The 144,179-nt window shown below is 34.3% G+C and overlaps 8 protein-coding genes across 10 annotated transcripts; 6 read left to right on the forward strand and 2 right to left on the reverse strand.

Moving 5' to 3' along the window:
• Positions 1–1,037: 1,037 nt before the first annotated feature.
• LOC120342951 (solute carrier family 2, facilitated glucose transporter member 1-like) lies at positions 1,038–12,719 on the forward strand. The gene is made up of 9 exons (XM_039412011.2): positions 1,038–1,319; positions 3,220–3,440; positions 4,523–4,665; positions 6,357–6,475; positions 6,839–6,978; positions 7,894–8,044; positions 10,764–10,902; positions 11,458–11,663; positions 11,895–12,719. The coding sequence occupies exons 1-9, from the start codon at positions 1,138–1,140 to the stop codon at positions 12,094–12,096; spliced, it is 1,503 nt and encodes a 500-aa protein (XP_039267945.1). The 5' UTR covers positions 1,038–1,137; the 3' UTR covers positions 12,097–12,719.
• An 11,356-nt stretch (positions 12,720–24,075) lies between these two features.
• On the forward strand, positions 24,076–36,823 carry LOC120343076 (uncharacterized). 2 transcript variants are annotated; one of them, XM_039412157.2, is made up of 19 exons: positions 24,076–24,334; positions 24,629–24,721; positions 25,063–25,188; positions 25,652–25,771; positions 26,038–26,062; positions 27,066–27,225; positions 27,367–27,571; positions 28,320–28,501; positions 28,894–29,065; positions 31,703–31,964; positions 32,299–32,448; positions 33,240–33,391; positions 33,484–33,579; positions 33,798–33,982; positions 34,547–34,696; positions 35,349–35,503; positions 35,630–35,767; positions 35,990–36,132; positions 36,407–36,823. In XM_039412157.2, the coding sequence occupies exons 2-18, from the start codon at positions 24,634–24,636 to the stop codon at positions 36,129–36,131; spliced, it is 2,508 nt and encodes an 835-aa protein (XP_039268091.2). In that variant the 5' UTR covers positions 24,076–24,334; positions 24,629–24,633; the 3' UTR covers position 36,132; positions 36,407–36,823. The 2 variants fall into 2 exon arrangements, with proteins under 2 accessions (XP_039268091.2, XP_039268090.2); XM_039412156.2 differs by having other exon boundaries at positions 24,078–24,334; positions 35,990–36,823.
• A 13,636-nt stretch (positions 36,824–50,459) lies between these two features.
• Positions 50,460–66,315, forward strand: LOC120343084 (uncharacterized). The gene is made up of 25 exons (XM_039412169.2): positions 50,460–50,602; positions 51,011–51,078; positions 51,482–51,595; positions 51,818–51,952; positions 52,543–52,692; positions 52,803–52,888; positions 53,383–53,468; positions 54,135–54,231; positions 54,680–54,851; positions 55,162–55,323; positions 55,887–56,081; positions 56,259–56,417; positions 57,153–57,286; positions 57,948–58,113; positions 59,059–59,174; positions 59,693–59,851; positions 60,159–60,272; positions 60,653–60,773; positions 61,012–61,134; positions 61,433–61,561; positions 62,079–62,222; positions 62,432–62,963; positions 63,101–63,177; positions 63,589–63,699; positions 64,000–66,315. The coding sequence occupies exons 1-25, from the start codon at positions 50,592–50,594 to the stop codon at positions 64,128–64,130; spliced, it is 3,492 nt and encodes a 1,163-aa protein (XP_039268103.2). The 5' UTR covers positions 50,460–50,591; the 3' UTR covers positions 64,131–66,315.
• A 180-nt stretch (positions 66,316–66,495) lies between these two features.
• On the forward strand, positions 66,496–86,359 carry LOC120343083 (uncharacterized). The gene is made up of 27 exons (XM_039412166.2): positions 66,496–68,095; positions 68,467–68,519; positions 68,973–69,089; positions 69,522–69,656; positions 69,854–70,000; positions 70,769–70,854; positions 71,461–71,546; positions 71,792–71,888; positions 71,979–72,150; positions 72,490–72,651; positions 73,319–73,513; positions 73,682–73,840; positions 74,113–74,246; positions 74,356–74,536; positions 75,169–75,284; positions 75,350–75,508; positions 75,928–76,108; positions 76,615–76,761; positions 77,086–77,321; positions 77,526–77,646; positions 78,627–78,749; positions 79,146–79,265; positions 79,872–80,018; positions 80,195–80,744; positions 81,288–81,367; positions 81,871–81,990; positions 82,246–86,359. The coding sequence occupies exons 1-27, from the start codon at positions 68,085–68,087 to the stop codon at positions 82,383–82,385; spliced, it is 3,975 nt and encodes a 1,324-aa protein (XP_039268100.2). The 5' UTR covers positions 66,496–68,084; the 3' UTR covers positions 82,386–86,359.
• Positions 86,360–87,382: 1,023 nt separating this feature from the next.
• Positions 87,383–96,218, reverse strand: LOC120343309 (uncharacterized). The gene is made up of 18 exons (XM_039412450.2): positions 96,053–96,218; positions 95,929–95,978; positions 95,661–95,780; positions 95,436–95,540; positions 95,168–95,329; positions 94,967–95,085; positions 94,542–94,624; positions 93,977–94,079; positions 93,411–93,573; positions 93,083–93,238; positions 92,781–92,975; positions 92,268–92,530; positions 92,009–92,177; positions 90,613–90,777; positions 89,331–89,853; positions 88,958–89,040; positions 88,640–88,738; positions 87,383–88,164 (listed from the first exon to the last, which is right to left on the reverse strand). Exons 1-18 carry the CDS (start codon positions 96,064–96,066, stop codon positions 88,049–88,051), a joined length of 2,688 nt encoding a protein of 895 aa, XP_039268384.2. The 5' UTR covers positions 96,067–96,218; the 3' UTR covers positions 87,383–88,048.
• Positions 96,219–104,302: 8,084 nt separating this feature from the next.
• LOC144420832 (uncharacterized) lies at positions 104,303–107,830 on the forward strand. The gene is made up of 6 exons (XM_078110515.1): positions 104,303–104,657; positions 105,277–105,332; positions 105,604–105,732; positions 106,022–106,397; positions 106,632–106,720; positions 106,937–107,830. Exons 1-6 carry the CDS (start codon positions 104,572–104,574, stop codon positions 107,038–107,040), a joined length of 840 nt encoding a protein of 279 aa, XP_077966641.1. The 5' UTR covers positions 104,303–104,571; the 3' UTR covers positions 107,041–107,830.
• A 1,940-nt stretch (positions 107,831–109,770) lies between these two features.
• On the forward strand, positions 109,771–119,688 carry LOC120341783 (uncharacterized). Of its 2 annotated transcripts, none has more exons than XM_039410344.2 (21): positions 109,771–109,975; positions 110,462–110,514; positions 110,737–110,898; positions 111,066–111,161; positions 111,823–111,969; positions 112,285–112,364; positions 112,795–112,883; positions 113,198–113,297; positions 113,419–113,581; positions 113,964–114,116; positions 114,416–114,625; positions 114,888–115,061; positions 115,414–115,544; positions 115,891–116,059; positions 116,397–116,564; positions 116,791–117,160; positions 117,590–117,663; positions 117,923–118,048; positions 118,382–118,889; positions 118,971–119,044; positions 119,325–119,688. In XM_039410344.2, exons 1-21 carry the CDS (start codon positions 109,944–109,946, stop codon positions 119,441–119,443), a joined length of 3,198 nt encoding a protein of 1,065 aa, XP_039266278.2. In that variant the 5' UTR covers positions 109,771–109,943; the 3' UTR covers positions 119,444–119,688. The 2 variants fall into 2 exon arrangements, with proteins under 2 accessions (XP_039266278.2, XP_077966640.1); XM_078110514.1 differs by having other exon boundaries at positions 110,737–110,883.
• An 8,605-nt stretch (positions 119,689–128,293) lies between these two features.
• On the reverse strand, positions 128,294–141,211 carry LOC120343310 (uncharacterized). The gene is made up of 10 exons (XM_039412451.2): positions 141,077–141,211; positions 138,049–138,349; positions 137,266–137,399; positions 136,610–136,814; positions 135,131–135,342; positions 133,187–133,332; positions 131,625–131,805; positions 131,039–131,537; positions 130,743–130,828; positions 128,294–130,158 (listed from the first exon to the last, which is right to left on the reverse strand). Exons 1-10 carry the CDS (start codon positions 141,153–141,155, stop codon positions 130,043–130,045), a joined length of 1,959 nt encoding a protein of 652 aa, XP_039268385.2. The 5' UTR covers positions 141,156–141,211; the 3' UTR covers positions 128,294–130,042.
• Positions 141,212–144,179: the final 2,968 nt, after the last annotated feature.

A 144,179-nucleotide genomic window follows, 5' to 3' on the forward strand; every position in this document is an offset into this window, starting at 1 on the left:
ACTAGTGTTATTAAGCCGAAAAATAGGTGCGAAATAACAATGAGTGATGAAAAGAAACACAAACGTTGTTCGGTAGACATTTCTCCATTTTATTTTATTATATACTAACCGGTCTTCGTCATTCATTTTTCGTCATAAACTTCTTCGCTGGTTCATATGTATGTATGTATATATATAAACGACAATACTGAAATAACCGCGATTACATGATAGTGCAAATTAAATTAGGGAGTCCTAACTTTCAGTTATTGTGTAAGTCAGTACTCCTAGCCGCTTTGCTAATATTACGCAGTCGGAATTGGAATTAGAGTGTCATGGATTGATATACTAAAACGGAAGAAAAAATACCGTGATCCAATTCTAATTTGAAAAACCAAAAACAGCAGATTTCCTATATAGAATGTAGTCACGGATCTGCAAACCCATGTGGCACATGCCAATCGTGCCAGGCTTGCTGGAACTTTTACACTCAAGTTAGTGCCAGGTGAATATCTTTTTTAGCAGGAGCTCCGAAAGAATCTGAATGCTAGTACAGTACATACAGTATGTTGAAATATGCATTGAATGAGACAGTTATCGATATTTAGGATCATTATATAATACACGTAACATACGCGTTTTCAATATATTGACAAGGAAGATAAAACATCTGTCTCTGGGAAAAAATGTTAATAATCATAAGTCGGTAATTGTAAAACGAATATATCAAAGTTTAGACCATCGTCACGGAGTTGGTTCATTTTTTGACATCGGCGGACTGTTGAAGATGTTCAGTGGCGGTAGAAGATAATAAAAATGTCGTAATTCAAGAAATTTTAACTTTATGACACAATAATAACCTTGTATAGTCACTGGAATTCGATTGATTTGACTTCTCACAGTGACACACAAGCGTGAATTAGCCAATTTAATATTTAGCCTTCTACCAAGGCCGTATATATTTGTGTACTAAGTTTTTAAAAGCTAATATCAGTAAGATATTTATACTGACGTACGAAATAGGTACTTCAATAGTTATTTGATCTAATACACTTCGTGTACTTTATTACAGATACTTAGACTAAATATTAACTGCACTATTCAAATAACGCGTTTGGGACAGGCCGTATAAAAGGGCTCCCAAACGCCGAAGTCATCATGTCGAGCACAGATCCTTTACGTGAAATGCCGAATGCAGGTAAATCGATTACTAAATTGCTGTGTCTTGAAACAGCAGCTATTGTGGTTGGATCAAGCTTTCAATTCGGCTACAACACTGGTGTTATCAATGCTCCACAGGCTTACATAAAGGAGTTTCTTAATGAAACATATTATCAGAGGTATGAATAATTTTGAGCGGTTATGTTTATCATTCGTGATACATTTAACTCGCAATCGCGGTGTGAATATATTTCAATTTCAAATTTTTGGAAGGCTAAAACTACTATCTATTCCCGTGAGAAAGCCTGAAAAAAATAATTAAATCAATGTTGGATTTAAATAAATATTTTGATCACAAATGTAGCTGAGGATTTTTGTTAATATTTAACTTTATTGTGCAATGTGAAACCGGAAGGTCTCTACTACAAGATAAGTTCAATATTATACCAATAGCAGTAAGAGTTAACATGTTCATCACCTCGCGCAAATTTTGTTCGTCCCGCTTACTTACATGCCAATATTGTACCCGCACGCAAGTACTGTTTTCCCGCGCAATTTTATACAAATTCCCTTACGTTCACTATATTGACGTGGAATTTGCACTTCCGGAATTTAAAATTATCTTGAATGGCACATTGTTGAAAAAATATTTAGGCGGATTCTTAAACATCTCCCCAAATTATTAGGTGAGATTTTGCGCCGTGCCACTTCAGCGTGACAGTGCATAAATACACGATTGAATGGGTTCATTTACAATATTTGGAGAAAAGATTTGTCTGTCTATGTACGGGCTTGTATAATACACCTATGGTTCATGATAGATTGGTTGTGACAATTTTCTTTATTACATCATCCTACTGTATTCCCTCCGCTATCATTATTTGCATAAGCCTGTTATTCATGCAACGAAACCTTCCTATAATGCGATGAAATGTGGACACAATACCACACGCTGTAACAGATGAAGCGCGTAGAAGTGGAAAATTCCCGAATGTTTTTTTTTTCATCGTAGTCGTCAGGTTTAAAATGGAAACTTACACTCAAGCATTTTACGTCTCAATTGACAACATCTTTATTTCAATCTTTGCTAATACGTAGTGACAAGTAATTAAATGATGAGCTTAACAGCGAATGATGGCCATTTTAAAGTTACGGGAATTCGGAAGTTAGATGCATTGTCAACGGAATAAAATTACTTCCATTGTTAATGGCAACGATATTTAATCGTCAATTCATTCAAACCGAAATTATCCGAGGTCAGAATGTGTCACTAACGTGCCGAAACAGTGAATGCTGAAACTATTTTCTAAGTTTACCGCAATTGTTGCATTCACACAATGCCTGTTTTCATTTACACCCTCGTTATCATTTCCAATCACCCAAATTTATTGACAATATACCATCCCATAATTATTCCTTCCGTTTTGTTTCGAATGAAAACACGAACCGATTATGACATATTTTCAAATAGATGTGTATTATGGCATAGTGAACGAAATGAATTCACTCTTTACGTTGCGAAACGGTATCCATGCAACCCGTTTATTTATTGTGGTATTGGGTCACGTTCATAACAAAAGAATGCTCTTCTGTATAAAATAAAAAATAACTATCTATGGCATCCGATCATAAAGAAATATTGGAACTGTATTTCGATTGTCAAAGGTTTCATAGTGACTGTGCATATAATTGACCATTTGGAATAATATTCTTTACAATGAGAGGAAATTTGCGTTTGTTACGTTAGTCGTTTAATATGATGCTCTTAACAAACCAGATGGTTTATTTACCTAAATGTTGTTCGTTTGTTCGTTATACGAAGAAATATAGTAGAAATAACTAGTGACAAATACTGCAACTTGTTAATATCTGCGTGGTCTGCCCAATTCTTTACGCCCCGGCTTTTATGGCAGGCATGACTTGGCTAATACTGTAAAATACCATGAATCGAAAAACTCGCAAATTTCTTTATTATAAAATGCGTTTAAAACGGGTCATAAAGGTTGGCCTTTGTATTAGTGATATTTTACGAAATTATCCTATTTTTAATCTTGTTTTCATATTAATATTTTTATCTAGGTATCAGACACAGATCACGAGCAGCACTTTGACATTGTTATGGAGTTTTGCTGTGGCAATTATCGCGATTGGTGGGATGCTGGGGTCGCTAATTGCGGCACCGATGTCTCAGAAGTTCGGTCGTAAGAAATCTCTGTTGCTGAACAACATACTTGCCTTCATAGGAGCTGGTCTGATGGGATTTTCCAAACTTGCTTCGTCATACGGCATGCTTATTGCTGGTAACATATGTTATCTTTAAAAAAATTTAATTTGTTACATTTACGTATTCATGCATTATTCATTGATAGTGTAGCAGATTTTTTACATATGTCGTTGTCCGTTAGTTTTCACTCGTGATGATAACCTCATTTTATTACTACTTCTGATTAAAAAAAAACTTGTACCATTACTGGTTTATTGATCAATTTGTTTGAGTAATTTAATAATCTATCACAAAAATCACAACAAATACGCACCGCGTAATATTCAAAGAAATTGAATGTTACAAATGTATGCATAATAAATCATTTATTCCTTTACTGGAAACGCCACTGTCTAATATTGCATTCATAATCAGCTTAACGGTGTTAAATATTTGTGACAGCCGAAATTGAAAGTTTTGAGGTACATTTATAATACTTGAAACATATGGTGCTTTTCGCGAAGTATCACCACCCAAATAGGAGCGAAAATAAGTGACTGATCCATAATAGAGGATATCCGGCTTTACAAGAAATATAATACGATCCCGCGTACGCAATGCCATAATTCCTAACAATGATCGCCACAATGTCTATGTTATTTGGTGCTGTGTTGCATATATCCCAAACTTCAATAGTAATTTCATGTAATGATTTTTTATGACATGCGCGCATTATTGATTTCCTAACTTTCGGAAATACCACTCATTACATTTTGTTTTAAAATTGTATTGACATTTCAAGTCAAAACATTGAAAAGCATGCTATAGTTTATTGTTCGAGATACGTGCACAATTGGTTGAGCCATACTCAAACGATTAGCGAATGGGTTAGGTGTGACCAACCTTCAGATGGTGAAGAATCCAGCGTAAATCCGAGGGCCTGTTCGTACATTGCGATTCAGAGCATGCAATAACAAGCAATAAGTCACGCCGAGACTGGAAAACCAGTCGCGCTGTTCGCGAGAACGATATATCCAATATTATGCCGCGTGCGAGATCGGGGAATGGCTGATATCTCGTGGTTCACGAATATTCATTTAACCGCTAACGGCTAGGCAGTGACCCCGTCATCAATATTTATGATTCTTATGTCTTTGACTGTCATTAATATATTCACAGGTCGTTTCGTCATTGGACTGAATAATGGCATCAACATGGGTATAGCACCCATGTACTTGACCGAAATATCCCCCGTGAAATATCGAGGAATACTTGGGACTCTTAATCAGCTGGGAGTTGTTTCTGCCATTTTGCTTTCGCAGGTAAATTATTATAGCTGTTAATTGAATTCCTCTTATTAAAATTGTGTGGTCGTAATTGCGGCCACATAACACTGGGAACGATACTGGGCTAAATGATCAAAATGGATCAATTGCTTTAGGTTAGGCACACATCAACCATGTTGATTGTTATCGCAAAATTATAATTTAATACAGGTTTACCGTTTAAGCGGCAAACGCATTTCACAACTGAGAAATATAAATTTCGAATGTTCTTAGTACTGTGGTTCCCAACAATTTTTCATATATTCCTCGCTTTGACTATTTGGGATCTCTTTATTCTCCCCTCACTACACATAAAAATTCTGTGTTTCGTTATTCATTCATTCTTTAGTTTGGGAACCTTAGCTAATGTTACTGGCAATTCGCATTCTGGCTTTTGCCTCATTTTAAATATTCTATATCGTGATAGCGTGTATATAAACTATATACTACATCAGTAAAGCTACACCGATACAAAGTAATATTTTTGTATTTCCTATACATGAAAAAACAAAAGTCGTCCACCAGGAGGAACTCGCCCTGGCCATTTGAAATCGCAGGACAGTATTTCCACGTTTCTTATTACGAAGTCACATTTTTCGCAAACAATGTAGGACCGCTTTGAAATATTTTGTATGTGCAATGCAAACATTGTTATAGCTATTCTATTGCATATGATTTTGTTTTGAGCACCGCCATTGATATGCGAAACATTAGTTATGATCTGGAAAAACGAAATGAAATGAACTATATTGCCTCATTGTAAAATACATTTACAAAGTTGCAAAAAATTGTTCGCATAAAACTCTTTCTTTAACAAAAGCATTCAAGATTTAATCAAAATAGACGAGGGCTGCTTTTGTAAATTTACAATGTAGATAAAACAAATTGAGCAGAAATGCGCCAAAAATCAGTGAATTTGTAAAGTAAATTTGACGACTCATTTTATCAATGCTTTTAGTAAATATTAAAATTCCATTGTATATTGAATTAAAGTGTCTAATGCGATCGTGGTCCGTGTTTGAAGACCTGGGTATAACTTTGGAATGGCATCCATCAAAATTTAAGAATAATCCCTGTTAGGTGTGTCTAGGTATTATCAGTTATTCTTCCGCCGAGAGCCTTTCACTGATCCGTGTCAAATAAAGTAAAATGGGATTTTTTCTCTCAAAAACACATCCACGTCGAACTCGCTGCGTCCATTTTACGCCCTATCTTAGACAAACAAAAATCTTCATCGCACGCAATTTTTGATCGTAGCCAAATTCTTATTTTTGGTCATATGCCTGATATTGTTTGAAACACTGGCACCGATGACCGTGTTATTTATGCGGAATACAAAGTTTAAATGATAAATTTAAACATATTAAATCAAAATATTGTATTTTTTTCATCAAACATCGTAAATCGTATAATTTACAAATATATATTTGTATACATTAACCATTTCATATACATCAAAATATTTTTTTTGCAGGCAATTTTATGAATGCCCAAATTTTGTTATACTCATTATTAATTTTTAAATAAACGCAATTATTGCACTTCAATTATTGAAGTTGAATTGAATGTTTTTTTTTATAGAATGTTGAATTTAGAAATACAACTAGTGGTGCTTCTTTAATTTATCTATAGTCTATGGTAATGTTTAATATTTACCAATTTCAAATTTCAATATACGTACCTTTCAGGTTCTTGGTTTGAATTGGGTTTTGGGAACCGATGAGCTTTGGCCACTTCTTCTCGGTCTCACTGCCGTCTTTGCAGTTTTTCAAACCTGCACTCTCCCGTTCTGCCCAGAAAGTCCGAGGTAACGTTAATGAAACTACCTGTCAATATATTTTGAATATTTAGTAAAATTGTTACACTAGATTAGGTGTGACGATAAATGATAGCCATTTAAACGTAGCATTGGCTTGGATGTTATCACGTGTGTCTCAAATAGTTAAACCAATGAGCGATTACAACGACCCGGAGTTGAGAAACGTTTTATCGAAGGAGATTTCAGCATGTGGTATACACATTCAATTACAAAAATAAAATTTCCATTGCTTTATTATCATGTTTTCCCTATGCTTCACAGTACTTGGAATTGTATATTGCAATCTTTTTTATAAGTACGTTTTCAGTTTTTACACAATGGCATGCATTTCTATCAAGTTGTCTTTTTTAGATACCTTCTGGTGTACAAAGACGACGAAGAAGAGTCTCGCAAAGCTTTGGTTAAGTTGAGAGGAAAGGATTACGATATCACGGAGGAGATCGATAGCATGAAAGAAGAGTACGAAGAAGAGCAGAAAGAAAGATCTGTCGGTGGGTAGATTGCACTCTGATAGGCATTAGTGAGATGAAGATATCTGAAAAATAGTGTGTGATTTTAGGACTTCGTGTATATACATTTTCTGATATTATATATTAAACTTTATAGGAGTGCGTGATTGGGTTAGTTTAGGAGCTTATCAATTTTTTCAAGGCCAATTTGTTTTTAAACACTTCAGCTTCGGTGGGTCCTTCCTGGTGCGTCATCGTCGGACCACGGGAATTTTATCAATACTATTGCTGCTCAAGTTTGAATAAAATAAAAATTCTCATACCGGGTAACATTCTTGTATGTAGAACCTAGAACAACAAACGATAATTTCTTCCGAAGGTGTGTTTATGCAAATAATAATTGTTCTAATCATCGTTATTAGAACATTGTCAGAGCGTGCACCGTTGTGGGTAAACACATCAATTGTGGGTGATTCATCGTTGTGATTGTCCTTTCAATATCACGCTATGGGTGGGTAGAATTGCACGCGTAACGGTGACATTCAGTTTCACTTATATCACGCGATCGGCAAACACCAACATGGCGGATGTGATGAATATTAAATAAAGTTGCCGCCTATGCTGTATTATTTTTTTAGTTCATCGGAAACGCTGTTATTCTAAATCGGAGCAATGATTCCATATAATGTTTAGTTAGCATGATCTTGTGAAATTGCCATTCTTTGAGTAAGCTTATATAAGAGGATCTTTTGTACAAAGCCCCCGCCACGGCTCAAAATAAGTAAATTAGTAATTCTTCCATTAGGTTTGGGGTTAGGAATACAGATTGCGCTTGAAATTCAAATTTGTAAATCATTTCTAACCCGAACCTCAACTGGATAATTACTGAGTTTTGCATTAGTGGCGGCGGCTTTGTTCCAAAGATCCAAAATGCTACTCCTTTCTCTCATACCTCAGGAATCATCGAAATATTCACAACCTCCTACCTACGTAAACCAATGATAATAGCGATTGTAATGCAACTTTCTCAACAATTGTCTGGAATCAATGCAGTATTCTATTATTCCACTCCATTGTTCATAGCAGCTGGAATTCCCGAAGAGTACAGGTAACTTGTAATGTCACTTTTTGTAATTTATGTGTCAATTCCCGCGTCGAGAAATGGATCAGCGCTAAAAATCATTTTTTTTCTGTCGATTTGTCTGACTAAATTTTCAAAAACTCAATATTAATTTTGATTTTTTATTAACGTGGCGGGGGTGTTTTTCTCAAATCTCACATTCATGCATTAGTCGAGGGACTTTGTACAAAAGACCCTACAATTGTTCAGACGAGAAGTAGAAATGAAATAAACCACATAAGAGGAAACGAAAAAGCTTAGTGTATTTAAAGGCAATATTTGTAGAAAACATGAAATTCTTTTTCGATTTTTTCGTTAGTACATCACTGAAATCGTCATTCGAAAGCGAGCAACTTCGACGTATTCACTTCGATCATTCCTAAATGGTGTGAATTTGCACTAAATACAAACACATTTTATATTCACTCTTTCTTATACTCGTTACTTGAATGATTTTTTTTTATCAAATTTAAAGTTGAATTGATCGATTGGAATTACGTTAATTTAGAATTAACGCGGGTAAATATAAATCTTGTACTGATATCTAATTTTTTTAAGTTCTAGCCATCTTGATGACAATCATATCGACTCTATCACGACAATTCCAATGACCAGATAAACATGCCACTACACAATGTTGACCTTCTGTTAGTATTGCGCAGTAGAGCCCACAGTGACGTTTGCCTGCTCATATTACCGAAACAGAAATTTCTTATATTATGTAATTACGAACAGGGTTACATAACACAATTTTATTTATTTGATTGTCACCAGTACGCTACAGAAGTTCAACTAACGTCGGAAATGCGGTTCTATTTAACATACCAAAGGAAGGAAACAGAATAGCAAACGTCTCGCGCATCTCAACTTTTGTTACGTAAGAAACGATTCAGTGTTATGTAATACGAGACAGGGATGCCACATTTCGGCAATGCACTAAAAAGCCTCCGGTATATAACAGTGGTTAATACGATATCGATAAGCCGTAGCTGTCACAGATATTTCCTCTTCAAACTTTCAAACGCGATATCCCATTATGAAATTAAAAACTTACAAGGTCCGACTGCTACTGTATTATGAAACAACACAAGATAAACTTGAAACGACTTAACAGACATAAACGACAATGGAAAACAGATATATTCAACACAAAACGCAACTGGATTATATCGAAACACTACTGTTACATTCAATCAAAATAGGAAATAGAAAGAAAACAATTATACACGAAAAATTACATCACAGTAGCTGCTTAAGAAACGAACAAAATCCAGTCCATCAGTCAATATCATCTAATATTGTGGTTACTGATTACTGATATAATGGGTCACTGTAGTTTGGACAACTAATATACAAATGATGAATTGGTAATATAAATCAATTGGATCTTATATATTTCAAAACAAATCATTTTGAGTAAAATCGTATTGAATGTTTGAATCTTAGTCACAATTACGATACAGCTGATAAAGTTAAATATTTTCTCGATGTCATTATATTTAATTTTGATAGTTCGAATCCTATTACAGCTCCAAGGCATTAAAACTACGTGGCCTACAATTGTCTCTGTTTGCAAAAACTATTGGAGCCAATACCCCCATTGATAAATCACGATAAAAAATTGGCATCGGTACTGTATTTTAAATTAAATAATTGAGCAGGGGATGACTTGCGAGGATAATATATGTTAATAATATTTTCCCATGACCAGAAATTTCCGTCAATACATTTAGTCATGTACACAAAGGCACGTTTGCATTATCAGCATTCCAATGGGAAGTACAATGTCGACAATGAAGCCGCTAGGCAAAATCAGCTGTACCTGATGCTTATCTTACTTTTAAAATTAGAACAAAGAATTTGAGCTCGTGTCATTCAAGAAAATTAAACCCCCTGCTAGGTCAAACGCGTCAGAAACGTTTAGCGAACAGTTCCGATTCATTTGTTTATGTACATTCTTGGAACGCTTGCCAAAAAAAGTTTTTGATTTGTATCTGTCCCATATTATAATCTTATAACTTTACAGTATTAACAGTTAGCAGTATTTTATGAAGCATAAATTAACCTCTACTGCTAGGGCAAACATGTTCCAGTCATTTGACGATGTTCATGCACATTGTTTTAAGCTTGGAATGTTTCTCAATAAAGGTTTTTGAGTCTATGTATCTGTCCCATATTATAAATTTATAACTTTACAGTATTGGCAGTTAGCAGTATTTTATAAAGCGTGGTGGCAGTTTTTCTTTCCAATCGTAGTTCGTTCATAAACCAGGTCTGTGTGTTTGTCGTCATCAATTAATAAGCGGACCAATAAATAAGTATTAGTCCTACATAATGTTTGAGTATTCTATTCTACAAATTATGCTTTCCATGGACACCGTGACACCGTTTTGCCTACAGGGATTGTAATTTCATAGTAAAGATATTAAGATAATCTAAATATAAGTTACCAGGTTAATATTTTTACCTATTTTGAGTGTTGCATTTTTTATTGTTCTTCATGATAATTGGGAATATTATCAATCGAAAGCTCATACTTAAAGCTCATTTAAAGGTATCCCCGAAACCCATATCGAATATTAATAGTGTGCGTGGAAGATTTTGCTGTTACTCGCTCGATACATTTAAGACGTTTTATTCTCTAACGACATGCGTCCAACTCAACTTGATTGCAATGCGCTTTAACGGTTCAAAAAATTATTTTCAGTGCTTTGCCAACGGTTGGAGTTGGTGTTGTGAATGTGGTCATGACTTTGGTTTCTCTATCATTGATTGAAAGAGCGGGACGTCGACTTTTACACTTAACTGGATTGGCTGGAATGTTTGTGTGTGCTGTTGTTCTCACGGTATGTCGAATCTTATTTATTGCCAGTGAGGCCTTTAAATTGTACGTGCTGATACAAAATTGTTAGCTGATCTCATTTGTGAGTAGTAGTCTATTATACTATTTTTTGGAAAAGTCAGGTCGAAATTTTTTTCGAGAAATCCACTCAAATGAACAAGTTTAGCTAAAGTATAGTTAGTGGGTATACAACTTAAACCAAGTTTTCAGTTCACACTTAGCATTTCATATTGTAAATAAAATTCTTATGATCACTATATGCTTATTTTGACGACAGGTTGTCGGAAGAATTTGTTTGTTGAACCACTACTATGATTGCATTGATAACGTATTCATATATGCCAACAGTCTAATAGTTTGTTTCGTGTCATGTGAAGTGTACTTATAAAAGAATGCAAACACTCTCAAGGCCTGTCTTATACGTTTACCTGGGGATTAGATTTCTTTGCAATTATATCTGAATTTGGGTCTCACCTACACACAATGATTAATGCCGCGATTTCAATGAATATAAATGACTATTAAATTTCAATACATGTTATTTACTATATTTTTGCAGATAACTCTGACTCTTCAAGTAGACGCTGATTGGCTGTCATGGTTCTCACTGGTTCCTGTCCTGCTGTTTGTTGCTTCGTTCCAAATCGGACCGGGTTCCATTCCTTGGTTCATCACTGCTGAACTATTCACTCAAGGACCACGCCCAACGGCCATTAGCATCGCTGGTCTGGTGAACTGGTTGGGAAACTTTACCATTGCTTTGGCGTAAGATTTTGAGTTTTTACGTTATTTATTATTGAAGTTTGCTGTTTACACAAGGGTTAAATAAATATTATTATTCTATAGTTCAGAAACATGATAGAATTGGATTTTTTTGTATTTCTTCCGGCAAGGGAAAGCCATAGTATATACAGTATAGCGACCACGATCTAATACCAAATACACCTGACAACTGATAAGCGATGTACGAGGATTCATTTTCTTCTATTTTTACAGATATCCGCCACTGAACGAGCTCATCGGCGGATTCACCTTTGCAATATTTGCCGGCTTGCTGGCACTCTTCTGGATATTTACCTATTTGAGGGTTCCAGAAACAAAAGGTCGTACCATCAACGAAATTACGGCTCAGTTCCGTTCCGCCGTAGATGAATACGACGACAACAAAAAATTTTACAATTCGAGCACCAAATTATAATAGGATAGAAACAACACTGATTCGGCCGTGCCTGGATATAAACTTGATACCGGATCATGCTCGACTAAGCAGTTAAATCACTTTAAAGAAGCTCAAATTTGTTATCGTAGAAATCTTTTTTATTTTGCACCCTTATTAGTAGTATAGCAATGAGTAGTTTATATAATTTTATCACAACTATCCAATTTGAAGTTATCTTATATAAGTAGTATCAGTTTTTCATATCAACCATATGTATGTATTTGCCTTATTTTATACCAAAGTAAGAAAAACGTAAAAATTTAAACATTAGTCGAAACATTCTTTGATGTTCAACAATATGCATGGTGTCCATAATGGTATTTTTAATATTCAAAGATACACTCATGGACATTCCCTATAGCCTATAATTGAGTATTACATTCTGCATTGGTCAGGCCTGATTCGGTATTGAGTTGTATTCCGGGTTTTAATTTATTCACCAGTATATTGCTACAATTTCGCACGTTTCTATTCCTAAATCACTGTTACGATAATTTTCACTATCGAATCCTAACGCACATGCAATATAGTTTAGGCAGAAAGTGTCTTTTATTATTCTCTACCGGAGTACAACGAAAAATAAAATGCTCTGAATTGTTGAATGATGTGTTAAATGCAGTGCCAACTCGACAGGTTTTATTTAACTAAATTTGAGATAAATGAAACAAAGAAACTTATTCAGTAGAAGAAGTACCTATGAGAAACTTAAAAAATTGATGATGCAAGCTCCCGTTATAATATATTTATATACTGTAAATCCATAAGCGTCGAGACAAATCCTAGAATATTCAGCCTAGTTGCCAACTTTGATAAATCAATAAGGATGGATTTAGTCAAGTAGTTACGTGAGCACTCGTCTAGACAGGGTCGCAAAGTCAAAAGTATGTTTTCACTTTACTCGGAATCGGATTTCAAATACCCGTAAGTCAGATTCAAAATTCTTCAAAGTCGGCAGTCGCAAACCTTCAAGGGTGATAACTTTGGTCGAAACTTCTTATCAAAAATCACTAATTTTACTTTACGTCCACAAAATTGAGTCTTTGTTGAGCCAAAGTCCAGCATTCATTTATGTATTCGATTGTTTTGATAATCTTACGCAATATATACTTTAAAAACATAAATAAAAGTAATAGCCTTCCAAAAATACGATCTTTAACCACTGGAAATTTCAAAGCAGTTGGTCCAGTAGTTAAAGAGAGAAAAGCGATTTTTTGAACAACATTAATAAGAATGAGAAAAAAAAATTATTACAGCAACAAAATAACAAAACGATCCATATGTACATTTCGTGTTCAAAAAGCTTACAATTTTGTAGGTAACGTACATCACCTATCTCAGGAGTCGGCAACCTTTTGTCGCTCGCGGGCCAAAATTAAGGTTGCAAGTCATTGATGCGCGCACATATTTTTAGAAAGTTGAAAAACCGAACGGATGGTACTTTTCATAATAAACATCAAGTAGTGATACATCTCTCGAATAGAATATAGATTTATTTCCTCATTGCATCTCATAAAATCCCATTTGAATATTTTCAGCGCCATTAAACCATTTGCACTTAGCATCAACTTTTCTGCGTTTTGTTGCCATTTGCTTAATTATAATTAAATTATATGCTCATTAAAAGAGTAATTGTGAATTATATAATTGTTAGGTTATAATATAATTTAGTCTAAAGAATATATTCGTCAAAACGAATGTTTTGTTACTATAATTTAGTGAAGCGTCGCGGGCCGGATTATAGTGCTCCGCGGGCCGGATCCGGCCCGCGGGCCGTAGGTTGCCGACCCCTGACCTATATATATAATGCATTTTTGCAAATAAAAAAAAACGTGAAACTAATGTGTTAAATGCAATAGAAAATGTAAATATTTTTAATCTTGAAACTATAAAATAAAGTTTTATACCATGTTGCCATACATCATTTTAAAACGCGATCGCTGCGCCGGCTGCTCATTGTTATTGAGGATACATTTGTATCAAAAATCATTGTAATATCCACCGATCAAGCTATATTAAGTTGATACATAATCCGCTAGGTGGCAGAATAGATTTGAGATACAAATAACGCTCAGGGGAAACTCTGGTAGGGTGACTAATGTGCTCTATCACCAAGTGATAAAAATCCCTGAGTGCAGACTAGATTCTATCGCATGGATGAAATAAAAAAAAGAATATTATATGGAAAATTTATATTCCAGAATATTGCAGTTGCATAATAAAATTCCGATTTCTTAATTCCAATATAAAGTTTTATTTTAGTTTGTTAGAAAGATACTTCGTTTTCGAAATAGGAAAATCATCATGGTCACGATTCTGAATAAACTCAACAACCTAAAGTTAGTTGGGAAATGAAGTAATAGTGGACAATTGAAACTTTAGGTAGACCCTTAGTCAGGCATACACGACGTCGACGACCTGCGCCGCTTAAAATTTGTTCAAAAACTTAGCTACTGCTCATTTTGAAATTTCCATTTGAATTTCAAAGGGAGTTAAGTGAACAAATCGAGCGCTTGCCATTCTAGTGGGCCTATACGGCTATTAAAGGGACGGTGACCGTGAGAGTAGAGTAATGCAGCTATGGTTTGAATGATCATCGACCAGGGGTGGGCAATTACTTTCCTGAGTGGGCCGGATGCGGATAATAGATTTGATAACTGGGCCGGATGATCAAAACTCAATAGGATCAAAAGCGTTTAATTTGCAAATACCTAGACATAATGATTAATGGGACGTTATTACAGAGTATGGCAAATTACGACATCTGCACAGAGAAAGTTGATAGAAAAAAAGCTCAAGAGCTAGGCTAATGTTTATATTGAAGACAGCACAGTGTAAAAATTAAGGTCATTATGTCGTTATTCGATAAATTCAAAGGTTGTACGGTACCAAGAGAGTTAACGAGAATATCGGTCGGAGACTGAAGACTTATCGATCTTAGATCGGTAATTAGTTAATAACTCGCTAATTATATGAATATTTAACCCAAAATCTATAGGCTTCTGGTCCGAGGTAAGATGCATGCACATGCAAAATTTGGAGCAGATTCAACCACGCGTTCGTGAGATATCGCGTTCATCTAACAGACAAACATACAAACAGACAGACAGACAGACAAACAGACAAATACCTATCAACATACTTACCGATCTTAAGATCGATAAGTGATGATGCGCCATTCGCGTCTTTCACAAATGAAATTACTGTAAACTGGAATTTCGAAGTGGCGAGTGGTAGATTTGTCAAGTCATTGCGTCTCACAGAACGCAAGTCTGCCCGTTTCACTGATCGCGTTTCAGTATTGTAAAGCATTAGATATTTGCAGCAGGGGATATAGTAAATACAATTGAAAGATCAGCGTTGAAAGAAAATTGAAAATGACACGAGTACAGGCAGAATCATTTAATTCAAGTACTGTAATTCATGTACTAGAGCAGTGATTCTCAAACTTTTTTTGTACCATCGCCCCCATACTATACTTTTTACATTATCATCGCCCCCAAAACTACAACAAAACATTAAATTACAAACAAATGTATTGCAAATCAATTGAGAAATATCATGATGCAATAAGATGGATGAATTTCAACAAGGTTTTTTAATATTTGAAGACTTTTTCGTCGAGTGCAATCTCAAATCATCATCCTACTTCGATTTGATTCGACCCTTTTTCCGCCAAAATAAGAGGTTTATAAATCAAAAAACAATCAACAGTTCTACTTTTTCAAAATGCCAGATGACTTGCGCAACTATATTTTCAGTACATTTACGTGGAAAAAGTCGTCGCGATTACGCCATTCGTTAAAATTGCCAACTTTTTCGGCAATGATGATTTTTCTGTTGCGCAAAATATTCAGTCCATGGCCGATATGAGCATTGAAATTGTTTCGCCATATTATTTCAATTATTTTAACGTAAATCGCCGTTGCGCCGAGTTACAATAAATGAAAGTATTATTATTCTAAAATACTACAATCTGCATACTTAAAAGTCCCCGGTATACTGCGTGATTTTAATAAGAAATGATTTGAATTTTTGCGAACTTGGTTTAAGGTATTTTTAAGATATCACCGTTTGCAAAATCCCAATGTCAGCCATGAATCCTATAGAAAACATGTGTTGGGGCATTCACGAACGCACGAATAAATTTGCAGGCCCAAATGCTGATATATCAGGAGCTAGAGTTTTTGAATGACATAAATAAATCCGATACATGATTTTGTACATCATATTCAGGTGCTTATAATATGTGAGGAATTACGGTTTTTACTTTGGCCAACGATCAATTATCGATATTTTCAATGGAATTTCAATTTATATCATTGATATTTCAACGGGAATTTATATTTATAAAAACCATAGTCATAATTTCAGCAGGCACAAGTGGGCTGGATGAAACACTCTGGTGGGCCGGATCCGGCCCGCGGGCCGTAATTTGCCCATCCCTGTCATAGACGATCACAGACAGACTGGATAAGAATTGTTGGGGAAAATCTCACTTGCTATAGGCCACGAAACAGCAGTATATAATGAATATACGAGCAAAACAATACAAACAATAAGAGAGCAATGCTCAGATTCATGCACACAAATATATTACCCTATTTTCTACAATAATACACTCGACCATACATTGTTCACGCGACCCTAAATACACCTAGGTGAGACATTTTCGTTGGTACTTATCATTTTGTTTACTGATAAAATTTTAAGTATAACGGATCACCCTAACTTTTTTGCTCGCCGCCGGACAAGAAATAACAGCTCGAGATTGAGCGGGTCACACCAAAGAGTGAGTATAAACAATACAAGCAAATAAGCGTGAGGCCTTGCAGCTGAGATTCAATACATCATCAAATGAATTGCAAAAAAGAATGTACTTCAACTTTTGAAATGAAGTTTAAGCCATTTTGAATTTTGTGTATCGACAACTCACGCTTGAATTTCAATATGTATTGAAAAAGTGAGCAAATATTTATTTTCTTCTGCTAGCACAATTTCTAAAACTCAGTATTATAGAGTACTTATGATGCTCGAGAAATAAGTGTATTAGCCTGAAAGAGGGTTGGAATCTCAAATACAGGGCGACGAAAAAAAAACTGAACCCATAAATTTCCTGATTACTTCTACGAAGATGGGAAAAATTATCAAATTTTGTTTGTGATTGAACTTCTGTTTGTGTATAATTATACCAAAGGTTTCAGGAATCCAGAACGCTTCGTACGAAAGTTATATTCTCTTTAAAGTCTAGATCAGGGTTGTCGAACCTCTTCGGCTGAAGGGCCAAATTTGGTTTACGAATGATTGCGAGGGCCACTTGACATGGTAGTTATGTTCTAGTTTGCACTACGCCGACTACAAATTAAAAAAAAAACACACCAAAATTATAAGAGTAAATGAAAATACAAAGATACAGTAAAATCGAAAGTTTTTACCACACATAATTATTTCAATATCAATTATGGCACTGCTTCCATCTACTAAGTTTGTCAATATTCGTTGCGACGGGCGATGTAGCAATGCATAGCGCATTTTTCATATGACTATCAGTAATTTCGCGGGGTATTTGACTCGGTTCATCAATGAAAAAACTTGCTCGTACAAGTAAGAGGTGTGAAATATTGAGGTCATGAAAACTGCCTCCTATGGCTTCACAAAAAAGAGGCAGGAAAACAGATTGAAATATATGGCAGACGATAAAATAAATTTAAATATCTCTCTCCAGCAATGACACCCGCAAAGAGGCTTAAAAAGAAAGCTTCCAATAGCTGGGTGGTGCTTCCCGCGCGTTCGAACGACGAGAAATAATTTTTATATTAGGGGTTTCAATATTGGCTGAGATTTGCGAAAAACATCGGGTTTCGAATAATACCGCGCGAGCCACTCGGAAACCTTCGGCGGGCCACGGGTTTGACGACCCTGGTCTAGTTCTTCCAATTTACCTCCTTGGCATTAAGGACAGACTTGCATCCAGTTATATATTTTGCATATTCTTTTCTTTTAAATTTACCTTCCTTTGTAACGTTATATGACAGTGATTTTCAGTAATATGCAAATGTCATTATTCTTGTGGTTAACTGATAAACTATCTCAACATATTAGAAATTTATATGTCAATCGATTTTGTTTTGAATCAAAAAAACGCACTTTCCGTAAGAGGATATAATACATGCGGTATGAGTATTATTATATCATGAATAGAATATTTGCATTGTGCTGCAAACAATTAGATAGATATACTAGCTGATATATGTAACAGAGATTGCCACCTTTTCGACAAGCATACCTATTAAAAGCCACTTGACATGGCCGTTATTGTACATATGGAGCTTCACACTATATATCATTATATATGTTCTCCAAAATAGTTTTTAGACGAAGTCACATTATTACTTTAAAACGTCAGTTTTAAGTTCGCAACATTTTTATACTGACAGCTTGATAATCTTAGACGCAATCTGCGTCGGAATACCAAAAATCTTGTCAAAAATTAACCACAAAGAGCTTCGATTTCATCTATTCAAATGTCAAACTCTTGTGTAATGCGCCATGTAGAAGTGTTGTAAAATTTCCCCGTTTTTTGACAAAGTACAGTATTGTACAGAACAAAACATGAAATCACGTCTTGTATATGTTCAAAATATATTGTTTTAGTATATAGCTACCAGAGGAAGCAGAACGTTCCGGAAAAAGTTTTCTCGTCATGCTATAAATCCCGTTCGACTTGAGTAGCCAAAATTCCAACTTTTTTTATTTAATTTAAAATAGGATTATTGAAACAAATTATATACATATGCTTGTAACGCAAGTCACATGCATAGCTGTCATTTCATTAGAAACTGTGGGTTGCTTCCAAATTGAACAAGAAAATAAAGTGACTGCGAAATGTTTAGTGAATTATTTGGAAACTGGTAACAGCGTTTTCATGTTTGCGCAGGTTTATCACATCTGTTTAATCCAATATGTGAATAATATCCTATAAATTTGATTTCAATTCGACACGCACCGTGGATGGAAATATTATTTTCTTTCCTGACGATTTTCGCTCATTAATTACATTATCTTATAAGCATTTGTTGTTTGTGTGTTTAAGGAATAGAATAATACAAATTTATTCCATAAAATTCATTTCCGATCACTCCAGCAGAAATATTTCGAAACTAGTGAACTTACTTCAGAATAAGTTATGTCTATTACATTCTTAAAATGCCAAAAGTTTAGTGCCCCCGATAATTTGAAAAAGTGTTATACGATTCTCATATAATTCACCTAATAATCCAAAGACGTCATTGAGCTTGATGTAATTAAATTTAAAAAAATATGAAAAATAAAATCTGGATATGCTAACCTGAAGCATACAGTAATACACGAAAAAAGCATCGCACGAAGATGTATTCAACGATTCTTTCTTTGATACTAACGTCATTTAGATATAAAATCCAAAGACGTCATTGAGCTTGATGTAATTAAATTTAAAAAAATATGAAAAATAAAATCTGGATATGCTAACCTGAAGCATACAGTAATACACGAAAAAAGCATCGCACGAAGATGTATTCAACGATTCTTTCTTTGATACTAACGTCATTTAGATATAAAATATTTTTTGAAAATCAAAATGCTGCATATTAAGTAGAAATTGGAGACTTTTGTGTAGACTTGTGTAGACTACATATTGTATTGTAATTTGCCTCAATAGGAAAATATCGTACATGAGTTTATCTTCTAATTATTATAGTTCACCGGTTTCGATGAAACTCAGCACCGTCCATCATTACTAAATTGAGTTGTTTTCCATCAATCTTTTTTGACCTAATTGCTTCCTTTACAAAATACTTCGAGCAGTGGTTCTGAACTTGGAAAAATAAGCATTAAATTCATTTATATTTTTAGGGATTTATATTTTATATCTGAAAAACAAAATGTGATCTATGTTACGTAAATGAGACATTTGTTTATAGAATTTATATGATTATAATTTTAGTGTCAAAACTTCGTTAAAATTCAATCAATTCTCAGGAAATTATGAATACAGTTACTCCTGTAATTTTTTTTCCTACATATGAAATTGTACTCAAATAAAAAATGTCTTCGGTGAATACCGTATCCAGTTCTCAAGATTAGTTGCAATACCGTATAATATAATATACGATTGTATATCGTATTGTGGTAATTTGTTTGGAATATTATGAAAAGACTGGAAGAACTAAAAGAAGAATTCCGGGAAAAAAAAAATTTTCATTTTCATTTTCACATGTAGATACACTCTTGATGATATTTCAATGAATCCGATCTATATAGATAAGAAAGAAGCAGAAAACGTTAACACGAGTATATAGAAATCATAATTAGTTCGCATTTTTAATTTTTTCATCAATACTATTTATTAGATAGTATATAAGTTATAACGAGAACGCATGGGCATTTTGACTAGGATACAAAAGGAACAGATTCATATATAGAAAATTTTTATTGTCTTTTCTGCGAATCGCACTGCAAAAAAATATATTGAGTGTGTATTCAATACTAAAACTACATTGCAACTTATTTCAACAAAATCTTAATATGGAGCTTCAAATGCTATTGCAATTTTATTAGGCTGTAATATTTGCAAGTACCAGCAATATGGTAATCAGTTATCGTGCTCAACAATGAAAATTTAATGCAAATGAAATATTTCCTGCTCAAGATGTGTTGCGGCTGCAAGCTGTTCAGTAGATACTCCAGTTTTGCTTTTGTATAATTTTGCAGATCAAGTCTCATTAGAAAATATGCAAATATTATTATATCTACATTGTTTGCTATCAATTTTATTCAGTTATGTAATATATTCAACGTTTATACATCTCTTCATTTACAAGGTGATCTATAAATCAGGTCATTTGGGAGATATTCTTGGCAGAACAATGACTTTTATGCGTCCTAGATTACGGAAGCTTTTAGGTACAATCATACACAAACAGAAGTTCCTGTGTTAAATTTTTAAATGAATTTTCTTCATTTTTGTAGGATTAATACATTTTCTGTTTTTTGGGGATAACCCTGTAAGTGACAGATATGGAAAACCATAGTTTGCTAACTTACATGTTCCATCTGTATCCAATTATTTTCTAAATATTGGGATCTACAAACTTTTAACGAATCAATAGCTTTAAATAAATACTTTTATAAAAAAAATATGATCTAATGTGAAAATATGACAATAATACATTTTATATAAAATTTTAAAATCTATATAGAACTATATATATTTTGTTTCAAAACAGCGTTCTCCGGTCAATAACTTCACTTTTTCTATTTTTTCGTCTTTTAATATTACAAGCTTACATCCTGTAAATTAAAATAAGAAAATTTGTTCAGATGAAACAATATCTCACTAAGTAAAATAGCGTAATTGTAGTCTACCAATTTACAAGATGTTGAGTTGACAGCTCAAATAAAACTTGAAAAACTTTCAACTTTATCGAGCTTAGAATACCCATAGGCCGTGTTGTTAAACACTGTTTACGTATCTTTCATGCTTGATGAAACCCTATTAACAAACACGACAGTGAAAATTACTTCAATAATTACAATTTGCATAATTTGAGGAAGATTGTTCTCATTGTATACAAATAGTTTATGTGTTTTGATTTACATGAAACTGGATAATGATGACTGATGTTAATGATACCTGATATTTAATGTGTTGAGCAATAATTAACTCCTACATTGCATAGCATAATGCTTCTGTGTGAAGAAAGAGAAATGAGTGGATAAAATGAAGAACGCAACATTTGTTTGTTTTGATTTCTTTGGATAGACAATCTGTAGATTAGATCAGAGTTAAGGTTTTAACTACACTACTTTTACTCGTAAATGAATATTGAGGATATATATTGAAGAATTATCATATTTTTGTTGAAAATTGAGATTTCTACTGGGGGTGTCATCAAAATTTACGATTAGCATTTTGCATTGTGCATTTGTTGCAAGAAGGGGCCAGCATCTCGTATTTGTAGTAACTTTAGCAGAATTAATAAATCGAGAACACGTTGAAGTGTACTGTTTTGAACAAGCATCAGTTATTTGTTGTTGACACCTGCAAAGTTATTTCTGGGGGCATGTGGATGATTTTTTTTTATAAATAATAAAATGTTGTGCTATTTTATTTATATTCTCATATTACACGAACAGAGTATATATGTTAAAATAAAAATAGCGTCTGAAAAAAGAGTACAAATTAAAAATCTAGATACTAAATGAGTTCGTCCCCTTTTGACCATTCACGTCATATTTGTCTTAGTAAGGTGACTATCTCGTCAAATCACGACTTGTGTTGATGAGAATTTAATCTTAACAAGCAAATAATACCTGGATTTTTTTTTCAAAATTCCTGATAGCCGGTGAAATTTGTGACTTGGAGTATACAGAATAGATAAAGACGACTTATGAAACTCAATATTACAACCACATGTTTCATATAACTGGGGTTCAATATAGGATTAGTGTTACGATCATTTGTAAGCAATCTACCTCATCAATAGTTTGGATGTTTCAGAGCACGATCACAATTAAATGGCGCATTATTCATACAATATTCGGGTGACTAACTCTTTGTAGTATAAGAAACGTCCAAGAATCCATATGACCAAGCATTATATAAATATATCTGGAAATCGTACAGCTTAAAAAAATAAGATAGCAGTGCATCTGAGTTCAAAAATTACAGTTAAGCTGTTAAAAAGTGACAGAAAATTGTAGAAATTTTCTTATATTTAGAAATTAAATTGGGGATATGCGTCCATTTATTTATTCCTTTTTATTTGTGTTAAAATCTCTGATGAATCTAACACTTGAAAATTGTTACGCGTCTCGTTTTGTTACGAAATACACTGTAAATTAGGTTAAAATATCATTTTAATATCCATTCAATTTAACGTCATAAGGTCCGTATGGCTAAGGAATTCCCCAAATTAACCTTATGACCCGCACGAATAAGCCACAAAATTTTTCAAAAATACCATACCATACCTGAGCTTGAAAACAATTGTCATTGAGATTATTTATATTTATATTCAAGTAACAAATAAAATATTGCCAAATATAACCGACAGTATGGCCAATGATTGTAAAGACTTTCCTTATAGGCTGCTATTGTTCTATTTTGAGCGTATAATACTTGCGCCTGTGATAACATGCCGTGGGTGTTTTAGCGGAAGCGATAATGCAAAGCAGTATAATAAATTAAAAGTATATATTCAAGTGTTCTCCATATCTGGCAGCAGTAGGTTTCTTTAGATATGTAGTAAGACAAGTTTTCCAGATATTAAATGTTTTATCAGTCAGGTAGAATCTGAAATACGGGTAATTAGATTTACTCATTGTGGTAGGTGACATCAGGTCTTTGTATACGACTAATAGTCAAATAATTAACTGTTTTAGCTATGACGCCTGTTTCCGTGTTTCAAATTAAAATTTGCTCGTACTTATGAGTGAGTCCACTTAAGGCTACCACAAATATTAGTTTATGTAAGGTCTCAAAAATGAGAAGAATGTCAAGTTTAGATTTGAGAACATGAACCAATCCCTCAACCTCCTTTGTTTTATCGGAAAACTAAACTTCGCAAATTACCGATCGACTAATTATTAGAGTAGTCTGTCAACTGACATACAACGGTATCATATACCATTGCCGGTTTCGAGTAGGTGTTCTGTGCTCATGTTCTGCTTTGTATATATATATATGTATGCTTAAGATTCTTTCACATCTGAAATGTGCGTATAGATAGATACTCAATGAAAAAATGTGCGTGGTATTTGGAGTTGGAAACGTTCCGACCTCAAATTTAGCTTTGTTTTGTATAACATTTTTTGTAAAAACCATCACAAAGTTATTCTTCGTAAATGGTATCAATATTGAATTATATTAGCTATGAACAACCTTTGACAAAATTTATAGATTTATTGAGTGGTAATTCATTTTAACATGTTTATTGTGCTCAAATGATTAATTGCCCGCTTTGGGACATCGATGGTATATAGTTGATCTGTTTGAAATTTATAAATATTTAGTACTGGGTTATATACTGGTTTCTCTGCCTGTCGTTCGCATTTGCAAAGTGCTGTTACTGTAGTAAACAGGTGTCAAGTAATCGGATGTCAAGCATGTTATCCGTCATAAAGAACATTCATTAATCTGTGTGGACTGAGCTGTCGACCGAAGTAGCAGTTCATTAACGTATGTGGTCGATAGAGTATTGGTTTGTGTTATTTTTAACATATGAAGATCAAATATTTCTAGTAAATATGTCAGAACATTCATGGTTTAGAGCGAGTCCGATATGAGATTACCCGATACATTTCCTGACAAGATTTTTTTTTCGTTTTCTTTGAAAGTTTGCAGTACCAGTCACGCCAAACTGTAACGAAATTATTGCATACGAAAGACACAAAAATCCATTATTGGTTTATTCTCATTTTTTCGAATTATATTACGTTTTACTGATGTATTTATAATAATATTCTAATTCAGTTAAAATGTCAACCATACTCCTATGGATTCACGTAGCATTCATTTACACGGGCTACGTACTTTCAGACGACATACCATGCCAGGAGGGATCAGGTACATTATTTGATTGATATTTTGCTCCAAATTTAAAAACAAAGAATAACAATAAACCAGAACCGTCTATTGTTTTTTGCATATATAAGATTTTTCCAATTACTGAATTGTCCTTTCGTTAGAAAGTGTGTCCGACAAAAGCACCAAATTAAATGATCGTATACTACATTGAGTTTAAAATAATTTCCGTAGAAGCTCCATGATCAACCGCAATATGTATATTTTAATTTCTTTCATTGTGTATAATTTTTGATGGCATCAATTATCTACTGTATAGCCAGTATAAAGGGGGCATTTTTTATTACCTTATTCATGTCATATCTCAAAATTTTTCTTTTTAGCACAACATACAAACATATATTTTGCCAATGTTACGAGCAACTTTAACTTCGAGATATGGAACAAAAGTAATCCGTACAACTACTCACTTACAGTGACCTACAAATGGGATCTTGGAATTCCAAGAGGTAATTTATTGTTATTGGACACAATTGCTGGTATTTTTTAATTGTTGTTGTTTCATTGTTTGTTCTCTACAACTGATGGAACAATCCATTTCAATTTTTTTTACACTGGAAGAAGAGAGAAATCGAAGAAAGACGATTACTTTTTTTTTTTATTCTTTTTTTATGGGTCCAAGGTCAAACGTTGCCGACAATTCACTCGAAATTTTGCTGTTTCAGTTTAATTGGTTGGATTATATTTTTGAAATACGACGAGACTTTTAACCTTGTTGGATAACTTTGACAGTGAAGTAAGTCTGTAGCGAGATTCTTTGGGATATTGTAAGATATCAGTAACTGCTTATACCTACGTTGGCCATGAAGTTTTAATCCGAGAACTTGCAACGCAACCATAATAACGATAAAAACCGCAGACCACCAGATCTTTGAGTCCACCATTTTATTTTTTATTCATTTATTTTCACAGATTTTGTTTTTGATGGATTTTTATACAAACACGTAGATAGGGAGAAGGAAGAAAAGAAACTATCGTCACAAAATATTGGATTTGGCTCTCTTTTCGGGATATCATCATTCGGAATACAAGGTACGAGCAATCTTAAAATAAACAGGTTTTACAGTAAAAATTTCTTGATTTATATAGGCTTTAGTAATTTATATTAAAAGTAACATTTTGTGCAATGTGTTGACATCGTTGTGCAATGTCTATATATATAAACTAATAATCGCGGTGATCATCGAGGTACCTTGAAATATTTTGAGTTTAAAAAATCACAAAAAATAATATTTTTTAAGTTTTATGCGCAGCATAATCACCGTGCCATAATCTGTGATTTTTTTTTTATCACACAGGACTTGCGTCATTGCCAGAGGATAAGTGAGTTTTGTTTTGATTGTATTTTGTGAGCATGAATGGCTGAATTAGTGTTTTCATGTTGTCAAAACATTTTGCCAAGAAAGAAATACCGTTATCCTAGCTATGCGTACCATACATTTTCTTTTAATTCTAGTCCATCTCTGAATGCAAACAATTGCTAGTCTGGAGTTTTGTATAGATCGAACAAGTAATAATTTTAATGAAAAAATTGAAACTTTAGGCCTAATTAAATAATATATGAAGAGCAATGATATATTCGATTCGATATGTATTCGATTAACCGTGCTTTTACATCGAAAGACATTAGCAATACCTAACGAAAGAGATTGGACCGCTTTCATAGGCAATTTTCCCAATTTGCCTACAAACCACAAACAGGATTGATTTGGTTCCACTTTTGCTATTTGATCAAAGGCCAATAATTACATTTCGTTGGAGTATGATTAGTATAATTCCATAAATGGTTTTACCTTATCCATTATTCCCAATGGTGAGGATAAGTAGACTCCCCCAGCAAATATTAAACAGATTGGACTATGTTCAAAAATTTGGTGAATTTTCTAATTTTGGCATGTTTCTGCTCTGTTGAAAAAATTCAAGTATTTGGGTTTGTTCATATGAAAAAGCATAAACACAAAAGTATGTCATTACTATATAAATATTTTCTAAAGTCTATTCGAATCGATTTGAATCTTTAACTATATATAGTAGTATGAGGCTACTATGTTTTTAAGAAATCAGAATTTCCTCAGTTCGGCCCATAATTTGTCCATTTTGTTGCAACCTATGTCAGATGATAGGCGTGGGTTTTCATCTTTCACCTTCGACGCCCACTTTGTTATTCTCAAAAAGCTATTACTAGGACATCGAACCAATGGGTAGCGATCGTGGATTTACCGACTGATTAACTTGTTTCTGTTCGGAAGTATTTGTTTCATGTTTAATTATCCTTTACTTTTCTGTTTTTGTAAAATATATATTTGTATTATATTTTATTTTGCAGAAAATGTGACAATAGTAGCGACAAATCGCTGTGGGCAGTCAACAATAACGGCAGTTCAGTCGAGTGTAAAATTCCATGTTCTGAGTATCTTCCACCTCCATGCCAATCTAATGAAGTCTGTTCTAGAATTATAGAAGATGGGTTTTCTACTTTACCCAGAGTAAGTTCAACACCAATTATTTAAATTTATGTGAATAAAGGCCTCGTACGCCGGAAAATTCCATACCTTATCAAAATTAGGCTCAACCGTAAAGTGGAATAAAAATATCCTAACAATTTTGTCCAATCTTTTGGTTTCCAGGAGGCTAATCAATTGGAAGTTGCGTTGGAGTTTGGACGAAGTTATGACATGAAAATATTAATATATCGCCATTGGAAAGTGCTGAAGACATATGAATTTCCTCACAACAAAATTATTCGATTTTGTCGAGATGAATTGATCGACAAACAAAAATATGAGCCTGGATTCGCTGATGCATTTTGCGAAAGAGAACAAGACATGCAAGGTGACTAAGATGGTGACCGTACATTTAAACCCACGTACATTTGGGGGTGGGTTCAAACCCATGGGTTCAAATGTACATGAGTTCAAATGTAATGGAACCGACTAAGATAGATTTGGTTCTTCAAAATCATTTGCTGCTGCTAACCCTCACGAACTTGCAAAACTAAAATATATACATAGAATACAGCAAATATATCGTCATCTACTCTAGAAATACCATTCTTCAAGATCATCGAATTAACATGACATCAAAGCTCAAATATATGGACTCGAAGGTCCAATAACTAACCACAGTGCCGGTAGCTTACGCGACTCATACGAACATGTGTCTAAGCACCGAGTTCGCAAAATTAAAACGGAGAAAAGCCTTGACGTAGGCCGTCACGCTTGGCAGAATATAGACGGTATTCCCGTGAATAAAAATAAAACAGTGAAACATTTGGGGTGGACTATTAGATCTAATAGAATTCGTAGGAAATTTAGAAACAAATAAAAATGATAGCCTTCTAGCGACAAGGACAATCTTCAATCATCAGAAACTTTCATAGCAATTAATTCAGCAGTTAGAGAAAATCGATGTATTCACAACAACAATAACAACAACAATACCACAACAACAACACAATAACAAAACGATCCATAGGTCCATTTGTGTTCAATATTTGAAACTGTGTGCTCTGCCAGTAATAATGTATCAGTTCTATCTCAAATCTGTATCTCCACAATACTTTTTCGTTTTTTTTATGTAGAATCGACATTGAGTGCCGGGCCGCCATCATACTTTGAAATGTATTCTGTGAACCGTGATCTTCGAACAAATCGTGGAAATGTTGGTTTCCGGTGGAAAGCTCCTATGGATATTTCTAAACGAGTCAATCTCACCGGATTCCTGATCAACACACACAGCGGCCTTGGCCAAGATATCATGATAGTATGATTTGTATTTAAGTATTCTGATTGTTGAATTTAGAAAAATTAAGAGTCTCCGTATAGTTAAATTGAGTCACTCACAGACATGAAAACATTACTTACTTTTTCGAGCTGTATACTGTTCAATAGGAAATATATATATATATATATAAAGTGTTGAAGGAATGATTTTGAAAACTTTAGGTAGGTTTGAACTAGGAATTCTATAACTAAAGATTGAATAATTGAAGATGAGAGAATTATTGCACATTTCGTAAACTGTTCAAATATGTTTTTTTTCTAATTCTATTGATAAATGAAATATTGGGAAGTATTATGAAACACTCATGGTTGGTTCAATATATATAACTTTTTGTTATTCATCTTTTTAATGTGAATGTTTGCCATTTTCAGAAAGTTGATCAACATGATGTAGATTTCTTTTACAAAACCTCAGTGAAAAATATTGTGTTTGAAAAACCACATTTGATATCAATTACTCCTATTCTTACATTTGATATAAACATATGTTACAAAAAATGCAGTAAACACGGTTACATTCTTTCAAAGGAATATACCATTCCAGGTGAGAATTATATTCTTGTAGCACAAGAAAAATATGGTCTCTTGAAATGTTCATATTTTCAAATGTCTTGACAAAAGGAAATGTGATTTCTATCCGAAAATAATTTCTTAACAAGGACCGTATTGTATGCTTTATTGTACGTAGACGTGTTCTAAATAGAGACTACTGTACCTAGGGTTGCCACTTATAAATACATTTTTTTTTCGAATCGATTCTCGAATCAGAAATTTTCGAATCGAATCTTTCCGAATCTGATTCCATTAAGTTTTTTTTAATGTATGCGTATGTTTGCTCAAAGTCAAAAAAACTCAAATCTAGAAAAGAAAAACTTAAAAATGGAATACGCTATATAGCAAGGATGATACGGGGTTTTCAGTGAATAAGCCACACTTATTTCCATTATGATAAAAAATATATAATTCATAGATATCACCAATAAATGCATTGACGAAAAACTTGCTGTTGCAACTTATCTGTGAGTCTTACAATACTGAGTTATTATTGTGTTATACTTGTATCAGGACTGAGGCAATTTGATAGAATTCATATGAGAGAAAAAAAAAGCAGGGAACAGTTGTACTGTTATGTCATAAACACAGTAACAGCACTGATTTCCCTAGTCCGACACCAGTATATGTGACTGTGGTATTTCACTTCTTGTTATATTGAATTGAGGCCGCCTTATTACCGATTCTTTATCTTCAAAATGTTAGTACGATATTTTATATTTATGCTAGCAGCATAGAGTAATACGACAAAAACATTCTAATTGCATCTGAATTAAATGAACCAAGATTAAATTAAATGAATCTCGAGAAAAACAAACGTTCACCCCACTACGATTGCGAACAAAAATTTCCATAAATATTAGAGACAATATTATTTGTGGCTAACAGCGTTATTGGCTAACTCGGGCTTCATTATTATCGTGGAATACGTTTAATTTCGTAATTCAGAAAGTCCAAATGAGTTCACTCAGAACGAAGTTTATATTAAATTTCATCAAAATTAAATATTATCTAGACATCGGTAGCTGATTCTTTATCCAATCATGCCAGAGCGTACAATAACTTGGTCGCAGCGCGGGTGTGCTGTTGAAAATTTTCATCAAAATTGTCACGAATTTTCAGGTATTCGATCCATTCAAATTCGCGCATAAAGGAAACTTAGGCCATTCAGTGGAAAACTGAACTCGCAGTTTGATGGAAATTACGCCACACATTATCTCGAGTGATGCGTAAAAGAGTGTTGTGCCGAACTTGAAACAAATGACGGCAAATAAGTAAAAAAGTCAATCACAAAAAATTCATTTACATTTATTTCCGCCCTTTAATCTGTTATTTGGAGTGCCGCATAAACGCATTCGGCAGTTTCAACGCCGCCGAAAACAACGATTAACAAACGTTCAATGAATTTCTTTCGGTCCCATAATTTGGTGTTATTTGGAGTGCCGCATAAACGCATTTCGGCAATTTTAACGCCGCCGAAAACAACGAATAACAAACGTTCAATGTTTTTTTTTCAGTCCCGTAATTTGGTGTTATTTGAAGTGTCGCATGAACGCATTCGGCAGATTTGAAGCCGCCGAAAACAACCATTTAACTAACGTTCAATGTTTTTTTTTTCGGTAAATCTCTTTTTCCGAATCGCGTAAATCTGATTCGAATCGATTCGGAAAAGATGCGATTCGAATCAATTAAGACTACCGGACAATGGTGAAATATGTAAACTCACAAATGTCTCGTTATCCTGCATAATAGAGTCTGTTTTATTATTTCGCTAATCATTGAAAGTAGCGATCATAGCAAGATATTATGAAATTCTAAATTTGGATGTGATGTAAATTTAATGCTGGCGTCAAATTTAGCATAATAATGTCACCATGCAATTTCCTTTAGAAAGCAATCACTGCTACTTTGTAGAAGCATTTGAAAAATGCACGATGTTTGCAGCATTTCACATAGAAAAAATTTGCTTATTTCGGTAAATATTTTGCCATGCATACGAGTCATTTTTTGTAAAAATTATTATCATCTCTCCTATCTGAAGAATGACGGCCGCAGTGATATGAGTTATACACAACTCATTGCAACGCAGGCCTATGATGTGCCCCAATTAAAAGTACAAAACCGTATGCCGGCTCTCAAACAAATATTCTAGCACAACACTATTTCGACACAGTCATGTAGTTTTTGAATTGAGTCTATAGTGTTTAGTTACCACTACACATAGATTGTTTGTAGATTGGTCTGGTTTATGTATTATAACCCCAGCATTGACTGACAATAGTTTTGTCTTGCGTTCGTTAACTCGAACTGTCTATCTGTCAATTGCTATAACGGGAATAATTAATTTTGGTTTTCATGAGTTTCTCACGAATTGGGCCAATTTGGTGTAGTTTTGTAGTTACATAACAACTAATTGGCTACAAGTCTCCTAAAAAAGGATGTTTACAATTAATAACTGATCGTGAAGCGAACAACTCAGTTTAATCGCCAGTATTAATATACAAACATACCATTTTCGTGTTTTGAGCAAACTGAGGTGACAATACTTATATATAAACAGAAATAATACATAATACTTTTACAAATTTCGCACCAGACGTATTGGAGAAACTTCTTTATTCATCGACAGATATTGATGCATGTGATGAACCGACAAGATACTGCGATATCATTGCAAACTGCACGGATCTGCCAAGCCAAAACACTACGTCAGCTATTTGTTCATGTCCCATTGGATTTAGTGGAAACGGAATAAATGACTCCAGGTCGGAAGGAACTGGTTGCCAAAAGATAAATCGTTGTAATTTTTCAATAGAAAGTTACCCTTGTCATTCTAACGCAATATGTGAAGATTTTGACTCGACTTCTGAAAGTGTTATCTGCTCGTGTCCGTAAGTCGTAAATGTTTCTATAGTTAAGTTGTGAAAATTTGTACCGTGTATGTTAAATGAGGCGCGAGGTCAACATGCAACTCAGCTATGAGCAGCACCATAACAATTGCTTGAATATATAAATATATTCTTATGGCATAACTTCATTAGGACAAAATTTTGGTATTAAAATTTTGAACTCATCTAACCAAATCCTACCCACTGCTCATTGAGCCAATAAAATATTCAACAAACTTACAATTTTTTAATCGCCATTCGAAAATTGCCATTGTGAGTTTGAAACTTACCCAGAGATGAAGTTAGACGTAAAATATATTTTGTGATATGCTTTCAGGAAATATTATGTCGGTAATGGATACAAAGAAGGATATGGATGTATGAAGTTATCTATTGTGGTGTTTCTTTCAATAGGAATACCATGTATATTCATATTTCTCATAATACTCATGATGTTGATGAGAAGAATAAAAATAACAAGAAAAAGGTCACTGATTATGTAGTTTAAAAGTTACTTAATTTTACAAGTGACACGAGCATTTATTTTACAGTTGTAGTGTTGTTACAGGAATTGTTCCAATTATCACCAAACATAACTAAATTATTGATGCATCCAAAAAGTGATTTCATTGGCATTAACTTATGTACAGTGGTGGGATTCAAATTTTTTGTCAGCCGGTTCCTTCATACAAATGTCATATCTTCAAACGGTTCTGTTACAAAAAGTCATCATGTAATGCTAACCGGTTCGCTGATCTCGTAAAATTCCGTGAGACGGTTCCATAGAGCCGGTGCAAACCGGTTGAATCCCACTACTGCTTATGCATGAAATTGGATTGAACTACGTGATATTTGATATAGTAGTCAGAGGGTGATACACAAATTTTAAGCTTTTTTTTTAAGTTTCAGTTTTTTTTAGGTACATATTGAATAATGAAATGAGCGTAGATGGGATGCTATCACAGAGCAAATTGCAACTAAAATCCAACATGTTTGACCTATTTTAATTCCAATAATATACAAACCATTGGTGTTTTACTATAAATACTTTAACTGTGTAGATTCATTTGTGCATAATCTAACGTAAAAAAAAGTTTTATATATAACATTTGTCTGTCCTATGTTTCAAAGACAACAAAAACTTCTGTTTAAGAATGTTCGTAGTGAAACGAGATGAAATCCAGGCTGATTGGGTGATTCCTATATGTTCAGTAATTTGACGTGATAATACAGTTGCAAGTATAATACACTAACTAATGTATCGAATGTTTATTACAGAACTATCAGAAGAAAATTCTCTAAATTTGTTATGACGAGTGATGCAAAATATACATCACCTGATTGGTCGATCAAATTCAACAACAATACAAAACAATGTGGATTGTTTGGTGAAAAATATGAAATTGATAGGAATGACATCCAGTTCACAGGTATGAGATTAATAAGTACAGGAGAATATAGAGGCAACAGGATCTTGGAATAGTTTTTTCCTCGTTGCTTTATTTTTGCTTCCATTCTTCAGAAATCATTGGCCGTGGAAATTTTGGAGTTGTTCACAAAGCAATTCTGAAAACCAAGGAAAACGAATCAAAAGAAGTCGCTGTGAAAACAACAGCAGGTGAACAAGTATTCCTTCAAAATTTGATGGGAAAAGCATCGTAGTCTAACTGAATTCAAACTTTTTTTTATGTTGGAAGATTTAAAGTCAAAAAAATTAGTAAGAACTACCAATTGAATATTTTCGTGTCAGATCATAAGTATCAGACCGTGTTATACAAGGATAAAAAGTCGATGTATTCTAAGAGATTAGTACTATTTTTTTGATATTTGCTACAGAGCCCCACACGATAGAAATGGAAATGGAATTTCAAGCCGAAATTTATCTTATTACTTCACTGAATAAGCACGCGAACATCATGGGAATGATTGGATGTTGCACAATGGGGAAATCACCCATATACCTTGTTACACAATTTATGAAATATGGAGATTTGAAACATTTTCTATGGGATGCAAGAGAGGTATTTGTGTTGAGGCTTTGTTTATGTTTGCACACTGTAACAAACATTTTGTCTAATTTTTCAATGAGATAGATATCATAATCCAGCCATATCAGAAATAATACAGAAAGCAATCCTGGTTAGTTGAAAAGTTTTCAGCCGGGTCACGCTCTACGTGACAAATTCTATTCCTAACTTTATTGAAATTCGGTAGCAAGAATATTTATTTATTAAAAATGGGCTGAAGCAACTATATGCTCTGTAGTCAACTGTATTTGATTAATTGGTAATTTTAAATTTGGTCTTGATTTCGGAACTCCAAGAATATTTCAGATTCGTCGGTATCGAAGTTTTGCAATTGGATCGGGTTCGCCCCACAAAAGTTAGAACGTTTATAACTATGGATTGAAATGTTTAAAAAAGGTCTCAAATGCATTAGCAATAGTTAAGACGTATACACCAGTAAGCTATCCCTTACGGGGCTCACACAATTTCCACATTCTTCATTTTTTCATGTTTTATTGACGCTATTTTGACTTATACTATATGTTTTATGTCGCCAGTGATTAGTCCTATTATTTTCAGGAAAAAAATAGAGCCCGTGATCTAATATACAATATTACTGAAAGAGATATTTACAGAATTGGTGAACAAGTTGCGAGTGGAATGGAATACTTAACTGGGTTGAGATTTATTCATGGAGATCTTGCTGCCAGAAATGTCTTAGTTGATGAGGTGTTGAAATACTATTAGTATTTACAATTATGAATGGATATTTAATAGTGTTTAAATGTATTAGGAAGAATATATCGCCATTTATGCTTTGAGAATAACGCGAGATGACAATCAAAAACATATGTCTGAAAATATGATGTTTTGATATCGTCACAATACATCGTTGTTGAGGCGCTATCTCGTTCGAATCGATTGGTGGAAATCCACAGTATGGACCAATTAACAAAAACTAGATAGTGATCGGAGACCGCCGACTCATCGATCTGGGGTTTCGATTCCTTCGCTCTGACTCAATAGCGACATCGCGTGTCCCATCACTAATTAATACGCTTCTGGCCCGAGATATGATGAATGCACATGCAAAATTTGGTGCAGATTCAACCTCGCTTTCGTGAGATATCGCGTAACATACAAAAGTGTCTAACAGAAAAACAAACAAACAGACAAATACTTATCAACATACTTACCGATCGAGATCACTAAGTAAAAACAGCAATATTTGACAGTGAAATTAGCAGACGTTCTTAGCGTGGTGAAACTCATTCAGAGCAATTTTCATGAAAAATCAAGAAACTATCTTTCCGGTAATTGTTTACCCAATACACACAACTTTTTCAATAATAATCTGACCTAAAAAAATTTTTTTTTAAAGGGACTGCAATGTAAAATATCAGACTTTGGACTAACCAATGACGTCTATCGGTATGGTGTTATAAAAGGAGCGAGAGAGAAGAAAGTACCCCTAAGATGGATCAGTCCTGAACGAATGTTGAATGGAACAGTTCCAATAACTTGGAGAAGTGACGTGTAAGTCACGTATTGATTCTTATTAGTGGAACTTTAATATTTGATAATGAACTGTAAATAAACTCACAAGATACAAATATACAAGTACAAAATTGTTCGTTTGTAAGCTGGAAAAACATATTTCAGATGGTCATTTGGAATACTCTTGTACGAAGCCATCACCCTTGGATCAACTCCATACCCTGGAATCGAATCGGAAGATTTGTTGAAAAAGGTTCAATCGGGATATCGGATGAGTTGTCCGTCAACCTGCAGTCAACATTTGTAAGTACAGTTATTTTGTGTCAAAAGGAGGGATAGCAAAGTTTAATATTGTGTGTCAATTGCTTCGTGGCTGCTGTGTTACAGGATGCATGCAGGCGTATATTGCTCTGGAACATGAATTCTCACTAGTAATGCTTTAAATTGTATCTGATTGTTCTTGTAGTAGCGAACTATTGCTGATATCTTTGCATTAGGAATCTAATACATTTACATCAAATCTAGATATAACGTCATGTTGAATTGCTGGGAGTGGATACCATCGAATCGACCATCTTTCAAACAACTGAGAGAAACATTGAAAATGCCTGTAACAAAACTGAGACAACATTATGTTAATATATCGGCTGTTGAGTACAATTCATAATGTAATCACTCGACGTTTTTAACCTCAACAATGTGGTTGAGTTTCACATAACAATTACGAACAATTATTTCAATACGCCATTAATTGCATGTAACCTGAAAGGAAAGTAGTAGTAAGTGGTAGTCGTAGTTGATGAAAAACAAAATCGTTTTAAGATAATATTATTATTTTTTTGGTATTTGTAGCTCAATATTTGTTTTACCAATTGTAGTTGAACAACAAGAAAGCAAACATGCATAATTTATCTTTCATTTTTACTGATATATTTTGTAAAGACATGTATTCACGGACACAAGGACACACCATGATAAGTGGAGAGACGAAACCATGTGGGAAACTGAGGGCATAATGCTTGAACTTGAGGTCCGGCTACGTATTCAATTAAATTGGATTGATTTATTATAGACTGTCATTGTACAATAGTGGTCTTCCTTTTCGTTTTACGTTTATGACAATATTATTCTTTTTTACCTGAGTGCTACAGTCAATACACCATTTTATATTTTGTCTCGCAGCAAACGAATGGGTTAGATGAATTCAAACTCCGATTTTTGCAAATTTTTTCCGAGTGGATAAATAGAATATTTCTCTTAATTAATATCTGGATTGTTGTGTATCATTAATATCGACCTATTTTTTGATCGTTGTTGTTTACGTTTGTGTGATAAGATAAACGTGTGTCTACATAAATATTTGTTCTTTGTGTTTTCTGTATCATAGCACGATGAAAATTTGTATGCCAGGGCTGAAGAGATACATGTTGAGTACGTTTATTAATATTAATACAGTATTATTAATTTGATTACAGTCCCTACACTGCGGTAGGAAAGAGGGATAGTTTCAAATACTAAGTATATATACTAACCGATATGAAAATGAAGAGATATGTATATCGTTCGTGCACAGTATACAGGCTCGGTAATTTTAAAGTAAGCATGAATAAATAACATACATTTTCTTGAAGCGATGTCTGTCAAGAGATTTACTAACCACGGGTTAACGACCGCACCCGTTGTAGTAGAATGCGCTATCACCACGTGAGTGAATTAAACGGCAAATATTAAAGCTATAAAAATCGAGATTAATAAACAAGACGTGCAAATAGGATTTGTAAATATGGTCGGGCAGTCAAGTTATTGATGAATGGTTAAATAGCAGATAAAAACAAACAAAAATCTCGATATTTTCCTCAGGAGAATATACAAGTTACTGAAGCTAAAAATAAACGCTATGATATTAAAGCACGTGAATGTGATAAGAAGATTTATATCTTTTCATATGAGGCAATGAGAAATACTTATTGTGAATAAATTCAAACGAAAGAATTTCCATTCTCAACAAATTGAGCATACATCAAGGAGAATTTCCAATTTTTAGGTGCATTTTGCTAATATCTGTTACTGAACCACATAATTGCTTTATTTTAGGGTGTTTTCAACAGGAATTAATGATTGCCACACAAAAAAGCGAAAGATTTGTGATTTATGTTATATATGTATATACTATGTACATAACTGTTTACCATGAGGCGCCCGAATAAGCTATGATATCCATTGCCCTCTTTTTGGTTGTTAGGTATTTTCTTCCAAAACAGGAATAGTCATTTCGATGGCGTGAAAATTGATATTTTAATGAAGATCTATTTTAAAATATAATGGGTGTAGAAGACTGTTGTAAAGTTGCACAAATTTGAATTGATTCTAGATGTCATGAAGAAAGCATCATAATTCAAACATTTATTCGCATTGCAAGTTTTATTTTAACCATTATTTGCTTTTTCAAGCTTGACATCATTTGTAAGATTGAACAATCTCTCGTAACAGAATCTCATACAGGGTGTTTAAATCAAATACAACTCTTTTGTTCCCCAAATGGGGTCCAATCTATTTTTTATCCATATCTTACAAGATATCAGAAATAGCTAATTTTTTTCATTTTAAATAATGCTTTGTTTGGGACGAAATTTTGATGAAGGATGAAAAGCTATTACGAGGTTATAGTTCTTTTTCGCATTTTTATTATTTTCCTATTCATTTACACGTGGCGTACACGTGGCGTACTTATGCCATTAATCGGGGAAAATAGCTGAAGTGTCATTTTTAACGACAATCGGTGTAAATTACCTACAGAATGATTCATTCTATTCACCCTAAATTCCAGTATCCTATTCTCCCATTTAAACAAACCCAACAGTGCTTGTTCAAAGTAAAAAATATCTTCCGCCTATTGCTATCATGACGATAAGTCAATATAAATCAACCACGAAATTAATGGAAACGAATTAGATGGCTGTCTAACTAAAGCATGTTATACGTTTACTGGAATATATGAAAGTGTCTCTTTATTATGTTTATTTTCTTGTTTATAGAGCATTGTCAACCTCTACCCCATCGAAAAACTTTGAAATGAATATAAACCGTGGTGAAATAAAAAGCATTTTCCAAATGTACAAGTTGAAAAACTTTCCAACTTTCTTGTAGTTGTTGAGTTGATTAGGGCGAATCGACAAGTTATGCTTTTACTAATTATAGCCATGTCCATCCAATAAAGACGTCGTAAAATTGGGAGGGCCTTTTACATTTACATCATACGACATACATTGTATCAATGATATATTTATATAGTTTAATCGAGCCAAATTTAATCAGACCCTTTAAAATAACGACATTGGGTTATGTTGTGACGCAGACTTGTTCGCATTTCTTTGAATCTGGCTAACAAAACAGATGCAAATTACAGAAAAAATATGCGCGGTTTGAAAATACATCCAATCGTAGTCGAATACACAATTTTGTACAAGATAAACACGTCAATATATCATATACATTGCTATATAAATTATAGCAAGATAAACCTATTTACACCGTGAAGTACTAAGAATCAACATTGTAATTGACAACAATGCATGCCATTTCGAGGTATTTACCATTGCCTATTCTAAGACTATAAATTAGAAATGTAAAAATTTTATAAAGTGAATAAATAATAGATATTTGCTGTGCTTATGAAGAGGAAATATAAAATATAGCGGAATGATAATATGTAGATCAACAAGCGAACAAATTTAGGCAGGAGTCGAAAATTCTATTTCATTTTATTTGCATTGCAATGCAGGTGTATCGAAAATATAAATATAGATATAAATCCCTAAAAGCTGAGATATTTCTGAATAAACACACGACTTTTAGTCTGAAACGATATAATAACATTTATTTGATTTTTCGCACGTGCTTCTGGAAAAGACAATTATGATCTTAATCTCAAGGCTTTAACTTTCCAAGATGAACAGTACAGTAAGTCAAACAACCACATAAACAAACATGGTGTACAATATTATTTTTATTGTGTTTTTGCTCTGTTTGAGCCTACCACATTGTTTTATTTGAATATGTTGCGAAACACGTACGGGTTTGCATCTCAACTAAAACGTGAGTCTCTAAAAGTGTCCTTACAACCATATAGTGAACCGTTCGTTGTTCGATGTACATACGTCCGCCTTTGTAACAACAAAAATTATCAATCATTGTGCACACCCTAGAGTTAACCCAAGAAGATTTCTTGTTTCTCAAGTATTGGATTATATTTAATTCAGATATTTTATAATGATATATGACCATATCACGGCGCTATATCACGCGTAACTCAATAACGTCATTTGCTGATTGGGGCCTAAATGAATCAAAATTAAAAGCATAGACTGGTTGTATTTTGGAACAATAAATATGATATTCTAGTAAATTTATATAAAAAACAGTACTCGTAATGAGTTATCATATTCAATTTATTCTGGCTTACAGAAAAAACTTGGATATGACCTAATGGTACAAAATGATATCCGCCATTTGTGTATGATTGAAAAGAAGTAAATTCGTAGGAAATGGTACTGTTCAATACAATGGATATCACTATTAGGATATATTAAATATTATATTTCAAAGTGGCCTCTCAACGATTCCCGAAGTAATGGTACAATATGACCATGTTAATTGGTCACCAGTAAACGAAATGCCAGCAATAATATTTTCAGAATTCGACATGTAGACGAAGTATTAAAAATCAATTCTTGGATTGAAAAAATCAAGTATAATTTCCCGTTCATACAAACATCATATTAAAGCAAACAAAAAATACATATATTTATAGAGACATATATGGTTTTTATCATTAAATGTATTCGGAATTGCTAAAGAGTGTTCTAATAAACGCGATAAATCGTACAATTTCGGTTTTCTCACTGCTTATCTGAAAATAAAAATAATTTATTCAAACCTCATTTTCATACCTCGATAACATCAACTTTATTTTAATTATTAACCTTTATACAATCAGAAAATAAAATATCTTACTCAAATCAACAGGCCGGAATAATACAAATCTAAACAAAATTTACCAAGGTAAGTCGATCTGTTTTATGAAACGGATCATTATTGTTTTAAAAAAATAGCTTTTCTGCTTTCAATCTTTAACTAAAAGCCTGCTTGAAGTCGAATCTAAATAACCAAAATTTTTACTGCTGCAAATTTGTTTAGGGATAAACTTATTAAATGGTTAAAAGCTACATTAAATATTTGTAAACGTCAGTTATATTTATTTAATTATAATTTGAACGTGGTTATACTCGAATGAACTTCAATATTTCTCCAATGATGTAAAAAAGTTGGGAAATACCCCCCGTGTCAACGACATAATTTTCCTCGGATAACGTACTTTTCTTTTGAATGACGTCACTTGACAAAAGAGCCGCAACGATTGAAATACAAAAATTGTGTGCTTGGCTGCCTTCCACAAGCACTTAAGATCTGCCATGTAAGATATTTACTCATACTAAATTATTATTACGCTGAAGGACGTTCAACTCCAGTTTTTGAATGTTTTTCCTGCTTTATCCCCAAAAATGTCGATGTTCCAGTTAAAATACTCTTCTCTCAACGTAATTCTTGTTCGTCTAAAGGAAGTTGACTTGATGAGAAGTAATTTTGCGTCATTGTGCGTAATTATTACGATCGTTAGCACACGTAAAGTCCAACCATAAACATGTGTCATACATTGTTATAAATCTTTGTATTAGTCAGAACTAATGTAAACCGGCGTTGGAACCTGGAAAATGAATAGAAATTTCATGAAATTTGCTGTTTATTGAGAAACATCAGATTTAAAATTAGTAGACGATTTTTTGTCATTTCCACAGGTGAATACTAGTAACTCATCAAAGATAGTATTTCTTATCGTCTTCCTTGTTGTAGCTTGTGGATAAACATTTCGGGGCCCTATAAAAATTCATTTTATTCAAATTAATAATTCATCTTTCAATGTTACAAAAATCTCAATCACAAATTTTTTTTCCAAATTTTACATGATTAATACAAGACGTAGAACAAGGGAAATAAAATTCAATATGACATATTTTTCATGACGGATTGGCGGTAAAATTTCAATAAATGTTGTCTAGCTTTGTATGGGATAGCAGATCAAATCAAGATGCGGGAGGTGTGTCAGTCCGCACTTCTGATTCTGAGGAAGCAAAAGCTTTGTCACGTTCTATTGTTTTTTAGAAAATGAGAGTCAATCTATATATCGTCTGCTTGACAAGACACCATTTGTTTTAATTTGCCGATAAACAAATAGGTCAACGGCCGGGAAACCGTGTCGTTTTAAATCTTATCATATCTATATGGAACTCTCGGATATTTGGATTGCCCAATCCTGTGTGGTGTTCAATCGATCGAAATGTATATATTTATCCACGGTGTTTGACTTAACCCCTATGAACCGGTTCGTTCTTTCGCAATACTGCGATTATGTGGTGATGTCGAAAGTATATAAACCTGGATAATCTGAAGGTATCAACAATCAAGAATAATCCTACGAAGACTAAGAGGGAAATTTATAAAACGATATTCAATTCAAGAATAGACTTAGAACAATGAAGTACTTTGCCGAAATTGCAATAATTATGATTGTGTTCGCTTGCACCGCTTTACAATGTACCAGTGTTCCAATCAAGACGACAGAACTATATTCCACACCTAACGATGAAGTCAGCAAGACTTCTGAAAAATCGAACTTTTTAGATAGGTTGAGACAGAATATTGTCCATAAAGACGAGCGCAAATTTGAGCGTGAAATATTTGTTGAAGATGGCGGAGTGAAGGTAGAAGGCAATGAAAGCATTGTTGAACATATTGGAGACGAAAATGTTCTGAGTCGCCGCAAACGTTCTAACCGTGGTGGTATTGTAGACATTGAATTTCACCGTGGACGTGCACGCCTTCACAATACACGAAGAAGACAACGGTTTCTGGCGAGACTTTTGAAAGATGTTATGGGAAAACCTGTTGGCGGTTGATTATTGTATCATAAACATTTGACAATGCCGCAAGATTTTCTATGCAACTTTTAAATTAAACGCCGCAGTCGTTATTCAGTGACTGTTGTCTTCATTCATGTGATGTGCAATTTACTTATGTGAATATTTTGTACTTTTTTATTGACTTACGATGCTGCTTGCCTTTACAAATGCACCTAGCATAGATCTACCTTCCTTCGTTTACCTTATTGCATTTTTGTACTTGTTTTTACTATTTACATTTAGGTAACGCGTGGCATTTCCTTGCCATAATGTGTGTGATATATATCATTTCGGGGAATTAACGGGTTTTGAAAATATTATTAATATTTGTAACAAACAGGCCTTTGGCCGCATTAGAAATATATCCAATCCATTCCACCAAGGGCGATGTAATCACAATTTTGGATTTTGGTTATAAGTTCTATCCAATGGAATATTCACTGGTTCTGCCAGTGTCAAAATAATTCGATGTATATATATATATATGTGAGTTTTATCAATGATTTCAACTGCTATCTCAGTTCGAGATAGATGCACAGTATTCACTGTTTTTGTTTCTCGACAATTTAGATAACAAAATAGCATGTTCTATTTGCTAATTTTGAGTAATATAATTAGTTGTTATTAGTCGAATTGAATGCTTTGACTAAAATTTGTTCCATTGTTAAAATAATTTTGTGCTCTTTAACGCATTGAATACATTTATGCTCAATTTCAATGAAGAATACTTTTTTGTAATTGTGACGAGGGGAAGCGATGAGTGGTATGAAACTGTTGGTATCGTTGGTAAATGAAATTGAGTTCCAATCTCCGTCTGTTGAACGGTCTGGTCTGGCTATAGTAAAGATGTAATAGATTGTGTTCAGAATGAAAATAATGGCTATTTTAATCCCGATAGAATATATGTCTTAATGCATGATTGCGTAAGAGTTCGTAGGCAAAGAAGTAAGCAAAGATCAAAGCAAAGATCAAATCATATCATCACAAACTCAAAATATTTTTCTGAAATTCCAAATATTGTATGGTTATTTTTTTCGATTTTAACAACATCAACCACATGCGAATTTCATGGTAGATGATAATGTCCAGAGGATTTCAAAACTGAACAACGTCAAAGGTTTTTTTTTGAAATTGCTTTCCAGTTATGGCTTCCTCCGGCGACCACGCCTATGTATTTGTAACCTTAGACAGGTGATTGTATATTCTTCTACCGAGACAAATACGGCATTATGATATATATTATTCTCATTCTTAAACATATTTTTTATGAAAAAATATTGTAAGTTCGCTGCCATTTTTTCAACATTAGAATCAACTTTTGAACGTAATTGCAACGAACAGAATTGAAGTATCCGTATCTGGTTGGTAGATTTTGCGCTCATGAATGGAAAAATAGCCCGAGGGCAAATATGTCAAAGTCACAATTTTTTTTAAGTTCTGATTAATTAACATTATTTCGGTACTGTTATAATTACTGAAAATTTTGAAAAAATCTATATATTCAAATGATTCTCTAACTTTGAGAAAAAATCGGTATTATTCATCGTACAAAATCAGAATTTATCTTTTCAAAACTAATCAAGCAATATCCGCTAGGAGGATCTGAAGAGCCATTCACCGCTAAAAAAAATCTCATTGGTATTGGTGGTATAGACTTATGACAGCATATGGTTTGAGAGCTTCGCGGCTTTCGGAAAATATATGAGGTGACGCATTTTCATGAGGTATTCGAATAACCGGTTCATGAAGATTATCCGACCAATAAGCCAATTGTTGATAAATTAAAGACGAACTAGCATGCCGCATGAAAATGAATTCCGACAGATATGAAAGTTGAAAGAAGTGTTATTTTTTAAATAATAATACTTCTTGTGAAAATACATTTTTGGTCAGATTACTTGAGGTATAATCCAATATTAAATTGAAACTAATACGACGTTGCGTTGTTATTTTAAAACAAAAATAAAACGACGTCATACAAAATTTTAAGATGGTGGCAGCACTTTGTCAACAAGAAAACCATGCAGGCACAAAAGGTAAAAATCTTTGCTTTTTTACAAATAATTGCTCAAAACAAAGTCACTTTCACTCCCTCAAAAATATAGGAGGCAGATAAGAAAGAGGAAAGTTGTGGACTGGAACCTGAAGTGCCAAGAGCTATTGAAACTATAGTAGGTCGGGGTAGTTCGGACACCCGGGGTATGATGGTCAGTCAAAATGAAATCCTCCTACTAGCGACACCTCGCGCTTTTTCGTCGCTCAAAACGCATCGCGTGAAAGAGCGACATCATGCGAACAACGACAGAACCAAGATTTTACATTTCAGGCTCGACAACTTACAAGGCGGTGCTTTTTGGGAAAGGGGTGTTTCTGTTGGGACAGAAAAACGTCAAATTATAGAGTCCCATGGTGGCGAAGAATAATTTTAGCCGGAAAAGTCTGCGAACTCGGTTCTATTTTGTTTATTTGTTGAAAGTAGTTGCATCAGATCGAATAAATTCTTTAGCAGACTGCCAGTACTCATTTTTGGGTTGGCAGGGTCACTTAAGAGGTAGGGTGGATTTTGAGTGGGGGAGGGGGGAGGATTTTTTTCAATATAGTCTGTTGGGAATGTCAATGGGCCGTCGTCATCGAAACTTATAAATAATTATTTTTTGGTACTAAGTACCCTTTTACAACAAAGATCAAAAGCACACTCATCGCCATATTTATATTGGATCTCTTAGAAGTTAAGCCCGGCGTAAAATTTCATCTTACCCCGTCAAATTATTTTTTCCATATGCGTATAAAATACGCCCAAGTTTATGCCAAGAAATTACAAAATAAATACTTCTAGAGGTAGTCCGTGTAAAGAAGATATAAAAATTGCAGTTGAAAAAGCGCAAACAAAATTTTAAATTTCTAGTTTTCCTAAAACTGTTCAAACTCTTTTGAAAATTGCCCTGTTATGTCCTTTATGGGGTAAGACGAACATACTTTTTGATATGCAAGAAAAGTGATCTGTTTAAAAAAAATTTAAGAGACATAATCCTGGGCCATCTAGGCGTTGAGCGAAATCTTATGACCGAAATCCTAGACACCATCAAGTTAATTTTGGTGTGTGTCCGTCTTTCCCACAAAGTGTCTAACTTACCCCGATATTTTTTTAGTCGAAAATCGGGCGTAAATTCCGATTCGTTGCTATGGCAACAATGTGCAAATGTGGCAAGATAGCTGGAGGGTGGGTGCATGAATCAATAGTAGAACGAATGCAGCTGCGACATTATTTGAAGAGTTATTCAAAATAACTTATTAGTGGGTCCGACTTCCCCCGACCTACTATATATAGAATTACGGTGCTATATTACGCGTAATGATTGTTGTTATAAACTCGAGGCAGTTCGTCCAACAAAACAGTTTGTAAACCAATCATACCCGATGCCAATCAAGTACGATGACTGAAAACTTTTATTGGAGGGACACGTTCCGAAGGTTCGGTGTCCGTCGCTATCTACTGAATTCTCTGTTACAAATCTATCTATATATAGTCAAACTGTCAGTAGTCTGCTCACAAGTGCTGCTGTACGGTGCTTGTTTTGTATTAATTAACGTCAGTTCTATGTTGTTGGTTGTAAACTTAAGTTAAGTTTATGTCGATTATAAAAATTTCAAATTCCCTGGAAAACGGAGAAGAGTTTGCGACTTGGGTGGAACATTCCGAAGTGCTTGGACGAAAAATTATTTTTTATTTTTTAAAAAAAAAAAACCAGCCATTTCAAATTCGACCAGGGACCCGGGGGTTGCGCCACTGTGGGATAGTGCAAAAGGTGTAATGTGCATGTTCGGGGGCCCATATTGCTGTGAGCAGCGTTATATAAAAAGCATTACACTGAGAATAAATTTTGTACTCGTTCGTCAGATCGTCATTTGGACGGCGCACTGCGTGTCAACGAAGTTGGCATTTGATTTTGACGCTTTGGCCCTGACACAGAAACAACATCATCCTTCACGTTGATAATAAGTAAATAAAAACAACGTATAGTTTAAAAATATATATTTAAAAAGGCCACATACACGTCTCATTGTGGAAGGCTTTCAACACAGCAATAGAAGGTGCATGTGCGTCGTAATTTGAAGTTCAATGTGGCGATTGTTCGCAGGCGGATATTAATGCGGTCCGAACGCTACCGCAAATTTGCATATTTGGCCCGCAGTACATAAAGTTTGCCGACCACTGTATTAGATGATAATTTACAAATATTTTGTATGAATTTTTCGAATTTTTGCAAATAATAATCTGCGGTATTTTTTGATAGTGCATGAACGTAGTAATTGTTTGTGTCTATAACTTCTTATCTTGACAAAAAATAGTATGCTTGCGCTTTACTAAGATTAAATTATGTTAAAAACGACACTAACGTGGTTGCAATTTTATTATAATGCTCAATTTTCTTTACGCGCGAAAAAGCCGGAAGATTGGAATTTTCGAATTTAAATCGAAAGAATTAAATTAACAAGGCGCATAAATAGCAATTCTGAAAATAGATTTCAAACATGCTACTAATTTTATAAATAAACTAAATAAAAATATTAACAATTATCTCATTACGATGAAATTGAAAGAGAAAGTAAATTTGACGCGGGAGACTATATAAGTACGTGAACTTACCAATCTTGTAGCAGAAATTTTTGACTGCTTGTTGATGTTCAGTATGAAATGAGAAATGATTTGATATTTAATTATTAATTTCTGTTAATCGATCGCGAAAAAATATTATTCTATATGTGGAAGTCAACAGCCATTTCGTGTGTCGCATATGCCTATTCATTTTATAGTTTTGTTCATAAAAAAAGAATTAGTAATGGCACGTATTGATTAAAGAGCGTTAAAAGACGTGGTCATTGTGATCGTAACAATTTTTGTGTAATCTTCTTAATTAATATTTCTCTTCAGAGAGTGAACATTTTAGGTTTTCAGTTTAGAAAATAAACCGTAATGACCAAGCTGTTTTGTTGTATTTTTACACGACGTAACTAATGGATAACAAATTTAATCGTGACAAAGTTTCTGTTCGTTGTTTTTTGAAGCTGATTCATCGTTATTTGGGTCAAGTTCTTTTGGACATGTTTCATAGATGAATTGTATTTTTGAATTCTGGCCTAAGTGTGGTACATGCTCAATTGAACCTGCTCCGATAATCGATATCAGAGTGGGCAGAAATGGCCCGGGGGTTTTTGAAAAATTGTCGTTGCTGTTTAATCCAGCGATTTCGATGTGACGCGCAGACCGCCATCTTTCCCAAAGCCGCCCGGGGCGCAGCGTATCATGATGCGAAATTTTATTTTATGTCAATCTAATGTAATCGGTTTCAGAGGCAATAATTTAATTTAGCTTTGACAGTATCTAAGATTAGTATTGCTAATGTTACACAATATCTTACATGGCACCACCGACTTGTCGAGAGGAGGCAAGACGCACTCTATTTGTCGTTCAAGTTCTAATTAGGAATGATTACGTCAGATGATGAAAACGATACCTCAGGGTTGAATCACGAATTTCGTTTTCGCATCTATTTCCAAACGTTATCGTGTATGATATTTTATCTTTTATTATTAATACGACTATTTTTTCCGTTGTTCGCGACATAGGCTAAAAATAATCACCACCTTTACGCCGAACTATAGCACAGTAGCGACTACTTAGCGTGTTCGACGTGTTTCGTTAAAGCTCCTCGTAAAATACCGTGCTATTACAAACCGCCAGTAAAGTAGTTTTTGCCGCGACACAAATTATTCAGATTATTATTTTTCTTGCACGGCTTAAAAAGTCTGTAATTAGCTCCAAGGCAGAACGTGTTTAAATCAGCTCAGGAGCAATTCAGGTTCGCAAAGAAACACCGCGTTTGCGACTATCGCAGTTGTTGAGAATGGTCTGTGTTTTGTGGCTTCGTTTTTATTCAATCAGATATTTTTGCAAACTAAAGCTTATTTCTATTAGTTCCAACGTAGTTATGGTAGCGGAACTATTAGTCTGACATTAATTGAACAAATTATAGGAGCATGTCAATAATAACCGTAATTAACGGTGTTTTGCAAGTTAGAATTGAGAATAATAGATAAGAAAGATACCTGGACACGAATCGTACATATGCATCGTTTTGCTAAATTATTGTTGTTATTTTGGTGATTGTTGTCGTGATTGTGGCGATTTCAAATTTTCAACACCTAAAGATGGAGAAAATCGCTAGAATGCTATCACTTTTAAGTTTCGTAGGAGACCAATGCGACCAGATATTAAACTACATGTTTTGCTGTCAAATTTTGATTAAATAGGCATAATTTTTATACCGATTGCTCGACGGCTTCGGTACTGATTGTCAATCTTTCGGTTCTCGGGGTCTGGACTTGGGGTATCTTTGCCAATACGAAATACGCCACCGTTGTGTTGGTATATTTGAGCATTGCCCTCTTCTCATGTAAATGCACACCTAAATATTTACTCGTACTCAAGCATTTACCGCAGAAACGCAAACTATAGAAAATGCCAGGGAATGAAGACGGCTGAAAAAAAGTGTTTTAGATCAATAGCTTGAAACAAATAGGCGTTATTATTATCGCGTTAATAATGTCTGCAGGCACCAGTTAGGCCCTGCAGGCGTGCAAGACTATCAAATTGCACAACAGCAGAGGATAAAAATCCCCATATTAACAAAAATTACAAAAACCCGTGCGGAATATGTACGTCAGAGATATGCCATTAAAATAAATACTAATAACATCAGGAAAATATATATTAACGATGATTCATTTCAATGTGAAAAAATAATTTTAATAGTGCTGTACTAATGAGAACAGTTTACCCAAATGTAAAAATGCATCGATGTCTTTTAGAAATTAAAAATTTCGTATAACAGCCAATAAAAAGTGCGATATACGCTTAACATAATTTGGCATCGCCCTTCTTAAATGTCAAAATCATTACTTAACATGACCCAAAGTAGTATTTTTACCCGTTTATAAAAAAAACTAACATTAGATATCTATCAAGCTGATTTCTCCCAGTTGTGGGAAAAGTTAAAATTTTCAAATCACAGTCAAATCTGAACCGTATAAATGATTCCATAGTTAGAATCGAAACAAGGCCGAACTAGAAAGCTCAAAAGTAAAATGAATAGTATTGAGCAGTGTCATTTATGAAGTTATTATATTAAAATAATTTGTCATAACGTATCGTGGCTGAAAGTAAGCTTGAATTATAAAACACTAGCTTCCAGACAATTGTTTCTGACATTTTAATATTTTTGTTTTCGTTTACCATTTTCTTTCTTTCGAAAGACTACTGGCCACTTACGATGCAAATGTATTTATAAAAATTTTGACAATTTCGGCTTCGGTTAGACAACTTAAACATTACTGGGATGTCAACTACTGAAACGATCTCAAAGTCCTGCAACGATGAATTATCAGATTATGTTTTGAATAATACGATGGTATCGTACTGTAGGCGTTTCACTGGTTTCGAGCCATGATGTTGAACAACTTTGTTGATATCTATAAACATGTTGATTGATGTATCTCCAATGTACGACAGATATAACTTATTATGGTATACTTGCATTTTATATATATATACAGGGCGTACTTTGAAGAGCATTGATCTATTATATATAATATAACAAATATTTCTCACTCACCGGTTTTCGGTTTATGATGTCGGCTCAGTAAAATAAATTATCATTATTTCAAATTGCTGTCATTTTCGCCATTAACTAACTCGTAATTTTTGGTGCTGAATGAAATGCCAATATATAGAGTATAGTCCACGAACTATTACAGTTGCTTTGTATACTGTGAATAAGTAATAAACGAGAGTATTCGTGTATTGGTTTGAGAAATTTATATTATCAAGCGTTATATTGATCGAACATATCTTACTTTGTACAGTAAATAGTTGATTTCTACAGTTCCGTCGTAGTTAAAATCGGACACTAATGTCATTTTAAAAATGCTGCTCTTATTTCAATAACAGTTTTAAAATAACTTCTTACATTTGAGTATTGACAACCGTAGCAGGCGAAATCTGAAATCGATTTTAATAAAAAAAAAGACTGGTATCGAGTGTTTGAAATAGAATGAAAATAAGGTATGTTATTTTCATTCTTCATTTATTTTTCAACTGTACTTGGCATATAGCATTCGACGTGAGGTGACATAGATTTGAACTGTAATTAGCCACTTTCCAACTTTAATCGATCTAGAATAGAATGTAAGAGTAACTTTAGAATATTAACTTAACTAATTACACTGCTTTGCAAGTCAAAGGATGAATGCAGTAATGCGTTAGTATGAGGACCTTGTAATTAATTATTACTCAATAATTACAGCGCGTATTTGCTTTTAGGAATGTATTTGATAACTTATATACTATGTGGTTGAACACTGGCCTATACTAGGCCTGTCACTGTAAATAATTATCATATTTCCAACCAACTTATTCCTCCGTTATGCGGTAAAAATTTTACAACTACAATAAGTGCTTTTTTGTTTGCAGAATACTGATAGCGTTGTTATGTTGGGCATGGAAATGGGAGATTACGCACCAGCAAGAAGAAGAAGAAGGTAGAAAAACATGTTTATTTCAACATTGGGGGAATAGTAGCGTCGATAACTACTTATGAAAATAAACTAAATCACTATTTGATTTTGAGGTTTTGGTATTAGGATTGAAACCATGATATGCTCTTTCATCAATAAATTGTGGAAGATTTTCTGTATAATATGTATGGTCATTAATGTATTTGACTTAATTATTAAGTTACGTTTTTGAGTAGAAGATAAAAAGATTACTATGCTATTACCTAGCGTCTGTGTACGCTGTTCTTGTTCTATAAGTTATATAATTAATTGAAGTAAAAGAGAGAGCACGCCGACAAATCATAATTTTGTCAAATGCTACTATTCCTATCATTTTTAATTTGCTTCATCGAACTCACATGCATAAATTTTTCTGCTTCTTTCACAGAATGTAAGGATAAAATAACCTACTGTGAATCGATAACGCAATACTGTTCTGATCCGACCTACGAGGTGTACATGACAACTAACTGTCCAAAACACTGCAAATTATGTCCATCAGGTAATATACGGAGATTATCATATTTAATTGTATGTTTTAAAACAGATTTTACAATATTTACTACTTTTTGAAAAATCAAAAATAAATGAATTTTTCCTATGACGGCATTCTCATTAATATTCGTGATTTTAAAACAGAGGCTTAGAAAACCAAAAACTTTATTGGCGTTTCTCATTATTGTACTTCAAACCAAGTCTGAACAAGTCTCCTAATTTCTGTTAGATATCGATCCTGATGGATTGTGCAGAACTGATAAGGGTGGATGCAGCCACACCTGTGAGGTTGAAGACCAAGTAAAAAAAGTATGTAAGTGCTGGGAAGGATATGAACTTGGAAGCGACGGATTAACTTGTCGAGGTAAACAAACTCTCATAATATATATAGAAATGAATAATAAATATAACAACGTAATACAATAATTGGGTGTCAATTTCATGTGCAATATTTCAAGTAAATCCGAACCGGGGACCACCGACCCACCCGCCAATGAGTCGCGAAAGGGATCCATAAAAGTCGCGGTACCCATTATTGTCAGAATTATAGACATCTTACTTTTCTTCCTTCGGCATCCACTTATCTGCGTGAAAAATCTTTTTCGGCACTAACTTATGTTAAAACAAATTATCGATCATATTTGAAAGACTAGTAACCAGTTCTGAGACCCACCATCACCGTATTAGAGACAAGATTTGGCTTTTGTGCGAGAATATGCTAGCACATCGGTCTCAATGTTCCTGAGGGTCACAAAAAAATGTGGCTGTGGCAAGTGGGTCGTGATAAAAAGTAGCTATACCATAGTATTTTAAAATATCAATTTTCGAGGTCATCGTGACGTTTTGACCGTGTGACACCGTGGCAAGATTAGGCACCACAATATACCGCCTATTATTTGACGACGAATACATAACAGTAAATTTTACTGAAAATAACGTTATTTACATCTTCAGATACCGATGAATGCGCTAATGAAGGAATCTGTGTGCCTGGCAAAATTTGCAATAACTTTGAAGGCGGATACTCTTGTGTGGAAGCACAATGTACTGGGGAAAATGAGAGTCCATATATGGGAAGTGCAGACTGTTGTCAAAATCCACCAGGTAAAATTCTCACAAGCATTTGTTGAATAACTTCAACCCTACAACACTCAAAAAATTAAAAATATATCTTTATTACACTCGTATTACGTGTATAATACTTATTATTTCAGAGGACGCAGAATGTGGAGTAAACGCTTTAAAAATAAGTAGAATTGTTGGTGGCAATAACTCGCATACGGGACAATGGCCTTGGCAGGTGAGTGGTTGTTTTATTAATACTAATAGACTATTTGTTCGAATACCTCAAAGTACGAATAGCTCAAATCGAACTAATTTAAAACATGAAGTGAAATTCTCGAATAATTGAAGTCATTCGTCATCATTTATTCAATCAGGTACAACCTGAATAAGATTGATAAACATATTTAAATCCCATGTCTAAGCCGTATTGCTCATCACGCCTTAGTTCACTGCAGTTTCTGCAGTGAGTATTTCTAAAAGTTATCGTGATCTACTTCTGGCAATTTTCTCCGTGTCTGGCCTGATATTCGAAATTACAACGTAATTGAAATATTTTGCGGCATTATATTTCGCCTAGTTCTGATGTAATCTGTTATTTCTCATCTCTCGTTAACGTTGTCAAAGTTTATTTCAAGTATTTTTTCCAAGTATCAGTTTCCACTGTTACAAAACAAACCTTAAGTGACTGATCCTCTATCATTTGTCTAAAAATCTGTGTTTAAAATTCAGGTTTACATAAGAATCGATGGGTCAACCTTGTGTGGTGGGTCGTTGTTGAATGAAAGATGGGTTGTCACAGCCGGCCATTGCTTCAGGTGAGAAATTTTAGACTTTGGATCGAAGCTACATTTCTATCTAAAATAGTTTAGGGTGAATTATTATTTTTGCGATACCGGGCTCATAAAACGAATAATTTTTTCCGATTGCAAAAAGCAACAAAGGAACTTGAAAAGTACAAATCATTGATTGACAATTATGATTGAACGTAGCATTGTCCCTTATATTAAACAAAAATAATATACATATCTCGAATATGTTATTATCAAGATTTATATTATCTTTTTATTCATCATTTTGTTGGTAAAACTGAAACCGTATTGAAACATTTTCAAAGATAATAACGAAAAATATCCCATAAAAATAATCTATATCAGTGATTCTCAAACCCTTTTTCTTAGAATTTGTCAACTCCTTTGCCCCACCATAAAAATAACTAGCTAATAATAAGCTACAACAGATAAGAAGGCAAATGTGTGTTTTATTTAAAAAGCACGTTGGAATTACATGGACGGAACATAAATATCCAAAATAAGGCGGCAAGGTCAAATCTAATGAATATTTTTATGTTTAATAACTCACGGCCACTCAAAAATTGTCTACGACCCCCTTTGTAAGGCGCCCCTCCCCGTTTGAGAATCACTGCTCTTTATTGTTGGAAAATGAAAAAGTTTTAAAAACGATATTTACGTTGTTTTTGGCAGAGGTTATACTAAAGCAACAAAAATGGTACTATATTTCGGTGTCATCAAGCTGAACGAATTAAAAAGATTTTCTGTTCAAAAAAGAAATCTTAAGCGGGTTGGTAAATCTTTTTATACTGAAGTATAAAAATTTACTAAACAATCAATAATTTAAACATTTTAATTATGTCAAATCGTTTTATTTATTTTTTATTTTTTGCAATCTTCGAAATTGAAGTAGTTAATTGTTGTAATTACTTTAACGTTATCTCCAACTTATCTTTTCCTATTGTTTGTTACAAGACGAAGCTTTATTGTTCTGAATGGTACGATTACAACTTATGCCAAATCGTTTTCTTTTCTAATTTTCATTTTTTTGTAATCTTTGAAATTGAAAAGGTTAGTTATTGTAATTACTTAAGCTTAATTGTCTTTCGAATGGTGCGTTTACAAACAATCAGACTAGCAGAAAAACTCTCTTTTTTGAATGATCGGATTATCATAATGATGTGTAAATGTTTCGGATCTTTCAACAAGTTAACGTGACGTTTTGTTTGATATTTTAGCGTATCATGTATCCCGGCTGGAACGATGAAGAGTATTATGTTAACGACATTGCCCTCATAGAGATCAACAAGCCTGTAAAATTCACAAAGTTTGTGAAGCCTATTTGTCTCCCAAATGGAGAAAGACCGAAAGTTGGATACAAATGCTACGCAGTCGGATGGGGACTCACCGGTGAGTGTTTATAGAACTTCAGCAAATACAGGAGTGGGAATTGCAACAGCGGATTGTATCCAGATACAGATAATTACTTAAATACGCTCTTTACTATAATGCAAACAATGACACGAAAAAATCTAATGCACCTGCAAATAGAATTTTCAACCAGTTCATTTGTAATCGATATCATTGTACCCTCCTATCATATTGACTGTGACTGATACAATTATTACAAAAAGTTATTCTAATGTTTCCTATAAAGATAGTAACACCATTTAATTTAATTTCTACGAATTATCATTTATAAATATTCTTTTTTACAAAGATCAAGATTCGTTAGATCCATCCAATCGCCTGCAACATGTGGATTTGCCGATTATTCATCCAGACAAATGTACCGAATCTTACAAAGACGAAGACACTCCATACAACGAAACGAACATGGTATGTGCTGGATACGAGGAAGGAGGCAAAGATGCATGTCGAGGTAGGATATCTTATTTCATTTTTTTCTTTGAGCTAGTGAACTAACTACCCTCTATAGTTTGAATTAATTTGAGATGTATCAATACGAGAGATATTGAGCAGGTTGACCTAAACCCTGAAATAGCCATTATATCTAAAATTATTATTAGCAAGCAACATCGATGAATGTGTTAGAAATTCTCATCACGCCATTTACACGATAAACGTTCAATTATACCAACTTTAGACAACGATAAAAGATTTTTCTGAATGAACCCATATCATTTCTTTTACTCTGATCTCATGTTTATATAATAATTTCAAATATATTGTACTAAATTATTGTGACGGTGCATGACCGATTATGACTCGAGACGCGTCATTACTTGAAGTGGCAAAACAACCGCCCTATTGAGATGAGCTATGCACCAAGCTATGGATCTTTTTGTAGACCACTGATCGTGCCGGGATGTAATACCAATGTTACGTTTACCAATTTTTTATTCTCAAAATTTTAAAATGAAATAAAAAAAAATTCTAATTTATAACGAATCATAATGATTAATCTTGTTTCCTAATTGAAAGGTGATTCTGGAGGACCTTTCGTTTGCCAGCGTTGTTCGAGTTGTTCTTGGTACTTAGCTGGTGTGGTGTCTTTTGGAAGCGGGTGTGCGCAAAAAGGATTTCCCGGTGTTTATTCAAATGTTAGTTTTTTCGAAGATTGGATTTCAGAAAAGACTTCAATTCCCGTCAACAGTGACCAGGCTTGTACTGGCCCTCGTGAGTATTTAAAATGCATTTACAAATATTTGAATCCTCGTTCTAGCAGATCTTAATCATGGTGTACGGATATACTTTTTTATTACTTGTACAACCGCATTTTATATTTAGAGAGAGCGATATCTATTGTTTCGTCAACCAGAATTTATATTTTTATATTATTATTTTTCGATTAAGATTTAACACAGTGGTCAAGATGGAGTGCTTGCGCTAAGACTTGCGGCAATGCGGGGCAACGTTCACGCAGTCGAAGATGCCTCGACAAAGGTATTGACAGTGACAAATGCCGAGGAGATACTCAACAGACAGAAGAATGTCCATTTAAAGAATGCCCGAGTAAATAGAGAATAATTAAGTATTAGCTAGTTTAATCATTATAGACCACAGAATGTATATAAACGTTTAGGCATGGAAGGTACTTATTCGCGGAGCCAAATTTAAATACTATTTTCGACAAATACCTTTATGCAAATCCATATTTGGGATCAGTGCAACTAATCCGAGGCATAGATTAATAAAATTACAGCAACAAGACGTAATATTCAAAACAACCTAATAAAACATATAAAATGGTCCTAATACTGGGTGAGATCGCGATCGCGTTGCTCAAAACCTTCTCCCTTCATTCAAAAATAGTCATACCTAATTAGGGATAATATATATTGAAAGTAGTGGTGATAGTATTGATTAGTGAATTATAGTTTTGTGAAGTAACCCCCATTGACAACATTTCAAAATTGAGAATTATTTTTCAGCCAAACATACACTTGAATACTCATCTGAAGTTTTGGAGAAGGCTTTATTCATTTTCAATTTGAATATGTTTGAACCGTGAAAGTGATTTAGTTGATTTAGCATTGCGTGTACTACCCTCATTGTTATTGTTTATTTCATGTTTTATTTTTTCGACGAGTTATTTGCTTTCTATTCACATTTTATTCTTATATTGGTAATCTCTATTCGGTGGTAACACTGCAAGATATAATTTCATCGGTTTTTCCATAACTATTTGACCCCCAAATATATGAAAAAAATATTAAATTTCCTGAAATATGATTCGTTCTTTCTCAGCATTTGGTGTATTTGGTGACTGGACAAAGTGTTCAAAACCCTGCGGAACTGGCGTACGAACTCAAATTCGAGAATGCTTAAATGGGCAAGTTGGTGATAATGGATGTCCGTCCGATCAAGCCACAAGAACTGAGGTATCTCAATTTGAAGAATTTTCATTTCGAATAATACAAGATGCCGATAAGTTTTTAGTGCAGCAGCGAATGAGACCTTCCTAGCATGATTAATAAGAAAACTTCAAAATCAAGTCAAAGAGAACGAGGAAATGTTTTAGAGATTAGGTTTAGATGAGAGTGTTTAAGAGATAAAATTTTATTTTTTGCCCAAAGCATGAGACAATCAATATATCGGAAGTTACAATTACAACAAAAGAGTTACTGTTAATATAACATGACGAAGAATGGTGGAAAAGGAAAAATAATGATTTTATTTATTTATTTTTGTTCATTTTGCATATTCAGCAAGCAAAAAAACACGCTGAATGCAAAATTGTTCAATAAAAAAGGCCTGATCAAGTTCAAAAGATACCGTTTTTCACATTGTTAAACATTCCTTAAATTGTATTAGAGTAATCTGCTCTAATGAATTGGATGAAGGGAGTGAACAACGCGGACAATGTTGAAGTTTTCACAATCCTAACTCACTCAAGTTGTATATTAATGAAATAGAAAAATCCAGAATTATTAATAAGGAACAGAAAAATATTCATGGAGAAATATTTTACAGCGCTGTTTAGATTTTTAACAGGTACTTACTTATACTATAGGATCACAAGATTATACTCCTATTTCATAGAATTGCAACGAACAACCATGCCCAAAATGGAAGAATTGGTCAAAATGGGCCAGTTGTACAGTTACGTGTGGTCAAGGAACACAGGATAGAACGAGAGAATGTGATGGACAGAAATGTGAAGGAAATAGTGAAGAAACGAGAGAATGTACCGAGCCCGCGTGCCCAGGTAATTCTTTGTTTGAGTCAATGTAGAATGTTTCCGTCATCATTCTATTGCATTTTCGAAACTTTTGAAAGATATAAAATTTGATTGATTAAAACAATCATTATTTGTATACGAGCCAATCAAAACGACCCTACCCTTTGGTGGATGTTTTCTTCAACTTCAATATATGATATAAAACATACAAATGTCAGAATGGACAAAATAAAACAAACAGCATTTCATAAAGCTAGTTTTAGAATGACAGTTGGCTCTATTACATCAGTTATTGGACACGTCAGTAGACATAACGATCGTTTTGCATTTTAAGCTGGCACTCTTTTTCTTCTTGTTGTTCTTGTTCTTTGACACGTTTTTGAAAAATAGCTTTTCTCTTTGATTACTGGGCCAATTGCTTTGAAAATATCAGTGGTTAAAGATTGATTTTTTTGCCAGAAGGCTATTACTTTTATTTATTTTAAAAAATTCCTGTGAACTTTAAGAGATTCGTTTTTTGTGTGCGGAGATGTGATCAAAATAAAAAAAAATAGCGACACCTTGTGGCGATTCCGCGAAGGCATATCAGATGCAAGCGAACGTAGTCCTCGCTTCGCTAAGATTTGTTTGCGGGAATGGTGAACTGCGCGGTACCGGTACCTGGTGGTATAATATAGTAACTCGGATCGCTTGTGTTACTACATTTGTGAGTCAAAGGTCTCCATATATTTGCGTACAGCTCTTTTGTATTTCATTATTATATTCTGTGAGGAACCACAAGTCTGTATCAAATCTATTCTTCAATTGGATTCAATTTAATTAGATCAATAACCACACAACTACATCTTAATAACACTAATATATTCTTACGATATTTATGTACAAAATAAATTGCCCTGCTAGCTGCAAAAATATAATTCATGATTTAGTACATTCAGTTATCACAATTGTATTATTATTAACTGTTTCTAGGTTGGTCCGAATGGAAAGTTACAGGCGATTGTTCCACCACTTGCGGCGAAGGGAGTCAAGAATGGACACGTACATGTAGTGGAACTGGTTGCCCAGGATCAGGCACCAAAACTGAGGTAAGTTAAGCTTTTGAAAGTTATCCAGTTTTGCTCCACACTTGAAGCAATTCAGCTACGATATGCCGAATTACTAGTTATCTAAATCTCTGTTCGGATGAGTTATCATGTGTAAGAGACGTGTTGAACTTTTTACATTGGCAAGGTGCATGGACACTCACAACATCCCCCGCTAAGCACTTCGCGCTTCTGGAACTTATAATAAATCGTATTTTCTCTTTTCTGTGTGCCAACCAACATAAAATACTTGAAAAAATAATGAATTACTTTTTTATTGTAATACTCAAGACTTTAGCATTGAGGTTGTTTTCTTAATAAAAGCATTAAGTGCTTTTAATTTTGTTCATTTGGAGTCTTTCTTTCACAATAACAAACGTTTCACTGCAAATGAAAATAAATCATTTTGGGAATAACATTTACTGGTACTCTATTTTTCAATTACCAACATAAATTAGTTCACATAGAATATTTATTTAAGTTAATGATATTGTGTCAATTGATTGCATTTTTTTCATAAGACATGCAACGAAAAAGATTGTCCAGTATTTGGAAAATGGGAAGGATGGCAACGTTGTAGTGTCACTTGTGGTGGGGGTAAGAGAATAAGAACAAGACCATGTGAAAACGGAAAAATAGGAGACGAGGGATGCGAAAAGAGCAGAGAATCAGAAGAAGAGGTGAATGATGAAATAATTATTTATTTTTACATGTTAATATAATATTCAGTATTTTTATACATTTTCAAACCCCAAAAAACACAATACAATATGTTTTCCAGAATAAACGTGTAAAATACAACAGAAAAATTATGATAACCAAATTGGCATTTCAGATTTTTCTTTTTTTTTTAAACATAACAACGATACCGATTAAAAGTTGTTAGCGTTTATTTTCGGGTTTTTCTATATGATGACATTGCGATACTATTCTGTTAGATTTCAATTTAAAAACTCTGAATACAAATATTTTCTTTCCTTTCAACAGAATTGCAATGAAAATAAGTGCCCCGAAGCCGGAAAATGGACAAAATGGAGTGATTGGTCTGATTGCGATGTAACATGTGGTGAAGGCAGCACTACGAGAACGAGAACATGCGAGGCAAGATATATATGTATATATAAAATGATAATACCTATTTACCTGGTGCTCATAATTATTATTGATCTGTTTATGATTTTTAATCTATCACAATATTAGAGCCTTTCTGACCATATCCTTGGGATGTTCAAAAATTGAGTAATCAGACAAACTAGAGCAGTAACACATTACAAAAGTACTTTTGCTAACATAAAGTCAGCTTCGGCAGAAGTTGGAAAATGCCTTGACGACATCTAACATATTGTAGCAAATATATTAACTGCATTCCAAGAGCGAGTTGCTTATGCTATATCTATGTAGGAGAACATCTTGGATAGTTCATTCATAAGGTACTTTTTGTCTTCAATCGAAATTTATTTTTATAAAACATTTTATTTCAGGGGGCAGAAGTTGGCGATGTTGGATGCGATGAAGGTGGGGTAAACGAAGCAAAAAGATGTACCTTAGCTACATGCCCTTCGAAATGGGGACAATGGGAAGATTGGTCGGACTGTTCACAAAGTGAGATAATTGAAACACCTGGCAATAGTGAATTAATCTTATTAATTTAATTTGAAAATAAAAAATATATTAATTGAAACATAGTTATTGTAAGTCATTTTTTCATGACTTAAGAAAATACCAGTCGGTCATTACATCCTTAATTGCGTTGTAGTGTGTATCGAAAAGCTATCGCAATCATCATGGTCTTGGTAATATACAAGGCTACTTATAATCTACTAACTCTTCCATTTTTTAGCTTGTGCTCGGGGTTTAAGCACGCGAAATAGACGCTGTGAGGGTGGGAAAGTGGGCGAAGGAGGTTGCGTACCAGCTTCTGCAGGCAAGGAGGAGAAAGAATGTAACGCGATCTCTTGCACAGGTAAACACATCTTTAATGCTGAAATAAATAACAATATATATAAGCACACATAAATAGTCACACTAAGATTAATAAGGCTAGACTCGTTGGGCTCGAATGATTTGGTCGCACTTCCCTCACCCAGCTCGACTCTCCACCTAGTACAAAAGGGGTGATGTTTCTGAACGGAAGCAAGGCTAACGGACGTACATAGATGAGTTACAGATGCCATTAATAATCAATATTAGTTTGCCACTAATAATTTATAATAATCGTTCATATCAATCATTAATTTATTTCATTTACTTTTATTCAACAGAATGCATCGATGCAGCGGCTGTGAATGATCCAGAATATTGTGATACCCATTTTTCAACAGCAGCAAGTTGTAGTAGGTATCCTGACTTTGCAGTACAATATTGCACAAAGTCGTGTAACCTTTGTAAAGGTAAGCTTGAGATTTTAAGTAAAGGTTAAAATATAACAACAGAGCAATGCTCAAATATGAGGGCACGACTGTCCAACAGCAGTACTGGTAATTTATGCGACTCACATTGAAGTCCGTTATCTGGCCATTCATAGGCTTCATATCCAAATCAAGTCCCACTGGCGCAGCAATTTACACGGGTATCAGTACCACTTCGAAGATCGTGCATCGGTAACGCAAAGCTTTGTAGCACCGAGTAAAAAAGGAATTGCCGACAAACGTGACAAAGGTGGTCGATAATGAATATGAAAATGAAATGAAAAAGGAAAGATTTTTGGAGATTTATCGGGTCCCCTAAGATTCAGAGAAAATTTGAAAATAAATGAATAAATAGTCCGCTCGTCTATTTACCAAAAACGCAATTTATTCCCAAGAGCAACAACAACAAACAACAAAAATTGATAATTAGCAAAACGATCCATAAACCCACTCCATGTCCAACAATACAAAATAAGATTGTTTTGTTCTGTATTTGCAGGCATTCATGAACATTGGCAATCTTGGGGAGATTGTTCAAGAACATGTGGACCTGGTACTAGAAGAAGAACTAGGGAATGCAAGAGTAGTGCAGGGTGTGATGGAGAATCGGAAGAAACGGGAGAATGCGATAGTCCGTGTCAAGGTACGTATGTTACAGAAATACTTAAAATTTCAATATCAAACATGACTCACGATGTAATACCATACCTAATCTATATATTTTATTTTTTTTTATCTATTTTTTAATTATCATTTTCATTCATATACAACACTCTATATAATTCGATAATGACGGTATTTACAAAGACTTAATAGTACTCGATTCTGATTCAAGCCAATCCATGTTTATAGGATTTACAGAGTGGTCGCAATGGAACAAATGTAGTCAGACTTGTGCCGGTGGTACACATAGGCGAACCAGGTCTTGCCCATTCAAAAGTTGCCCACCTGACGAAACTGGTAGCACAGAACTATCTCAAAACGAAGAATGTAATGTCGATCCATGCCCGGGTGTTTGGGATGATTGGGGTAGATGGGGCAAGTGTAGCGTCACATGCGGTACAAATGGTGTAGAAACAAGAGAAAGAAAATGCATTGGGGGAGAACCCGGAGGACCTGGTTGTTTAGGATCAGCAACTCGCACGAGACCATGCCGTAACACTAAACTTTGTCCACCAACATGGGGCGAGTGGACTGACTGGTCTGATTGTTCTGAACCATGTGGCGGAGGAACTCGATCAAAGACGCGAAGGTGCCAAGGAAGAGGATGCCAAGGGGATCGAATAATGCGTGAAGACTGTAATATCGCAATGTGCTCAGTGAGATGGGGAGATTGGAGTGTTTTTGGTCCGTGTGACTCAAACTGCCTTAGGTGGCAAACGAGGTAAGAAAAGTTTTTGTTTGCTACTTGTCCAAACTTGTCTGACCAATATATGCAGAGTAAATATTCACACTCATTAAGTTAATAGCCAAAATAATTTTGTTACGCTTGTAATACAATATGTTTTATGCAAATCTTAGAACCTGCATCGGAGGGAGGCAAGGCGATGTTGGATGTTTGGGTGATTTTAGAAAATCTGAAAACTGTGAAAATTGTGGTAAGTACAATTTACTTATCGTATTTGTAAATAGTTATGTTTAGAAATTGTTAGGTTGGAAACACGGTCAAAAGAAGTTCAATAGAACATACAGTGATACTACATTTATAATATTTGTCCCATTTCAATTGCCAGAGCAACTTAGTAAATATATTCAATCAACAAAACCGGTAACTAATAGTGGTCCCTCGAGTGGAAAAGCATATCATATGTAGGGCAAACAAGTATTGCATTTTTTATTCAAAACAAATTTGGGCAATAAATATTTTGAAATGACAATCCACAACTTCCCCCACAAACGATTGATTGATATTTTGGTTCTTTATTGTTGCAAAAAGAGAATACAAATAGTCATTTACTAAGTTTTAACAAGCTTTTTGTACCTTTATTTTTTATTTTTATCGCATACAGGACCTGCATGCGGACCCGTGTTCTCGGATCCTCTGGAATGTAGATTCATCCCTTCTAATACCTGTGTTATAAATACAGTACAGAGACAATGTCCAAACACTTGCTGCATAGGTATGAAACTTACTTTGCCAATGTTAGTAAACTAGAGAAACTTACCGTACCTTAATTGATATATGTGCGCTCAACTTCTTCTTTTCCATTCATAAAACTGATGATTCGAACCTGTTTTTCTTGTATTTCTTAGCCAAGTTTTGATGATGAGTGGATAATCTTGTTTCGTCAAATTATTCTATACAAAGAGTTTAATTACATTGGATTAAATTATTACCACATTACTAATTACATCTATATTTATATTTATAATATACAATTATATGATTCTGTTTAACGATACTATTCTATTTGTTTCAGCACTTGCTTCCATTCCTTGCAATGACAATCCCGAATATGCAGGTTGGTGCCGAATAACTGCACTATGCAGGAACAAAACGTATGAACTGATATATCAACAAAACTGCAGAAAATCTTGTGGATTTTGTTAAACAGTAAAACCCGACGAGTAATATTTATTGACTTTGTGCGATGTCTATTTCATACATTTTTACGTGGTAGGCAATGTAACGCTTGTTGTAAACAATATTTCTTTTTCCTAATAAAGTTGGAAACGTTTAGGTATTTTTTGTTGCTTAGATTGATTGGTAATTTTGAAATTGTCTTACAGCAAGTAACATAATCATAATGTAAGCTTAATCACTTTAATTTACCATTGAATGAAAATCCAGTGCCACTTCGGTTTGCTTTCGGTTTGCTATCTCAGCGGATACGTGATTTCAGTGACTTTAGCATTACCCCAATCCAGAAGGCGGCAACCTTTGACGCTCGCAGGCCAAAATTATAGGTTGCAAGTCGAGCGAGCCGCACATATTTTAAAAACCGAACGGATGACCGATGAACCACAATTCTTTCACACAGATCAGAAGTTGAAATTTTATATTTTAAACATCACTAATCCGAGTTCTCAGATTGTTCTTTGTAATGTTCTTTTTCGAAAATAATTGTTCGCACGCCTGTATACTTAAAAACATCGATGTGAATTTTTTTGCATGGATTGTCAAATTAGGATAAGAGTTTCCTTCAAGAAGATACTTTTTAAAAAAATCAAGCAGTGATACATCTTTCGAATAGTATATGGACTTTTCTCATTGCATCTAAAGAAAGTTCTATTCGAATATATTCTGCGTCATTGAACCGTCTGCACTCAGCATCAGCTTTTCTGCTTGTTGCCATTTGTCTAATTATAATCAAATTGTAGGCTCGTTTAAACGAGTAAACTGTTCACTAAATTGTTAGGTTATAATATAATTTCATCCACACATATCTCACAACAAATTTTGTTACGTAAAGAATATAATCAAATTCTCGAGCGTTATTAATTATAAAATTAATTCATCGTCAAAACCTCTGTTTGTTGCTATAATTCAGTGAAGCATCGCGGGCCAGATAATTGTACTCGGCGGGCCGTAGAATGTCGACCCCTTCCCTAACCCAACGATGGCGGAGTTGGGGTTAGATGCTGAATTCTATAAGAATGTCCTTATGAGATTAAACGCATACCGAAGTGACATCACAAGTGTCACCAGTCTTTATCAACTGTCCTTGTTTATTTGCAATATCTTTTTCCTTCCGAAATTTAAAGTTTTAGTAATTATATGAAATTACGCATGAATTAGTATATAACGTGAAGCATTTTTTTCAGTTTTCCAGAATGTACGGCCAAATACACAAAGTCTTTTAAAATATTTTAAATTTTTTATTTTGATTGGCAAACAATATTGACATCAATACATGACATGCAACCAGATTACAAAAGTGGTATATATATATATATATAAATATAAATATGTTGGACTATATATATATTATTGTAACTTCTAATATTAAAATAAAGGAATGATTAAATATACTAGTGACCATAGTCGTATTTTTTCACAAGTTTGGTTTAGGTTAAAAAAAACTTTCGCATTCCTCACGAAAACATTCTTTATGATAAATGCTACATACTTCTGTTGATATGTTCAATTAGTTGGATGAATAATATTTTATTACGAACAGCGTGTGCTTGCGCCCCTAGAATTTTACCCTTACATTTTCCTATATTGTACAATTTCTTTTAATTGAATTGTTATGTTACCGGTATTATTTACTGAGGTGACAACAAATAACTTATAAACCTGCAATTACACCACGAAGAGTAACTAAAAAATGTGATTGATTAAAACTGAAACAAAGTTGATTTGCCCTAGGTAAATATAATGATTCATTTGCTTTCAGTTTATTTTACACGTATTGTTCCCGGCAATTTTGCCCATAGAATTTTTACAACGATGGTACAAAATGTTCCCGTGATAGTTATGTTTGCATATTAATGACGCGATAAATGTGGCTTAAAGTAATTTTTAAACTAATTTTTGGCATTTCTCCATGCCAAACTATTGCATCTAACTACTTTGCTTGAAATAATCGATTTCGTTTCAACTATCAATAATAAGTTAAGATTATGTATTGAGCTTATTCACATTAGTCTAAATACATCTTGATTCAGAAAAATTATGTACACCTGTTATTTTTCTATGTGTTAATGTTTTAGCTTTATCCATGTTATATTTTGAATATTTCCTGTAATATTGGTGATTAACATCGCCCATATAAATATATCCAATACTCGTATTATCTTGTGTGTGTATTATATTGACAGAAACTGTCTTTGCGTTTTATGTTTATATATTCCGAGTTACACCCAAATTAGTGATGATTATAAATGGGAAAACTGAGGAAGAAGTCCACTGATATTGAAAATGAAATGCTATATTCACTTTGCATATAGATGAATCGATTGATATTTTACAAATTTGTTTACAACAGAATAAATTTCTGAATAAAGTGATATTGCCTGACAATAGAGCTTCGTCCTTTTTACCCGAAGCAAAAATGTGACTCTTCCTCCACAAGCATTTCATACTATGTGATCTGTGACCGAAACACATGTACCATTACAACATGTCAGTATCTGATAAAAGAACTGTTTTTTATATTTATAATTTGAAATTATTGTACAAATTAGGTAGCCGGTAGAAATGTTAAAACGTAGTAATCAGAAAACAACCTAACTTCAAAACAAAGCTTTAAGGTGTATTCTAGTTTCATCTAAAAAGTTGCCAGTATTATTCTTTGCTTATATCTGAGTATTATTAGTTTCTACATTTGAAACTTTGAATAGAATATATATGCCAAGGGATTGAAGATGAAGCAGATTTATTATTTTCATCTTTGTTGTGCATGCTATGCTTAGATAATATTTTCAATTTCAAAAATTTGAACTGTATCAATTTGAAGACATTTGCACTACCTCATTGATTTAGAATTATGTTATTCCAAAAACAACTTAACCAAAAATCTATTCTAAGAATTAGAACCGTTCGAAATACAACTCTGCCCCATGCCCCTTAGTTGAAGACGTAGTTAAAAGTGTTTGGGAACATATAGAAAATAGCATCAAATGCTTTCTTGTTAGCAACCTAATGAACAAAAATGATGACATTTAAATAGGACAGTTAGTTAGGGCTATATATTTTAAAAACCTTTCTATAATTTGAATTTCAAATTTAAGTTTGTGCTGTAATATTACGGAACTTCCATTCACAATTTATCTCCCTGAACATGTCAACCGAATATGAAATTATCAGTTATTCAGAAATTATCTGATCGTACATTGTAAAATAAAAGGAGAATCTAACAGCAAAAATAATAAAATCGGTAAATTCATATATAAAAATTAAACGTTGTTTGATTTATTTGGTTTATTTAAATATATATATTGATTATATATTTGAACTTTGGTTTATTTTTATTCAATATGTCATTTGAACTTGACAATATTTTGAGATATACTAATTGGTCGATACTTATATTTGACTATCATCGGTTTATATTATATATTGCATTTCATTGCTATGTACATTGGACTAATATCTGTTTTGTTGTTTATCGTATCTGTGTAGAAGATATGCGCTATTCCATTTTTACTCGAATAGTTTAATATTGCATTTCGGCGTATTCTTTTCACGTGTTTTATGTAAATATAGTATTCTAGTATCAAATCTACAAACTTATTTTCGGGGAATTTCCGTAAGTTCAGACGTTGGTGATCGGTTTAATTTGGCCTAACATAGCTGCTATATTGATAAAGAAGATTTGGTTACAAAAGTGTTTGTTTGGGGATATTCTTTAATTTTCGATTATTTCTCAAGATGATAATAATCCCACTTTCCAAAGTATTTCACCATAACATGTGCTTTTTTGAAGACAATTTTTAAAAATGTAATGTATAAATCAAGGATTTTTTTTAGCAGAAATGTATAAATTAGACTAAAATTAATGTCCTAACTGGAAAAGAAAGTGATATTCCACAAAACGAGCAAAATCTACAAACGTTAATTATGCAAATAAGGTATGGATTTTTATTTCAAAGTATACATTTTGGTTCTACCTACTTGATGGCGGAATAAAAGTAAAATTTTATATTTTCTTCAAAAATACACCAGGTTTCTGCCACTGTAACAATTTGCTAAAATGAAAAACGATTTTTTTATAAATAATTTTAAGATCCATCTCAGTTTGCCAAGAACGGAATAGTTGTAAAACCCTGTACACTTATCTCGCGTATATGGCGGAAAAGTAGTTTAAACCGAATTTGACATGCGATCACGAATAATGTTGTCTAACATTAAGATCATGCAATATTTGCCCATACAACCACATGGAACTTGTTATCTGGTAAATTTACCTGAGTTATTTTTTTTCTTTATCGTTTTGCTTTAGACTAACAATATTGCTTCTTTGTCTGACTTTGATGAAAGCCCGAGCTGAGGAAGGTAACACAATACAATTTATTCGTTTGTAATTAAAATAAGTTTTTATTACGGAATGCTCGATTGCAGACTGCAATACTGTTCAAATTTTGTTGAACTCACCAGTGAGGGCAAAATCTGATCAGCAATTAAACTCATTGTTATGGCTGTTCTGGCGACGAACAAAACTGGTAATGTGTATTATGGCAAAATCACCGCTCTTCCGTCTAACTCAAAACAAAGAATATTATATAACAACACGACTCTAAAGTCCCTTTGTAAATGTTAACTGCATCATCTAGAATCGCTCTTAGCTATTCCTACACGCGTGTTATATTCCATCAACTAAAGAAAGAGAGCAACGAAATGATTTGTTGGTAACGGATCGTTGCTTAAGTTTCTTGCATGTGCATATGGAACATTATAACAGACTTATGGGTTTATGACTACTGATTCATACCTATTTTTTAATTACAGAAGAATGTAAAGACAAGGTTAGTTACTGCAAACGAATGAAAAGTTTTTGTGACCATGCTACTTATAAACAATACATGTTGGATAACTGCATTGCCACATGCAAAAAATGCCGAAAAGGTATATATATTGTACTATAGTTGTACTACTTTTTAACGTCACGAAAACGTTAGGAGCGCGACAAATATATATAAATTATTCTATATAGCAAAGTATCATCCAGCAGAATATGCCTGTATTGTTCTGAGAAATAAAGTGATCGTCGCCTCAAATATTTGATTCAAATTATATACTCGCGAAATTTAGTAAGTCATCAAAAAGATTATAAAAATGCTTTTGATATAATCGACATGTTGTAATATTCAACTGAGAAATAGCTTGAAAGTGCTTATTAAAAGCGCTATAACCATATTTACATGTAACAGTATAGAATAGGCATGTGAAGTGCGGTACAAAACTTTTAAATATCTTCATCCGTTTGGTGCTTTGTTTTGCAATGGTATGTAATCGATATAAAATCACAGAGAAAAATTATTTGTTACTAACATATAGATATTGATCCGGATGGACTATGTTTAAAAGACAATGGAGGGTGTGAGCATACCTGCGATGTTGAAGATAAAACTATTAAAAAGTGCTCTTGTTTTTCTGGTTACACATTGAAGAAAGATGGCCTCACTTGTACAGGTACAATATGAAATGCCGTTTAGTAAAAACCAAATTAGGTGCAATGCAATAATCATATCAAATGAATTGCTTCAAATGCGTGAAGTGGATTACGTCAATGACATTGTATTATATAAAAACAAGTTAATAACTTTATTTTGTTACCACTTGCTTCTGCAATAAATATGCGAAAGATTTATATTGTTCCATTTTCAAAGATGTCGACGAATGTACAATAAAAGGCATCTGTTTACGTGGAAAGCATTGTACAAATGTTGAAGGCGGCTTCTTCTGCGACGAGGCAAAGTGTACTAACCCTGAAAAGCCTTATTTAGGTCGACCTGACTGCTGCACTAAAGAACCAGGTTATGTATCAATTTGTCATTGGACACGAAATAGACCTAAGGATCGTTTTGTGATTATGTTGTTGTTCATCTTGTTAGTCTTATTCATGTTGTGAAAAAAATTGCTTTGCTTATAAATTTTCAAAACTTTCAGTGGTTAATTCAGGTTATATTTTTCGCTAGAAGGCTATTACTTTTATTTATTTTAAAAATTTCTGTGGTCCCTATGGGATGTTTTTTGTGTGCGATTACGTAATCGAAATGAAAAAAATGTGCACCTTTTCGCGGTTACGCGTTCTGCTTGTCAAGTCGTAAAGATTTCGATACCGGTAGTCTAATGTGACAAATTTCCTATCCCTACGACTTCATTTTGGCCTCCGTTTCCATATATTTGAGCAATGCTCTCTTGTTGGACACGAAATGTACATTAGATCGTTTTGTTATTATGTTTTTGTTGTTGTACATGTTTTTTTCCTTGTTTTTTATGAAAAAAATCGATTTTCTCACTAACTACTGGACCAATTGCTTTGAAATTTACAAAGGTTAAAGATTGTAATTTTTGCTCAAATGCTATTGATTTTTATTTATTTTTCTTTCTGTAAGCTCTATGTCATTCGTTTTCACTTTGAAATCTTTTGACCGTACCGTACATAAGACTAGTTAAAGTAGTGTATAAGGTAGAGGAGACTATTGCTTCGTGTCCATATATATTTAAGCATTGCTCTCTTGTATTAAAATATTAGGTTTACTTCTAATTAGTCTAAATATTAATCCTGTTTATGAACCCAGATACTGCAGAGTGTGGAGTTACTGCGCGTGGTGTGGAAAGAATCGTTGGAGGAAATGATTCGTTCTTAGGCCAATGGCCTTGGCAGGTAAAATAAGAAGTTATGGTTTTACATGAATTCTATATTACCACATACTTTCTTAAACAAGTACTAATATGGAATAGGTGTGAGCAACCAATGATGCGCTAAGGGTTTTACATAGGTTTTTCTCAGCCACATAGATTCCAGTAAATGGGGATAGACACGGGTTTGAAAGTTAAAACTTTCATTGAAACAACTAGGAGTAAGTGAATTCCACAAAGCAGAGGAACTGAAAATAAACAAACATCATCATGAGAAGTTTTTCATTTCATAAAAACCAACATCAGGTGATCTAGTAGACTAGAGTCTGGACGTATTTAGCGTATAATAACATAATAAAGTTCGAATTTTTCTCTCTTTTATCATGTTATGTTAGAATGCTTTAATTAAGAGTACCACTTCCCGATAACCAGTGTGGGTTTTCCGCGTCTCCCTTCACCCTGAAATGCAATTTTTATGTATTATTTATTGTATTTGTATGTCGAGTGTTCATTTTGAGAATGGTGAAAAACTACTGGTTACTGATCACCAGGCCTTGCTACCAGCAAAAGATTGATTTCTCGTAAATATGGGACAGTTCCACTATCATTCAATCGTGTATTTTGTTTAAAGGTTTATATTAACATTGATACAAGTATTATATGTGGTGGAACACTAATCAATAGAAACTGGGTTGTCACTGCTGGACATTGTTTCAAGTAAGCAAATATAATACCTTAAATTTTTAAATAGCAACGGTCAGTAATGAAAACGAAACGTTAGGTGCCCAAAACAGTTTAGCAAGATGAATTCAATGTCGATTTTTTCCACCGATTTATTTCAATTATTACAAATTTATTACAGTGTCAGCTGTTTTTGCCATTCTACCTTAAGTTTGTCTCTTTTAATAAACGTTTGAACATTTCATTGTGATCTTCTTTCTGCATTTTTTATTATTTTCCAGAGGTTTTTCATCTGAAACAAAAATGGAATTATTCTTTGGAGTGCTTGAACTATCAAAATTGAAGCAAGGACATGTACAGAAGCGTAACATGAAAAAGGTAAATAATTCTTTACATGTATACAATAACACATTCAACTTACCAAGACAACGTCTGTAAATTTGAGTCAGTTTCATAGTACTTTTACAGCATATTCTGTATCCTAACTGGAATGAAGATAAATTTGAAATCAACGATATTGCTCTCATTGAGCTAGACAAGCCTGTCAGGTTTAACAGATGGGTCCGACCAGTCTGTTTACCGAACGGAGAAAAACCAAAAATAGGAACAAAGTGTTATGCAGCTGGGTGGGGTTTGCAACGTAAGTATTTCAATATTGAATGGATTCGCTTAGTAAGAAAGTATCTTTCTGTGTACATCTGATTTGCCTCGTAAATACTGCCTACTTTGGAGCGAGCAATTCTTTCATGAAAATTAGATCACTATTTCGATTATCAACCGAATTCACGATGTTCAGTGTTTGGTTTTAAAATAGCTGCGAATTATACGCCTGGACATGATTTTATAAACATGAACAGCTAATGTATCAATAAATGAAAAAAAAAAACGATTAACGCATCTGGGCCAGATGGGAAAGCACAATATTATATTTCTAACATTTTTTCAATTGATACAATTTACAATGTGACTATAAATAAAGATGAAGACGATCTTTCGCCTGCAACAAAGTTACAGCATGTCGATCTCCCCATCGTGGAACCACAAAAGTGTATAAAGGCTTACAAAGACGAAGACACGAAAGTTAATAGAACAATCATGATGTGTGCTGGATATGACGAAGGGGGTAAAGACTCATGTCGGGGTGAGGGTCGTTATTATTCTTTTTCATAACGAGACGTTGTGCAATTGCTAGCATCAATATCGAATATATATACGCATATCTTTGTCTCATTTCTCCTGTGGCATCTTGCTACTACTGGTTACTAATACCATGTTACTACTATATTGTCTTTAACTAAGAAATCATGAGTTTTGTACTCCATGATATAGTAATAGTGATTTTAAACAATTGATCCTGATAATATTTGCATCGATTACTTTTGTCACATATTATTGTATTTGGCATATGCACGTAATAAAAACTTCTTTAGATAACCATCAAAACAGTGGATTCAAATTTTCTGGGCGTCAAACTTCTGTACTTCAACGTAGTGAAACTTGTATTGATAATTAACCATGAATACTTCGAATAAAATATATATATTTCGGCTGAATTTAATAAATTTTCTTTCCGATAAATACATTTAAAGCGTAGTCACTTTGATCGTAAACTATCAACTTAAACATTTAAATGAAAAAACTGAAGCTGATCTGAAATCAAATGAGGCACACACGAACAATCTAGTAACCCTGTATATTTTAATTTATATGGCGATATAGTTTGTATCTTTCTATAGAATTTAAATATATATTTCTCAGTGTTTTCTGAACAAAATGACAGTATTATTTCCTGTTTTTAATATCTATAGGTGATTCCGGCGGACCATTTGTTTGTCAACGTTGCAATAGTTGTGGGTGGTATCTTGCCGGTGTAGTGTCATTTGGCAGTGGATGTGCTCAAAAAGGATTTTATGGAGTTTATGCAGATGTTCATTACTTTGAAAAGTGGATTTCAGAAATGACGAAAATTCCTGTGAACAACGCAAAATCCTGTACAGGACCATGTAAAAATTATTAATATTACTTGAACTTATGTAGTTGGAAATAAGTAGTTACGTTTAATGTCACCAGGACCATCAGATTTTATTTATCATGAATACGTGCAAATGTATCTTAATTGTAGTATCACTTGGGTGAATGATAGCATCTGATGTGAATCAAATATTTAACAGACATGGAAATGTGGTCCAAGTGGAGCACATGTACCGTAACTTGTGGAATTGGAGGAAAACATACAAGAACAAGGCAATGCCTGCATAAAGGAAAAGTTAGTGATCAATGTAATGGTCCTCTGAAACAAACAGATGATTGCCCAAGAATAAGATGTCCAAGTGAGATTAGATAATTTTGAAAAATATGGAAAAGCGGAGTATATATCATCAACTTATAAATATTTAAAAATAATTATACCATACCCAACGCGAGATTTGATTTTTTATACTTGTCTATACTATACTCCTTATGATATACCAAAGTTCATCCAACATAAAAAGTATGATGATAGAAATCTTATATAATGAGAACACACAATGTTTAGCAATGTGGTGGCTCATTAATACCATCTGTGCCAACAAACCAAAATAAAATACATTAATTTGTAAAGGATTCGGAAGATTCAGTGATTGGTCGAAATGTACGAAGACTTGTGGCGGTGGATTAAGAACTAGAATTAGAGAGTGTCTACATGGTAAAATTGGACAAGATGGCTGTCCAGCGGACGATGCTGTTGAAAATGAAGTACGTTTGTTACTTATTGTGCAAAGGATTTGTCGTTATGCACCATATTCACAAAATAATTCATCGACTTTATAATATGCTTTCATATTCGTTTATCTTTGTTTATTAGGACTGCAATAAACAAACATGTCCGGTATGGGAAGATTGGTCAGAATGGAAAACATGTACAAAAACGTGTGGTACTGGTGTGGAAGCTCGAACAAGAAAATGCATTGGGGGGAAACCTTCAGATGAAGGTTGTGACGGAAAGGCTACTGAAGAGAAGAAATGCAACGAAGAACTTTGTCCTGGTATTCCATTTTGTAGAACAAACATGGACTACTTTGTTTGTGGTCAAAATTGGAATAATTAGTAGAAAATATTTGACTGGGTTGATATAATGTTTATTTATCTCAGATAAGCACAAGTCTAATTTTGAGGTGCCATTACATAAAATATTTATCTGTATCATGCACGACCCAATGCATGGATTGATATTCCGATGAGTTGTTGAACAACAAAATGGGTAAAGGATTTATTTTGGATACTCCGTGTACCAGGTTAGGATTAGGGCACAATTTGATTCTGATTTTACTCATTTTAGTTCTATTACGAGCTCGGGGACTGTCTGTGTTACCCGAGTAAATATACCCTCTTCCCATAGTTTTAGTCCTTCTACACAACTTAATGTAAAGTAGGCGAACAAAATTAGTAAGCTCCATATTAATACATATACTTCTGGAGCGCCTTTTTTTGTATTACGTATGCGTATTGTATGTGTTGATCTTCTGGCAAAAAGTAAAATAGGTGAAATTAAATAATTCTTGAATATTTATTTATGTATTTACACATACAATTTTGGAGCTCTCTATATGAAACAAAAAATATACAATATATTATCAGGTTTTAGCGAATGAATGACTAAAGAGTAATCTATATTTAGGATGGAGTGATTGGGGTCCATTTGGCCGTTGCTCAAAGACATGTGGTGGAGGAACTCAAGTATCAGAAAGGCAGTGTATCGGGAAAAAATGTCCAGGCGAAGACAACAAAAGTCAAGTAAATATCGAAGTTGCTAGTAAAATTATAACCAATTATAAAATGAGATTACAATTTTTTTTCAGGATTGTAACAAACAATTATGCCCAGTATTTGGCAAATGGAGTAACTGGGAATCTTGTGACGTTACCTGTGGCGGAGGATTAAGTCAAAGAAGAAGGTCATGTGAAAACGGAAAAATTGGCGAAATTGGATGCGAAAAAGATAAAGAATCAGAACAACGGGTATGGGACATTTTTGATGCAAAATGATGACGCGATTTGATTGGAATTATTCGAATAGATTCAAAGAGGTTATTAGGGCACAAGTACTTGCTCTCTTCGAGTGTAAGTATAGAGTTATAGAATTTTGGAAATTTGGAATATTTCAGGTTATGCAATACCTAACGGTTTAAATAACACTCTGGAGATTTGAACAGAAAATAATATATTTTATTATCATGCGATGTGCAATATGACCTTAGTCACAATTTGAATGAATTATAGGTTACGCATTGATTGTTTGTAAAAATCAATTTTGCATTCATTCAAAATCTAAATAACTGTTGTTCTTATCAATTTATTTAAACAATGTATATAAAAATTTCCTATTTTTCATCTTTTTGCATCATGAATACAACAACATTAAAACACAAATTTTGCAGAAATGTAATACTCAACTTTGTCCTGAATTCACATCCTGGTCAGATTTTACAAAATGCTCAGTGACGTGTGGCGGTGGAACACAAAAAGCAACCCGTACATGCAAGAATGGCAGGGTTGGACAGGAAGGTTGCATTGGCGATACCACCAAAACTAGAAAATGTGGTGAAGATGAATGTATAGGTAATCACACAAACTTATTTATACCGGCCTACTGGTGATCGATGCAGGATAATACTTGCATATGACCATATTTCGTTGTGATGATTGGAAAACGTTTTAAAGTTTTTTCCTGGATTTTTTTTGTACATATTGATGTTATATAACAGGGATGTCAAACCACTGACCCGCGCGTCACAATGTGATCACCAAGTTTTTGTAGTTTATTCTTTCCGGAATACAGTGACGCTGAAAAAAACAAACTTTTATTGACTTAAATTAACAACCACAAAAATCGGAAATCACAATGGAGCTAAATGATAATGGCTTAAATGCTTTTGAAAGGCAATAAAAATATATAATTTTCCCAGGGTGGAATTCCTATCCAATTTTTTTTGAACCCGACCGCCAAAACCACGTCCCTTAATCTTTTGTGTTCTACTCTTGTAAATCTATCATTGAAATTGTTTTGCCAAAATTTATGATTGATTTATCTAATTGGACATAACGACATAGCAATCAAATTGCAGGCAACTTTGGAACTTGGACTGTTTGGACAAAATGTTCTGAAACTTGTGGCAATGGTATCAGGACGAGAAGTCGATCTTGTGAAGGTGGAACAAAATGCATAGGCAAAAGTCAGGAGTCAGAAGATTGCAAAGTGAAAGAATGCCCTGGTAAATACGCACGATTGTATTTATCCACAAGTTTTGTTTTGTGATATTTGAGTTCAATGTATTTTAAGCGTTTTAGCATGGTTAATAGTGTTGTAACTTAAACCTTGCTGGCGACTCGCCAAAAACTATAAAAATATGTTCCGACCGTTCTACAAAATTATTATACCGTTGGCAGCGCTGAAAGTTTTATACGTAGTGTATACTCAGCATTCAACAGCCGTTGAATTTTAAGTCTTACGTCGTTACCGTTATAGAAGTCATTTGGTTATACGTATACTTACGGACATATCTGACATAGAATGTTGTGTTTATGATTGTTTTTAGTATTCGGCAAATGGAGCAAATGGACCGTTTGTTCAAATACATGTGGAGGTGGACAGCAATCTCGATCTCGCGATTGTTTACATACAAACAACCCAGACGATTGTGTTGGAGAAGCCAGTCAATCACAGAACTGTAACGAACAAAGGTGTCCAGGCGTGTGGATGCCATGGACAGAATGGAGTGAATGTGACGTTACATGTGGAGAGGGAACTGAAACTAAAACTCGAAATTGTGAGGTATAACAAGAGTCTGATTTGAGTATATATTACTTATAAAAACACCGGTCATAAAATATTTTTTTGCATGACAATATCTTTTAAAATTTCCTAGTTACAGTTGGCTTCACATAAAATATCAAATTAAACAATTTAGGACTACGGCTCAGATGGTTTGGTTTTTGTGTTTGGTTTACACTGAGTGGCAAAAATCTGTTTGTTTAGGGTGGTGAAATCGGCAAGCCAAACTGCGACAGCGGGGAAGCCGAAGAAACAAGGCGATGTGTTTTAGACCCATGTCCTTCTAAATGGGGAAATTGGGGAACATGGACCTTTTGTTCAAAATGTGAGTTAATGACTGGTTTAAATCAAAAGTCCGATTTGAGTCTATTAATTTGGGTTTCGGGTTTTCCGAATCTCAATCCGTGTTGTCGCAGATTTCATTTTCCACCGGAAAGATAGCTTCAATTTCTTAATGTGTATTAAAAAATAACAAAAATACATCATTACTTGGAATTTCATTTCATTATTTTTATGTAAAATTGGCTTTTCCAATATCATATTGGCTTGGACCCGCAACGCGCTTTCTAATGATCATCTGTTATTGTTCATGCTATCGATTGGGATTCTACGGGACTAACTACCCCATCCCTCGTCTATGCTTTTGTGCCGGTACGCATATATTGCATAAGGATGCTGAAGCGAAAGTGAAGATAAATATTCGAAGCGATTCAAAACTCATGCTGCACTCTTACACAAATATATGTCTGTAACGTTTCGTCTGACCAAGGTAAGAATAGTCTGACCGAAACGTTACAGAAATATATTTCTTTCGCTAATTAGGAATTAAAAAATAAATACAAATCAACGCCGCTGGCTCAAATAGTATTAGATAATTTCCACTTAATAAATCATGTTACTACATGGTGCCAAACGCTGCTTTGACCACTTTGAATTACTATCCGTTCAGAAATTTCGAACGCCCGGTGCGAATTTGTCAGTCAACAAATAGTATGACTTTATATTGTACTGAAAACCCGTATTTTCATGGACTAAAACGTTTGTCAATATTTAAAAAATATGAAAAGGGAGTACAAATAGGAGAATTAGAGTCTAGCTCCAATTGGAAACTGCAACTGACAAAGATATTATTTCGAATAAAAATTAGGTATAAATTTGAACAAATCAGAATGATCTTGTCGCTGAAGGCAGATCAATTGATAAGGCGCGATTGCTTAGTGTTCAAGACAATAGCAATCTCCTTTACTTTCAACCTAGATTTACATGAACACAAATTAATTACTTACTAATCTTGATGTATCATAGCGTGTGATCGAGGCATGAAAACAAGAAGAAGACCATGTGATGGTGGAAAACCAGGTGATGGAGATTGCGTTCCTGCATCAGCACAAAAAGAAGAAGAAGCATGCAATGAAGTCACCTGTAGAGGTAACGATTTCAAAATCAACCCACTACATTTAACCAAATGCTTTAAATCTTCTCACTCCAAAGGGAGTTTAAATTCAAGAGCAACATTTTCAGTCCAGGCGAGTCAGGTCTGTCGCTTCAAATTTTCCGATGTATATTTAACAAAATGTCTAAAAGGCATTAAATTAAAGTATATATTGCACAAATTGGTTCCGATATGCATGCCGAATGGAAATTTAAAAAAAGGTAGTTTTATTCGAAATCGTATATAAATATCGTTATATCAACAGACTTTATTAAGTTTCTACGCGATTTTGACATTTTTATGTACGATGATGTTTTTCATGTTATCTCCAATACTAAACACCATTCAGTCGCTAAAATAATCCATCTCCTATTCAAACACGTATTTTTCAGATTGCTTTGACGTAGCAGGTTTTACGTGGTGTGCTACATACTTTACTATAAAAGAAAACTGCAAAGAATATCCAGCGCAAGCACGTCAATACTGTGCACTGACTTGCAGTTTGTGTCCAGGTTTGAATGAATTTTGCGTATATAAATGTCTTATTCCTATCAAAATTTCATAAATTGGACTCTCGAGGACTACACATATATAATGGTCACAGCTATGATTGCTGAGTTCATCTGTACTTCGTATTTAGGCATAAGTTTTCACTTCAGTAGACTACTCTATTGTAAAATAAGTTATTATGTTTGTTTGTTAACTTTTAGCGGTGCCAAGCGGAATAATATATATTTAAATTTTATCTCATCTTCGGAAACGCCTTTCTGAAAGCAATAGCACGCCCGAACGTAAAACTTCGGCCTGAATTATGTTGAACTTCGACTTTTTACCCGAACCAGTGTCCAAATAATTTGAGCAAAATTAGCACAATTCAAAGCAAATTGTATTGGAATATTACAAAAAAGTGTGATCGTAGAACACATTGTTACATGTGGCAAAGATAAACTCGAACATCAGTAGAAAATATTCGAATTTTCATAATTAGTAAATTTGCTGTGAACTGAAGACTGTCGCAACCATTTACGAGACTCGCTTTCTAAAGATGTAGAAAATGATGCATGTAGATAATTTTCCACAATCCAAGAACAACTAAATAAATTTGATTCAATATGTAGGATTGCACGAGCATTGGCAATCTTGGGGACCCTGTTCTAGCAGCTGCGGAACAGGATTTCGAACTAGAACAAGAGAGTGCAAAAATAAAGAGTTGGGTTGTGAAGGCGAATCAAGCGAAGAAGACGTTTGCAAAGGTCCATGTCAAGGTAAATCTCTTTTATTGAAAATATAGCAAATGTGAAACATACGGTAAACACTCAAAAAATAATACCAATATCATAAGCAGTTATCCACAACTAAAAGTTATTGTTAAAACCCTATTAACCGATGATGATAAAAAAACGTATATGAATGTATATGTAATAGTTATATTTTCACGCAGGATTTAACCCATGGGGAAAATGGACAACATGTACGGAATCGTGTAACGGTGGAACAAGAACTAGGCAGCGAACTTGCTCTTTTAAAAAATGTGACCCAGATGAAAATGGAAATACATCTAAGACAGACAAAGAAAATTGTAACTTAGAACCATGCCCGGGAAAATGGGGAGACTGGGGTGCATGGGAATCCTGTAGTACGACATGCGGCGACAATGGAGAACAGATAGCAAGAAGAACATGTGAAGGCGGTAGGGCAGGAGGGCCGGGTTGCCTGGGCCTTGCTACGAAAACGAGACCATGCAGAAATAACAATAAATGTCCTGGGAAATGGAGTGTTTGGACTAAGTGGTCCCAATGCTCGGTTACTTGCGGTGGAAAAGGAACACGCACGAGAACACGCACATGTGAAGGGGGAGTTGAGGGACAGTCTGACTGCCCTGGATCTGCAACACAGACAGAAGACTGCGACGAAGGAAAATGTACTGCAAAATGGGGAGACTGGGAAGATTGGGGTGATTGTGATAAAGACTGTTCTCGTACCCGAACAAGGTATAAGATATTACAATGATCTTTCTGAATAAAAAATATTTTGCAGCTGCAAATATTAAGTCATTTCAATTTTAAAATATAGGTTTCGGTTTGCATTAATTTACCTTGATACGCCTATCATACCAACTCTCCACATAGAATTGTCCATAGTCGAGTATACGTTTTCCATATCTTGGCACCAACAATAATGAACTTATACCTTTTTCTAATCTATATTCAAAAACACAATACGATAATCTTGAATTTTAATCCTATCTGGATAATGCATACCGAGTTCCAAATTGTGATTTGCGTTTTTTTCTTATATGTTTTAGTGAGGCTTGCGATTTCCTTTCTCTCACCAACGGTGTAATACGCATTATAAGTCAGATATTTATTTAAAACAGTAATGTATTACGTAATGTACGAGTTCTGTGCTTGTTGTTCGATTCGCTCATCTTGCAAAAGAATGTTAGTGGTTTTATATAGCGACACAAAAACCCTTTTGCCTCACTGTTTTTTTCTTATTATTATTTGTATTTTGAAATATTCACTTTACGCCAGAAAATGTATAGGCGGAACAAAAGGAGATCGTGGATGCGAGGGTGAAGGCGAGCAAACTCAAGAATGTGACAGTTCTCAATGTAAGATTTATATATTGCTAACATTGTACTTTGTAACATCGTTGGTTAACATTGTACTATTGGTTTTTGTGCAACTGGCGACCTACCACGGGCCAAAACCCGGCCCTATAAGCCCTTCAGTATGGTCTTTATTAACAGTCAGAATTTCCCCAACAAGCATTAAATCCTAATCCGACAGTTCATTTTTAAAAAGGTGCTCACGTGGGAAAAAAATACATCATTCTCTTCTCTTGTCCTTCCCGCGGCGCTCTGCTTGTCGCTAATGTATTTCGTTTTTTAAATGATTGTGTACATGAAACATCTAAATATCAATTTTTTTTTATGTGGCCCAGCTAGGTGGCTGAAGTTAGTTGTATATATTGTCTACCGACAAAAATGTTGCACACGCCTGATAGAGACCATTACATTATCCACTACTGTATACAATCGTCGATATATAGTATACAGTCTGTATACAATTGTCGGGACATAAAATTTGTAAAATTCAACGTATATATTTAAAGGTCCCACTGATGGCTGCGATCCGAATAAAATCGATTTACATATATGGTGCAATTCGCTAACAACGGCAAATTGTTATGACCCGCAGTACGAACAGGCATGCCCGTGGACATGCTGCAAGGGTGAGTACTTTTCAATAATAATTTCTAAAAATTTGCGAAAAGCGATGGACATTTTAGGTTTTGAATGCATCTAAAATTCTTAATGATAGTATAAGCGTCGTAAGCTAATCATGGATTTAGGATAAAAATCTAGTTATTGATAATAATAAATAACAAAAACTAAATGCAATTTTTGTACGGAAGACAACGCTTGAATTCATTTGATGTTTTTTTGTAGCGAGTTCTAAATTTTTATTCAATTCGTTCGTTCACTAGTTCTCGGACAAGTACCTTGCGAAGATGATCCAGCGCAAAAAGATAGCTACTGTGTTCCATATCAAGCTTACTGCAATGATCCGACCTATATTGCCACTTTCAAGCAATACTGTAGAAAAACCTGCAATTTCTGTGAATAATAGAACTTTTCATTGTAATCGAATCGGCATTGCACGATGTAAACCAAGTTGTGTTTTTCGTGAAATCAATATGTTCCCTTCAACATTTCATCATAAACGTGGATGACTGTTATGTAAAATATGTTACTGCTTTTAATAAATGTAATATTACTATGCGATTATTAAACAAAATGTCTGTATCACAATACAACCTTGAGTTCTTTGAATCCCATGCTGAAAGGTTCATCTGAATCTCTACACATAAAACAAAAGTGAAGTAACCGGATATTTTACACATTTTGCTTACGTCAGAATTTGTGAATACCGTCAGTCTTTTTATTGACTATTTGCTCAAAGTAAGATTTAGCCGGAGCTGCAAGCCTACAATTACGAATGCGATCGGATAACGATTTGAGTCGCCAGTATGTAACATAGAACAATGCTCAAATATACGAACACCAACAAACAAACGAAATATTTTTACCCACAATTCCCCCAAAATCTTATTCTGAACAAAGCTTGAACTGTTACCGTATTTTACCATGCCAGTCTAAAAGTGCGTCCAGTCTAAACGGAAATCGAAAATTCCAATGATTCGAGGATATACTGTAGCATCACGGTTGTGACAATTTGTAATTTTGATGAGACCATCAAACACCTTATAAATTGATTTCGGTAATGCCTCCACATTGACAGAAGAATGAAATCATTGTCAAACCCATCCTCAAAATGGAACTCGACATTGGTAAAGTGACCCGATATTCAAACTTAATGCAATAACGTTTTTGCTGCATTTTAAGATGTAGAGGGGCGAAAGACCAATGTTCAAACGGCACAGAAGCCTAGTACCCAGCCTGGAATTGCAATGACATGATGAGTCTGCTGATTCAACAAATGTCCACCGCACTAATCATCAGTAGTGGCCGTTTATTTTTCCTCCAGAAAGTCGGCGAACTTTATGCACCTGCGGGTCAAATATACACAGTGACAGTAGCGTGTGGGCCGCATTAATTTCCGCCTGAGAAAAATCGCCACATTAAACCTCAAATTATGGCGCTCTCGCACCTTCAATTGTTATATTAAAAGCCTGCCACAATTAAACGTGTATGTGGCATTTTTCAATACCCACCTTCGATTGTTATATTAAAAGCCTGCCACAATTAAACGTATATGTGTCCTTTTTCAATACCCACCTTCGATTGTTATATTAAAAGCCTGCCACAATTAGTCGTGTATGTGGCATTTTTCAATACCTTATCAAACAATAGATTGTTTCCATTTACTTATTATCAATGTGGAGGATATGGTTGTTTCTATGTCACGGCCAAAGCGTTGAAATCAAATAGCAACTTCGCTGCCCGCCGGTACGTCGTCGAAATGGCGATCTGACAAGCGATTACGAAATTTATTCTTAATGTAATGCATTTTAGATATTTAGACATTTTAGATGCGATGCTGACTTGGCATATGAAGCAAACTGGTCTTAAAATGCGCAATAAAAAAATTTCCCTCCATGCACTTTGGAATGTTCAACTCTCGTCGCAAACGTCACTCCGTTTTTCGGACATTTTTAAAAAATTAAAATGAAATGAACTTATAATTAGACGTTTATCAAATAAACGACATACAACTGACAATACTTACTACAAAACAACAGCAGCACTTGTTACCACAAAAATTAGTGTGGAGACAATAATAAATTTGAAATAAATATATGTTTTTGGCATTCAAAGTTGGGTCGTTCGAGGGATGCAAAAAATAGTTCGCGGGCCGCAATTTTCCCTATAGTTTACCATTGCAAAGTTCATGGTGATTTTTGGAGTGGTTTTGCGAGTTGACTCTTATTAACTGGTTTATATGCTTCAAACTACCATCTTGATTAAAAACATTTGACAGTCTTTCAAAAGTACCGATAGAAAATTTTTGCCTAGTTTATCACAGCTATTTCTAGACTAATTTTTGCTGCAATTATCTAAAACTTCCTAGGAAAACAAAATATTTATTGAGTTATTTGGTTCATACTTTGCGAAACACAACAGAAAACTAATATATAGCATGCAAAAATCCGAAAACGAATCGTCTTGCTGATTAGCCAATGTTACGAAAGTATACAAGGAAGTCGATGCTCGGGGGAACATCCATCAACTACTGAAATATATTTATTGCTGTCTATCTACCAGCTCAAACACCCTATGAATTCAAATTCTATAAATATCAAATAGGATCCATTTCATTACGTTTTTTTCTTTGAGAATCATACAAACAAGAAAGAGACTGTCGGGCGAAGTTTTTGCTCTCAAGTTGCGGAAAGGTTGTTGCAAAGACTTGTTAAATACTGCGGAATGTAGTTTTTCGCAGTCATTTTAACTTGAACTTTTAATCACGTGTTGTGAAATTTCACACGTTAGAGAAAATATATCCTTGAGGTATTTGAGCCTAACGACGGCGCAGGTGTAATCCGTACAAGCAGAAATGCAATCAATTTGAATATCATATGACTAAATTGCACCTTTTCCTTCGGGCAATGACAACTTTACAAATTCAGTCCCATTGCTCACACAAATTGATATAATCGTGATTCACAGCAATATCCTGCATCCGATCAGTGAATAAAGGAAAATATATGCTGATAAACATGAATTGGAAAATTTTCATTTTTGGTCCGGAATATATTTATGGCGAATCAAAGATCAATTTGGATCGGGTTATCTGATTATAATAATAATGTGATAATTTAGTTCTATGCCATAGGTAATTTATTGCCAAATGGAAAACTGTCAAATTAACTATGAATGGGTCAGAGATCAGTCTTAGTTTGCCACGCATCCTGACGGAATGTTATTGGACACGTTAGTGGCGTTATTAAAAAGTCGCTTTTCTCTTCGATTACTGGACCAATTGCTTTGAAATTTTCTAGAGGGCTATTACTTTTATTTGTTTCTAAATTTCCTATAAGATCTGCTATTCCATTCAAAATTTCCCTGTTTTAACTTTTGCGCATGGGAACACTGTTTTAGCCCTTATTTCAATCGGTTCCGCCAAGCATGACGGCTGCTTCTAAAGATCCTTTTACTCAAAACTCGGAAGTGTTTTGAGGGTACCGGTAACGTTAAAGGTAAAGACTGCTCCACTCTGGTCTATGTGCCCATATATTTGAGCATTGCTCTCTTGTTCAAGTTAGTGATGAAACTGGCGTGGTTATTGAATACCGACTCTATTAGTAATCTAAATCCAAATATCTACATTTCTGCTCAGTATCGAGGATGTTGATAAGTTCTGTTATACTTAGGGTTACAATATTTTTTTGACCTTAAAGCGGGACGCCTCCTGTAAATTTGCAGTTTCCGATTTTACTACATAGGCCTCCATCTAAGCCATCCCGGCCCACTTCATTGGCCATATTGTCACCGAGAGTTCGTGCGCATATTCTCTGTCTAAATATCGAGTTCAGTTCGAAAAATAGAAAGGAATAGACGTTAACGATACAATTGATCCGAATTTAATTTTTTTTTATGAACAGCAAAAGTAATAAAGAATAATGAAATAGATTTGCTATTCGATTGAGGCAACCCTCTCAGTGGGTTAGGCCCTCGATAGCGAAGGAATCGAAGAAAACGCCTTCATTTCATGTTAAGACAATGCGTTTGCAACAATATTCCAATACCAAATGGATCCAAAACATTGATCCTAAGCAATCATGGCCTTGAATATGGATGGAACTCTATTTTGACACACGTTGCCGTTTGCATTTTCCCACCTCCTGGTGGTAGCTGAGTTGGGTTTCGAGACTGTTATATTGAAATATCACGACCGTACGTTAAAGCTGCAATTAATTGTACAGTGTCATTTTGATTAAATGTTGTTTTTTTTTATTTTGCATTTGCGGTTGATCGTTTTTCCAATTATGTAGAGAACGTTTTATTCTTTCTAACATTTTATCACAACATTTGTTTAAGTTTTTGACGGCTGCATCATTACATACACATGCTTCATTATGCATTTGACGTTCCGTTTGTTGGACCTCTGGATCAGGTTTTAGTCCTGAGATAATCTGGGACAACGGCATGATTTAGATATAGCAATCTACCTTCTGTTAGATTAGCAAGATATTTATTGGTCGTCATCCTGGCCCAAGCGCAACGGTCTGATCGGATAATTTTGAAGAGGTGCTATTTTTTCAGCTTTCGATAAGTTTGACCCGATAAGAGAGCGTAACTATCCAAGACTGAAGTCCAAGTAAGAGTTTCATGTTCGTGATCTATTTTTGCAATAAATTGTACCAAAGCATTTTTCAATTCTCGAGACAATTCAATTCTTCGAGCTCATTTTCTTCCATTCCTTGAGATTCCATAATATTATTTTTAGAAATAAGTGTTGCAGGCTTAAACAGCATCATGTGATACGTTCGCTAACAATGTTAGCGGGAAACAACGAAACAAACAAAATAACGCATCCACCTTCAGTAAGTACGCTAGCGTTGCGTTACACAGCAACAACAGTAACGAGAACATGTTCGTGTATTATACTGGATGGCTGAAAGTAAAAGCGGGACTTTTGGCTGACTTGTCGGGACGGCGGGACAAGACGCCAAATAGCGGGACTGTCCCGTCTAAAGCGGGACGTATGGTAAGCCTAGTTATACTGAGCTTTCATAAATTAGACAGTAATCTGTAACTATGATTAATTTCGGAGAATTATCCAATGGGAGTGGAAAAGTGATAAGATGCCTTGATGATATGTCTGACCGGCCTCTCGTCCGAATAACAGTTAATTTATTAACCAGTAATTCTGAACCGCTTTGCAACGTAATTACCCCCCTGCCACTCCCCCTACAAGGTAACCAGAGGGTGCGATGCCCAAAAATTAGAAAGATGTGCCAGTAGTAGACCTTTGATATATTACCTGCTTTTTTGTTTCGAAAGAAATTTACAATAGAATTTACAAAGTTGTGTTATACTATTTTGTTTTGCAGACAAAAAGTTCTGTGTCGCAGCGTAAATAAGTCAACACCGAACAGATGAAACAATATTCCATATTATTAACCATATGTCATCATTTTGTGAATAAAAAATTAAGCTAACTACATAGACATGTCGTCTTTTCTCAAACAGATGTGAAAAGAAACGTTCAAATGTAACCAAAATATTTTGTTGAAATGCAAAACTCTTGCGGCATACCAAATCCAACAATTCGTGAATTTTGTTTAAATATTCTAACGGTCTCACCTATGTTGATATTCCTATCACAGTCCAAATTATATATATATATATATATCTAGAAATGATAAATACAAGATCTTCTATCAATTTGTGAACATTCAAATCTATTGAATCAAAGCATGATATACATCAATAAAACGTTGGGTATATTTCAAATCAAAATGACAAACATAAAAACAATATTTTAATACTCGATTTTGTCATACAAAACTTTCAATTTTCGTTCGATGGCAAAATTAAAAATACCTTTTTTGTTCGGCAAATATTCGTCCATTTACTCCCAACGCCGAGCGATAATACCTCATGCGCGAGAAATTATCGACATAAGAATGAATCCACATTGTAAATAATGTGGGTTAATCATGATTCTATGAATGAAAAAGCATAAATAACATTTTATAACCAAAAAGCATGGCTGGAACAACCATTTAAAGTCAAGACACCTTATTTTGCGTCATTTGTTAATTACGAGGAACAATAACCACACGTTCTGAGGCACTGCAGCGCATAAAAGGATTCGCTACAAACACTATTAATATCAAAATTTCTACATTCATTCCATGTGTCTTGACATTCTGAACCTGAAATTATACATAAAAAAATTGCAGAATGTTAGTAATGTCAAACTTTTATTTAAACATATTTCTTTTACCACTTTTTGCGGTTGATCATGATATGTACATCATTCTCATAGGTTTGAGTAATGAATTTTCTCAGGTGTAAAGGGTATATACAATTTTATATATTGTACAGATATGTTAAAGATGCAAACGAGAATATCGGTCGGAGACCGAAGACTTATGGATCGAAAGTTAGGGGATCCTCCAAAACAGAAACTGCGGTTTCGGATCATCCGCTCTCACTCCATAGCGACACCGTGTGTCCCATCATTTATTAAATAATAACTCGCTAACTATACGACACAATTCATCCAAAATCGATAGGATTCTGGTCCGAGATATGATAAATGCACATGCAAAATTTGGAGCAGATTCAACCTCGCTTTTGTGAAATATTTTGTGAGATTTAAATTGTATCAACTAAACATCATCTTACCACAACAACTTTTAGGGCAATAATGATCCATGTAGGCAGCATTATTGATGCAAGCTGCCACTTGCACGTACGCTTTGCAATCACCAATACATTGTCCAACTGCAATAAACACAATAGTGGTAATAAAATAGATTCTATCTATATATAAATGTGAAATGAACGTTTTTGTCAATGTTACCATCTACTTGTTTTAAATACCTATCATCCGTAGAATAGTTAATACCAGTGACTGAAGTTTTAAGTCGATTGTTCAATTTAATTTTATACATTCCATTATATCGAAAATGAAAAACAATAAACGGTCGCAGAGTTACGCACCACATGAGCCTTCGTCGCACTCTTCAACCTCTCTGCTTATTCCTTCGCATTGCCCTTCATCCTGGCTGCCACGTCCGCATGTTCTAAAACAAAATAGATATGCATTCACCCAAAAAGAATTTGCAGATTCATGTTGAACTTTACTTGGAAAGCCCCATTAGGGTGTCCGATATTGAAATTACCGTTTGTTTATAAAGAATGTGGATTGCAGTATTCTCCAAATAAAACGAACTGTTTCGGCGTTATTGAAAGCTATTTTCCCCTTCAACTTCATTACAATGCTGTGCATCTTAACCACTCAGTAATCGACATTGATGTTATCTTAATTTGATTGAATCCCTTGTTTAATCAATTTATATTTTTGCAGCTCTACCTTGTTCTGGCTCTTTCTCCTTTGTCGCATGTGACTGAGCATTCCGACCAAGCATCCCAGTCGGACCAAACCGGACAAGACCTAATCATGCAGCTCTCGGTTCCTCGAGCTCTTCCTGGACAGTTACCGCCATTTTCACAAGTTCTGGTTCGTTCCCGAAGTCCCGTGTCACAGGTTTGGCTACATTCACTCCAGTCAGACCATCTGGTCCATTCTCCAGTACAGTCTCTTAGGTTGCATTCTCCATTATCAAAATCATTTCCTGGACATTTTGATCCACCGTGACATGTTCTGATTCTTTTTCGTGTTCCTGGACCACAGGTTGTCGAGCAAACATCCCATGGCGACCAAGCAGTCCATTCGCCATCACATCCATCACTGTTGCATCTCCTGGACTGGGTAGTCCTTGAGCCAAAACTATCTGGCGTGCAATTTTCTTTCGGACAGGACCTCGACCTTGTCTGGGTTCCACCTCCACACGGCTTACTGCATGTTGTCCATCTTGACCAATCAGAAAAGGAGACTGAAACACGTATTTTGTTTAGAGGTAAATCTAGAATTGGCAATATATTGCGTTTGAATCTTTAAATTCGGTTTTACCTGATACCCTTTGTACAGTAATTTTGAATATTTTTAAAACAGGCCAACCAGTAGACCTTAAAACTTCACTCACGGCTCTTTGGAAGCGTATGCTTACGTTCTATTCCTTCAGGTGACACCGAAAAGTAATTTCTGCACGTTTTTCTCGTACGTGAGATAACTGCCAGTGTTAGCAACGAGTCGTAAATAGGCCAAAAAAACTCATTACAACGAAATTGGCGATCGTATTTACGTTCTATTTTTGTTACCCTTTAACCACCCCGACCCACCATGTATGATTGAGTAAAATATTCACATATTTGATTTTATTCAATACATTGCAGGGCCAAGTCTGGAATGAATGAGTAAAATACATGCTAAAAAACATATGGTCTCTTTAGGAAGCATTTACGTGATAAGAACCTATCATAACATATTTAAGTTAAGCTATCCATGCCTATGTTTTCTTATCTAGGACTAATACAACTTCAAATCGTCGCCATTTATAGAATATTCCAGCTATGCTGACCTCATTTTTCGTGAGATTTACAACTCTCTAACAGACATCCACTTTCAAAGTCCGATAATAACGCTTAGATTCGGAATCATACGTGATAAAAAGGCTAAGAATATCTCAATCAAATAACAATGGAAACTGTCGACCTAGTACTTAAGACAAACAGTTGCTCCTATTTTTACTCACCAGAACAATCTGATGTCCCACATACTCTTTCTCGTTCCGCGTTACCAATACAGTCTTTTCCAGGTGTTCCATTTATACATTTGCGTGTAGACTTTTGCATACCTCCTCCGCATGTGACAGGACATTTTGAATAAGGAGACCAACCGCTCCATCTCGGACATGGATCTGAAATTATGTAAATATACCAATATGGCAACTCACTCTGGGAGTCCCTAGTCGTTCACGTTGCATTAGTCGCAATGTTACTCGCAAATCACCCCTTGTCTGAGCTCATTTTGTACGGGTATTTTCAATTGTTTCTAATAGTCAAATATTTGCCCTTACACGTCACTTGTGAAATTTTAGAAACGTTTGCTCAAGTTCTATTCGGCGACATGACGATGAAAAGCAGTTCCAAACCAAAATTCAACGTTTGCATCCGATGGAAAAAAACTTCTAAAACCAAGCTTTGTGGATATTTTCCTATAAGTTCTAATTTAATCTAATTATTTTTAGTTCAAACTTGTAATTTTCCTTCGTAATTATATCATAACTATTATCATTAAACAGTTATCGAGAAATGCAAAGATGTAGTTACGGATGTCGCAAATTCAGAGCTGCGTTTGATAAAACATCCCTCTTTTCATTAATGCAAAACATCCTTAAAATGGCAACGATTATAAATATTTTCGATATAGGGGGCAACGTAATTACGGCGGCAATTAGTCGCAAGTGAATACAAAGTCCAATGAAAAGGAGTATTGACATCATAGGCACTTTCCACTCTACGTATTCTATTGTTCGAGTTATCTACCTATACTAAGTTTAAATGTCATTCTCCAACTACTGATTCAAAAGCTTCAGATCGATGCTATGTACAGAACCGGCATTTTCGGACAACCTAAAACTATTTTTCTCGTCTCGTATATTCTCTCGAAAACGACATTTTAACCCTCAATTTTCGATAATAATTTTTTGTTCGGGCCATGAAATGACTAATAACATGCCACGAGATAGTTAAATGAATGATTCCTAATTAAATGAATGATTCCTAAATAAAAAATATTGGACCTCCTGAAGTATGCGCACCAAGATGGCGCACAAACTAAACTTAGGTTGTGTACCAGGTTAGGGTTTAGGTTATACGACATCTTGGTGCGCATACTTCAGGAGCACCAAAATAATAAATGAAAAATGTAAATAAAAAAATATTGGACCTCCTGAAGTATGCGCACCAAGATGTCGCACAAACTAAACTCAGGTTGTGTACCAGGTTAGGGTTCAGGTTATGCGAGATCTTGGTGCGCATACTTCAGGAGCACCAAAATAATAAATGAAAAATGTATGATCACGCCCTGAATATTTTCTTTACACAATTCGAAGAAATAGCATAGAAAAGAAAACTTTGTTGTATTACCTTCATTACAATTTTGAGTTTGGGTTGTGCGACCCCTGCATCCCAGTTGACCAACATCTCCATTAATACAGATCCTAGTTCGAGATTGTTCACCAATATCACACTTCTTGCTGCATGCACCCCATTTTGACCATTTTCCCCAAACGGGACATGATTGTGAATTGCACTCCTGTAAATGAAAACATTTTTCATATTCATTTTTATTGTTTACATAATAATAGTTTTTAGCAATGTAGGCGTTGAACCACTATGATTTTACCCGTTTTTGTCTTGTCTCTCGACATGAGGCAGTTACGCAAATTCTTGTTCTACTTTGCTCGCCTGATCCGCAGGATTTGGAGCATTGACCCCAACGGCTCCAAGAATCTTTGTCACATGGGTTTTCGTTGCAAGGTTTACTCTGAATTTCGTCTCCAATGCAGCCTGGTTTTCCAATTTCGCCATTGCAAAGTCTTATTCTATTCTGTGTACCACCACCGCATTTCTTAGTACACCGTCCCCAGTCACCCCATTTTGTCCAGGCTGATAAATATAAGAATATAGGAATATTTCACTGAGTCAAATTGTTGTGAGAAGTTGGAAAACATTTTTTATGTAATCTATCCATTTTATGTACTTGATTCAAGTTAAGTTTTAGAAAATCATACCACGAAATTACCTAATTTCAAGTACAGTCAAATATTAAAGACTCCACTGAACAGTACATCACTCTGTTTGTAAGACAAAATTCAAATACTAAAGCGTAAAAAATAATATATACTTTCAAACATACCTATAGGAGCACAAGTTTTCTTCTCGATTGTAACAGACTTAATTTTACTCGCGATCCATTGTTCAAAATATTCGACTTTTGTGTACACTCCATAGTAGCCAGCGTCACCGCATCCTGATCCGAAAGATGTAACTCCAGCCAAGAACCAGTCGCAGCTGTCACATCTCTGACACATTAATGGCCCGCCGCTGTCGCCTACAACATTTGCACAACATATTTAAACAACGCTAATTTGTGTTTTATATTGGTTACATTGCTACAATACAACTTGTATGTCATGTAGTATCATTCAGTAAATATACCTTGACAAGCATCCTTTCCTCCTTCTGTATATCCGGCGCAAATCATTATATCCTCGACAATGTCATGTTCTCCTTCGTAAGCCTTCTTGCATACTTTTGTGTCTACTATTGGAAGATCAACTTGTTGCAAATACTTCGCTGCACTACCGCCAACCACTTAAATTGAAATGTATTATATTTTCGATTGGAAAAATATATATATCAAAAAGAACATTCCACAAACTGCAGTTATTGACGGCTACGTTTTTTTCCTATAGCAGACCCCTGATATCATACGTACTGAAGGCGAACTTCGACTTCTTATTATTATCTACGTGTAAATACGAACCTGTAACTCCATATCCCGTAGCAAAACATTTCAGACCGGTTGGAGGTATTTCCCCGTGCGGCAGACAGATTGGCTTGATCAAATCACTTACAACAACAGCTTTGTTCATTCGAAGCAATGCGATGTCGTACTTCGGAAAATCGTATTTTTCGTGTCGAATTATCTGCGTAATATGATTTGAAAATTCCGTCTATTTGAAATGATGATCTTGGACACTACATATAAGTTGTTGATAGCACACTCTTTGTCAGTATAAAACATGTGTTTATTTCAGTTTTAACAGAAACTATCATTATATTTATAAACAAGAGAGCTATGCTCAAATATATGGACACGTAGAGTCACATAATTTTGATGACGTCTTAGCGAAAAAAAAAGTAATAGCCTTCTGGAGAAAATTTTTATCTTTAACCACTGAAAATTTGAAAGCAATTGGTCCAGTATTCGAAGAGAGAAGCGATTTCTTCAAAACGTGTTGACGGAGACAAATCATAACAATAACAACAAAATTTTGAAACGATCGTTATGTCCACTACGTGTCCAATAAAAAAAAACAGAAATCTCACCCGAGTGACTCTGCGTGTTTGAATGCTTGGTAATTGAAAATTTGTAGTATCAAGAACACCTAAACGTACTTGCAGTCTTTGTTTGGACACGTCGCCGAAAGATCTGATTAAAACAAGAAATTAACTTAATATTATTGCACGACGTAAATTCGCGTTGAATTAAAATGCTAGAATGCATCTAATTTATTACACCAATTCGTATTCTGCATTCGTTTTACTGGTGTTAGATTAAATACGTTTGGACACAAGTCTAAATGTGCTATTGGAAACTCAAGAGTCAAATATAAATGGCATAACAGTTTCACGAAGAAAGGCTAGCTATTGTACTGGACAAATTATAATATTATATACATTGAAATCGTATATATATTGAAACCGTATATATTGATCCATACAATGACACGCGATTATTGTTTTTGGACTTATTTACATTTATATTGATTGGGATAATATGAGTATATGTAGTATCGTTTTTACCTAGATAACTTTATATGCGCGTCTGGTTTACTAAATAGAAGATATGGTTGCAAAACACGTGTACATAATTGTTATAAGTATTACTCACGCAAAACAATGAGCAGCTGAAACAACCCATAAGGTATTGATGAGTGATCCACCACATAAACTAGTGCGTAGCAAAATGTGAACCTAAAAATACAAAACAAACTATTGACAGCGGCATATAAAACGAAAACCGCTTCTAATATCTCGTTTTCGGGAAAATGGTTCCCCGATATTTTTACTCGTAATGTTCCTATTGAACTCCCTTATTAGTGACGATTGCTTAATATCCAAGTATTATTTTGCACAAGAAACAAATACTTATTTCTGTATAACTTATGATAAATATCTGATCGTAACTGTTCATCTAAGATGAATTGACATATTGAAATGAGATTATTTTATTTACTATTTAGAATGATTTAATATTAAAATACAACAGTTAATTTTAGTATTTAAAGCATTATTCTTTTATTATTAAGAGCCAACCTGCCATGGCCACATTCCTGCTGTAGCATTTTCACCATCAATAATGCGTTGTGGCGTTTTTCGTGGTTTGCCATCAGCATCCCTTAACATGTTTTGTGCATTTTGTCCACAGCTTTCACCTGAGAATAGTTGTCAAACTGATAAACAAACAACTTATAAAAAGATAATTCATAATTTGTGTGTAAAAATTGACTTTCATACCTGGAGTTTGTTTGCAGCATGTATTATCATAAGAATGAGATAGAATATAGCCATCGCTTACAAAGACAGCACACTTATCTGGCTCACATCTGTAACCACCATCGTAATTTCTACAAACTTCATCCCCGCAAAGGGTTTTGTTTTCCGAGCACTCGTCAATATCTATGTATAATATATAAAATACTTTGCTGTTTAAAAACTGAAAATAGAATATGAAGTACAGAAAATATAAAATATCAGCTAGAAGACGGTTCATTATTTCTCTCACCATCACAACTTATTTCATCGGACGCAAGCCTGAATCCTTTTCGACAAGTGCATTCAACTTTTCCGTCTGATTTTACTGTGCAATTATGTTGGCATTCGTCGCATTCTGCAACACATAAAGGCTGTATTACAATAGAATGTAGCAAAATATTTATCTTGCTACAAATACATATATTTCGATTTGACAATAGGTATCAAAATGGTAATACTCTTCGGAGTTACGGACCTGGAGGTGGACAAACGTCGCATTTTTTCGGACAATGTGTTCTCATCGATTCCGTTGTTGCACAAAAACTGGCGCTCACGCTTCCACACCAGTCTTGTATATCCTCACATTCCCCTTGATCTGCAAATATATTGAGTACGTATGATAAGGTTCAAACACGGCTTAAATCTATTTTTTTCTATTGTGCACATCTAATGGGGTATTCTATTTTGTATATAATATTATCATACAATTACTTACAGAAAAATACTTAATTTCTTCGACTTACCTGAATCTGCCACGAAGAAAGCAATAAGGCAAAATAATCCAACGATGATTCTGTAATAAAATTCAATTTTATTTGTTGAAACGTATTCAAATTTTTTTGGTAGACACAAGCTTATTTTTCTTACCTAATCGAATACATTGGCGTGGGCACTGAATTTTGAAGCTTAAAATCTGTATAGTATCGTTAAAATATAGTATAATGAATCACCGTATCTAAAATCTAGTTGTACTCAACTTCAATATCTCTTAAACAACAATCCTGATCGAGCTTATATGTCTTATAGATTGTGCTGCTCGTAAGCCAGACTTTTAATCCCACTTATGCTTACACATCAACCACATTATGCCTCCGGTGTTTTAAGTTTTCATTGATACCACGACGCTAGATCATGTTCATTAACTGGAACAAATAACGTAATTAGTAGCCTTATAGTTGCTGTTAAAATTATCATTGTTATCAAAATTGTCGACTAATCGCTATCATATGAAAACGCTTTTTTGATAGTTTATATCACTGTGCCAAATTCGAAAAGATCTAACGAGAGGCACAGATACATTGTTGAATAAACGCCTCAGACATTCATCACAAGTGCAAGTTGAATTTCATTGAAATCTGTTTTTATGTATGCGGTTTGAAATGACAATGACGAATTAATCAAAGCAAGTGTATTTCGTAAATCGTTTGGGAATTTCCATAAAGAATCCAGGACGTAGAACTATTTCCCCCCTCATGTAAAATCCTCCTTAAAACCATCTTCGTGATATTTCATGAATTGACACGTAGTTCTTGGTTTTGGTTTCCCTTGAACTCGAATGATATCATGAATTTTGTTTTGCCAAAAAGTGTGATGTCAGTTTCGGTGGAACTGTACATCTGATAAACAACACATATATTGCCAGTCATTTCTTCAAGTTACATTATACCAGGGTCAAATACATGTATAATTTCAGTTAGTGTGATTACTGCTAGAACGCTGGCCATCTATGATTCTTGGTCGACAGAATACTATCAGTTTGGTATAAAATATTATCGTCATTTTTCATAAAATCCCGGCTCTCGATGAAGTATTTTTGAACCCGAAAATTGCTTACTTTCAGTAGCTTACACGAATAGCATAGTCACCTAATTAAGTAAACTCTGATTAAGAGATCAATACCAAAGGAATGAGCGAGATCGCGTTTCTGTGAAGCGTTTCGATTTGAAGATTGTAAAAATGTCGGCAATGACACTTCGAAAAAAGAGAGCAACATGTCGTAGGAAATAGTACCATTTTGACGTACAATTTCAATTAATTACACTCGTTAACGCTCGCAATCGAACCCCATAACAGCAAAACTGTGCCAGAACACAATTTTGTAAACAGTTCGAATGTCACCTAACAAACATATGTTTATTCTGTGCTCGTATGAAATGTAACTCGAATGAAATGGACTCGAGCACTATACAATAGTTACTCATGTACCACAAGATGACATCAAATGTCCTGAATACGCGAAAAATTCCTATTCACTAAATCATCAATCAGTTTAGAAAATTTTTGTGAAATATTATCCAATAAAAGTCAGTCCATGAACTGTGATTATACAATACCAAAAAACACGTGTCCATACATTTGAGAATTTGACATTCTGAGAATAAAAAACACAAACAATCTGCGAAAGGATTATTAATCGAAACATTTTCGACCGCTCCTCAAAATCCCAAGAAGAAAAATGCAAGTATAATAAAGTTTACAAGCATGCTCTCTCTCAAAAGTGAGTGCTGTATTAAAGTCAAATATGAACATACACGCTCTGTTACTATCCGGAGACATGGTCACGATAAATGCAGTTTGAATGAAAGCGAATTTTGTGAAGGAGAAGATGTGTAGATACTTTTTTGCAAAAAAAACAAAAAAATAAAAATACCAAGAAAAGTTTCAAATCAGTTTTAATCAGGGACAAATCGACATGCTTATTGGTATTTCTTGGCCAAACATAGACAACACAATTGTCCCAATTCAATTTGTTCATATGAGTCATGTGTCTCACTTTGCTCTAGACTAGATTCTAGAAGAACAGATATCTGGATACAAAAATATGAGGGTGAAAATTTGGGTTCGCATCTAACCTTTTATTAAAACAGTATATACACATATCAGATGGCCTCTCAGCAATAATGGGTGTATCTCAGTCCATTATGTCAACTTCCAACATTTTTCAAGTAACTCTCTCCACCAAGTTTATTAGCATGTATCATCTTATTGTTTATGTGTGCTGCAACATAACACAAAAAGTTCTGGACTTTATGTTTAGCATTACCTGTAATTTTTGTTTAGTAATTACAATTATAATGATATTGAAAATCTATTCAATTATATTAAAGAATCATGTATCAATGTCGATTAAACAAAGTGCCAATTGAATTGCATCTTGAAATAAAGGGCAAATTAGATTTCAGTAACTCTGAACAGTTTTATTTGGGAAAAAAGGCTATTCATTTTATTTATTTATTTATAAACAAACTACAATTGCATTATGGGATGTTCTGCATTGAGCTTCTTAAGTTAAGTTGTTAGGTTTAACCTGCATCTGTATCTGCGAATTCTTTTGGGTTAATTCATATAAACACATGCTTGTATCAGTGGTCGGTCACTTCTTCTACCAGGTTAGGGTTAGGCCATAATTTTATTCCGATTTTCCTTATTTTAGTTCTATTACGAGTTCGGGGACTGTCTGTAATACAGCCTGGTGGGAGTATCAATGAACCTTCCTCATTGGGACTTGTATATAATTATCCATTTATGTTATGTAACCATTTACCACGCAGATCAAACGCACTCTCAACGACATATCTATGCAATACTATGGCTGCTAGAAGGTAGGAAATTCATCTTAACCCATTCGACTTTTGTCACAGACATTTAAAATTGGTCTAACGGCATGCCAAGAAATTATGACAAGAATTACTTCTAGAGATAGTTTGCATAAAGAAGGCATGGAATATGCAATTGGTGAGGTTGAAAAGAGGGGAGAGGGAGATTTGAGGCAATAGAACGAGCATACAGTGTACCAAGAACAACTGATCTTTGCCACGTTTCAGGAAATCTTTGTAAATCGACTGGATCAACTCATCTCGACAAATGATCTGTGTCGGATGATACCAATTAACTTAGACTATTGACCCACATATTGTAATTTGAAAGACTGGTTTTTCATTAACTGTAAATAAAAATAGGAAAACTCGCCTGTGAATTTGCCATCACAGTTTTTCAGAAGATACCAAAATGTCTAAGGGTGGACTGGTGGGGTGGATTTCGCAAAACGCACAATGACCTTTTTACAATTCATAAACCACAGTCACTTTCAGTTCAGAAATATTTTGATTTGTTAGAGAACACCATGGTGAATTACCCGTATTTGGAGAGCCTACTCGGATTTATAATGTAGATGAGACAGGTTTGAGTTTGGTATCAGAAGTAAAAATTATTGTTGGCCTCAAACCATTGTTCATAGTATTCGAGTCAAATAACAAAGTGGTGAACGTGGATTGTCTCAGACAGTTGTCATGGCTGTAAACGCTGCAGTTGATTATGTCCTGGTTATATTCAAAGGCAGGCGGGCAAATCCGATTCTACAGTAAGGAATGCCGCCTGGCGCTGTCGTCAAATACTGTGAGTCCGTCTTTGAAAACAAAAAAATATTTTCGTATTGTATGCGGCACTTCAACTCTAATTGAAAGCTAACGTCTGAAAAAGTTGTACTTTGAATAAACTGCATTTTAACATCCGAGGGGCTATTATAAGGATTCTGTTCGGGTTCACATGGGGAACACCCAGAGACTGGTTTGACCAGGGTAAACTTTCCGACTTTTTGTCAAGCGTACTTGGAAATGTGTACTTGCTGTTTTAGCTTTCAAATCAACTGGAATTAATCTATTAGAAAACAATGTCATACTTATAGTATAAAATGTGGTATGTGTGAGAAAGATAATCAAAAAGAAGTAAAAGTGATATCAAGAGAATTGTTAGAAAAAATTTGGGAGGGAAATTTATTTAATGATGAAGAGAACGAAGGTTGGATTCAGTGTGAGAAATGTCAAAAATGGTTCCATGGTATTTGTGAAGGGGGCTATGAGAGATTTGTATGGTCCTCCAAGTGCGATGACTGTAATTAGCAGAATTAACTGCCAGAGCAGACACTAAATTTCTTTCAAACATTCGTTTTAAGAAGAGGTTCAATAAGAGCCATTGAATTTGAAACATTTACCATGTCGGATATTGTTCCATGTGTTTGACACAATCTCGAATTGAGGCATATTATTTTGTGATGTTAAGTTTGTATTTTTGTTTAAATTTGTCATTACAATTTAAGTTGATACAAAGTAATCATTAGACTGTGTTTTATTGGCAAACATATTTGCTATGCCTCGTTCTTTTATTTGGTCTTGACAAGTATCTGTTTAATTAAAAATTGGTATTTTGTATCTTGTGTATATGTAATATGAAATATTTCCTGAAAAGCTTTTTTAATTCATTTAAATACTGATTATACTACTATAACAAACTTTCATGATAGACGGCTCCTACAACAGTGGTTACCCAACCCTTCTCGTTAAATTCCCTCCTTCACCTATTTGGAACCCTTCATTCCTCCATTACTATGCATAAAATACCTTGTTTATTCAATCTTTAATGGATTCTTAGGCAGTGTTATGCATGAGTCACACTAAACATGTATTACAGCAATAATAAAGAACTAAAGAATATCAGTAATACTATAGCAAATGCAAAGCAAAACTCCTCCCCAAAAATGACAAAATTCCTCCGTGGGAAGGAATTTCTCTCCGGTTAGGAAACGTTGGTCTACAATAAAAATACCTAGTTTTGCCTTTATCGGTCTATTTGCTCGCCACGTTTAATATTGAAAATCAAATAAATAGTAAGCAAAAGTATAATGTATTACGTCCAACGAATTCAACAAAACAGATTAAAATCAAAACTACAGTGCACCGGATGATCGAGATCGTCAACGTTGCAGAAAAATGCGTCAACTGACCCCCAAAAACAGGGTATAAGACGTAGTAATGAAGGCTATGAATAATTATATCCTAGCACTTATGTTTTGCTGTAGTGAATGTCCGCGGAGTGAATTAGTACAGGCCTTTTCCCGTAGCACAATAGATCCGAGGGCCCCTTCCGATCATCAATCAATCCCACATGAAACGAATTCATTCGCGGTATTAGGAGGACAGTTATTCAAAATTGTTTTTTAATGGGTCCATCCTACTCTCATTGCATCACAGAGAATTCATCACAAATATCTGTGTAAATGAGAATGATTAAATTTTTTTTTATAATTTCAGGATCAGAATGTCAATACACATGGGATGGATGTGCCAATTTCGATATTAATTTTGTTTGTGGCCAATCATTTTATGCGCTGCAATGCCTTAGGCCCAATGTGTGGTTATTGTTTCATGTAATTGAAACATGACGTGAAATATAAGTTTATACGGATGCTCCACATATGTATTTTTATTATCTAATGTTGTTTATGCTTTTACATTTATATAATCATGGTTATAACCATAATATTCACAAAAAAACATTCATTCACTGTTATTATTCGGTCGGTATTTTCCCGCCAATCGAACCCTTATTGGTCGATATTCGCGTAAATGAACGAATTTTTACGTTTGCCGTTGAAAGAAAACTAGTTTTGTATGATAGAATTTAATGTAACAATTTTATTCTGGTCATTTTGTTTTGAATTACATCCAACGTTGTGGTAAAACCTGTCTATTGCCCAAATTTGCCCTTTGATTTGTATATCATGTTTTGGATAAACAACGTTGAGGAATTAAAAGTTGTAATCATTGTTATCTCTATATTCAAACAAAGATAAACAGCTAAATATATCATAAGTCCTATACAGTACTTTATTATAATACAGAACATACATTCCAAAACTGCGTGCCAGGCACACCGGTGTATTATGTGTCTCGCAGAAGTTTTCTGACTAATATAAAATTATGGTGTGTTTATTCGTTCCTCTTTGTGTTGTCTATTCGTTTTAGTTGATTTCCGCGTTTGAGAGCAGAACGTGATGCTATAAAACGATCATCAATGACATTCCAATTGTCCGAATTCAATTTGTCGACCAGAGTCGAATTTCTGGCTTTGTGCACAAAAGACTGAATACAGAAGTATGGAGTAGAATATAAGGGTTGGCATCCAACCTTTTACTAAAACAATATATGCATGTATCCAGGTGCATTCTCAGTTATAATAGCTGTAGATAAATAAGAATGTCCAGATTATCAACTTGCAAATTGCTTTAGGGAACTTTTCTCGTCCAGTTTGTTGGCATGTGCTAACTTTATTGGTATGTGTGCCGTAGCAAAATCTTGATCTTATTCGTGTGCCGCAACACGGAAAAATTAATTTCTTATAATATTAGGATATCTCACGAATATCGTGCATTTGGGGCCCAAATTCGATATTGAATTTATTGTTTTTATTCATCAACAATCAACTATTTCATTAATTTGAAAAAAACAAATTGTCTATGCTTTAAAAGTGAATGTACCGCGAAAACGCATTCGAGCAACTTGTGTATATGTAATATAAAAGATTTTCTGAAAAGCTTTATTAACCCATTTAAGTACTGATTATACTACTATAACAAACTTTCATGATCAACGGCCCCTACAATAGTGGTTCCCAACTGTTTTCGTTAAATTCCTCCTTTCACCTATTTGGAACCCTTCATTTCTCTCCGTCTATGCATGAAAGTTACCTTGTTTATTCAATCTTTATTGGACCCTCAGCCAGTGTTATGCACCAGTCACTCTAAATATGTATTTTAGCGCTTTGAAAAAAAGTAAAGAATATTAGTAATACTTTAGCAAATGCAAAGGAAAATTCTTTCCCAGATTAAAAACAAAACTACAGTGCAACGGATAATCAAGAACGTGAACAATGCAGAAAATTGCGTCAACTGATCTCACAAATCAGGGTATACGACGTAATAATGAAGGCTATCATTTTCAGTTTAAATTGACAAATATTCAATATCCTAGCATTTGTGTTTTGCTGTACAAGTAAATGTCTCTACAATGTGATTTAGTGAACACCTTTTCCCTTAGCACAGGGGTTCTCAACCTGGGGTTCGCGAACCCCCAGGGGTTCACGAGAAGATTTCTAGGGGTACTTGGATGACAGTCGAGCTTTTGTATGTTGCTATTTTTTTAATATCCATTATTACTACCAGAGGAAAATGCGTGCCCATTGAAACTAGACGCCAATCAAAACGTAGATTTTCCCTGATCTTGCGTTGTTATGATTGTGACACAACAATGTGAAATTAGATCCGAGGGCCCCCTTCGAAAAACACCACACCAGTAGATTTTCCGATTGATCTCGGTTGAGACAGTGATCCCAAACTTGGGTCAAGTTAGGTAATGTAGATTTCACCATCACAAAAAGGTGAAATAGTGGTCATATCAAGTAGTATGGGCTTTCGTGCTGTTAGCAATATAGGTCGCATACAGTTGGGGTAGGATTACCATATTTTTTTAAACTTCAAAGTGGGACGCCTCCTGTAACTTTTAAGTTTCCAACTTACTACATAGGTCTACATTTAAGCCATCCCGGCTGTCTTCATTGACCATATTGTCATCGAGAGTTCATGCGCATATTCTCTGTCTAAATATCGAGTTCAGTTCAAAAAATAGAAAGGAATAGACGCTAACGATACAAATCATTCGAATTTAGATTTTTTTATGCACAGCAATGGAATAAAGAATCTTGAACAGAAATAGTCTGCCGTTTTCAAGCATTGAGAATTTGCTTATTCGCCCAAGCATGCTTTTCTGTAGATAACACTTTTAAAAAAACATTGTTCAATTTACATTCACGCGAACGTCCGAACAGGACCAATTAGAATTGATTTTACATGTGATACGTTTGCTAACAATGTTAGCGGGAAACAACGGAACAAACAAAATAACGCATTCACCCTCAGAAAGTACGCCGGCGTTGCGCTACACAGCAACAACAGTAATGAAAACATGTTCGTGTATTATGCTGGATGGCTGAACGCAAAAGCGGGACTTTTAGCTGACTTGTCGGGACGGTGGGACAAAACCGCTAAAAAGCGGGACTGTCCCACCTAAAGCGGGACGTATGGTAAGCCTAAGCTGGTGTGACTTGTTCAATATCCAAGAACATCGATGGTGAAGAAATACCTGAATCCTCAGAAGTTGTACTTATTTAATAATGCATTAATTTCATAACTGTAAACTTCATTTTTAGCCACCCTGTTTATATAATAATAAATATAGTGAATATTATAGTAATGCTGAAAATATCCGGGAGTGAAGATACATGGATCGGGCCCGACCAACTCACGGGCTTTCATGGTCCATGTTCTGTATAGTTCGACTATCGCTGAACGTTTTGAATGACTCTGCGCGTCAATCCAGGAAATGACAAACCTACTTGTTAGCTCGTAGTGCCAACATTTACCAATGTTAAAAATGAGGTTGGCATACATAAGCTGGTTGCTTCTATTTATAATTCAAAGCCTGCTCTTGTAAACATTAATGTGTTTATGATGTTTTGTTAAAGCAATGTTATAATTATGTAAATTTGTCGCTCTTATGTTTTTTCATGCACAGTGTAATAACAGAATAATATTAGTAATAATAACGAAACAAGATTTGTACAACATGATCTACGATTTGAGGTATTGCTTCTGTTATAGTCTGTGACGAAATCTGACACCTTGAATAAAAAACAAATCGTTAAATCTGTTTGATTTGTTGTATTGCACTTACTTTTGGAATCTTATGGAATAAAGTTATAAATATTAGTGTTTGTAAATAAAGAGCTAACGTGGGCTATTAGAAATTCGGTCTTAATGATGCACGCTATTTATATGTTTAGGGCAGTAAGCAGAAAAGTGGCCCTTGGATAAGTGTGCGCTAAGATTGAATATGCTAAATAAGCATCGCTAATGCAAGCTTCCTTCGCTATGTTTTTTAGACTATCTTTAATTCATGATTATATGTACTATTCATGCATGTATAGAAGTTTTCATAAAAGTATTTTATTCTCCGTTGGTTGTATTTTTGATCGGTGGGTGCCCTTGGCCTAGTCTGTCGACGTGGCATTATATATACCGTATATATCAACAATAATAAATTTTGTCAATTACCCCATAATTCAGCAGCCAAAATGCAATTTTAGCCTTAAACTTCAATTATAAAAAACAAAAAATGAACATGCTGAATTGAATTTACCTGAATATTAGCTATTTTATCCAAACTAATCTCCGATATTTAAAAGTATCATTTCAACTTTAGATATTCGAGAAAAACATCTTGCGTAAGTGTTCTGCTGGTGACAGTTGTTTTATTACGTGAGTATTATTATGAATAACTCATGTTCTCCATAAATTTTAAAGTAATTAGAAAAGATTTATTCCAAAAATTGAAATACACATGATATGACAAAAAGTTTTGCCTTTATATAGAAAAGCTCTCAATACGAGGTCACACTCAAGCCAATGCGTAAACATCTACGGCCTACGCAATAAGAGAGGAAACATAAATTGATGACCAAATCTTCGACAGTGTGATAATATTTTTATAGCAAACATTTCACTGTTTTGCTTTACTTACTTCTTGCAGACTACAGTGAAGCATGTCAAGATCAACATTGGTGCTCAAGCCTTACAAGTTTTTGCAATCGTTCGGATATCATAAAAGACATGGAAAATCTTTGTCCAATCGCGTGTGGGTACTGCAACATGACCACTGGTAATAAGTGAAAATATTCCAAAATCTAATCTATCGTATTAATTATCATTGAAATATTTTCTGAGTAAAGTATTATAGCAAAATAAAAAGACTTGAAGGTAAAAATATATACTGTAAACTGTTTTTACCATAATATGACCTGGTCGGTTAATATTTTACCAATTCTCGTTTTCGCCTATCCTGTGTTTTTTAAGATAATCCAATTTTCATAAACCAATGTGCACTATTTATTTAAAAACACTAATCATTTTCAAAACGTGGCTATGAAATTGGTTATGTAAATATTAAGATGATAACTATACAACCTGGAGCGACTGGTCACATTGTTCTACCTCGTGCGGTGAAGGTTACCAAACAAGATTTCGTAAATGCAATTCCACATCATTTTGTAAATCTGACGAAGACGGAAAGAATCTTGTTCAGAATAGAAAATGTGAGGAAGTGTCATGTGGTATTTGGCAACCTTGGCAATCGTGGAGCGAATGCTCTTCCACTTGTGGAAATGGAATCCAGCGGAGGGATAGACTATGCTCAGGTGGGAGATGCCGAGGAAAATATTTTGCATCTCGTTCATGTAATGAGGAACCTTGTCCGATCTGGTCAGAATGGACAACTTGGTCTAAATGCTCTGTTACGTGTGGAAATGGAATCAAAACAAGATTGAGGTATACCGTATATACAAGAACTCCTTATTTTGTATTAGCCATATCTTTCTCACCTTAGTTGGATTCAAATAAATGACATGACACAAATAAAAAATAAACAATTTTCGCATTTTAAACGTGAAATAGTCATTCAAACAGCGTTTTTGATGGCCACTGATATTGAGAAAGAAAAGTGACCCACACATAAATTTTGGAGGATTTATTACTAATTGAACATTTCTTCTTCCCATATAGGTCATGTATTGGCGGCAAACCAGGACTAGATTGCCACGGACATGAATCAGAGGAAATGACCTGTACGATGACGCCTTGTGTGAAACCGAGTGAGTTCAACTGACCTATTCAGAAATTAGACTTTGCCAAACCTGGATTAGTGATGATCAAATTCGTTTGTATCTGGGCACAGTTTCTGTCCATAAAGGCCGATCAACTAGTAGTAATTTTTGAACTAGCAAGGGCACTAAGGCACCAAATAACGATGTTTCTTCAACAAATTAGCATTTTAAATTATAAGATACTCGTCTTACGCCTTTTTTCAGATATCTGCAGAAATTTGAAACCCTGGTGTCAAAATTATCATCACGACTGGTGCAAAACTTGGTATTTTGTAAAGGACTGTCAAAAATATTGTGGCAAATGCTGAAATTAATATGATGCTGAGTATATACCTCGAAAAATTCATTATTATGTTGAATATTTTTTTTTTCAGTTCGATTCATTCAATAATTGGTATAGCATAAATCATAGAACAATAGTACGTAATTGTGTACGTTATTTTTCATCAATATCATAAAAGGATGACATTTAAACTTCAATTCGTTTGATTGCTTTGCATGTATACCAGCCATTTTTCTGTCAGTAGTTTAAAATTTAAATATATATTTACTAATCAAAATCAATCAATTAATAAAAGAAGAAAACTCTCGTTGAAATCCTGTGGCTGATATTTTTTACAATTTTTTACTCCAGCGGCAACGTTATTAATTACGAAACTACGTAACACCATGAACAAACAGAAAGAGAGAAAATGAGAGAAAGACCGAAAATTGATTTTGGATAAAATATGAAATAATGACTTAGAATAATAATATTTCTATAAATATGCTACATGCTGTGTAATGACAATGTCATATTACTAAAACGATTATTCATAATAACGACTATTTTTATGATTTCGATCAGGATTGCGTGTTTTATTTAATTCCAAGATGCTCACAACATTTGTCGGGTATAACTGGATCGGAAGAGACTTTAAAACCTAGATACATACGATTTAATACATATAGCAGGGGTTCCCAAACTTTTTGTTCGTGCGGCGCCAAAAAAACTCACGGCGCACTTACACGAATAAAAATTGCTGCCTTCAAATAAAACTCAACTTTGTGATCGTTAATGTGCATTTTATGCTTTTTGAAATTTGCAAGCGTGTAGGCTAAAGAGTAAATAAAATGTCAACTCTTCTTTATCATCTCGGCTTGATTTTCCTTTGAAACACTAAAAAATCACTCATGTTCTTCAAACTAGGTTCAGAAGATAGAGAACCTGCAAGCAGCTCGCGAAATTGCATAAAGTAGTCTCTACTTCTATTGTTCTCTAACTATCATTTTCTTTTAGATTCTCAGTCGGTTTCAGAATTAGTAAAACCTTCGTTGTACGTAGCTATTACTTAGGAACCAGAGATACAAAACCGAAACAAATCTGAAATAATTGCATGAAGCCTAAAAGATAAATTGGCAGAATATAACATTTGGTATCGATACATATATTTTATGTTGATATTCTAATTAAGAAAAGGTACATCTTTACAGTACAGTTATTATGAAGACAAAATCTGTACTATATTTTGGAACCCCACGAGCGAAACCGATCCTATATGTCTGAATTTATATATGAATAGCAGTAAAATGGCCGAAAGTTCATGACAAAACGATATGTTTTATTCAATAATAATGATAACATAGGCATGAATACTACTTGAATGGGGACAGATAATGCCTGAAGTTATAAAAGCAAGTAAGCAGTATACGTTACAGAAATAACGATATAAAAGACAATACGTAATTACGACCTAGAGGAGGAAATCATCAGCCGTAAGGCATCGGTATGAAACCGAAAATGAAATGAGAAAAGTAACTTGAAAACGAAAAGTTATGGCAATTTGTGATAAATATCACGCGAAATGACGCTGACTTATATTATATTTCCGGCGTACTTGAGTTTTGATTGAGACTTTAGGAAAAGGAAAAACGTTTAATCACGACGCGTGCGAATCAAATGACGCCACCGACGTCATCATGTGCAGAATATCGATTGAAATTTAAGCTCTTCTACACTACTAAAGCAGTCAATTTTGGTAGATCAATCAATCATGCGACGATACTTGAAATTGTACTTAACCTATTTGCTTGTTAGATAAACAATGGCACAAAAAATATTTAAATACTTTCATCTCCCAGTTTCGCATATCCCAATCACACTGTGACTATGGGATATCTAAAAAATTGTCATTTCACGCACTGTCCATAAATAGAGTATTTGTAGATGACGGTATATGAATCAAAGCTTTAGAGTCGTAAAGTCCGATTTATGAAAGAACATTTAATACTATTTAAGTTGGACAATTTATCAACTTGTGTGTAACATTACATTTTCAAAAAGGGATTTAGAAGCCAATTTAACTATTTACTGATTATATTCGCAAGTCAATGGCCTCTCATTTTTTATTTGTGTTTGCTTACACACAAAATGGTATGTTATTGCTTGGTGTTGAGTATGGGCTCAGAGGAACCTTGAATTTGATTGCAAAAAGTAAAGCGAAGTCAACTAAGAAGACCATACTAGACTCGAAAATAATAAAAGTTTCGAAAGAGACAGTAACGGGAGGCAAAATAATACACGCTGAGTATTCTATTTGAACATGCATGGAGTATAGCACAACATTGGAAATCAATATAATATGTTTCCGTATATGACACAAAACAACAAACGCCTCTAGGCTTGAGCGAGAAGAGCATACATATGGCTTTAATACACCCTGAAGGCCTCAACTAACGCGATTTGACAAATAGAATAGTTAGCTAGCTTATCAGGCATGATTCAACGCAAATGTATTCTTGGACTTTTCAATGGAGGCCATTTTATTTAAGGTCATTTTTTTTTTTACAAACAGTATAATCAGCTGAAGTGTTCTCATGTCAGCTAGCTTCGTGATTCATGACGCTTTTGGGAAGGAGGACCAATTTAAAATAAGATTGTTCTTGTGAATTACTCGTCTAGCCGCTTGAAGTGTATATATATATTTTTTATTATTATTTAGTAATTTAAATACAGAAATTTCGAAAACATTTCATGTCGAAACTATTCAGCAATTTCAGTGCAGATGATAAAAATCCGTATTCAGATACATTTATACTTACTTGGTATTTTTAATTTGATTTAAGGGAAATTTTTTAGAAATATCTTCGGAACGTATACAATCATAGTGGTTTTCGTCGATTTAGGTCGCTCGATAAAGCTCATCAAACACTAAAGTTGACTTTCGGAAATATGGACTACACGGTTGTTTTACGGCTTTTAACGTGAGTATATTAATCATGTAATTTTCCACCCAACATCAGAATGTCTTACTGTAAATAACGTGCCATTTTTCGAACATTGTTCGTCGTATCTCTTCGAAGCTGTAACTATCAGGGGTTTATAAAAACAGACTTAGTGATATATTCTTTTTTTTTCTACATTTTCTTTGCACGTATGCACTTTTTAGCGTGTGCTATGTGCCTTTGGTCTGAACAATGACCTGAAGAGTTTACGTATGGCGCTACTCTACGGGCAACTATATACCCCGGTTCGGCTGTCCTCATGTAAATCCTCAAATTCGAAATTACCTACGTTGCGAACACAGCGTAGGCAGGGTAGCTATTAGATGTCATTAGATGCTACACTCACAACTAATTCAATCCATTATCTAACTTTATCATGACAACACCTGTCGTTCAAAGGAATTCTGATATTTTTTGTTTGTCTGTCTGATGTAAACACTAACATTTGCTTCTTATTTTTGCCAGCTTCATTCTTTTTGGAGGAGTGCTCGGTGACAACAACGGTAGCCCCGGATTAAGTGAGTATCGAATTAGATTACTTGTTAGTATTTGTTAGAATATCTATAGTGTCATCACAAGGAGTGATCATATCGTTGTTGGCACGGCCGAATTTATTTAAAAATTGGCCAGATGGGAGCATGCGTAAGGCACTGGACAAGAAATTTGATACTGAATACATTTGTTATTGTTAAGTTCTATGGTTTCGTATTTGGCTCATTTCAAATATGTAACTATTTCAGGTACGGATGCTTGTGTGGACCAGCAGGATTGGTGTCCATCAATGGTACAGTATTGCAAAGAACACGAAGTCATGGTACCAATGTGCCGAAAAACATGTGGTAAATGTGATGTAAAGCCAACAATTATCCCTGGAACGCCAAACACGGGTGAGGGCGGATTGGGTAAGATTTTTCACGTGCGTTACAATTTTACACTCTCTAGTGCCAGGGTTGAGGAGTTCATGCCTGATAAATGGTATGTTAGAATAAATAGAATACAGATGCACCAAGTCTTTTTGTAATACTATCATTGTGTCATTGTGTCGTAACCCTACTGTACTTTCTAACAGGCTGCGGAGCTTTCAATTGCGAACACGATTGTGAGGCGGAAAAGTGCAAATGCAAAAAGGGATATGAACTTCAAGCTGATGAAAGATCTTGCAAAGGTAAACTTCTTGCTAATACACAATTTATACTAGTGCAAACTCTTTCTGCTTTTCTCATGGAGTTTTAATACAAACGAAAAGTTGGAGTTCGTGCCATGGCCTGTGGAAAAACTGAAATTTTGACACCTTTAATTTTCCGAATATATATATATATATATATTGAACATTAGCATTAGAACTAACATACTATACAATATTTACAAAGAAATGTATATACAAATAAATTAATTATAATAGGTTTGAATCCTTTTTTATTTTGTCTGTAGAAAATAAAATTTCATAACAGTTTCAATCACGCCCATCCATGTTATTAAGCACTTCTTCTACAGTCAGTTCCAATTTAAGTTTTCTGGCTTTGCGAATAACTGGAATTATCTGTTGATTAGTTGTTGACAATACAGTAGGTAGTCTGTTGCGGTCTCGGGTGCAGAACAATGCTTTTGATATCCGTCAGAGTGGCGACCAATTTTTTATAAATCAAGAAATATGTGATCACGTTATAGTGATATATCATAACGCCAACATTATAAAATATATATCGATTTAATTTGAGATATCGTTTTTTACCCAAGAAAATTGTAAAACAGGTTTATAGTTGAAACTTATCACAAATACCTCGTCATCGCTGCAATAACTTATCAGGGATGCACTTCATTTGCAGATATTAATGAATGTAACGTTGAGAATCCTTGCAATGAGACCTCGAAATGCATAAATACAAAAGGATCTTACAAATGCGAACAGACGCGATGCGAAAAAGGGGAAATGCGGTATTTTGAAGGAAAAGAATGCTGTCGACTTTCTGAGGGTAATTTGATAACCGAGCTCATCTTCCTCCGAGCATTTTTTGTGTATTTTTCTACTAACAACCATCATTGTGTGGTGCATCATATTTGAAATGTTTAGGTTGGTTTATTTGGGAGATTCTGAAGCAGTTGAATTATTCAATCGGTATAATTTTATGCGCAAATACAAATACGTAGTGAGGAAAAAAATAGAATAAATTAATTGGGGTTTCATCTTATGCTCAATAAATACATTCAGATTTATCCAGTAACTGACACGAAGTCTAGTTCGTAACACGAACTTCTTTGATTAAAACTTATGTCTGGTATTTTAACAGGCAGGTGCGGACGAAATTCCGCCAATGGCGGTTTCGGTGCTTTCGGCCACGATTCCATAGTGACAAGGTGGCCCTGGATGGTAAGCTTGCCTAAAATTTAAACAAAATATATTACTGAAATAACATCAATCTGTATTAAAAACAACAAGTTGTTACTATGAGTTGTTACTATAAGCCAAAACATGGCGTATATAATTTCTGTTGCTCTTATTCCAGTCTGAAAAATTCGTTTGAATCTGTTGCTAAATCTTCCAACGTCTTGAAAGAAAAATACATTGGCCCGAATAAAAAGGCAATAGTTTAGCAGAACATTTTCCAACCGCTTATCAATTTCGAATAAATTAACAAAATTTATTAACGGGGAATGAATGATATATATCAGAACCGTTATAAGGTCGCTATTCTTCATTATTATTCTGATCAACAAACTTAATTTAAATTTACTACACGAACGAAATATTGCATTGTTACAGTAACTTGAAATTCAAAATCTTTTTATATTGATTCAAGTCATTGATTACGATCGAAAAAACAAAAACAAGATGCGGAGGGATCGTAATTCACAAACACTGGGTCTTGGCATCAGCTCATTGTTTCAAGTAAGTGTGAAAACAAAAGTGTGTCTTACTCATATATAATTTCTTCACGTATACATTGCCGTTCGATAGAGCGAAGGATTTGACACGATTTTAAACACAGAAGAGTCGTGTTTTAAAAATACCAGAACAATTTGCTTGTTTTGAAAATACTTTATATAAAAATAATAGTCAATTTAGTTTGATAAATTTAGCTGCACTCATCGTATTAATTTATATAAAGAAGATTAAGATGTCGATGTCACATACCAAAGATATTTTTATTTCATCGGATCAAGTAAAATAAACAAAATTGATACTTAACTTAACCTTTGCAGGGATGCAAAGCCTACAGATGTCCACGCTTATTTCGGCATAGTAAACACAAAGGAACATACAGGAGTTAAGAAATTCTCTCAAGGAAGGAGAGTCAATCGGGTAAACTTTTTCATCTATTATAATCTACATTCGGCACTTATTTCCAACACGTAAATTAGTCATAAAAGCTATGTATATTTGAAATTTCAAACTTATAAACATAAATAATTTTGACTGATAGATAAGAATTCATCCCGATTATGACTATCCATCGAATGACGTAGCATTGATTCGTCTTACACGAGAGGTCAGATTGTCAAACTACGTTAACGTCGTGTGTTTGCCTCACAACGAACAACCTTCCGAAGGTCAACAATGTTATGCAACGGGATACGCCATGTCAAGTAAGTCGGTTTAATAAAAAGTAGGTAACTTATAACTATGAAACCAGGCGTGAACGAAAAGCATTATATTCGTCGACTTTTAAACAACAATTTAAATGGGATATTCTCGATCATATCTGAACCCGTAGTATGTAATACGACAGTGTATATATAAAAGTTCAATGGCCCTCTACGAAAGACACAATTGAATGGCGATTGTGATCATATATCTATCTCTGCTCTTTAATCACCATTGTAAAAGATAATTGATTTTATCCAAAATCAAAAGTTCGATTTAAAGGGTAATACCAATTTTTCAAATAATATCAACAAAAGACAATATAATTCTGAAAATGGAATAAACATTCTTATTGTTCTTATTTAATATCTTTTAACATCCTAGTTGATCGTGGTGAAGTCATTCGATGGTTACAACAAGAACCAGTACAAGTTACAAATAGAGGAAGCTGTAAAATGGCGGAATCAAAAAGACGTTTGGAAAAAAATATGTTGTGTGTTTCACACGAAAAATATATTAAGCAGGGGGACTGTCAAGGTACTACTAATAATGCAATAGAATGTATGAATTTTCTGTATAACCAGTATCCGGATCGATAACATCCCAGACTTATTGCCATTTGGAATTTATTTGGCGCACATATGCTCACCAATGAAAAAATGAAGCAGGTCATAAAGTTTTCACTAGAATTTGAACTCTTATTGAAATGTTCGCCCATCATCATCAAATACAATTACATTGTAAGTTTTCTGAAAACTTTTGCAACAAACAACTTGAGAGGTAGTAGAAAGTTCATATTCTAACAATGAGTTCATTGAAAAGAGTACGTATTTTAGGTTCATCTGGAGGTCCTTTAGTTTGCCAACGTTGTTCATCGTGCGATTGGTATGTTGCTGGGTTGGCTTCAGAAGGAAAGGATTGTAACACTGTCAAAAGTGGAAGCGCATTCACAAGTGTATCAATTTATGAAGCCTGGATACGAAAAATAATTGGAGCTCCGGCAATATCACTAAGAAGTGGTGCTGCTTGCCAGTTTCCAGGGAAAGGTAATTTATGAAATCTGATTACAATAAATGGGACTGTGAAAATAATCTAGGCCATAACTTTTTTTATAGCCATGATTACTAGACCCTATTTCTTTTTTGATCATAATCAACTACTTCAATTACTCATTTTATTTCAACAACTAACCAAATTTTAAGAATTGCCAAACGTGCGAAACTAAATGACACATTCGATAACACAAGCGGCTCATAATCTCGTCACGTCCAATATATAGAGTCATTCAGTGTGTTATTTCCGTTCAAGGAAATAGGGAAAAACCTTCATGGAACAACTGGGGCGAATGGTCCAAGTGCACAGTTACATGTGGTACAGGAACATCAGTTCGCGAGCGTTCATGCGATGGAGGAAATGCAGGAGATGACGGGTGCGTGGGTAGTATGCAAGAATCAAAAACATGTTCAGTTAACGATTGCCCAGGTAATTATTAATTTTGCGTCGTTTTTCTTTCTTTCGTCATTGTATAGTGGTGTAGGAAATAAACATAATAAAATACAAACACGATTTAACAGCCAACGAAAAGATTTAATTCAAGTTGCAAGCTATGCAGTTTACATTCGGTATCATATTTCTACAATGATATGGACAGTGGATCTGAGATAATAATTCTTAAAATGTTCATCATTCACTCTAATGCAATAATGTTTCAGTTATAAAGCATTGTAACATTTTGAATAAAAAAGCCAAGATACATTAACTGACAGAAACCACGTCATCTACAGACCCCAATCAAATTCGACTAAACATTTGGGGATATTCGACATTTTACTAGGTTGGTCGGATTTCGGAGAATGGAGTTCGTGTTCTGCCACATGCGGTGGCGGATCTCGCGAACGAAGCAGAACCTGCAGGGGAAGTAAAATTGGAAACAGAGACTGTCCTGGCGATAGGCTTGAGATTGAGGTTTGTGTTGTATTGATATATCTTCTTAACAACTTTACAATTCCGCAAAAATCTCGAGAGACTACATAAATCCTAAATGAAATGTTTAGTAAATAACAAATTACTGGTTAGCTGTGGTTCGGTATTAACAGCCATCAAAAGGAATGTGAATTGCAGCGCATTATTAGGCAAGTATTTTAAGTTGATTACACCCCCATTTGATTACTAATCTCCTATGTTCCTTTAATAGGTTGTTGACTTTTCGGAGGTTGTTTTGACTTCGTCGCCAGACGAATCTCAAAATTGTTACAAATTATAAATATTTTAAAAAGTCAAATTCGCTTAAAAAAACATTTCATTGTTTCAGAAATGTAATGATGTTCCTTGTCCAAAATGGACTCGCTGGGGTAAATGGTCGAAATGTAGTGTGACATGCGGAAGGGGGCGACAATCATCACAGAGGCAATGCGAAAATGGTGAGATTGGGGACAGAGGATGTGGAGGAAAGCATACTAAAAACAAAGCCTGCAGAAGACGTGAGTCAGTGATATAAACCAAATACTTAATAGAACATGCTGAAACTTCACCCAGTAAACATTCATTTCATTTTGATTTCATGATACCGTTAAATAATTGACCATAATTGACTAAAATATCAGGATTTGTCCAAAATATATTCGAACTGGAGTGCAAAGACTGCCATTTTCAATACAGTTGCTGTAAGAGTGCAAATTATCCCCAATTGCAAATTTAGATATTCATTTTATGCAATCTTGCAAGATTTCTTGCAAGAAGGCAAATATTGAGAAATTTCATATTTATGAAATAAAGTTTCATCAAACTAGACAAATTTTAAATGGTAATTTTGTACAGCTAAATGTCCGTCTTGGAGCAATTGGACATCATGGTCAGAATGTTCAACAACCTGTGGTAACGGGATTAAAACAGCCACTCGAGATTGCATGACTGGAAAAAAAACTTCGAAGAATTGTGAAGGAAATTCCACCAAAACACAAACATGCAATACAGAAGATTGTGAGGGTAGGATAAAATAAATGTCTCCATATTTTAAAAAGATTCATGTTAATTCACTATTAAATAAAAATAATATTTTAGTAGTTTCTCAGTAAACAGTCGGTAATCCATGTTTTTGTATTTGATATAGATAGATCCATTCGTCTCAATTTACTTTCAGGTTACGTTATAGGTACAATAAATGGTGTTTAAAATCCTTGAGACATATTTATGTATAATCTGTTTTTTAAAGGATGTGCAAAGTGGTCAGAATGGACAGCATGTACCAAAACCTGCGGCGGCGGACTCCAGGAAAGAAGTCGGACTTGCACATCAGACTCTGCAACTCAGGAAGAAAGTGTTTGCAATGATAAAAAGTGTCCCATTTTTTGGAGTGATTGGGCAAACTGGACAGAGTGCAGTGTTTCATGTGGATCTGGTCAAGAAACAAGAACCAGAACGTGTGAAGGTGGTAAGCCAGGCGATCCAGGATGTCGTGGAACAACTACAAACAACAGACAGTGCAACCTTGGAGAGTGTCCTTCTATCCCAAAATGGTCGGCATGGGGGCAATGGAGCAATTGTGATGCTGTTTGTGGAAGAGGTTTTAAAATAAGAGAAAGGTTAAAATATATGGTTTAGTTTTGAAAAAATAAGCAGCTACCAATGATATTATATTTATATATCCCCTGGCCACAACGAATGGCAAAACTATTTCATCATGCGACATCGTGTCACAAATTTATTTTTGGCAGAGTACCTCGAAATATATCTAAATATATATATATATATAGAAGAATAAAAAATGGATGATATCAATTGAAGTTACATATTATATGGAGGTTGTGTTGTGTGATTCAGAGAAGACCGTATTTGAGAAACTGATTTCACCAATGTCGCGATCAATGTTAGCATAACAGCGACAATTTATATTGCATGAAAGACTATTAGATCGATGATACTATAGAAAATCATCAAGTGAATAGAATCATGAAAAAAAGTTATCAATGGATGCAAAAAATGTTGATATTTACATGAAATTATTTTTACAGGGTATGCGATGGTGAATCATGTCCTGGTATGCCATTTGAAGACAAAGATTGCTTTGTTGAATGCGAAACAAAAGGTATCATAATTGTATTAATAGTATAGTGAAACATATATCAATAAACCTACGTCCATCAATCTTGCCTAATATTTTAATTCATTATTTATGGAAGTAAGTATCACGTCTAGAGCATTTTTTTTCAATATCATTATTTTGTGGTATGCCTAATTTTTTTTTTGTGTTGTATGTCAGATGTTTTCAATATCATATTCGTTTGCCCGTTGGCCTATTTAAATCCCTGCCAGGAAAAAAATGCCATCTATTGTGATATTTTCAGAAGTGTGCTCGGAACTTGTGGACCATATTCTCTATTGTGCAATGAGCGCTGCTTGGTGCACAATTCAGCCAGAATTTATGGTGGGAAGATGCGATAAAACATGTTGTCATGAAGAATATCGATTTGGTAAGTTATTATGTTCTGATAATACCATTTCCCTCGTCACAAAGAAGTTATATTATCCTGCGATCTATATTTTGCACAAGCAAAGTTCAAAATCTGACGTCATATTTATGTCATGACGTCTGTCATTATAATTAGCTGGAATATTCCTGTACCTATTCATTTTTACAACAAAAGTTTTCATCAAATAAGTCAAAGAGCTATCTTATCTGAAGTAAACATCAAGCAACATGGCAGGATCCAGAAATAAAAATATTATGTTCACTATGTTCCTCCAACCTAAATACTGCTAACAGTTTATTGATGTAAAATAAATATATTTCTTTTATGTTCTAGCCTTTTCAGAATGGTCACCATGGTCTGAATGTACCGAATCCTGTGGCACGGGTTATATGACAAGAAGGAGGCGATGCACATACCCATCTCTATGTGCAAAATTTAACGCCCCACTCGAAGAAACCAAAAAATGTAACACTCATTCATGTTCCGCTCGTTTTCTCCAAGAAATGTGTACTGCGTCATGCGGTGGAGGAATTCGCCACCGTAGAACCCTGTGTGATGGAGTGGAATGCATTGGCATGAAGTTAGTATCCGAACCATGCAATACGCATTCATGTACGAGTTCGCTTTCACTTTGGAGTGAGTGGAGTCCTTGTTCACAAAGTTGTGGTATGGGGTCAAAGCAAAGAGAAAGAACTTGTTCAGGATCTCCATCATTTTGCAATGAACAGCTTGAGCAAATAGAAGAATGTATAATTACAGAATGTAACGGAACGTGGTCTCAGTGGCAACCTTGGGGACTCTGCTCTGTGAAGTGCGGGATTGGAACTATTAAGCGATTCAGGTAATACAATTTGCATAAGGTATAATATACTCCAAAAAATTCTAATATGAAAACATAATGATATTTTTAATTTTCTTGTAGATCTTGCGTGGAAGGTAATTGTGTAGGATCTAATGAAGAAGAAGAAGCGTGTGTGACGTTTGATTGCCCGACAGGTAAATTCATAAGTATTACACAAAAACATTTATTACAGAAAAAGTCAAGAGACATTATAAAATTTGAGCAGAACAGTAAAAACACTTTGTTGACTATTCTGAAAATTTTTGATAGCTGAAATCGGAAGTACATTTTCGTCACCTCAATAGAAATTTAAAAATCGAGTATCAGCCGACTAAATCTTTTAATTCATATTTGATATTCCAAACTAATCGCGCAGAATATAACACCCTATTTTAACTTTACTATTAAATGATGCTATATTCTGTATTTTCACAGTCACGGGATGTGAAGACGAATCCTCAATGCGACTTCTCTGTCCGTTATTAACAAACTATTGTGACAATGCCTACACTCAGTATGCCTGTAGGAAATCTTGTAAACTATGTGAAGAATAATTTCGGGAAATCGTTTTTTTCACTTAAATACGGGGAAATTTTTTTGATCATGATAATCGGCATGTGCAATATAGCGGAAAACGAACAAAGTGAGAAGCCCGTATTTGAAAATAGGGTCAAATATATGATACACAAAATTTAATTGGTTGTGTGGTATATTGTCAGCACCATGTCCCCTATTCCGCAATATAATGCTAAGGGCATCCATAGATATTCCCTAAAACGGCACATGCCTTTGTTGTATTAAATATGCTTTGGATTGTACCCAGAATTTCGACACGATTATAACCTGTTGTTGAATCATTGACTTAGCAAAGCGCTTGAGCCCACTTTCACTGTATATCGCCTAGTGGTAGAACCCCTCAATTTCTTGTAGGGCCCACAAAATCGTTTCGACGCGTAGTAAGTGGGTGGATAGGAACTTAGGACAAATTCGGAAACATTCATATGGCCGCAAGATGTAATTCCCAAAATGGGTTGCACTCGCACTGTCGTATCGTATCAGTATTTTCTATTGCATTGTTCACTTTTTTCTAATAATGCATTAAACATATTCAGGATTCTGTTATAACTACTGTTTTGTAATTATCAATATTTTTCTGTGGTTATCGCTATATGTGTACTTTTTTGATTGCTTGTGAATAAAATTAAAAAATGTGACCCAACTACTTTACTGTGCCAATTGATTGTGGCACAAAAACTTGCCCTGAATGACAACAAATGATCGTTAGTCTGTTGCATTCAACTTCTGATTAATAATACCTGGGCCGGATTACCCACCAGTCCAGACCAGACACGGGCGTTTGAGCCTACCTAGCGGGTCTAATATTGTTTCAGTACTTTTAAGAATGCCACATACATTTGTGATATATTTTTGCATATCCCAAAGTTTTCCATCAGTCTCGGGAGTCATTTCCCATGGAGTTTCATTTATTGTTCTGCAAATGGCAGCTATCATTTATCAATGGTTGTTGGACTCAGTCGGTGCTTGAACCTACACCTCACCATTAAAATTACACCACAGTGAAAAAGCCAACAATGCTCAAATATATGGACACGAGGATAAAAACAAAATATTTTTCCTACAATTTCCCCAAAATCATATCGTGAAGAGAGCTAGAACTAAGAAACTTGTCAGTGCCAGTACTCAAACTGTCCTAGTTTTCCCATGTCTGGTGACGATGATTCAATCGTATAGTGCAGCGTTTCCCAATCTATCTATGTTCCGCGGAACACTAGTGTTCGACTAGTGTCTTCCGAGTGTTCCGCGAAAAGGAATCAAAAAATCGTCTACATTGGTCGCCATGGCGATGTAGAGATCGTGAAGTTGTCGCTTAACTGACCGTTCAATTTCGCGTCACCTTCGGCCTAAAGCGGACGAACTAAGGTAGTGGTAAGGTAAGCTAAAGTAAGTGGTATTTTCTTTAACCGCTTTTTGACAGTTAAGTTCATTATTATTTTTACAGCAATATTTTTGGTTTTGCTATAAGCAAACAAGAGAGCTACGCACAAATATATGGACACGTTAGACCAGAGCGAATCAGTCCTTACCGGTACCTTTGACGCTACCGGTACCCTCAAAAAAGTTCTGAATTTCCAGTAGCAAGAATTTTGCAGAATCAAAACGTACAGCCAGTCATGACACTGACTAAAATCCGTCTTCCCATGGATAAAAAATAATACAGCAAAATTTTTGACGAAATATCAAATTTCATAGAATTCACGCAAAATTTTGAAATAAATAAAAGTAATAGCCTTCTAGCGAAAAAATTAATCTTTAACCACTGAAATATTCAAAGCAATTGGTCCAGTATTCGAAGAGAAAAGCGACTTTTTAAAAACGTGTCAAAGAACAAGAACAACAACAACAACATAATATTGAAACGATCGTTATGGCCACTAAACGTGTCCAACAAGTAGGTCTAAACTTTAAAGAACAAACGAAAAAGGTAAACTCTTCTTCCTCCATCTTTGCCTGGTTTTACTTTGAAATGCCTCCATTAGACGTGACATTAGAGGCAAACACAACGTAATGGAAAGTAAAAGCCAACTCACACGAAGACCGACCTTTCCGACATCTTTGACGTCGTTCAAATTGAATAGAAAAACAATTGAAGGGTGTTTACACTGCGAGCGGACGAACTAGGGTTGGATTATCTGGATAGCGGTGATTATTTAAGACTTATTTTGCTATCTGTTATCCGGATATTATTGTGACGGTTAACCGGATAACAGAGCAGTATAAATAATGCATATGCGCTTTAGCGATTTTTATATTTTTTGTTGAGTTGCGACTGACATCTCCCAAAGCATATAATAACCACTTTTTCCACTCTAATCTGTCTATATTTTAGCCATCTGTAAAATGCTGCAGTGAACTTCACTATTACATCACAAAACACGCTGAACAAATGTGATTATTGGGCCTATTAGAAGAGCTCATTCGCTTTATAAAGTTAGATTTAAACTGGAGGTACAGTTTAAGCAAGATTAACTTAAACGAATTCAGTTGAAAAGCATTGGTTGGGTGGTGTGAGTTTGTTGCTTTTTCGTCGGGTGTGGCTTTTAGATAAGCAGAACAGATAGCAGAAAATAATAAAATTGTAATTTTATCCAGGATCTTTTATTAGAGAACTTTATCTAGTAGGCCCCGATATCTATCAACAAGGAATTTCAATACAAGATGTTAATCCAACATTCAACTTTACAAACTGAGACCTCCGTATTTAGCGTCATGAATAATTCCTTAAATTTCACAGACGACCTGTTTTTTTCATCGAGGCTTCGGTACCAAACGACTGCCTGCCCGTTTCCCTCATCGACCAACAGTCGATCAGTAGATATGTGTGTGAATGTGGCGATGGTCGGCGTCGAAACGATTAATCGGTCGGTCGTATTGGTCGCTTTGTGTGTGAGTCAAGCTTAAAAGACATAGAAAGGTAAAATGAATTTATTGTTTCATATACACAACTTTAAGAATTAAGAAACAATAAAACATTTATATTAAATGCAATATGTAAAATATTCAATCATATTTTAGGTATGTTTAACAATTAACAGTATATATATATTTACGGTTTAACACAATTCTGTTAGTTTTCGCGGCACATTTGTCTACTCGCCACGGTAAATCCATTGGGAACCGCTACATTACATCCTCTTTGAATGCGTAGTAGACATAGCGATCGTGTCAATATTATGTTGTTCGTGTTCTTTGACACTTTTTGGACACCTAGTGGAAAATCTAAAAAGTCACTTTGTTGCCCTTTGATTTCTAGACCAATTGCTCTGAAATTTTCAGTGGTTACATGTCTTACAGATAAAACAAATTTTCCAGAAGGCTATTATTTTTAGTTATTTCAAAATTTTCTGTTATCTCTGTGAGATTTGTTTTTGTTTGCTATGACATCACCGAACGTTCTCTGTACATAAGACGCCATTTTGTGTCCGACTGTACTGCTTTTCTTGGTGTGACTATATTTGTAAACTGTGATCAGACGGTACGGTAAACGTTAGTCATTGGGTAAACCGTACTGTACTGCGAACAGACGTGTCCATATATTTGGGCGTAGCTCTCTTGTTTCTTTATCACATTTACCCTTTCATTTTTTGGTGTTCCGCGAGGCGAGCTAATAAGTGTTAGTGTTCCGTGGCTGAAAAAGTTTTGGCAAACGCCGGACCAGTGTCAACGTAAATCGAAGTATCAAATGGTTCGAGTCACCACTGTATTAGCAAATCTTTACCGGTAGTCTACCGTACCGTTTCTATCAAAAAACTTGCAAAACAATTTGAACATACGCAGTACCTGTTAAATTTCTTCGGTTGCAGCCGAGAATAAATCACCAGCATACTTTCCCAGGCATTGAGTCAAAATCAGTCAGAAAGGTATCGTAAGTCGGTTTTTTCTTCACTCACGGTTTTGAGCAAACTCTTTGAAATTCCAATAACAATGGTGGCACTTTTCAGAAAGTTTATGGTTGAAGCGATGCAAAAAAATATTCCACCAAAGTTCACAAGTTTTTCCGAGCATTCGACTGATTTTGAATTCCGTCAGATGCTGCAGTTTCTTCAGTGTACTTTGGAATCTCTAAAATACAGCCTCAGTGACATCAGCCCTACCAGATCATCCAGTGTGTGAATAGATGCGAAAGCACCAAAGACCTTTTTTAGTATAGCTAAGTATCTATTTGTTGAAACAAGAGGTTTCTGTACCCAAAAAGGAAGGCAGGTTTTTTAATGGGATATTAATTCTAATATGGCAAGGATTTATCAGTAGAGACTAGGCGCGGTATAACCTTAAATGATCTGTAGTTTGGAATCACAAAATTTTTGGAATTTCATCATAACATCATCCTGAGGGCACCAGTATCTGTTCATAAATTACTCTAACGTTAATAACGGTACCGCACAGTAGGAGGTAGGAGCATGATATTGGGATGATTGCACTGTTCTTGCATTTTGCTAAACATTAGATCAATTTACCCAACGTTTGATTGACAAACCGGGCTACTCGAAGTTCGTTATTTTGCCGTGCCGTGCCGTGATTTATTGAAAATGAATAGTGGGACATAACGTGCCAATACTACTCCCTAATGGACGTGCTGAATATACATGAGACAGCTTCGATGCAGCATGCAACTGAGGCTGAATTAAAAGATTTGAGTGAATACATCAAACCTCTATTGTTTGGAGAATTTGCTGCGCATTGTATTTACCACATGTTACTAGCATCACTGGATATCTGTACGTGGCAATTATTGAAACTAATATATAGATATTCCAGCTACTGTTACAGAAGTATAAATCGACCTGTGTTTTGATGTAGGTTAGCTCTATGGGCTTTGACATATTGGTCAGTATTAGAAAGGGTATAGTTTACAGAAATACTTCGAGTTCGCTATTTCTGGTGATATCATGCACCTTTAACGTAACTATTTCTACCGAAGTTGAGAGGGATGGCGAAGGGCCACGGTTAGGATTTTTTCAAAAAGAATTGTTTTAAAAACAATTGTTTTAAATCAAGTTTTTTTTCGCCTGTTTTGTTCAAAATGGCTGTACTATTTGATCTTTTTGTGTTAAATAGGTTGAAGTAAAATGAATTGTCAAAACTTGCCAAGCGCTCTTTATATGCAATAAATATTTCAAAACGCCACAAATATCGATAGAGTTTCATGCACACCTTCTCAAGCTGTAGTTCAATGGTTGGCGCAGTAAGACGCAACCGATAGGCTATTACGTGAACGACCCTGCTGCGATGAAACTACCTTGTAAAAATTGAAATGCGATCGAATAAATGAGTTTGTATAACCTTGAAAAACTCACTTCAACCCTAAAAAACAAAATATGCTAAGCATAAATTAACCGAACAGTATTAACCGTAACAATGACTTCATTTTATGAGAAAAATGTCAATACATGACCTCGTTATCCATATTATGGCTTCATAACAGATTAGTTGGGGCGTCTTTGCATCAGAGGACTCTTAAAATTAACATAGGCTAGGTTATGGTGTCTCATCGTTCCTATCAGTAGATTACCGCCAATATAAGCATAATTCTTCATTATCGCAACCCACTCGTTTTGCCGAATGGCTGCACTTGATCGAATTGCTTTTGTAGTAGGCTCGTTTGTCTCGGCTAAACATTCCGGGTAAAATCGTATGACTTTGGTGGAGATATAAAGTGGCGATAAATGTACGCAATAGTGGTAAAAATCAATCAAAATAAGGTGGAGATATAAAGTGGCAATAAATGTACGCAATAGTGGTAAAAGTCAAAATAAAAAATTTTATTTACATTTTTGAAATTATAATTGCGGCTGCGTGTGCAGCTGCCAGAATGCAACGTTTTGGCGTAGTTTCGCGGGGCGATGCAAGGACTATTTCAAAGAAAAACACAAAAAAATTTGATTTAAAACAAGCCCTTGGTTTAAAACATGATGTTATTTTTAGAATTGATAAAAACAAAACCCTAGCCACGATTGTGGTTTGCATGTTGACGAACATTATGGTTTTGGAATATGATTCCTACAGTCTCACCAACACCCTGAAATGATGAAAACTTTCAGATATAGGCTACTACCAAATAACTCAACTTATTTGGCATACCTATTTTACATGTTTTCTAACTTTTGCAATTACATTTTCAGTATCAAATTTGGCGATATTTTATCTCGGTCACTACTGATGTATTGAACATTTTTATCCATGGCTTAAAAATTAGTGATGATTTCTATGTTCCCGTCAACGAATTTTCTGGAGTGTGTTTTACTGCAAAATAAGCACAATGAAAGGATATTTACAACGCCATTTGTAGTTACCTAGAATTTCGTTACTTATTTGCGGTGTCGTTGATCTGCCTGCCTATATTCAGTGGTGGGATTCTAGTTTTTTTCAGCCGGTTACTTCACAATAGTCATATTTTTGAGCCGGTTCTGATGCAAACAGAACATTGACAGTAACCAGTAATGCTGACCGGTTCGCTGATCTCGTGGAATTCCGTGAGACGGTTCTATGGAACAGGTGCGAACCGGCTGAATCCCACCACTGCCTATGTTCATAATTCTTTATTACATCACCACCTTGTTGGACGGTCGAACCCTAGAAAGTTGTGTCGGTGCATGGATGTTACCGGTAATCAAAGCAGTAGTTGTGCTTTTTAGTTACAAATGAAAAATTGATTACCGGTCTCATAAGCCGTAATAGTTGTAAACATTCCTCATATCTTTGAAGCAGAAAAATTTAGACCGAATATTCTAGCCTCATTTAGATTTTCTTGTATGGCATGATGATCTTCTCGACGGTGTTGCGTGACAATCTAACAAGTAACTATTATAGCGTTACAAGCTACAATCATGATCACACAATTTCCTCCTTCTCGCCAAATTTGCAAACTTACCTGATCGATAGCACACAAAAATATCGAGCGTGTTTATTTGTTCATTGCCTCCGCATGCTTGTCAAAGCCCACGCACTGCACAACTATGACTTTGCGAGCTTACTGCTAGTAATGCAAAAAATGGTATGACGACTCGTTTGTACGTGTTGTTACTTGTTCGTTAAAAAAGTAATGTTTAGATGTAAATTAACCCCTACATTTCGGAGGAGTTCAGAGCCGCGAATGCTAGGGGAAAAGGAAATACTGACTGGTAACAGCGAAGGTTTGCACGTGCATCCTGGGTGAACTTACAGTCATTTAATTTTTATGCATTAATATAAAAGCGACTTCCTTATGATGTCAAAATGTGAACAAATCTAACTTGTGTTTTAGTCGCTCACGTTCCGAATCTACCTTATTATATACCGGTATATATGTCAAAATAGCAAACACTTCCATGCATTCGAAGGCGCGGTTCCGCTAGATTAGAATTTAGTTTCGTATAAAAATAGGATGACAACATGACTTCATACTTTTCTTATATGGCTGTGTTACAGCATAAGCGTAACATGGCAAGAATAAGGAAGACTCTTATATACATACATTAAAGACGTTGTTTTCACAAAGTAGTTTACACAAAATGACAATCAAATGCCTTGTGTATATGTAATTAAAATTTAACGAAGACTATATTTATTGTCTATTTTTTCAAACTGTTAGAGTTATTTTTATCTCAACCTGTACCTTTTATGATATACCGTACCCAATTTTTGGGATACTTTTTCAATTTCGATTTGAATTTTAGGGCTTTCGTTTTTATTTACAGGTATATATGAAAGTTTGAAGATGCGGTGTATACGGCACCGGTTCTAATTTTGGTGTCATTGTCATTTTGTCCATCCGCGCAGTTTAATTTGATGGGCGACAACAATACCCATCTCAGAATAATAATGAATTCTCTCTTTTTCCTAATGATATATATATTCGTACTACCATCCTTGGTCATAATATGACAATATTAGTTATTTTCGGACTATTTTACGTTTATGTTCATGTTTTGTGAAGTATTCCCGCACTAACTAAAATCATTTTAGGCTTCCAACTATGATCCGTGCTTGATCCGTCAACATTTTTTTTTTTGTAAATTTTTTATTCCACTACTAGGTGAATTTTATTTGTGTAGGTATTTCAAAGCTTAGAGATACACGAAAGTATTTGTCATTACTTCAAAGATAAGTCATTTGAACGAGCGGGAAACAATTTCGCGCACATAATAAACAAACAAAGATTCCAGACAACTATCGTGAACATGCTCTTACATATCATTGAATATTTCGCGTTTCGCTTCGCTTGCGAAGCTGAGTCTGTTTTTTCTGCAAAGGTGACGTAACGCTCTTTGAGCAGAGCGCTTAAATCTTGTTTCTTTGTAACACGTGTTCATCGGAGCGATGAGAGTGTGAAACGTTCTCTCAAAATTTTTTGAAATTTCTCTCTCCTGACCGGCGTAAGGTCGAATGGTTTGCGGCTACGTCATATGGGCGCGTTTTAGTAGGAAGACGCGAAAATAAGCTTTTCAAAGAGATATTGGGGGTGTTCCTGGCACGTTTGGTTAATTAGTCATTACATATTATAAAATGGTACAAAAAGTCGATTGTAACCAGCGGAAAAAGAGGGTTAAATAAAACTGATTTTGTCCAAATACATATTGAAAAATTGGAAATTGATTTTAAAATGTATTATTTTCCAACCCTCTACTAAAATCTTAACGATTCACAATTTTGGTTGGATTCCTGTTTTGTCACGGAGTATTTCGATCCCCCTTAATTTCTTTCTCACCCCTGAACCTCCTCTTGAACATTCTGTGGCAGTTGAGATTAAAAATTTATTCACCTGAAAATCAAAAATCCCCAGAGTACAGTGCGCGGGGCAGCCGCGGATAGAAATTTCACTGTCACTCCCAATGTTATCGACTCAATCAGCGCAGTAGAGCAGGGGAAATTTTACAACGTTGAAGATGAGTTGTTAATACTATTGACTCGGATTTGAAATTTTCTTAAATCCGGCTGTGGCTCCCGATTCCGAGCTAGGGGAATTTTGACTTCAACTCCGAAAGCTTAACGAAGTCAAATTTTGATGATGAAAATGTTTGCGCATGCACCATTCTTACACACTGTTACGAACTCGTATTTAACTTCGAGTTTTTGTTGAAAATTTTGATTTTAATTATTAAAATGAAAAGAGGAACAGGCCGTCTGCGACTACGATTAAGAACTATATTTATTAATTATTACTATCAACCTTTCATCGTGAATATACGCTATGTGTCATGTGTTACACTATCGATTAGATTCATTTGAGCTTGTTTTCTGAATTGCTTGACAAAACTCTTACATATTTTTTAAGTTGACGTAAATTCTGATTTTAAAATGTATTTTATATTGTCTATATTAATGCTAAGTAAGCTAAGCAAATATAACACTTATAATTGAGCAGACACAAAGCATCCAAATAAACTACATAGTGTACCAGATAAAGTAATAAAATAAATTGAGGGAAAGAAAAAACATTCTTTACTTCAAGGCGGTCGAAAGGCTCTCGAGAAATAACGTGATGCTATTTTTCGATTTTGCAAGCAGAGTCTCAAATTACGCTTTTTCTCTTTCTTTGTTCGTTGTAGTATAAGATATAAGAAATAAACCCTCTATATAAATGAAAAATAATCGCTCGTATGGTTAAAAAATACAAATATTATAAAATTATTTGGCATCTTGACAACTATGAAGAATCTCGAATGAATGCGCACACATTGATATAAATTGGTAAAAGTACATTCAACATTTGATCACTATATCACGAATTGAACATAGGTTAAAGTGGGGGGCTAAATATTTGAATAATTTGTGAAATTGATTGTCATGGATGATTGGTTACATATTCGTGTTACAAGTATATGTGTAGGGTTCTACTTTTATTGCGGATCCATTTGTGACCTGTATGAAATGATACTCAAACAAAGAAATTGAATGATAGTGGCAACATAAGAAACGCGTCTCGTTGGAATAAATAGTGTTAAAGTTCGCTTTCGCTAGGAAATAGTCTAGCTTCGTCAGACAAGGAGCTTATGGCAATGTCAGGGCAGTTTCTCTTCATCATTATACAAGATTTGCAAGCTTTTGATGGAATGAATATTTGTCAAGTATATATAATTTACTATTTCAACGAAAGTTTAAGAAATCGATAAATCATTTGATAATCTGCAATTCTCTTACTTTGTTGCATTAATTCAATAGTTTGAAACAAGGACAGCGAATGTTTTTTTAAGTAGTTCTTTTTCATAAGAAAAAATAATACTGTAACTTGATTTGTTTCTCCGAAATATGTTTCAGTTTACAACCGCAACAACAACAGTTTTATTTATTTTTGGGAATGTCATGGTGTATCTGTATTTGATTTATTATCCCATTGAAGTGCTATAATTATTGGAGTAGCTCAAAGCATTTTTTGGATCTTAACTCGAGCGAGAGATATAAAATGAGCTTGTAAGGCCTTTTTGAAGACATTTCCGTTGTAGGTAGTCCCAAAATTGTCTAAATAATTGCTCATTGCTTAAATGTCTTCAGAAATTGAAATATTTGTGAAGGTTTTTGCATTTTATTCCACTTTCCCCTCGGTGTAAAGCGCTTCGCTCTGGTATATTAATTCCCCACGAAAGTTTCAGTCTAATTCAGCAATATCCGCAGGTCTTTTTACATTTTTTTCTGCCAGTGTTACCATAACACGAAATATGTCTTTCAGTGCAGAAAATACCTAACTCGTCTTTGCATTTAACCGGGCGTTTTGCTGAAAAGTAAAATAAATATTAAACCCAGGTGGACTATATTAAAAAATGAATTACGTAATCTCACGATCACATCATGACAGGATGTGTGCCATTGTTTGTTCTTTTTTTGTGTAGACTTTTTGGTTAACATTGTACTAAACTATAAAACCAAGTTTCAAATTATGCACCTATGATCAGCAAATAACATGCTTAACTGAGACTGTTTTTCGCGGATAGCATTCCAGATACTCAGAAATTACATTTACCTTGTGGTGTTCGGCATTCTAGCAGTACATTGTTATTAAAACGAGTCAGTTCAAAATAGAAGTTCTTTATACCTAAGCACGAGTTATCAGTGATTTTTGAAAATACTTTATTTTGGGATTGTTGCGAAAATTTCCATCTTTGCGGTCGCATGTTTGTTTGGATGAAAAAAAAAAATTAAGATGGCAGATCGAAGAAGCTTGGTGTATCGAATGATAAATTTTTCTCTGGGGGCCCATATCTTATATTCTTGAATTTTATATTGCTCTGTTAATGCTTAGTACTCATATATATCTGAACCCATAGATGAAATTCCACTAATCAAAATTAACAAACTTACCAGAATAAGTACAAGGACCATTTGAACACTGAATAACATTTGATTTTTGTCCAGGACACTCTGATAATCGACCTCCGAGACATTTCCTGGGGGAAAGGTAAATGTTTAATTATTTTATAAAACACAGGCAGTGAAATAAAGTAGCAGATTATTTTAAAAAGCTCTTCAGAACTAAATTAGCATGACACTAATTTTTTAATTTTATGCATACATATATACAATACGAGTCGTTGTAGTAAAGTGTACGGTTTATTACATGTATTTTCGGATTTCAGATAAATCCTATTTCATTATACCTTGACCGTCGTTTATATCCCGTGCGATCACAGCTGGCGTTACATTGAGTCCAACTTGTCCAATCTGACCAGCCAACAGGATAAGGTTTCTGCGTCGATTTGGATTCACTTGCAGGACACCGATTATAATCTTCCCTTTCGCCAACACATGTGTTACCTCCAACGCAAATTCGAGACCGCCTTTTATACACACAGCTCGACCAAGGTGCCCATTCACCCCACTGCGCTTTACATGGACGACTTGAACATGGAACAGATTCTCTGGCTGGTTCGGAACATGCTCTGGTTAAGCATATCCTGGCTCGTACGTGTTGTCCACCATCTCCACAGGTTTTTGTGCATGGACTCCAAGGCGTCCACGGCGTCCATTTATCAGGGCATCTACCTCGAGAACAGGATCGTTTTTCGGTCCTTAGCTTCATTAAAGAATCCCCCCCAGTGCGCTGTTGAAACCCTGAACCACATGATACTGAACATTCTGTCCATTGGCTCCAAGGCACTAAGAAATATGATTTTAAGTGACAATTTGAAGATTGAGATAGAGATGAAATTATAAGCCATTATCATTTTTTCTTGAAATCTATACCTTCGCAAGATCCAACAGCGCAACTTCTGCTTCTTATTCTAGATCCTTGACACCCCTCCGCTCCTGGTTGTCCCTTTTTACAATATCTGAACGAATATTGTTCCGACAAGTCACAGGTTGACATACATGGAGTGTAGGGACCCCAATTTGTCCAATAAGCACAATTTCTATTGTAGCAAGTCTGGAATAAAAATGAACTGATATTCATATAGATTCTAGAAGATAATATAGCCATTATTAGTCTCGCAATAAGAATATGAGTAACTTTTCTCAGAAACTTGTAAAAAAGAATTTACTATTTGAGAGTCCATTTTAAGCAAATCAATGATTTCTTACAATGTGGATCCTTCATTTATAATCCGAATGGGAAACATAAACAAAAATAATTAATAGTTTGGCTAATATGAATTTTTCTGAAATAAAACTGACTTTTATAAAACAAAAAGCCTAGGAAAGCAAATTTACATTTGAGACTTTCTCCTACTAATATTTATTACATGTAACAAGTACTTCAAATGTGAACAATGGATTCTAAATGCTTCATGTCACGTTTATCTAGGTCAGCAATCTGAATGCTATTTTGGATATTAATTAACATTATCCACCATACTTTTGCCATTCGTTAGACAAATCAAAAGTCACGACGACATGCATTTACGTGTGGCCGTAATTAATGGAAGTTTAGAAATTACCGAGTTCAGTAGGTGAACTGATGTGAAACTGAATGGATTGATCTTTGATCCAATCATTTTGTAATTAATGTAATTGATGAGATAAATGACTGCAGTAAAACTTGCAAAATCAATGTGAATCTTTCTATATTTACATTATTGTGGATTAAATCCTTCCTGAATATAACATAATTGTTGCCATTGAACTTACATGTTTCAGACTATGAAGATATAATATAATTACCGTATGTCATATATATGAATGGCATATTAACGAATAATAAAACAGAGAGGGAATCGTATCCATGTGCTTCCTGTCCCCTTTTTGTATTGAGAATAGTATTAGAATACATTAATTTACATATTGGGTGTTTAATTCATCTAAGCAATTTAGGCATAATCTTTTAGCTCTTTAGCAGAGTACAGACTCGCATTAAAGATGACAAAAATGTCTAGACTTGAAGTAAAATGTCAAAACTTTCGGTTTAATTGATGAATCTAATATCCTGTTTGTTTTTACGCTAAATGACTTGAGACTATTTTTTATATCGTAAACAGAGGAGTTGAATCTACATTTATCTTTTCCAAACAAACCAAAACATAATTAATCCATCTTGATCATGTAATGTCATTTATTAATTTTCGAGCTCGCATGTGAAATAATAATATAAATATTTTCTCGAGTCTGAAGCAGTAAATCTTTAAATACTTCTTTCACGAAATCTTAGCAGTTTGAGCTCGAGAGCGCTCCTGACTTGACTGGCCAGTCGGGGAACCGGCTCTTCTACAAAACAGAAGATTCCCCATGAGGTTGGTAATGATAAAATTAACTAAAGATCATTCGCGGAAGATGATTAGAATGTAGCAATAAACAATTTGAACGTTTCTCACCCGTCGGTCAAACTTATTTCCGGGACAGCCCCGGCCGTTTTCATCAAGACAGACTCTGAGTCTTCGTTGAATACCTGGCTTTCCGCACAATGCGTTACAAGTCCCCCATGTAAACCATTGGGTCCATTCAGCAGTACGCGGAGGTTCTGAAATGGAATATCAAAGTAATTGAAAAATAAGTTTAATTTCAAGAAAGCACATCAGCTGATAAATCCATATAGCACAGTCCGTTGTAATTTTCTACGAAGTAAATTTGACATCAACTTTTAAATGTGTATGATGCAATTTCTCATCTCTATTATATGATCATATATACAGAGTATATAAATATATATACCTAGAATAATTAATTTCGACTGTTCTTAGTAAAACTCGAAATAGAGTCGACGACAAAATTTGCAGAAAGAATACTGATACTTGTCGGCATTTTAAAAGTAAGAAATACTTTATTTTAAATGAAATTCAGATTTTTTGACTAAATCCTTTTTGATTAATTTTCCAACTTTCCGCAACCCTTTCAGATTCAAACGGCCGATGCCTTTGGAAACCTTATTAATTTTATTTACCTTCACCTCTCTCGAGTTAACAGTGATGAAAGCAATAAACTTTTTTTAATATGAATTGTGCTGACATGTACATGGGAGGTTAAACCTCCGGCTTTTGACGATATTACCTGGGTTTTAAGGATTAAGATATTATCCTGCAAAAATGAATACTGTTCATCGGCTTTCCAATGTAAATCAAGCAATATGCGGAAGGAATTCGTCTAGGAATGTGACTACTGGAAATTGATAACTGAAAAAATATGGTTTAAATGATATGTACTACTATAACGATTTTATCGGAAATCACATAAAAATGGAATACAAATTGTTTGATAGTAAATATTTTCTAATTATCATTTGTACAGCAATGCTTCTGAATAATGAAAGTGAGTTGTCACGCTTCATGTGTAAAATCAGCATTTTGCAACATTTGACGCAATTTTATCGTAACCGTTTCAACATTTTAGTATATATATATTATATATAAACTGGTCAGACCTCTAATCTTTCCTATTATGTTTTGAAAACAATTCCGTTTTAATATTTGGATATTTAATCTATAATTAATTTGATCAGATTTGACTGTTTATCAGTTTAATGATTTCTTAAAATGTTTGACCCGTCCTATTTGCATGCAAAGCAATGCATGAATTTTCCACATAATAAGAATGTCATTTAAGAAAGTCACGAGATTATTATACAATTCATTGTAATTTGCTTAAAAATGTTGGAATCATAATGAGGTTTGGGAGTTATTGTGTTGCCCATTTTGCAACCATCAGTTTAACTGCATATAGGTATGGCCGGACAATACAAATGATGCTATTGACTGCTTCATTGATTGAAAGACTGTGGCATGTTCCCTAATTTTACAAATCTATATGTATGTGTGTATCTGACATGAAAACTAAGTTACATGATTTCATAGTGGGTCAGTCACGAATTCAAATAACGTTTTTATTACCGATGTTTAGTAACATGTTTAACATGTTAGATCAAGTATATTTTGTTCGCCATATACCAGATTTTTTTCAATTAGTGTTCTTTCCTGTATTACAATTTGTATTTCTCTCAGATTTCATCAAAGATAATGTTTATTTTTATAATATCATCACAGAATGCCAGTTAAATTTTTATGCATTTCTTGATTTTAAATAAAACATATTTATGATTTTAGAAGAAAATTGTTATGTATTCTATTCTGTGATATATCAATTGTATATGATTGCTATCAGCAACACGGCCCTGAAAAATTTTTGTTGCGCCTCGATCATAAAAATATTATTCATGAAAGTCAAAATTGCTATTTTTAACGATGAAATTTGATATGAAGTTGATAGCTAGAGTTAACTAATTTTTTCGTACTCTTATTCCATCATATTGTCGTGGAAGTACCTACTTTTTCTGAACGTCTTCTCCAATTCCCCATTGCAAAAGCTAATAGCTCTTCGTAATTTTGCATCTCGTCGTACCAATGCTTCAAATGCAAAAGGCCAAGTTACAACATACGTCACACTTCCATCCGGTAATTCTTTAGGTTCCCCAATGTCTATATTCTCCTTAAAATCTGGTTTCCGTTGTCCACTCGGTAAAGTAGAATAGTCGCAGATACTAAAAATAAAGTTTCGCAGTATTAGTATTTTCTATTCTCATCATTTCCTAAAATAGCACAAATTTCATATGAAGGACAGTGTGACGTTCTGATATCCGTTACGTTACCAATTTAATAGGTCATATTTATATACTATGCTATACTGTGTTCAAACTTATCGACTGAATTGAAAAGATTGTTTTGCCAATATTATATAACCCGCATTTAGTATTCGGTTGAACCTTCATAAATGCGTATAATATTAATGAAGGTGATGACAATCGACGAAACTAAAAAGAATTCACATAAGAACCGCTTCATCTACATTTCTGGGGTATTCATTTTCTTTGAACGACATTATCTGCAAATATAGCTACTTCTTGAAAAGTGCATAAACATAATGTATTTCCAACTATTTTAAACTGTTTTGAAATGAATGGTATATATGCATTGGACGCTGAAAATATACCAGCTGGATGGGAGCGATGAAATAATTCATAAACAAACACGCGCGCAGTATCAAAAATAAAACCTTGTACGAATAAGTTTTATGTTTTATGACCTTTACCTATAATAATATATTAATAGCACTGATATACGAATAATCATCGAGTGACCGGATTATGACGTAATGTTTTAATGTAGCAGAGATAAGTACCGTGACGTAAAGCAACGCCATTTAGGTTAAAATACTACTTGAAAAGTTGAGTGTCATGGCTATGCTATTCTTGAACAAAAATATCGTTTAAAATTGTGTAAACCGGTTGGGAGATTTCCAGAAACTAAAATTTGTAGTGTTAGCTTTTATGTTTGCTGAGCTAAACCTTGTGGAACTGAACTTCGAAACTTATATTGGAGAAAATGGCAATTAATGATCATGTATGTAAAATAACATATAATCTATGAGGCTAAACCACTATATTTGCAAAGGAAAGTTGTAATGAGGAAATCGGAAATTGCTATTTTTGCACAAAATGCAATTGAAAGATAAAAGTAAGAGAACTTTTGATAACAACTGTTTTACATGCTTTTATCTTTAATTATAAATTGTGGAGATTTTGCAATTTATGTAATCAAATGTCGAGGAGTTTGCTAACATTGTTGCCACCGGATGCAAGTTGCACATTGGAAAAATGCCAATAACTTCAACCGATTATATCTTAATTTCGTATTTTTCTGGGGAAAATATTTACATTCAAAGTCCATTTACAACAAGAAAAAATAATTAATAAATATCGTTTCTTCGACAATGGTAAACTAAAAACGTTATTCAAATTTCATGCTCACACGCATTGCACATGTCCTTTGATAAATCTGACAATTGTTTCGACATTCAAATCAGCATCAGTAGGAACGGACAATATTCCAACTTCTTGTAAAAGTTCAGCTGGGTCAGCATCGTCAAATTCTATTTGAACACATCTTTCATAGTTGTCTGATGGAGGTCTGGGCGTTACTTTTGTTTTCGCAGGTCGCTTAATAGTGTATGTTTCTGCAAAATATTCGTGTCGTGTATCAGTGTTGTTATCATTCCCAGTATATTGATAGGGATGCTAAACACCTCATCTTCCGTATTTGACCCACTATATTGTTGATCAGTTTTTGATGCGTAAATAAATCAAATTTTTGTGTTAAGTCTTATCAGATGGAAATGAGCCAATAGTTACACCTACCGTGTCAAGGTTTAATTTGGCATTACGTCATAAAGTTATGAAACGGTGATTCGATGGTAAATACCAAATTAGGAATCAAACGATGACTTGCTGAATGTCAAATATATACGACTGCTTGCATACTAACAAATTGACATACATTTCGGAAGTATGCAGTATCAAACTGTCATAAATGAATACCCATGGACCTCTCTGATCGCGTACAATAGTTTCGAATAAAATTCAATATTATACAAGTAGAACAGAAGCTTCATCTTAATAAAAACGCACTTTTTCCAATAAGAAAATCAGATTGATATTCATCGACACAGGCTTTGGCTGCATCTAGCATTGAAGATGTGTTTCGTAAATATACATCGAGACAATCTTTCCAACAAGTGGTGTCGTCTTTGTTATTTTCCTCTCTAAATACCAAAAAAATGTTTTTAAATGAAGTCGTTGAAAAGTCAATTTTGATTGGAGTTATTTAGTTGATAATTCAGTTGTGGTGGTAATTCAGAGGCAGCAATAATTTGTTACATTGGAGAATAATTTAGTGAGGCCAGTATTAGTATTAGTATCGTTATATTGTCTTAACTACAAACAATAATTATACATATCCCTAACAAAGCAGATATAAACGGAAAATTTCGAATTATGAACCGTTTAGGGATTTTTTCGGTGTCTGTAATATATCATAGCTATTAATAGTCATTAATTAAAAATTAAATACTATTTTGCCCATAATAGGAAAATCAAAAGAAATTTAATTACATTAAGGAAAAAAATAACAGCAATTAAGTTATTATAAAATATCTTGGGTTTAAGCAATAAGTAGTATTAGGAAGAGGGAAACCGTATTCTTAATTAGCAACTACTTTCAATATTGGCACGATGTTACCATATAGTTATACTAAAATCAAAAACAACATGAAATCACGCTGTGTACAAATGAAAAATCCCAATATAATTCATGTATCAGCGTGGATAATTAATAGTAAATCACTTCACATATAATTAAGTTTGTATATGTCTCAGACGTTCATTATTTTTTTGTAAAAATAAACAACTTACGAACATGCAACTGCTCCTGAGTACAAAAACCACAGTGTTTTCAATATTGTAAAGTCGATAACACTCTTCCACTCCCACGGCTCTTCAACTTTGTCAAACATACAATCTCGGAAGTATGCTCGTAATATCGGGAATTCTCCGTCATAATCTTCGCCAAGTTGTCGTTTTGATCGTACCAACGATCGAACGTCTTCATCCTCGACCAATGTAGCATTTGTTTCATCGACTATAATAAGTCCTTCGTCATCGTCGTCGTCATCATCATCGTCTTTATCTTTCTTTTGATGACCGGCGTGACAACCTGGTGGAAAATCATCAACAGTTAGAATAATGAAAGTGGGCTTCGTTTGCTGTCATTTTTTATCTAATAATTTTACGTAATCTTATTGAACTACTCTTACGATATATCACGAGAATCTTGATATAACTGACAATAGTAAATGGTAAAGTCTCATAGCGCCGAAAGTTTAAAATAATATCGCCAGCAAACATTTAAATTACGCCTGGTAGTATCGAATAATATACATACTCGAGTCAAAAGTCAACTGACGGAAGCTCCAAAGCTGAATTAGCAGCGAATTTTGTGATCGTTTGTAGTTTATTCTTTAGTATTTCAATTAAGTTAATTTTTTTTGTACGGGACAAATAGGATTAGAACGTTGTTTCAACAATGTTAGCGTCGTTGGTCAAAAGATCTTCGACTCTTGTGCGATGTGAAAGTACACAAAAATGTAACAAAAAACATTGTGGTCATGTAATAATTGAAGGTACATCAAAAACTCGTAGTTTTGTGTATCCTAAAATTCCTTTTACCTTGTTAAAATAAATGTAAGATATTATCTGGCAATTGTTTCCCATGAGTTTGTAAACTTTCCAGACCGCTCGTTCCCAAGTATAGTGGTTACGAAAAACCTTCTACGTGTAAATGCCGCAGATATAGGTATTTATATAAACACAATAAAATTCTTATTGCGTAAAACTGAAAATGATTCGTTTTATCAGGATATGATGGTCTTTGATTAATTACCTGAAATTTATATATATTTTTCTAATCTTCAATCTTATCAATAATCGTTGGATGTTCGGGATTTTAGAATAAAACATGCCTTTCTCTTTGACTAGGTTTTTATTTGGTGAAATAAAATGCGTAATTTTACGTGATATGAACTCAATATAATGGTCTTATCGAGCAATGGTTCCAATTTTATATTTGTATGTCAATGTGTTCAAAATAAATCAGCAGCATTTAATCTGGTTAGCATGTTTGAACATACAACACTTATGTCGCGTACATCATGGGTGGTACACGAAATATAAGTTCGAGAAATTGTAACGCTGCATCCAAATCTGTACAGATCATATTTTGGCGTGTGTGCGTGTTTAAGGTTGCCGAAACAATTATATTTATATTTATGTCTTTCTAGGAAATCTTCAAACCACTCAAAACCCAGAACAATTCCTCAGCGAAAGACGAACCAACAATCAAAGAAATTCAGCCTTTACCGACGATGAAGCAACAAACCAAATGCTCGAAAACCAAAATTTAATAATATTTAATAGAATTTAATCTGCGAGACAAATCTAACTCTAAACTTAAAAGTAAGAGGTGTTTTAGTTCGGATTGCACTTGAGACACTTTGTTCATTACCTAGAATGAAGAGCAGTGTTCGTTTAATTACTTATGGCTATCTCGCAATTATTGGAATACTAAAAAATGCTTTAAACATACTTACTTTTTTATTTTCAAGCGTACAGTAATATTCTTATGATAATTAGGATGGAATTAATATTTGTTAGTGAATTTGTGGTTGAACGGCGTCAAACCATTGCGTCAGAAGGGCGGCGTCTGTTAGAAACTACGCATCAGATATTGTTTATTTATCAAAATATCGTATCTTTCGGTTTATTGCGTATAGTTGAAAATTTAATCTCAGCTAAGAATATTCTTCCGGAATGTGCAGGTTTTAAACAACGCTGTTATTCTGTTTCTCAAACCTAAGTTTATTGGTGCAAACATAATAAAAAATAGTTATGTCAGTGGTTTAAATTTGAACCAATGAAAACGAAGATGAAAACAAAGATGAAAACTTTTAGGTATTATATTGTACCGATTACAATTTCTGCCATTTAGGAACCGGTTGAAAATTAATAATGATTGATAGAGGCATTTAAAACGCAAAGTGTAACACTAAACTGTTAGTTAAATTCACAGTTCACAGCAGTAGTTTAAAGCGCACGTTGTCTTATACATTGATGGTTTATCTCCCGCTAAAATGGTATACAGATTTTGTTTAAAAGTGAACTATTTTATAAGCTCAGTTGTAGTAATTCAATCTGAGAACTAAATTGATATTTTATCTGGAATATTAAAAAAAATGATACTCTATAACACAGGATTGGATAGAAATGTTATATTTTATTTTTATTAGTTTCACTTTTTAGTCGTTTAACAGTCGAGATTAAGTTTTACACTCTTATAAATATTAGGGCAAAGCACGAAAGTAATTACTTTCTATTCCTTTGGAATTATAAAGAGCACAGAGAATGGTACGGACGGGATAAAGTTTCTCGCGGTCCGTTTCAAGCACTTTATCTCATAAATTCATCTGTCGATTCTTCAAAATTGTAAATTTTGTTACGACAAAATAATAACATTGATAAAGTATCGGGTTTTATGATTTAACGAGGTTATCAGATGCTTGGTTTTGCATGCGTGTCGGCACTACATAATAATTCAAATATTTACTCAAATAAATGGGTAATTAGCAATTATTTTCATATATTCAAAAATCATCAACAAGTCGTTTGAAAGGGAGGACGTTTGATGAAGAAGCATTAAAAATTACTTCAAAGCAGTTTGCACGTGGAACGACACAAACTGTCCTACCAATCACGTCTATGCCATTAAAATGAAATGAACAAATAATAGGCCCGATAACGATTTTGAGAATCTTTTTATTGAAACAAATATTTGAAATTGGCGATAGTGCACTCACATTGAATAAAAATAAACGAATTTCTCACTTACCTTGTGCAAGTCCGTTTTGGTAATCCACTATAAAACATAGTAACATAAATCCCACGAATAATCTTATAATTTTAGTCATTTTAAAGTATGCTTTGTAAAAAATACAATAAAATAATTTATATGCAGCTGCATACCTTTATACTATGACTTTGAATATTGTAATGCATTAATTTTGCCAACTATGTTTCATATTTTTCAAACAGCTTAAACACAATTATTGTTATGAGATTTGGTTTAAGATTTGAGTTTATATATAAATATAACATCAACATTGCAATACTATAAACTGATTAACTAAAATATCAAGGAATGAATGATGTATTATACAATACCGACAAAACAAACTATACTGAATTAGTCAATCTAGCTTGAATCTCAAGCTTGGTGTGCGTTTCACAATTAACCAACCTCAAGATTTACATTAATTTCTACTATTGTTTTTAACTTCGGTGATGAAATTTATTTCCTAACCAACAATAGACCTCGTTCACAAGAATGATTTCACGGAATAGTTTCTGACAACACCGAGATTATTTGTATTCGTGTAGCGGAAAGACACCAAATAATAACAGATTTAACGAGTGATAACCAATTGCTTGAGTCTCTGTAACCTTACAAAATGAATTGGATACTGGTTGGCTAATGAAGACGTCGACGCCTTTAGGCTATCCTATAAAACGTTTCTGATCGTCATTAAAACTTTTACATTAATTTAATTTTACAGCAAATGGAAACAAACACAAACACCGACTTTAATGACTGCTATGAATAAACGCTGAGTTTCAATTTTATATACCGGTGAAAATATTTTTTCTTTAAACTTCTTTATTTCTAATGTTGAACCAAATGACAAAACGAAGAAAAAGGGAACTTATCATTTCTACGTGTTTTTTTCTTTGGTAATATAATAACATTGATAGATTGAATAGTTTTGCTAGTCATAAACTACAACTGCTTTGTAGATATTGTATGTAACCTATAACTAACTGGCTTTGCAACAGAAGCGCGCTGCTCTATATATTTCAATTGTTTTGGAAACGTATGTAATTCTTGTTAAATTTGAATGTAAAATTAGACGGTGTAAATTACGATTAATGGTAGTCAGAAACAGAAAGTCATTTTATTGATCCCGAGTAGTGCGTACCATATAATAGGTTAAATTTATGTGTAATCAGTTCGATATTGTCAAAATATGATGATATATATTACAGTAAATCGCAGAACTCATAATACCAAACAGAATTTCTAAGAGCGTACCACAAATTACAAAGTCATTAATGTTCATTTCTTGAACAAGATGTGTATCAATGTACGTATAAATAAATAAAATATACATTATCCTTCGGATTAGGAATATTTGGATTATTACATGCGCTTTTATATCAAATATATCTGTAATAAACAAAAAACAAGCATTTCAAATACGTGTCATTGATTTTATCGTATATTGCTTAAATTTTAACGATAGAACATTTTCTAATGAATTGTCGTACAAATAGAAATGAAAGGCACCTACTTAAGATGAAATGCCGCGATTATGGCATTGATTTTCAACTCAGAGTTGTCTTTCAACCCTAGCATTTTCCCTGCTATTGTTGATTTTGTCAAGTCTACCAAGAGAGTACTATACGTATATAAAAAGTTTGATATCAATTGTCTGGCGCAAAAGACCTAAATTGTTGAAAGCGCCATATACTTTCATCATACCACCACACACACGAGTATGATATACACCAATCATTTTAGACGTTACATTTTGCATTCAACATTCCCATAATGTAAACTATTTGATCAATGTGCTTGGCAATTTTGTTCATATTCATTACAATTTGTGACGACTGCACCTTTAATCTCTACATTTAATGCTTAATATAAATTATACACATGACTGTTGTTAGTACGGGAATTTTACCTGTCACGCACTTATATTGTATAAAACTAAATTCAAGCAGCTCGATATCACTGTTAAATTTTGGCTACCGCTAATATAAACCATACCATAAAAAGTAGTTGTCTCACGATATGTAAGCAAATTATTAACCGAAGCTGAACTGTTGGTCGGGATTATTTTTAATTTCTGTACGAAATCTACAATACTGCCGAAGTATGTGTACCAGGTTAGGGTTAGGCCCTAATTTCATTTCAATTTTTGTTATTTTAGTTCTATTACAAGTTCGGGGTTTAGTTCTATTACTGTCTGTGTTAGCCAAGTGAATATTTCCCTCCCCATAAGTTTCAGTCCCTTCACACAACTTGATGTAAAATAGGCGAAAAAGTTAGTTTACTCCATATTGGTACACATACTTCTGAAACGCCAAATCTACTATATGGATATATTGTAGATCAGATTTATTTTCCTCGCTGTGAATAGGAATATAAATCATATATGAAACAGTTCGTTTTTACCCGAACGAAACAAAAATAAGTAATTATGTCTGTAAATCTGATTGATTGACGTTCAGTAAATCAGTACAACATTGATAAATCTTGATGAGTTTTGGCAGGAAATATGCTATGAATTGACAACGCATCACTCATGCTATACTTGTGTTTCAGGCTACGACAAACTTAAACAAATGATACACAGTGATATGACTTATAATTCCTGATTATCATTGAAATGTTAAATCACCATATTCGCATTAATCAGTCTGAAATCCAGAATTCCTACATACTAATAACCGCAAGGCCAGATTATCCGGCAGTCCGCGTGCCAAAACCACTACAAAGACTACATTATTGCTTTAAGCGCTTTGCGCGATTAATGCTCTCAGTCACATTCGTATGGTCATAATCAGTAAATTGCTCTTATACTGTTTATATATCCATAATGCGCACTATACATTACAAAACGTATTGTTTAATATTCATTTACTCATACTGCACTGCAATGCTAAATATTTATTTTTTTATTTATATTTCCTACGTCTGTTTAATTAAGCAAGTAATCTAACGAGCGCATATGTTTTGCAACATTTCAAAAGTTCAAAAGTAAAAACTCGTGACCGTTCAGTATGAAATTTCTAAACGCGGTGTAGAAATAGTTGTGCGATGATATCTTTCCCATTGAATTCCATCAATTGTTGAAGTAATTGCATTGAAG

This window comes from Styela clava, chromosome 3 (assembly GCF_964204865.1).
Source record: "Styela clava chromosome 3, kaStyClav1.hap1.2, whole genome shotgun sequence".
Classification (NCBI taxonomy): Eukaryota; Metazoa; Chordata; class Ascidiacea; order Stolidobranchia; family Styelidae; genus Styela; species Styela clava.

Excerpts from the sequence above, each read along its gene's own strand:
- LOC144420832 (XM_078110515.1), top strand. The coding sequence starts at position 104,572 with ATGTTTTTTCATGCACAGTGTAATAACAGAATAATATTAGTAATAATA. Across the intron at positions 106,398-106,631 it reads GGAATCAAAACAAGATTGAG|GTCATGTATTGGCGGCAAAC; the intron begins GTATACCGTATA and ends CTTCCCATATAG. Across the intron at positions 106,721-106,936 it reads GACGCCTTGTGTGAAACCGA|ATATCTGCAGAAATTTGAAA; the intron begins GTGAGTTCAACT and ends GCCTTTTTTCAG.
- LOC120342951 (XM_039412011.2), top strand. The coding sequence starts at position 1,138 with ATGTCGAGCACAGATCCTTTACGTGAAATGCCGAATGCAGGTAAATCG. Across the intron at positions 3,441-4,522 it reads ATACGGCATGCTTATTGCTG|GTCGTTTCGTCATTGGACTG; the intron begins GTAACATATGTT and ends ATATATTCACAG. Across the intron at positions 11,664-11,894 it reads AACTTTACCATTGCTTTGGC|ATATCCGCCACTGAACGAGC; the intron begins GTAAGATTTTGA and ends CTATTTTTACAG.
- LOC120343076 (XM_039412157.2), top strand. The coding sequence starts at position 24,634 with ATGTCAACCATACTCCTATGGATTCACGTAGCATTCATTTACACGGGC. Across the intron at positions 25,772-26,037 it reads ATCATCATTCGGAATACAAG|GACTTGCGTCATTGCCAGAG; the intron begins GTACGAGCAATC and ends TTTATCACACAG. Across the intron at positions 29,066-31,702 it reads AAAGGAATATACCATTCCAG|ATATTGATGCATGTGATGAA; the intron begins GTGAGAATTATA and ends ATTCATCGACAG.
- LOC120343084 (XM_039412169.2), top strand. Across the intron at positions 55,324-55,886 it reads AGGCAAAGATGCATGTCGAG|GTGATTCTGGAGGACCTTTC; the intron begins GTAGGATATCTT and ends CCTAATTGAAAG. Across the intron at positions 56,082-56,258 it reads CCAGGCTTGTACTGGCCCTC|ATTTAACACAGTGGTCAAGA; the intron begins GTGAGTATTTAA and ends TTTTCGATTAAG.
- LOC120343083 (XM_039412166.2), top strand. Across the intron at positions 69,657-69,853 it reads AGATGGCCTCACTTGTACAG|ATGTCGACGAATGTACAATA; the intron begins GTACAATATGAA and ends CCATTTTCAAAG. Across the intron at positions 75,285-75,349 it reads GCGAAGACAACAAAAGTCAA|GATTGTAACAAACAATTATG; the intron begins GTAAATATCGAA and ends ATTTTTTTTCAG.
- LOC120341783 (XM_039410344.2), top strand. The coding sequence starts at position 109,944 with ATGGACTACACGGTTGTTTTACGGCTTTTAAC. Across the intron at positions 112,884-113,197 it reads GCATCAGCTCATTGTTTCAA|GGATGCAAAGCCTACAGATG; the intron begins GTAAGTGTGAAA and ends TAACCTTTGCAG. Across the intron at positions 113,582-113,963 it reads AACGGGATACGCCATGTCAA|TTGATCGTGGTGAAGTCATT; the intron begins GTAAGTCGGTTT and ends TTAACATCCTAG.
- LOC120343310 (XM_039412451.2), bottom strand. The coding sequence starts at position 141,155 with ATGACTAAAATTATAAGATTATTCGTGGGATTTATGTTACTATGTTTT. Across the intron at positions 137,400-138,048 it reads TCAGGAGCAGTTGCATGTTC|AGAGGAAAATAACAAAGACG; the intron begins GTAAGTTGTTTA and ends TTTGGTATTTAG. Across the intron at positions 136,815-137,265 it reads TGATTTTCTTATTGGAAAAA|AAACATACACTATTAAGCGA; the intron begins GTGCGTTTTTAT and ends AATATTTTGCAG.
- LOC120343309 (XM_039412450.2), bottom strand. Across the intron at positions 89,041-89,330 it reads GGAGAAAGAGCCAGAACAAG|AACATGCGGACGTGGCAGCC; the intron begins GTAGAGCTGCAA and ends ATTTTGTTTTAG. Across the intron at positions 88,165-88,639 it reads TTGCCCTAAAAGTTGTTGTG|GTTCAGAATGTCAAGACACA; the intron begins GTAAGATGATGT and ends GTATAATTTCAG.